The 144179-nt window shown below is 36.6% G+C and overlaps 3 protein-coding genes across 3 annotated transcripts; 1 reads left to right on the forward strand and 2 right to left on the reverse strand.

Annotated features, from left to right (window-relative positions):
• Positions 1-11274: 11274 nt before the first annotated feature.
• Positions 11275-27413, forward strand: LOC306669697 (alcohol dehydrogenase class-3). The gene is made up of 9 exons (XM_079153826.1): positions 11275-11619; positions 14270-14371; positions 16038-16179; positions 16701-16788; positions 21769-21988; positions 22140-22400; positions 24313-24448; positions 26862-27000; positions 27136-27413. The coding sequence occupies exons 1-9, from the start codon at positions 11290-11292 to the stop codon at positions 27158-27160; spliced, it is 1443 nt and encodes a 480-aa protein (XP_079009952.1). The 5' UTR covers positions 11275-11289; the 3' UTR covers positions 27161-27413.
• Positions 27414-33415: 6002 nt separating this feature from the next.
• Positions 33416-99065, reverse strand: METAP1 (methionyl aminopeptidase 1). Its single transcript, XM_079153831.1, has 11 exons — positions 98877-99065; positions 63891-63942; positions 55769-55881; positions 54830-54890; positions 50884-50975; positions 49809-49892; positions 47179-47317; positions 45401-45532; positions 42473-42616; positions 37718-37783; positions 33416-35115 (listed from the first exon to the last, which is right to left on the reverse strand). Exons 1-11 carry the CDS (start codon positions 98988-98990, stop codon positions 34952-34954), a joined length of 1161 nt encoding a protein of 386 aa, XP_079009957.1. The 5' UTR covers positions 98991-99065; the 3' UTR covers positions 33416-34951.
• Positions 99066-141546: 42481 nt separating this feature from the next.
• LOC306669600 (alpha-endosulfine-like) lies at positions 141547-142800 on the reverse strand. The gene has a single exon (XM_079153653.1). It carries the CDS (start codon positions 142705-142707, stop codon positions 142216-142218), a length of 492 nt encoding a protein of 163 aa, XP_079009779.1. The 5' UTR covers positions 142708-142800; the 3' UTR covers positions 141547-142215.
• Positions 142801-144179: the final 1379 nt, after the last annotated feature.

Genomic DNA, 144179 nt, shown 5'->3' on the forward strand with positions numbered 1-144179 from the left:
CATGTATCCAACATTACAGTATTTCAAAAACTAGTTTCAATACCCTCAACATTTCTGTGCTTTGACTTTTCATCCCACCACCAAACTCTGGCAACCAGTTTTTATTGTTTTCTAACTTTTCCTTTTCCAGAATGTCATATAGTTGGAATTATACAATAGGTAGCCTTTTAAGATTGGCTTCTTTCACTTAGTAATATGCACTTACTACTTCCTCCATATTGTTTCATGGCTTGATAGCTTATTCCTCTGCCACTTCATAACACTCCATTGTCTAGATATAGTTTATTGATCTACTCATCTACTGAAGGGCATCTTGGTTCCTTCTACGTTTCAAGCAATTATGAATAAAGTTGCTATGAACATTGGTGTGCAGGTTGTATGGACATATTTTCAGCTCACTTGGGCAAATACTAGGAAGCACAATTGCTGTGTCAAAAAGCACAAGTATGATCAGTTTTTAATAAAACTGCCAAACTGTCTTCCAAAGTGGCTGAATTATTTTACATTCCTTCCAGCAAGGAATGGTTTCCTATTGCTCTATATCCTCACCAGCATTTAGTGTTGTCAGAGTTTGGGATTTGGGCCAGTTTAATGTGTGTGGTGATATCCAATTGTTTTAATTTGTTAATGGCATATGATATTGAACATCTTTTCATATGATTATTTGACATCTGTATTTCTTCTTTTTTTAAATATTTTTTTAATTGCAGATCAACATAATACCTTTATTTTACTTACAAATTTTTATGTGGTGCTGAGGATCAAACCCAGTGCCTCATGCATGCTAGGCAAGCACTCTACCACTGAGACACAACCCTGGCCCCATGTATTTCTTCTTTGGTAAGGTGTGTTCAGGTCTTTTGCTCCTTATTAAATCAAGTTGCTAGGTTTTTTAATTGTTTAGTTTTAAGAATTCTTTCTGTGTTTTCTCTAATAGTACTTCATCAGTTGTCTTTTTCAAGTACTTTCTCCCAGTCTGTGGTTTGTCTTATTTTCTCTTGATACTGTCTTTCACAAAACAGAAAATTTTAATTTACATTATTTATCTGCCCACACAGTATGTCTACTTTTCCCACTAAAATGCTCAGCATATTAATTATGGTTGTTATAAATGCATGATCTGATAATTTCAACATCCCTTCCTTCTTCTGGTGTTATCAGGTAAAGGGTTTCCTCAGTTCTTGTTCTCCTGAAAGATTTCAGTTGAGAAACAGAAAAAGCATAAAGGGTTTATTTAGTGAAATGAAAATAAGGTGGAATGGCCCATTTTCAAAAGAAGAAAACAGCCTATATTCTCCCACATGGTAAATTTTCATATTTAGCCTGGGAAACTCCCTCTTCATATATTATATATATTTGGGACCAGAAATTTTTTCAACATAGATCATATCCATTTTCAACATAAATCATATGCAGATAGGGAGCTATCTGACCAGAAGAAGGTGATCTTTAGGTGGGTGGTGTAATAGCCAGTTGAGTGCGGCCCAGGGGCAGAGCCTGAATTTCCTTTCCCTACCTCCCTTGCTCATGTCTATCAAAACTACCTACTCCCACACTGGGACTGGTTATGATGCTTATTCTGTCCATTTGAACTGTTTAACTTTCTAGAGTGACTGCAATTTTTTATTGAAAAGCAGATATAATGTACTAAGCAAAAGGAACTGCAGTAAATAGATCTTTAGTAATAATAGTGTATTAGTGTAAATAAGGTATAGAAAGGAAGCAAGCATTCTAGAGTTTTATGATTTGGTCTCAGTCTTTTAATGAGCCTGGTTGTGAACCTCCGAATGATTCCCAGTTTATTTTCCTTCTTTTTCAGCCTTCCATAGGTGGTACAGGATGGCTAGAGGAGGCTGATATTAAATATTTCACTTCTCCCAGCAATGATGAAGCAATGGCAAAAATCACCATAAGTTAGGCCTTGAGGGCAAATCTTGTTAAGATCAGAATGTCCTGTCACGTTTAAATATGGTTACTTTTCTACTCACCTTTCAGGGAAAAGCCAAGGAATTTTTCTCTCTTCTTCACTGTGACAATAAAATAGGAACTTAGGAGTACATAAAAGAAAGATATACTGAGTTTCAAAAGATAAAAGCTGTTTTCGGATCCAAGATGGCAGACTAGAGGGAGGCTGCGTTCCTTGTCGCACGGTAACTCGGGTTTCAGGCAGAGGATATCTGTTTCTTGGTAAGGCAATTTTTGCTGCTTATTGATCCCCTGCTGTTTACCCCATTTGTCTACTGTGATCACCTGCTGTCTGCCAGCATATCGATGCCTTTTTGAGTGCAGATTGCTCACTGTCAGGTGCCTATCATCTGCCATTTGCCTGCCTCTTGCCTGTCCATTGCCTTCCTTACACCTATTCATCACTTACCGCCTGGGGTTCACCTCCAACAACAGTCAGCAAACTGATCACCAAACGCCAGTGGAGTGCCAGCTGCCTGCGTTATCTGGAAGTTCACTGTTACAGTACCTGCAGGTTTGATTACACGTGGCTGCCGCCATTTTAAGACAACAGCCAGGCCCTGTAGGACCCCTGGCCGGACTGACTGAGCCCCATCTACAGGATCCCTCAGCCCGACCAATCACTCCCTGCCTCCGGGGCCCTCACATCGACTGATTGCTCCCTGCCACCCGGACTCCCAGACCAACTGACTGCACCCTATCACCAGGACCCCAGACCGACTGATTACACCCCGCCTCCAGGATCCCGCAAGCACACCAAACACACCCGACCTCCAGGACCCCTGACTGACCAACCGCATCCCGCCTCCAGGACCTCCAGCTGACCACGGCCACACCACGAGCTACAGCTCCCCACTTGCCAACACATTTGGAAGCCAGAGCTCCATAGTATAATCCTGGAAGCCATAGCTCCAATGTTTAGGTGGGGCAAATCCCATCCTGAGACGCCTGCTGGAGACTGGAAGCTCATTGTCAGGCACCTCTCATACATCAGGCTACTGAAGACTGGGAGGTTTGAATACTATATGACTGTTAAGAGTGTAGATTTTCTTTTTTCTCCTTATTGAACAATTTTAAGTTTTTATTTCTTTACTTTTCTTGCTCTCTTTTCCTTTTGTTTACCTGATCCTCAGAGTCTTTCTCCCTTTTTGCATGCTAACAACCAATTTCTTTTGATTATACTCTCACCCTTTCTATTATCTAGAAATTCTGTATATTCTTTTCTTAGCCCATTAACAGCTACATCCTACATCCCTCTGCATCCTCTTTGTCCTCCATTAGAAACTGCAGACCTTATTGCAAATCTGTTTGTTATACTGAAGACAGTATTTGAACTCATTCTGTTTATTACAATATTGTTGATATCCTCATAGGAGCTATTTGGTCTAGGATAGCACACTGTCTGAATTGGGCACTGCTAATATTGATCTCCCCCTTAAAGAAAAGGTTTGGGAAATCTATAGGACCTCTATAAGCCTATAGCAGGAAAATCTGCAATACCCCAGATCTGCACTGCTAGAGGGGAAGATACATGAACAACATGAAAAAACAAGGGAAGAAAATGATCCAAACAAATCTAGATTCTATAGTAATAGAATCCAATGATAGTAAGGTAGAAGAAATGTCAGAAAAGGACTTCAGATTATACATGATTAAGATGATTCATGAAGCAAAGGATGAGATAAGAGAGTAAATGCAGACAATGAATGATCATACCAATAAGCAGTTGAAAGAGCAAGTGCAGGAAGCAAAAGATCATTTCAACAACAAAGAGATAGAGATTCTCAAAAAAAAAAAAAAAAAAAAAAAAAGGAAATCCTTGAAATGAAGGAAACAATAGACCAAATAAAAAACTCAATGGAAAGCATCACCAAAAGACTAGACCACTTGGAAGACAGAACCTCAGACAATGAAGACAAAATTTTTAATCTTGAAAATAAAGTTGCCCAAACAGACAAGATGGTAAGAAATCATGAATAGCATCTCCAAGAACTATGGAACATAATGAAAAGGCCGAATTTAAGAATTACTGGGATTGAGGAAGGCACAGAGATACAAACCAAAGGAATGAACAACCTATTCAATGAAATAATATCAGAAAATTTCCCAAGCCTGAAGAATGAAATGGAAAATCAATTACAAGAGGCTTACAGAACACCAAATGCACAAAGTCACAACAGATCCACACCAAGGCACATTATAATGAAAATGCTTAGCATTCAAAATAAAGTTAGGATTTTGAAGGCCGCGAGAGAAAAGCACCAGACTACATATAGGAAGAGACCAATACAGATAGCAGCAGACTTCTCAACCCATACTCTGAAAGCTAGAAGGGCCTGGAACAACATATTTCAAGCTCTGAAAGAACATAGTTGCTGACCAAGAATCCTATACCCAGCAAAACTAACCTTCAGATTTGAAGATGAAATAAAATCCTTCCATGATAAACAAAAGTTAAAAGAATTTACAAATAGGAAGCCTGCACAACAGAATGTTCTCAACAAAATATTCCATGAGGAGGAAAGGAAAAACAACAATGGAGGTCAGCAAAGGGAGGAACTACCTTAGAGAAAAATCCACTCAAAGGAGAAATCAAGCCAAGTTAAAAACCAAAAATAAGCCCAAATGACTGGGAATACAAATCATATCTCAATAATAACACTGAATGTTAATGGCCTAAACTCATCAATCAAAAGACATAGACTGGCAGAACTGATTAAACAGAAAGACCCAACAATATGCTGCCTTCAAGAGACTCATCTCATAGAAAAAGACATCCACAGACTAAAGGTAAAAGGATGGGAAAAAACCTACCACGCACATGGACCCAGTAAAAAAGCGGGGGTTTCCATCCTTATATCAGATAAAGTGGACTTCAAGCCAAAGTTAGTCAGAAGAGATAAAGAAGGACATTTCATATTGCTTAAGGGAACCATAAATCAGGAAGACATAACAATCGTAAATATCTATGCCCCAAATAACGGTGCATCCATGTACATCAAACAAATCCTTCTCAATTACAGGAATCAAATACACCACAACACAATAATTCTGGGTGACTTTAACACACCGCTGTCACCACTGGATAGATCTTCCAAACAAAAACCAAACAAAGAAACCATAGAACTCAATAACACAATCAATAACCTAGACTTAATAGACATATATAGAATATTCCATCCATCAATGAGTGGATTCACTTTCTTCTCAGCAGCACATGGAACCTTCTCAAAAATAGACCATATGTTATGCCACAAAGCAGGCCTTAGGAAATGCAAAAAAATAGAGATACTGCCTTGTGTTCTATCAGATCATAACGGACCGAGAGTAGAAATGAATGACAAAATAAAAACAGAAATTACTCCAACACCTGGAGACTAAATAATATGCTATTGAATGAAACATGGATAAGAGAAAACATCAGGGAAGAGATTTAAAAAAATTCTTAAAGGTCAATGAGAATGATGATACAACATATCAAAATCTCTGGGACACTATGAAAGTGGTACTAAGAGGAAAATTCATTGCATGGAGCGCATTCCAGAAAAGAATGAAAAGTCAACAACTAAATGACCTAACATTATAGCTCAAAGTCCTAGAAAAAGAAGAACAGAATAACACCAAAAGTAGTAGAAGACAGGAAATAATTAAAATCAGAGCTGAAATCAATGAAATTAAAAAAAAAAAAAGAAACTATTCAAAAAACTGACAAAACAAAAAGTTGGTTCTTTGAAAAAGTAAACAAAATAGACAAACCCCTAGCCACACTAACAAAGAGAAGAAGAGAGAAAACTCAAATTACTAAAATTTGCAATGAAAACAGAAATATCATGACAGATACCACGGAGATACATAACATAATGAGAAGCTACTTTGAAAATCCGTATTCCAACAAAATAGAAAGTACCGGAGACATTGACAAATTTCTAGAGACATATGCTCCTCCCAAACTGACATACACAACTTAAACAGATCAATATCAAGCAATGAAATAGAAGAAGCCATTAAAAACCTACCAACCAAGAAAAGCCCAGAACCAGACAGATTCTCAGCTGAGTTCTACAAGACCTTCAAAGAAGAACTCATTCCAATATTTCTCAAATTATTCCAGGAAATAGAAAAGGAGGGTACCCTACCAAACTCATTCTATGAAGCTAATATCACCCTCATACCCAAACCAGGCAAAGACACATCAAGGAAAGAAAATGTTAGACCAATATCCTTAATGAATATAGATGCTGGCAAACCCTATCCAAAAACATATTAAGAAAATTGTGCACCACCATCAAGTGGGGTTCATCCCTGGAATGCAAGGATGGTTTAACATCTGTAAATCAATAAGTGTAATTCATCATGTCAACAGACTTAAGGATAAGAATTATATGGTTATTACAACTTACAAAGCGTTTGACAAAATACAACACCCCTTCGTGCTCAAAACACTAGAAAAAAAAAATACGGATAGTAGGAACATACCTGAACATTGTAAAGGCTATTTATGCTAAGCCCATGGCCAACATCATTCTTAATGGAGAAAAACTGAAACCATTCCCTTTAAAAATGAGAATAAAACAGGGATGTCCTCTTTCACCACTTCTATTCAACACTGTCCTCGAAACTCTAGCCAGAGCAATTAGGCAGACTAAAGAAATTAAAGGGATACGAATAGGAAAAGAGGAACTTAACCTGTCACTATTTGCTGATGACATAATTCTATATTTAGAGGATCCAAAAAACTCCTCCAGACAACTTCTAGACCTCATCAATGAATTCAGCAAAATAGCAAGCTATAAAATCAACACACATAAATCTAAAGCATTTTTATACACAAGCGATGAAACATCTGAAAAAGAAATGAAGAGAACAACTCCATTTGCAATAGCCTCAAAAAAAAAAAAAAAAAAAAACTTAGGAATCAATCTAACCAAAGAGGTAAAAGATCTCTACAATGAAAACTACAAAACATTGAAGAAAGAAATTGAGGAAGACCTTAGAAGATGGAAAGATCTCCCATGTTCTTGGATAGGCAGAATTAATATTGTTAAAATGGCCATACTACCAAAAGTGCTATACAGATTCAATGCAATTCCAATTAAAATCCCAATGATGTACCTTGCAGAAATAGAGCAAGCAATCATAAAATTCATCTGGGAGAATAAGAAACCAAGAATAGCTAAAGCAATCCTTAGCAGGAAGAGTGAAGCAGGGGGTATCGCAATACCAGAACTTCAACTCTACTACAAAGCAATAGTAACAAAAACGGCATGGTATTGGTACCAAAATAGACAGGTAGATCAATGGTACAGAATAGAGGACATGGACACAAACCCAAATAAATACAATTTTTTCATATTAGACAAAAGTGCCAAAAATATGCAATGGAGAAAAGATAGCCTCTTCAACAAATGATGCTGGGAAAACTGGAAATCCATATGCAGCAGAATGAAACTAAACCCCTATCTCTCACCCTGCACAAAACTCAACTCAAAATGGATCAAGGACCATGGAATCAGACTAGAGACCTTTCATCTTATAAAAGAAAAAGTAGGTCCAAATCTTCAATGTGTCAACTTAGGATCAGACTTCCTTATCAGGACTCCCATAGCACAAGAAATAAAAGCAAGAATCAACAACTGGGATAGATTCAAACTAAAAAGCTTTCTCTCAGCAATGTGAAGAGAGAGCCTACAAAGTGGGAGAAAATCTTTGCCACTCATACTTCAGATAGAGAACTAATTTCCAGAATATATAAAGAACTCAAAAAACTCTACACCAAGAATACAAATAATCCAATCAACAAATGGGCTAAGGAAATGAACAGACACTTCACAGAAGAAGATCTACAAGCAATCAACAGATATATGAAAAAATGTTCAACATCTCTAGTAATAAGAGAAATGCAAATCAAAACTACCCTAGAATTCCATCTCACCCCAATTAGAATGGCAATTATCAAGAATACAAGCAACAATAGGTGTTGGAGAGGATGTGGGGAAAAAGGTACACTCACATTGCTGGTGGGGTTGCAAATTAGTGCAGCCACTCTGGAAAACTGTGTGGAGATTCCTCAGAAAGCTTGGAATGGAACCACCATCTGACCCAGCTATCCCACTCCTTGGCCTATGACCAAAGGACTTAAAGTCAGCATACTACAGAGATATAGCCACATCACTGTTCATAGCTGCTCAATTCACAATAGCCAGATTGTGGAACCAACCTAGATGTCCTTCAATTGATGAATGGATAAAGAAACTGTGGTATATATACACAATGGAATATTACTCAGCCATAAAGAATAATAAAATTATGGCATTTGCAGGCAAATGGATGAAATTGGAGAATATCATGCTAAGTGAAATAAGCCAATCTCAAAAAACCAAAGGATGAATGATCTCACTGATAAGCGGATGATGACACATAATGTGGGGTGGGAGGGGGGCAAGAATGGAGGAAGGAGGGACTGTATAGAGGGAAAAGAGGGGTGGGGGGAAGTAAAAAATAACAAAATGAATCAAACACCATTACCGTATGTAAATGTATGATTACACAAATGGTATGCCTTTAAAAAAAAAAAAAGATAAAAGCCCATAAACCTTTGGAATGTAAGAAATACCCATAAACTTTTGAACCGCAAAACAAGCAACTTTGTGCAACTCAAACCAGACCTTGTCCTTGTCCTTAAAAAGTAACATGATACAAAGGCCATTCACAAGCACTAGAAAAACTGGCATGAAACTGCAGAACTCTGCCCTGACTCCACCTCTAGTCCAGACCTTAGCTACAATCTCACTATAAATATTTAACACCCTAGACCAGGGTTGCTGTCTCTCTCTCAATATGTATTCCTTGTTTCACTCCCAGAAGATGCCTCTCTCTGTCTCTCTCTTAGACCAGTCTTCCTTCAATTCGTATTTCTTCCTGAATCCCCAAGGATGTCTCTTTCAAGATACTTCACATTCTTATGCGTATAGCTGCTTTCCTAAATAAATCTGGCCACATCTCTATCATGTGCTAAAATTCTTCTCCATCACATATGCCAAGGACCCCACTTGTCCTGAGTCGAGGTAACCCTCCCTAGGAACTCCTCTGGTGACAAGAACTCATAGAGGTAAAACTTAGAAGTATGACTGCACCCCTTCCTCATTACTGGGTGTCCCTAGAGTTCTTTAATTCTCAAATTAAACTACAAGACTCCAGCAACTCATCAGTTAGAGATCGGGTTCCCTTACCCCAGTAATGGTGCCTACAGACATGAGTTTCTACTCTGGTAAACTGATTCTCTATGTTCACCTATTTGTCTCTCTATCTTAGAGGCAGCAGTTTTCCTTGTGGTCTTATTTCTCATATTCTAAAAACATATTTTCTCCATTTTTCAGCTTTTCACTGGAGTGATGACTTCTGAACACTTTACCTGTTAGACCAAAAATCAGAAATCCTATTATTGTTAACAAGGTGCTACAAAAATGCAAATGTCTTTTCCCAAAAGATAAATGTATCTTCCATAGGAAAAAAAAAAATTAACTCTACTAAAAGCTCTTTTTTTTTTTTTTTTTTCACTAGAAATTGCTTACTGCATTCCAAGTAGAAGCACTGGCACATACAAGGACTAGAACAAAAAGAATCCTTTTAGAACCATTTTTTTCCCAATATACCAGATGTGGAACACCTATAAAAACTTAAATTGAGCAACAAATATACCATTTATGGTAACTTTGAAATAATTATTGTGTTTTTAGGTCTAGTCTTTTGAGAAAAATAAGTGAGTAGAGTATTTGAAAAATATCTCATGTATTTGAAACAATATATAAAGGCTATGTGAATTCTAGATTATGATTTCCAACCTATTTTAATGCACATGTGTCAATATTTTTGCAATATTCATAGAATTGAAAACTTGGGACTTAATGGGTTAAAGAATTACAAATGTTCCATAAGGTTGGGGTAAGACTTGCATGGCAGAGTTGTGAGAAATAAAGATGCAGAGGTAAGCAGAGGTTAATCAGAGCCTCACTGGTCTAGCAGCAGAATTTGGATTTTATCCATCTCTTAGCCCTTGAAGATTTTTAAGTAGAATAAGTACATTTGTTTAAAATCCAACTTAATCAAAAATGTTTAGAGGCAGAAAAGAAATGGCATTGATCAATTTATATTTTATAAAGATCATGAAAGAGGTATTAAGTTCATTAGATTCAGGGATTCAGAGGTCTAGCATCAATGAAATAGATGGGAAACTCTTTCAGTAACCCTGTAAGTCCACAGCAAGGGAGGGTAGAGGAAAAACATGATGTGATAGATATTAAGGGCTTGGAGATACGCAGGGATAGAGGGAGGAGAAGGTGTGACTCACAGGCTTTCCATGGATAATATGGACACAGATACATAAAGAAAAGTCCCATTAAGGAGAAAAATACAAGATGAGTTGTGTTTTAAAGACTAGAATCCTAATAGAGACAGACATCCAGTAGGCAGGAGCCCACTCAAGGGTGGAGTTTAGGGGAGCCATCCGAATTAGAGAAAATAATCTGGTAATCATCATTATATAAAAAGAAGTTAAAAGCCATAGTGTGAATGAGAGGGCGGAGTGAAGAAAGGGAAGGACTTTGGAGAGAATCTTTGAGATTATCAACCTTTAAGGTGTATATTCAGGAAATGAGCCTTGATACAGACTGAAAAGCAAATAGGAAAAGTGGCTGGTAGGGTGTCTGGCAGAGCCATTTTAACAAAACACAGTGTCTACAACAATCAGCATGTTAAGAGTAAACCAGCGGGACTGGGGTTGCAGCTCAGTAGTAGAGAGCTTGCCTAATAGGTGCGAGGCACTGGGTTCGATCCTCAGCACCACGTAAAAATAAAAGGTGTCCAACTACAACTAAAAAAAATATGTAACCCGGCAAATACTCCAACCTTATCTACATTGTGGTGCACATTTAAAACGTGGACAGGTTCTGGAAACTTTGTTGCTCGACCCTCCTTACAAAGTATGAACTATGTACTACCCCAAATCCTACATACCTACCAGGAGCTGCTGGGAAAAGCTTGAGAAGCGCCCAGAATGAGCCTCTCTCTCTTTTGTGCCCCTTCATCAACAGTCTCACAACTTGGTTTCCGCTCTTCGTGAAGAGTCCCCTGAGAAGTGGTATCTTTTTTTTTTTTTTTTTTTTTTTTTTTTTTCGGTGCTGGGGATTGAACCCAGGGCCCTGTGCTTGCAAGCACTTTACCAACTGAGCTATCTCCCCAGCCCAAGAAGTGGTATCTTACCCTGTGCTCCCAAGGGCACACAACGTGTCTAGAAGGAAAAGCAGCATTTGCCTACCGGGCACAAACATGAAGCAGGCCTGTCATTGTTTCTCATGCCCTTCCTGTGGAATTCCGGTTTCCTCACCTTCCACATCTCTTTTCAGCCTTATCTCTCATGACTGGCCCAAATCTTTTCCCAACAAGACTTTTCGCAAAGAAGTTTGTGGCAAGACCCCTGAAGACAACGCACTCGAACAAGCGGAAAACCACGCACCAAACCCTCCGGTACCACTTCACCCCCAACCCCAGCAACCGGCTCGCGCCAAGACTCAGACACGCCCTTCCGGTCCTGGTCGCGCCCCCGTCCTTGCACCGCCCATCTCCGGCGCCCACAGACCGGTGGACATGGCGAACCAGGTAACTGCGAGCATGCTTCGGGCCCGTGCTAGAGGAAGGAAGAACGCGGGTAGCACCAGGCCGCTCGCAGAGGCGTGCGGCTCGGCCTGGGACCCGATCCCGCCACCCAAGCTGAAACGGAGCCTCCGGCCACTTCAGCCGGAAGGAGGGGAAGGAAGCTTTGTTTTGTCTCCTCACTCGGGCTAGTTTTGCTTTCTGCTTTTGGAACTGCCGGAGCAGGATGGGGGTGGGGAGGACAGGAGAGTGGGGGCAGGGACTGGTCAAGTGCATGTCCTAATACAAATGGCCTTGGAGAAGCCATTCCTTTTTACGCGAAATTAAATAACTTGCTTGGCGTCGTGCAAAGGCGGAAAAAACTGCAATCGTCCGTACTCCTCTAAGTCCTACGTGGTAGTGCTTCAGGGTTGCAGTTCATGACTTGGACTGTGCTTAATTACTGTGCCTCCTGGAAGTGTAGTTTGGGAAGACTCTTAGGTTTCTTTCTTTTTAATATTTTTGAGCATTTAAGCACCAAGAGATTTATGCCCTCCGTTAATCCTTGCACAACACGTCTGCGAGGCATTGTTCCCTTCTCGGAGACCAGAAAGTGAAGCTTAAGAAGTTGATTGTGCTTCGTGATCACACCAAAAGCAGTGATTCAGGATTCCGACTCAGGTCTGTCCATGAAGTGACAAGATCCTGAAATGCATATTAAACAATAAAGGCAGAAGTACGTGAAAAAGATGAATTATCAGTCCAAAGTTGCTGATTGTTTTAATGCTTTACAAACTTTAGACGTTTTCTGGAAAAATATATGAACGTAAATGTTGAAGTTTAAAACGATAAACTCTTAAGGATCTTTGAGGCTTAATATGTGAAGTTTTTTTTTCCTTATTACCAAGTATCTTCGGAGAAGTGAAATATTCTAACTCCTAAGATAGTTTAAATGTTGAAGTAGGGCAATTTTCCCTGGATTTAGAGTGGGGCTTTGTTTTGCTTAGGATTCTCAGTGAAAGGAAAAGGTTAAGTTGCTTTGAGACACTTTTTAAAAGGGAAAGGAATCGAACTTGGATTTCGTATAATTATCTGTTGTTTTGACTCTCTGGGTTATGTGACTAAATTGTTAGCATTCTAAATTTGATGCTTTGGGATTTTGAGATCTGTGGTACATTAGGATGAAAAAAGATCCAAATGGCAGGGTCTAAATTCTTTACTGTCATATTTAATACCTACTTTTAAAATTTAAAAGCAATATTTTGCAACCTCACTAGTTACAATGGCCATTCCTTATATCTATATATAGTTCACCTCTCCTTTTCCTCAACTCTGTTCTTCTGCCACTGATAACTACTTATTTTTGCAAAGCTTCACTATGTGGAGAACTGTATTAGGAACTTAATATTCACTTTCATTCACTTGAAATAATCCTATCTGTAGGTGTTTTATTTGTAACTACTTCCTCATTATTCATTAAAAGCGATGCTTTCCCAAAACCACCAAGGTTACATTCTTCCTTTACTTCTTGCTTTCTATATCACTTTGTGCCTGTTTCTTTAAATCACATTTAAAAATTATTGACTTACTTGTCTGTCTGCTGTAAACCTTTATTCTGTCAACATACTACATAAGCATTTTGTGAACTGTTCAAAACCTTCCTCATTATGCTTGATTTCCTGGTAATGGGGAAGCATGTGTACTGACTATAATCTCTTAACTTTCTATAGATACATACTATAAGTCACCTATGTAATTTAAAATTTTCCAGTAGCCACATTAAAAAACAAAAGAAAACAAATAAAATTGTTTTAATAGTATACTTATATAATCCAATATATTCAAAATACTATTTCAACATAATATTAAAAATATTATACAGCTGGGTGCAGTTTCACATGCCTGTAATCCCAGCTACTCTAGAAGCTGAGGTGGGAGAATTACAAATTCAAAGGTAGCCTGGGAAACTTATCAAGACCTTGTCTCAAAATTTTTTAAAAAGGGCTGAGGAAGTAGCTCAGTGACAGAGTGTTACTGGGTTCAGTTCCTGGTACCACCAAACAAACAATATGTGTGTATATAAATATATAATATATTATATATGTACATATATGTGATATTTTTACTTTTTTGTGCTAAGTCTTCAAAATTCTGGCATATTTTACACATACAGCAAAGATCAGACTGTTTTGCTAGTACTGAAAGCCATATGTGGCAAAATCCAGGCATATTAAATTTATACATGTTATGTGGCAGAGGCTACTGTATTAGCATAGTTATAAGTTTAAGTTCCCCCATTCTGATACTTATCTTCCTTCCTATCCTGTAGTTTTGCACTAAACTGGTACTAATTTAAACCATTCTGAGCCAAAGAGGTTAAGAAGGCATATATTAAACATACAGCCTCATGATAGATCTACTGTATCAGATTCTCTTGGGACCTATATTCAAGACTTCTTAGCCAAAATAGACAGTTGTATCAGGTTGAGTAATCATCTCAAGTCTTTTTACTGTATTCTATGAAATCTATAAACAATTCTTTATATCACTTAGGGGTGTATGTCTCTCTGTGAATCTATGGTATACTTTCTAAGATTAGCATTCTTGGTATCTAAATCGACCACTAAATAACTAGTTTAGGAAGATAAACAGCTTACTCTCTTTTTCCTCACTTTAGGTTATCAAATGCAAGGCTGCAGTTGCCTGGGACGCTGGAAAGCCTCTCTCTATCGAGGAGGTAGAAGTAGCACCCCCACGGGCTCATGAAGTTCGAATTAAGGTAAACTATACACCTGTGGCATTGGGAGAAGAAAGAAAGATGCACAATTAGGTCTCTGGGTGCGAGAGTAGATCTGAGGTCTACAGAGGATAAACCGCAAAGGACAGTTCAAGGAGAAGATAATGAAACTATCCAACCTTAGAATCGACATGCTCTTACCTCTCACTTTTATAATGTTCCTCTCACTTGTCTGGCAAAGCACCATTCCTGTGGATTACTAGATTACTGCAATATGACTTTTATAGTTTAATGTGATTTTGTAAGCTCCTGCCCTTTCTGCTGATCCCATAACTTAAAATGTATGGTGTAACATTGGAAACAAGAATAAGAAATAATACTCAAGTTTTGTTAGAAGGGACTTCAAATAAGATTTGGAAAGAGGTTCCTGATTAACTAAAGCAGCAAGCAAATGAAGTCTCCTTGTTGCTTAGAGAGCTTTAAAATATACTGTCCCTGGTGGACAAGGCCAAGGGTTCAGCGAGTTCATTATTCCAGTGCCTCTCAACCTCCACTGTGGCAAAGAGGGTAAGTTATTCGCATAGAGAGGCATATTACACAATGCCAGCAATCCTGGCATTTATAAACTTTTAAGCATTCTACTCTATTTATAATTTATATAAAATTAATGTTTTAAAGTAGTGACCATTAAATAATTTTTTTCCTGACATTCTACAAAAATGTTACATTTTAGGAAAAGATTTAGCTCTCTTTTACTATTACTTTAAGTATACTTCCTCCCACCCCCCATCCTACTTCCAAATATATACTGTACATATTGGCTCATGCTGCTAAGGATTATATGTATCAGATGGGGGAGCACACAACCAAATAACTTTTTGAGACCCTTTTCAACTCAGACCCAAAAATCTGAAATCTTGCAATAGTTAGTGTATTTTTCTTCTTCAAGTTCAGAAATTAAACTGATTGTGTTTTTGCCACTGAAGAAGAATATTTGTCCTGGATATACTAAGATGAACTGTCTAGGTACTATGAGTTCAGCTTTCATCCCTGAGAAACTGATGACAGATAGCAAAGAGTGTTATATTGTAAGTGGCCAGAAGCAGAGAGGCATAAGTACAAATACTCCAGTATTCTGTGCTTTTTGTGCTTTGGAAAGACAAGATACTTGAAAACCAAAGAAACAGGAATAAAAGGTTTATTTAAGTAGAAATAATGTGGCAAAAGAGTTGGTTCCACTAAAATCTCATAGTTCGGGCCCAGACTCAAGCAAACTGGCATATTTCAGAAATAGTACTTTTTTTAGACATCACATTTCCAGAAGCCATGAGGAAGCCAACAATGAGATGGGCTACACTTGTTTTGCAACATGTAATATCCCTTTCCACACCAGAAGGCATGGTGCACATAAAATTACCTTGTTTACCTTCTGCTAATATGCATTGAAAAAAAGAGAATAGATGTGCCATATTTCAGTGCTTATAAATGCACCATTATTTTTATGTACCACTAAAAAAATGCTGCCAATTCTAATTAGCATGCTGTGGATTATGAACCCTTGCTGATTTAGAGAAGTTCAAATAGAAAAGAAACATATCTTAGTATCAACAAAATAGGATATTAAAGTAAAATATCTTTTGACTTGTACCTCACTCCGACTTGCATGCACACACACACTTCAGTGCTTTTTATTCTAACATCCTGACAGATCATTGCCACTGCACTTTGCCACACTGATGCCTATACTCTGAGTGGAGCTGATCCTGAGGGGTGTTTTCCAGTGATCTTGGGACATGAAGGTGCTGGAATTGTGGAAAGTGTTGGTGAAGGAGTTACTAAGTTCAAGGCAGGTAAGGAGAATATTTGAACCACTTATTTGATGATTTAGGCTTATATCTTTAGGGAAGTTACTTTTCTGATAAACTATACACTGTTTATAAACAGGTTATTGCCTAAAAAAATGTCAAGGTCGATTTCTTTCCTCATGTGGGAAGCACAAATATTCGGATTTTTTTTTTTCCCCTTGATTTTGCAGACTGCTTTTCATCTGGAACTGTTTTAGGTACATTTCCAAAGCCAATTTTGGAAAATTAAGCAAGAATTCTTAGAGTTACATCAATAAGTCAATATTTTAAAGCACATGACCTTGTTTTCCATTATTGTTTTAAGAGTTTCATTTAGGTAAAAACTTTGAAACATACTTTTTGCATAGTCAGGCAATTTCTAAATGACATTACATAGGTAAAGTTTTAAACCTTGAAGCTGTTAACTTTGCAGAATGTAGCAGAAATAAATGGAATTTTCAAAGGCTGCTTTATTCATTTAGAAATAGATACCACCCATTCAGGATGTCTTTGTGTTTGTTTCCCAGGTGATACTGTCATCCCACTTTACATCCCACAGTGTGGAGAATGCAAATTTTGTCTAAATCCAAAAACAAACCTTTGCCAGAAGATAAGGTTAGTGGCTTTTTATTGTATTCTTAAAACTAGAGGTCATATTATAATGGTAATAATCACTAATTATGTGGCAATTAAGCAGTGCATTTTACATGAACTGTTTCATTTCATCTTTAAAACAGTCTCACTGTCACTGTTATTAGTAACCTAATTTTCAAAGATGAGAAAATGAAGACTCAAGAAATTAAGGATTTGCACAGTATCACTGGTCATTAGGATATGGAACACAATTTTACGAACCTGTTTTATTTCCATAACCCAAGGCTACATTTGCAAGGAAGGACATGTTTCTGAAATTAAGTGAAATCATTTTTATGAACCATTTTATTGTCCATTAAATCAGAGTAATAAAACGTATATCATAAGGTTGTTGGGAAGCCTAGAAGAGATAACATAACCCTTTGACACAGAAAATGTAGTTATTGTATTGTAAGATAATGGCACTTAAAAAACTATTTCTTGAAGCAATCTAAGATCCCCTTTTGTTTGTTCCTTTTTTTGTTTTCTTTTTTTTAAGTAGAACATACTTATAATACTCTATTTACAATGTACAAATCTTAAACCCAGTGAATATTATATATATATATATATATATATATATATATATATATATATATATATATACACACACCTGTTTGTTGGACTCTACTCAGATCAAGAGGAAGAATCTCAGACTGGGGAGATAGCTCAGTCGGTGGAGTGCTTGCCTTGCAAACACAAGGCCCTGGGTTCGATCCCCAGCACCACAAAAAAAAAAAAAAGAAAGAAAAGAAAAAAAGAGGAAGGATCTCTGCCAGTACTACACAAAGTCCCTCATGTCCGTTCCAAGTCAATACCTCTCTCCCTCAAAAGTAATCACTATCCTGCTGTCTTTGTAGAACTTTGTATAAATAGAATCATATAGTGTGTGCTTTTTTGTCAGGTTTCTTTCATTCATAATATATGTGGGATATGTCCAAGTTGCTGTGTGCATCTCTATTTTTTGTTCTGTCTTATTCCATTCCAGATACCACCATTTATACATTTTCCTGTTGGTGGACCTTTAGGTTTCTCCCAGCTTGTGGCTGTTAGGATTCATGTTGCCAGTGACATTCTTACACATATCTTGTGATGGATATATGCACTACCTGCTTTGGGGTGTTTTCCTGAGATTGGTATTGGTAACTTGTGGGATACACATCTGCAGCTCTCCATTGTGAACATATGAGTTTATGCTCCCTCCACAATCGAATGGGAGATCCATTTGATCATACATTTGTTTTCTAATGCCACTGAAAAAAATTTGTTTATACTTTTATAAAACAAAATTCCATTTATTTTATAAAGTAAATTCAGTCACTTTTGGCAAAACTAGAGCCAAAAAAATTTTTTTAAGTATTCATTTTGGAAGGAAAATTGAAATACTGTCTAAAAAATTTTATACACATCAAGGATATAATGGTGATGAACTTTTTAAGACTGACCAGCCTTTTGGAGGAAAAATTTCTATGAAAAATGATGTAGCCCAAGTTACATTTGGTTCAAGAAACTCCTCTGGTAAGAGTGACTTAACAAATTTTAATCACTCCTGTGAAGATATATAATTATTTTGGTGGAGCTTTGATACCTGTTCTTTGTTTCTGATTGTATTTTTTGTTTTTCTTTCAAAGGAAACGTTTACTCTTTAATCTAGAAGCAAATCATTTTCTCATTTGTATATTTATTCATATATGTATTCCAAAGGATTTATCTAAGAGTATACATCAAATCAGTGTTTATAAAAAAGAATTAATATTTGCTAACCATACTTCTTTCCAGATGTAACTCTAATATATTAGGTGTATAATGTCTCATTGGATTTTTATAGAGATTTACAAGATTTTCCATGCTTTCTAGTAAGGAAACTGAAAACACAAAAGTTAACCTAACCAAGGTCACACAGAATTTGAACCAAGCAATCTGGCTTTAGGATCTGCTCTCCTAATCAAGATGTTTAGACCCCTTCTGTTTTAGAATATCACAGACATTAGAATATGACATTTATTGTGTTAGTTGCCTATGTGAGGTTTTTTGAGTGTTTGTTTTTTCTCTATCAGTGTAACCAACTACACAGACAGAAAGGGAAGAAAAATATAACACGAATCCTTGAGGAGAGTGGGACTTTTTGAAAAGTGTCCCAAAAGATCTAAATTAGTCAGTTTGGCCATCTGTTTTCATCAGTTGATCTGGATAATTGCTTGTATGCTCTACTTGTATACATACTGATTTGGACTTCCTCATTTATGAAATTAACATTTGCTCTCAGAGTTCATGATGGATTCTTTTTTTGAGGTGGGAGCAGTGCTGAGGATCAGCCCCAGGACCTCAAACATGGTAGTCAAGGCACTCTACTTCTGAACTACAGCCCCATCCCTTATGATAGATTTTTCAGTTTCATCTGTTTCTTAAGTTGTACCTGTTGAAATGAGTTCAGGACCCCAAAATGCTCCTCTGTCCCTACCACTGCAGCCATGAGCAGCTTAAGGAGCCAGGCACAAAGTGACATGCAAGCATCACCAGTGCTTCCATTGCTGGCTTGCCAGAGTTCATGAACATGGCAAAGAAAAGCCTGAAAACTCTTTTAACATTGACAGTCACCTTGGAAATGGATTTCTTATTATCAGGAAATTGAGGACTCTGGATTTTGTTAGCTAAGGCTATAAAGATAGTCATGGCATTTGATGAGTGCAGGGGAAAGAGTTTTGTTTCTTTCTTCTTGATGCTTGGCTCTTACTTGTGAAAGATGATAAGATCATCACTCTTCTTTGAGATTATTTCTTAACTTGCTCTGCATCTTGCAGGACCTCAGTGTGCTACAGTTGAACATTTTCTTAGGAGTGTGGTTGCAATATTTGGTTTAGAATTAGGTTTAAATGTACCTTGTATGTAAATAATGATAAACTAATCAAGATAATCAAGGTTGCCTGACTTCTCGATGTTTGTTGCAAAGGATGTTAGGTACTCTACTAGGGTCATTGTATATGAAGGCAATCTTTTTTCCTCTCAAAAAGGTGCATGTCTTTATTCCAACAACTTGGGAGGCTGAGGCAGGAAAATCACAAGTTTGAGGCCAACGGCAGCAACTTAGCGAGACCCTGTCTCAAAATAAAAGGGTTGTGGTTCAGAGTTTAAGCACCCCTGGGTTCAGTCCCTGGTACCCCCCCAAAAAGGGGGTGTGGATCCAAACTCACCAGTTTTAATCAGTACTTGGGAGTAGTCTTAGTATTATATAGTAACCAATTGTTAAGATGCTGGTGCTGAGACAGCTTTTAATGGTTCCCTGCCTTAACAAAAAGTGCCCAATTAAGATATGAAAGTTTCAAGAATGTTGACATGAACACCATTTCAGAACTTACAGTGAAGTTCAGGAATTACAGTACTTGGAGTGCCTATGGAAGAAGCTAACTTTAAACCCAGGTTAACTTGCATATCATAAAAAACCAAAATGCTGCATCTGGTTTAGAGAGGAAAGGTGCTTGCTTTATTGACCTTGGTTGCCAACCCTGCCCCATAATGACTATAGCCAGGAAGATGTGATAAATTCTCATATTTAGTTTTTGTCATTATTTGTCTCTGGAACTAAGTACACTTTATGGATTACCTGTTACCCTATTACTGGATGTAATTTCATATATGCACTGAAAAGAGATTATGTTTTATAATTTAAAGGTGAAGAAAAAGTGAAGATTAGCTGGACACCATGGCAAATGCCTATAATCCCAGCTACTTGGGAGCTAAGGCAGAATTGCAGTTTGAAGTTCAGTCTGGGCAACTTAGCAAGACCTTGTTAAAAAGGGGTGGAGATGCAGCTCTGTGGTTGAGCACTTCCCTAGCATATGTGAGGCCCTGCATAAAATCCCCAGTACCATAAAAAGAAAAACTAAAGATTTGTCTAAGCCATGTAATATGGTATAGCAATTAGAAACCTCGCTGATTTCTAAAAATTATTTACATAAGCAGTATACATAAATATATTCTTTTTTTATTTTATTTTATTATTTTTTTTGTTTTAGTTGGAGGTGAACACAGTACCTTTATTTTCTCTATTCATTTATATGTGATGCTGAGGATTAAACCCAGCGCCTCACATGTGCTAGGCAAGTGCTCTACCACTGAGCCACAACAAATATATTCTTAAAATAAATTTAAAGGACACCTCCATCAAAAAAAAAAAAAAAAAAAAAAAAAAAAAAAAAAAAAAAACCAGGATCAGATGAGTACTTACAAAATCTAGAATGTCACATTTAATCCTCACAATTGTCTAGCTTGAAGAATTTGATTTAATTATTATATGTCCAAAGATAGTATGCAAGTTGACTTACAGAAGACTTAAATTCTATTATCTCCTCTTCACTTTACCAGTTACTCCTTGATACTACTCTGAACAGCCCTTAATGTCATTTCAAAACATTCTGTATTTATATTTTCTAACTGATTTAGATTGATTATCCAAAAGATTATAAAAGATTTTTGATTTGGCCAAGGAAAACCAACCAACAACCTGAAGTTAAAGTACATCTATTCTAAATTCTGACTGGTCACAAGCAAAACAGCTTTATAGGGACTCAGTGCAGGATGGTATGTCACAAAATGGAAGAGATAACAGATTTTTTTTTACTGTATATGGCTTTTGTGCCCTGTTTCCATATGTCTTGCCTTTGCATTACTAGTTTAATATACTAAGAAATATTGTTTTACCATGTAAACTTTACCACACAACTGTTCCATTGAACTCTGAGAATAAACCAGTTCCAATCTCAGAAAAAAAAAAAAATTGGTGCTTTGACAGTAAGTTTTGGAAGATTATAAATTTATTGTAAGTTTACCAGTAAGGCATTGATGAAATGTGCTAAATTATTAATAATACAATAGAAACTAGACTTTTGACCTTTTCTGAATGTCATTACTTTTAAAAACTAAGAAACCATATTCCATTTTGCCTTTTCCTTTTTTATTTTTTAGAGTCACTCAAGGGAAAGGATTAATGCCAGATGGTACTAGCAGATTTACTTGCAAAGGAAAGACAATTTTACATTACATGGGAACCAGCACGTTTTCTGAATACACAGTTGTGGCTGATATCTCAGTTGCTAAAATAGACCCTTCAGCACCTTTGGATAAAGTCTGCCTTCTTGGTTGCGGCATTTCAACCGGTTATGGTGCTGCAGTGAACACTGCCAAGGTGAGAGATCAACCTGGGTTTTAGCTTCCGCCTTCTAATTCACTTCAGCAAAGCTTTGCTAGAATAGTGAAATTGGCAAGATCTGTTAGAAGCCTAGCGATGTCCTTGACTCTTGTGGAATGAGTACCTTACAGACTGTCCTTACTGTTAGGTGGAGCCTGGCTCTACTTGTGCAGTCTTTGGCCTAGGAGGAGTTGGATTGGCAACTATCATGGGCTGTAAGGTTGCTGGTGCATCCCGGATCATTGGTGTGGACATCAATAAAGATAAATTTGCAAGGGCCAAAGAATTTGGAGCCTCCGAATGTATTAATCCCCAAGACTTCAGTAAACCCATCCAGGAAGTGCTCATAGAGATGACTGACGGTGGAGTGGACTACTCCTTTGAGTGTATTGGTAATGTGAAGGTCATGGTGAGTATACTTAGTTCATTCCTTTTTAGTTTGTGGAACTTTTTTTTTTAATGCAGTTCCCTTGGAATCAAAAATTGATTCTTTTTTTTTTAACAAACGAAGCCTTTTGAAAATAGTTATTCTGATGAAAAAATAGCTATGAGTAGAAAATGATACAAGAATGGCTCAGGGAAAGATGAAAAGATATTTCTTTGCCTTTCAATACATACTAAATTTATGACTCATTAAATGAAAAGGCAGAATATTGAAGTTGTATAGAATGTGGGCTTTGGAGTTAGGTATGCATATACTTACCAAGCTCAGTGACCTTGAGCTTGCACTTAAGTTCTGTAGACCTGAGTTTCATCACATCTGTCAAATGCAGATAGTAACATCTACTTGACACAAGTAGATAGTGAAAAATACTGTTACTTCTGTCTGCTTCTTACAGTAAAGTCCTTAGAACTTTGAGCTAGGATTTACTTTTTGCTTAAAACCAATATATAAAAACATAAAAATTGTACATATTAATGGAGTACTGTGTTAATGTTAATCAGGTTAAACATTTGTCTTCTCAAACACTTATTTCTTTATGGTAAAAACTTTCAAAATCTTTTCTTCTACCTTTGAAATGTACAGTACATTATTTGTACAACAGTATACCAGAGCCTCTTGCTCCTATCTAAATCTGACATAATACCCATTGATCAACCTTTCCTCTTTCTACTCTCTCCAGCCTCTGGTAACTACTATTCTACTCTCAACTTCTATGAGATCTTTTTTAGATTCCACACAAGAGTAAAAAGATTATGTGGTACTTATCTTTCTGTGCTTTATTCACTTAACATAAGCATCTGCAATTCCATCCATGTTGCCACAAATGACAAGATTTCATTCTTTTTCATGACTGAGTAGTATGCCATGGTATACCACATTTTCTTTATCCATTTATCAATTGATGGACACTTCATTTGTCCATTTTCTGGCTGTTGTGAATATGCCACAGTGAACGTAGGAGTATAGATCTGTCTTCAATAAAATGATTTCATTTCCTTTGGACATATACCCAGGAGTGGAATTGCTAGATCATAGGGTATTTCTATTTTTAATTTCTTGAGCAACATCCATACTGTTTTCCATAATGGCAGGTTTCCCCTTTCTCCACATCCTCACTGCACTTATCTTTTATCTTTTTGGTAACATTCTTACAGGGGTGAGATGATATCTCATTGTGGTTTTGATTAAAAATGTTAAGCATTTTTTCATGTACCTGTTGACCATTTGTATGTCTTCTTTTGAGAAATGTCTATTCATATCTGTTGCCAATTTTTTAATTGGGTTATTTTTGCTGTTTTCGCTATAGAGTTTTTGGAGTTCCTTATAAACTCTGGGTATCAACCCCTGTCACATATTTTCTCCCATTCTGTAAGTTGTCTCCACACTCTAGTTTCCTTTGCTGTGCAGACATGTTTCAGTATAACCTAATCCCACTGGTCTGTTTTTGCTTTTGTTTCCTGTGCTTTGGGCATCTTGTTAAAAAATCCTCACCCACTCCAAATTTCAAAAGCATTTATTCTGTTTTTTTCCCTAGGAGTTTCATAGTTTCAAGTCTTACCTATTGAATTTTAACTGGTCAAAGGAGCCTACCATTCTTCTATATGTAGATGTAGGATTTAGTTTTAAAATACAAAACAAATGAAAGCTTTATATTTGTTCAATTTATGTTAATATTTATCCAAGTTAGTAATTTTTTAAGTACCTGTTAGAATATAATTGCTCAATAAAATTACACAAAATTCAGACATTAGTTGGCATTTTTTTTTAAAAAACCTCTGTGCCACACACACCACCCCCGGCCCCAGAAGTTTCCAGGAAAGAAGTTATTACCAGCAAAATGCATGGATTCATGGATTTGGTCTTACTCTGCTTGCAGAGAGCAGCACTTGAGGCATGCCACAAAGGCTGGGGTGTCAGCGTGGTGGTTGGAGTAGCTGCTTCAGGTGAAGAAATCTCCACACGTCCATTCCAGCTGGTTACAGGTCGCACGTGGAAAGGCACTGCCTTTGGAGGTAATTCAGTAGATGAGTCCCTTTTCTCTTTTGTTACTTCCATTGGCAAATTTTTAATCCCAGGTTATTTGCTTGTATTAATAAGAATCTTCATGTCATGAGCTATGTTATCATAAATTGTTACATTCAAGCTTCTTTTTAAAGAAGGGTTTCAAATTTCCCTGAGGCTGGAAAGGTGCTCAGCTTCTTAAGCACATAGCCACTTTAAAAAAAAAAAAATCAGTATTCTGTTAATGAAGAATAAGTTGGGGTAGGATAAGGTGAAAAGTTGATTGTGGGATAAGCAAACAACATCGTCAGCCCTGCTGTTTTCACATTTTTACTTAAATTTTCCAGAGTGCAGTGATCGTTGGTTGTGGTCATACTTCTTTCTGAATTGTACTGATTTCATCAGTAACTGAGTCATAAACTGAACATATGACAAACTTTATTACAAAATTGAAAAGCTCCCACACCGATCATTTTTCCTGACTACCAGTAGAAGGCTTGGAAATAATTTCCATCTATTGGTGGTATGCTTATATATCACAACTATTGTGAATAAATGAAATCTAAAAAGTTTTGGGTTTTTTTAAAATTTTTTTTGAGTTGTCAATGGACCTTTATTTTATTTTTTTTATTTTATATACAGTGCTGAGAATTGAACCCAGTACCTCATACATGCTAGGCAATGCTCTACCACTAAGCTACAACCCCAGCCCCTAAAAAGTTTCATAGTTTTTTAAAAAACAAGTCAAGTTTTGAATGATCTGTGTTTAATGTCTGCTACTTTCCCATACCTCGTATTATGCTTTTTTTTGTTTTGTTTTGTTTTGTTTTGTTTTTTTGAAGGCCAGAAGTAAATACTACGGTATTCACCTTAGAAAATATCGCTCTGATTAACCCTCCTTTCCAGGGCCCTAGATGTACCTATGTGTGCCTCAGCAGTGTCCTAGAACTGACTCTCAGCCGCACATGCTTCTCGGGGGCATCATCATTGCAACTGTATTCGAAAGAACATTCATTCTAAGCCTGGTTGACTGGGCCAAGGGGTCTTGGTAGCAACCTCTAACTGAAGCCTTCTCCTAGCACTTGCAGCTGAGAAATTCGATGGAGGGTTGCAGCCCTTTGTGTTGCTAAAATATGACCCAAAGATATAAATAGAAGTTTTGATCTAGACAATAGGGGTAGCTATGATTCTCTCAGTTACTAGGAGATTGAAAGGAGAAATTAGAAATTTCTACAATTTGTGGGGGAAACAATTGGCAGAGCATATAAGAAGTTTGGAAAAGGATCCAGAAAGGTTTGAAATATGTTCCAAAGCATCCTTAAAAGTGGGGGAAAGACATCTTTGTTGATTTATTGCTTCCTTCAATAAAAAGTGAAACATCAAGGCAACTCATTTTATTTAAAATTTGATCACTTAGCTAAAGATTTCCCACTTTTTTGCGGGGGGCAGGGCAGGGATTGAACCCAGGGGCACTCAACTACTGAGCCACATCTCCAGCCCTATTTTATATTTTATTTAGAGACAGGGTCTCACTGAATTGCTTAGCACTTCACTGTAGCTGAGGCTGGGTTTGAACTTACAATTCTCCTGTCTCAGCCTCCCAAGCTACTGGGATTACAGGTGTGCACCACCACGCCCAGCCTCCTACTTTTTTTTTTTAATTTCATGGTTTTCTGATATGCTATCCCTATTTCCTTTTTGAACTCAAAACTCAGGAAAAAGGTTCTATATTGCTTCAGTTTTATCTACCCAGAATATCATGATTACAGAATCACTATTGTGGATCTACATAAACTTGTTGCTAAAAAATCCAGAGTTCTATCCCACGTAGTTTAAAAGTCTTCATTGGCCAAACTTTAAGGAGATTGTAGTAAATCTTAATACAAAAAAAGGAAAATACTCATAAGTATTTAACTCTTTCACAACTAAAGTTATGTCAAATTCTCTGCTTCAGTCTAATTTTGGAATTTTTCATTCCTCTCAAATGCATCAAAAAAAAAAAAAAAAATCATTCTTTTGGCTGGGCATGGTGGCACACACCTGTAATCCCAGCAATTCAGGAGGCAAACAGTACAATCCTAAATTCAAACCAGCCTCAGCAATTTAGCAAGGCTCTAAGCAACTTAGCAGGAACTTGTCTCAAAATAGAAAGGGTTGGGGATATAGCTTAGTGGTAAAGCACCCCTGGGATTCAATCCCCAGTCCCCCCCCCCCCCCAAAAATCCCTGGCAGGGAATGTAGCTCTCTATGGTTGACTGCTAACCTAGCATGCACAAGGCCCCAAGTTTAGTCCCCAGCACTGCCCCTCCCCACTCCACCCCCCACAAACAAAATCATCCTCCATCCTCTTAGTATCTGTCACCAATAAGCATACTGTAGAAATTTGTTGCATAAATTAATGAATAAATCTATTACTTCTTTTAGGATGGAAGAGTGTAGAAAGTGTCCCAAAGTTGGTGTCTGAATATATGTCCAAAAAGATAAAAGTGGATGAATTTGTGACTGGCAATGTGTCCTTGGACCAAATTAATGAAGCTTTTGAACTTATGCATTCAGGAAAGAGGTAAGCTGTCTCTTTAGCTATATATTACAGAATGTAATGATTTGGGGATTCTAGGGGAAAGAGGATCAAAAACAATACATTTTTAGTGGTCTTAAAAGGTCACCATTTAAAATCTGTTTCTATCTTCTCTTACAGCATTCGAACTGTTGTAAAGTTTTAAATTTGAGAAAAATGTATCCATCCATTTTGTGATCTGATGGAAATAGCTAGACGTGCAGGAAGGTCTTCCAAGTTCATAGCCTCTTGGACCTTCAGTAACTACTCTAGAGAATAGTCTTAATATGTGTGATTCATAAGTCTGCAATCAAGGACAAGGCTAATACCATCCCAGATCTGTTTTCTGAACTCTCCTTCACATAACTAATTGTGGCTCATTAACAAATGTTACAACATAATAAAAGTGATTTCTAGCAGTTGTTATTTCTTTTGTGCTACATTCACCTTCATGGTTCCTCAGCATGTTATTTTCATACTGTGAAGGAAAGGAAAAAGAAACAGGGTGGTGCTATGTTTTTGGGTTTTTTTGGTTTTGTTTTGTCTAATATTCAAGATATGTGAACAGGATTGTCAAACATTTTCATTTTTCATGTTCAATAATATATTTCACAAGTGGTTTTATTATTCCAGTTCTTACAGCTGGTCAATTTATTGATCTTACTTTTCGTTTCTGTCATAGTTAAGTACATACTCTTGAACCAGTCAATTAAGTCCAGTACTAACTTTCTTGAATTAAAGCAGTTCTCTTTCAGATCCAGTGTAAGAAACCAGTTTTATAAGATGCTTACCATAAGAATTCCCAGATCATGAGACGTAACCATATGTATAAAAAGTATTTCTTTTTTAAAGATTCTTTTAATATATCCTCCTGGATTGAATCTAGGATGGCATGTATGTTGCTGAACCAAAAAGTTTTGGGAATAAAATACAGATAAAGCACAGGGCTAAAAACAATATGTGCATGTCAGCAAATCTATCTTGGTTGTCCTCAGGATTTTACCACTTTGAAAGGGTTAAGGAAAATTTTTGAAAATATCTTCAAACTGCTCTCTTGAACAAATGTATGTATATAATTTCAGTACAAAAGGATATTAACATAACACTGTATATTTCATGAAAACCAGTAAAATAAATCTTTTAAGTTTAGGAATCTAAAATCTTGCAACATTAGGAACTAACTTTAAGCAACTTTATCACATTTAACTGGAAAATTTTCATATGCCTAGCATTTTTCAAATCTTACCTGGATTTCCATTTTTAGCCATGTTGGACTATTCTGTTTTCTTTTTTAACGTATCTCATAATATTTGTTGGAGAAAGAGACAAGCTCTTTATTACATGCACAGGAAACTAACAAAGTATAATGTATGGGGTCATTTGGGATGGAAGTAAGGAAAAAATGGCCTTATGTCCACCACACTACTACAGTTGAGCTAATTAAGGTGTACAGTTAACACCAAAAATGGCTCCAAAAAAATATTACTTCCATTTATCTCACTTTAATGCAAGATTATACTTAGCTAATAATTCTCAAAATATTTTGTTGGTAAAGAGAAACATTTTTACATGCATAGAATGCTACAGAACTTTTTCTGTTGACTACCAACCAATCTGCCCAGTAGGCTGATGATCAAAGTCAAAAAACTGACAATTCTTTGTGTCTAGACACTGCTAACCCAAGGAAAAAATCTAGATTCAGCCAGTTAGGTTGTAATTAACATGCAAGATCAGATTGTCAACCTGTCACCTTTGAAAGAGAGTATTCCACAAATATATTTGAAAAATATTAAGTATAAACAATTATTTTCATAATAAATGCACAGAACTATTGGGAATTGTGCTTTGACAATAACGAGGAGGACACAATCCTCCTACTTATTTCTTTTGGTGGAACTTTATGGTAACAAAGCAGCATAATGGGCTCTTAAACAGATTTTAATCCAGCTGGTCACTAGCAGAATTCCACATATATGATCTAAACATGAGCATGCTCCTTTCAAGAAAGTATGATTTAAATGTGCACAGAAACACTCTTGACTTACAAAAATATCAAGATTTAGAGCAGAAATGCCCTTTATAATATTTTGATTCCCTTCTTCTGTTCTACATTGTAATAGTAAAGTTCTCATCCCTTGTCTTTGTTTTCTCACACTTAACCTAAAGCTCAAATAAACTAAGTCTAAACAGTTCTACCCTGAACTGGTGACCTCACCTAACCACAGAAATAAAGCAATTTGCTTACGGTCACATTATATATCAACCGTTACTAATTTGTGTTATCACTACACAAGTAGGAGCTTGACACAGAGAAGTGTGATTTGTCCTAACGATGCAACCAGTTAAAAATTGTGCAAATCAGAGCCCTAGTATGTTCATTGTTGGTTGTATGCTCAAGACATCATAATACAAATGTGCTTACAAGTTTGGGAAAATAAGTGTCATGAGTTTGGAGTGGGATGAGGAAGGCCAAATAAGAGTAAAGCTGTGGATCTCACTACTCAAGAAATCAATTTTGTAACTAAAAGTTTTACAACAGTAAAAAAGTTAGACACCATAGGAATTTCCACAGATTTTACTAAAACACTGAACACATCGATACTAAGTGAAAATCTTTATAGGAAGTCCTCGAATAAACCACATACTGATTTTCTTTTTTACATATTTTAGTAAAAATACCATACCAGTCAGTGTTGACAAATTTTAAAAATAACCTCAGAATTGCCATATTCAGGCAGTTCTATTGTTGCCCAATCCCCAAAATGAAAGCAGCAAAGAATGTGGCCAAAGCTACCTTATTCTTTTTTTTTTTTTCTTTCAAAACTTTCAAATGCAAGCCATTGTTCTTTTTCATACTTAGCTCCTTTAAAAGGGTAAGACAGAGGAAAGGGAAGAGGCTGCCACAAAGTTTTCAGAGCAGCCATCGAAGGCACCTTGGCCCTCAAGGAATCAAACAACATGGTCAGAAAATTTCCATGCATAGATGGTATGCTACCAAGCTAAACTTCCCAAAGATACTCATTTTTAAAATGAAACAAAACACATTAACTTTCAGTTAGCCCAATGCATCCCCCATCAGGAAACAATGTGTTTCTAAAACATTATTTTCTAATGAGTTGGAAAATGGGCCACATACCCCATTACAAAATGGTATAATTTGCTCCCCTTGCAGCCAAAGCTTAGATATACCATCAAACATAAGACAGAATCTTAACACACCATCTCATATACTAGGTCTTCTAATTCCCAGATGACTAAGTTATCCTTCCCACCCCTACTATATGTTTTGCCCCCAAGATTCAGTGCCTTCTTTGTTTAAAACGTAGCTCACAATTTATAAAAATTTAGAATACAAGTAAGATCAAATTATGTCCTGAGAATAAGAAAATGCACACATTTTGTACTTAAGTTTATTGTTGGTAGTAATTTTGTTGCAGTAATTTTGAAATTTTACAAGTCTTATGTATCAACCAAATGTTAATGCTTGGAACCAAAGTTCTCACCAAGGGAAAAAGAAGATACAAATGTGGAACAGGGAAAGAAGAGGAAGATCAGTATTTTCATTTTGATACTTCAGAAGCATCAAAATGAATTTATTATTTTTTAAAAATGTATTTGTTCCCTAAAAGGGCCTAGAAGCAATGAGATCCCAGTAGAACACAGATCTTTAATCCCAAACACCATTCCCTGTGAAAAGAAACCAGGGATCTTAAAGAAAGTCAATTCCTAGTCTGTGGCAGGGAAAATAAATAGTACAAAGCAAAGATGTATTCAGATTGATGGTTCAAAATGACCCACTGGCCAAATTTGGAACAATTCTAGTAACTAAACAGAATTTTTTTAAATGTCATGATTCCCCAATAAAACTCAAAGTAGGAGGGGAGACAGGGACTAGGGGGAGGAAAGAGTTTCTTTGTAGAAGAATGTTAGTTAATAAATGTAGATGGGATGCTAGACTTAGAAAATGCCAACTAGGAGTCATCACTGTAGTAAATATTGGATTCAGGTGAGAACTACCAGTGAAAGCTAAAATCACTGAGTAAAGAGGATATGCAGTATTTTCCAAATACCTCTCCCCAGAATAAGAAAAAAAGATACTTTTATAATTAAAAAAAAGCCTGACAGACACCAAGTGACCAAATAACAGTGGTAATAATTTGACAATTAGTGCCTCCTTATGAGAGATAATGAGTGGTACATATGACATATCATCTATATAATTAAGGTTTAAATATGAGGTGTCCCCCAAAAGCTCATGTGTGATACAATGTAAGAAAGTTTAGAGGTGAAATGATTGGTTATGAGAGCCTTGACCTATTCAGTACATCGATCCTGATAGGAATTAACTGATAATTGTAGGCAGGTAGGTTGTGGTTGGAGAAGGTGTGCCAATGAGGTCATACCCTTGGGGTTCATATTTTGTACATGAGGGAAGCTGTCTCTCTCACTGCTTCCTGGTGGCCACGTCCTGAGCCCCGTTCCTCTACCACACTCTTCTGCCATAATGTTCTGCCACATACCTTAAGCAATGAAGCCAACCATCTATGGACCAGGACCTGTGAAACTGTGAACCCCAAATAAAGTTTTCCTCCTCTAAAACACACATCAATGGTAAGTGAAAATCTTTATAGGAAGTTCTTGAATAAATCACATACTGATTTTCTTTTTTACATATTTTAGTAAAAATACCATACCAGTGTTGACAAATTTTAAAAATAACCTCAGAATTGCCATCCAGGCAGTTCTATTGTTGCTCAATCCCCAAAATGAAAAGCAGCAGAGAATGTAGCCAAGGCTACCTTATTCTTGCTTTTTCTTGCAAAACATTCAAATGCAAGCCAGCAGCAAAAAAACTAATGATAAACATTCTGTCAAAATGTTTATCAGGGACCTATCCATGAAAAAAAGATTTTTGCAAATCAATTGGCCTGGTTTTTAAGTGTCATTTCATAAAACAACAAAGGGAAGGACTATTCCCCAAAAAACAAGACATACAACAAATGCCATGGGCTAGGTTCCTGGATATTAAAAGAAAGAGAGAAAGAGAGTGAGAATCTTTGAAGAACACTAAGTAAAACTGAGAAAGTTTGCATACTATACGTTAGACAATTCTATCGATTATATTTCTTGTTTGATAATTTTATTTTTATCATATAGAATATCCTTACATTTGAAGAAATACATGCTAAGGTAGTAATGGTGCTAGGGGTTGGGAATATAGCTCAGTGTAGAGCAGCACTTGCCTACCAAGTGCAAGAACCTGGGTTCAATTCCCAGCATGGTGTGGGGGGGAATGTTGCTTATACAGATGTATGAAACAGAGGTGGCAAAATAACAACCAGTGAATATAAGTAAAGAATATATGTTATTTTATTGTACTGTACTGTAAATTTGAAAGTTTTTTAAATAAAAAGATGTAAGTAAAAAAATATAATTTTAAAAGAAGAAAATCGCTTACATATACCATGATTGTGAATTTGGAGGCTTTATCATAGTATAGCATCCTACTATCAAGTTTAACCAAATTCAATGAAAAACTAGAGGACAGACTGACAAATCAAACTAAGGTGGCAAACAAACTGCTAAACCTCCTCTTGCCTATTAATTTAGACATGTGGGTGGCCAGTAGTATAAGTGTTGCTAAGGGGGGGTTCTAATCCCAACAACCTATTTTATTAGCATAAGCCACAAAAAGATAAAAGGCAAACATGTTTCCCTTTTAAATTATAATTCCAAGGGAGTTGGAAGACTGGCAGGAAAAAAATGATTACCCTAAAGGTTAACCTAAAACAAGTAAATAAACTGACTTATTAAAAGTTGGCAGAGGAGTTGGGAATATAGCTCATCTGGTAGAGTGCTTGCCTCACATGCCCAAGGCCCTGGGTTTGATCCCCAGCACCGCAAAAAAAAAAAAGCAAAAAAAAAAAGGTTGGCAGAATGATGAGTAGAGGTTTTGTCACCTAAATCTGATACATATTTGTAATTTGATATATGCAATTAGACTACAGCCCATATTGTTCCAAAAAGAATCTCCCAAACCAAGAAAAGCATTATCACAAGTGTAGTGTTTTATCTTTTCACCACAAAATTATCCTACAAAAACTTCCTTCCTTAAGCCTATTTTTAATGCTGTACAACAAATAAGCCCACACTGTTAATTCCACTACCAGAAAGCAAAATGCTCCCCTGACTATTCAATATGCTCAATCTTAAAAGCTCTCAAAAATATGGTTGCATCTCAAAGGCTGCTCGCACACTCACCTTAATTAAGCACAATACTACGATTATGATACAGCCATTAAACCTGGAAAAATATTTGTACTCAGATGGCCAAGTTTTATTTTAGATTGTGAAATCCGCCTCCCCATTCACACCAATCCCTCTGATATACCAAACAAATGCAGCAAAGTTAATGACTACATGGTGGGATAATCAAATTTTTTAATCTCCCTTTACACATTATATTAACATTCATATTACAAGGCATTCCATTCACAAATATTACAGTTTGATAAAAACTTCACATACATACCCCCAAAAGTCTATACCAGATTCAGTCACTTTTGTAAATCATTAAAATAATAAAAGTAATGAAAACATTATCATAATTCTCTTAAAGCAATAAGGTCTGAGGCACTCTGGGAAAGATGTTCTCTTACAAGTATATGTGTCAGTGGCATCAAATTGTATTTCCAGAAAGTTATCAGATACCCAGTAATCAAGTACACACTAACAGCAAGGACTTGATGATCTGATACATCTTCAGTGGATACACTTTTTGGACAACTGCTGAAAGGAACAGACACTGGGCAGCTTAGGTCACTGCTAATGAATCAACTGCATATAGGTGAGGTGTTTTTTTTTATTATTATTTTTTTTATTCCCAGCAAATCAAGGGCAGCTGCAAGGTTACAGTACTCAAATAAGTACCTTTCTCTTCATTGTCAGGATTACTAAATGTTAAGCCCACCTGACTTTACTGTGCTCACGGCTTGGAGACATCTCAGAACTCTCTCCCTGTCACCTATACAGCACAACCTCCAACCTTTCTCTGAGTATCTTCAAGATAAGCCCTTGAAGTAAAAGAGAGGGCAAAAAAGGAGGTTTTCTACCTCCCTTTTCAGACCAAATAAAGGTCTGAAATAGCAGGGTATTACAAATTTCTGTGCCCCGCAACAACCAGCCACCACATGGAGCGTAGCTATTTGTGTCATAAACTAGACTTTAAAAAGCCTGATAACTTTCTTCCAAAGTGAATTTTACCACATTCATTCACTGACACAGAGTCCACATTGGAGAGAAAGTCTCACTGAGTGAGTGCTTCCCTACACACAATTACAAGGATAAATAATTAGCATTAGGAAAGGAGGAGGCCAATTCCCAACTAGGAATTAAATCTCTACAAACTATAGATCCACTTATGACAGCAAAAAACCCTGTCAGAGCAGAATCAACCCAAACCAAAGGTCACATAGTGTTCGATAATTACATATATGGAATTTAAAATGTATGCATATATATTTCCATATATATATATAATTTTAAAAATCTGGAGCAACATGTGTTGCTGAAGTTTCAAGGATTCTCATCTTCAACATTTGCCTGGAAAGCAGCTGGCTCTTGATAGCCAGTTTGTGGCAGTGATTAAAGCAACTATAGAAGCAGGTCTAAGTAAAAGTGCTCAAGGGGCAAATAAGAAAAACAGGTGTGCAGAGAATGGGGCGGGGCAGAGGCGGGGAGGGGTACTGAAAGGACTTGAGCAATGTTTCCTTTATTCTTCTCAGTTTTTTCAGACCCAAGACAAGCTCTTGAGGACACACATCAAATGCTGTAGTCCTTCCTTATCTATAGTCAAAACAAAACAAGTGATAAAAAATTGCCTCATCCTTTCTGTACTCTCAATAAAATGCACAGTACAGTAAGAAGGCATTATTGAGATGTGCCATCCTGGGAGAAATTAAAATTGGGACATGAAGTGAGGCCGTGCACTATCAAGTCGCCGGGTTAGGATTTCACAGCCAGTGTCCGTGACCAGCAGCGTGTGCTCAAACTGGGCAGACCGTTTCCCATCTCTTGTCACTGCAGTCCAACCATCTGGCCAGGTTTCATCCTGCCATCCACCTAAAACAAAAACAACTTCTTAATTTGGTTACTCAGTTTTCTAAACAAACACTCTAGATAAACACAAAGAAAACCAATTAGAAAATTACTATGATCCCTATTTATACTTGGCTTTAGCTAAAGTCTTAAACCTCATTTTTTTTAATATATGTATATATATTTTTAGTTGTATATGGGACTTTATTTATTTATATGCAGTGCTGAGAATTGAATCCAGTGCCTCACACATGCCAGGCAGGCACTCTACCACTAAGCTTCACTACCTACAAAGCAATATGATGTTGAAACTTCCTCAGGTGGGCTGCGATGTCACATTTTGTATATTTCCCAATATCAAATCAAGATAGTATTTCCAAAACAAAGACACTGGACTTCATTTTAGAAAACACATTGCTGCTACTTCTCATCACATAACTGAGTGAAGTCTTGAACTAATAAATTTAGTTCTTTCCTGGTACAGCTTTGGCATTTGACTAAACTACAGCAAGTATATATTGTGATGGATATTACAAACATTTGTATTTCTATTACAGTATTTATATCCTGATATAATTTTTAAATGGCAGGCACACAATCAGATGGTGCCAACTGATCATACTAGGAAATTTTTGTAGACCTTACACTTGTAGCCATAAACAGGAGCAAAGAAAAAGAAATAAAGATTATCAAAAGAATAAGAAAATACCAGGAATGAATTAGAAAGGAGAGGGAACTAGAAAGGGGGAGTAACGTACAGAGAAAAAGCTAGAAAACAATGACAGAAAACTTGAGGATGTGATTAAGGAAAGGCAGAAAGGTAAAGCCCCAGAGAATATGAGGCAGAGGTGGAATGAGAAAGTCAGGCAATTCGAGACACTACTTTAAAAATATACATTTACTCTGGGCACCGAGGTGCACACCTTGTAATCCCAGTGGTTTGGGAGGCAGAGGCCCTAAGCAACTCAGCCAGACCCTGTCTCTCAATAAAATATTAAAAGGGGTGGGGATGTGGCTCAGTGGTAAAGTTCCCCTGGGTTCAATCCCTGGTACCGGAAGAAAAAAAAAAAAAAAAAAAAATGCATTTACAGAGAATTTCTCATTTCAAAATTAGATGTCAAAAAAATCAACACATCTTCATTTAGGTGGAATATTATTTCTAGGCCTCACTGACTCAAACAGAAAAATCCCAGAATATAAACTGTCCTGAAGTGTAACCTTTTGCAATATTAAATTCCAGGATAAAAAGAAAATATGAGAAAGCTTAAAAAACAGTTAACCCATGGTTCATCAAACACCAAAAGATGAGTAAACAGGAATTTTCCAATGTAATGATCACTACACAACTGGATTTAAGACATATTACTGTTCTGATTATACTGTGATCTGATGGAACAGTTTCTGTAGTATAGTCAAGTAAAATATACTTGGCTTCTATTCTGAGGAAATATACCCTACAACTGATTGCTCATGATCAACACTTTATTCTTATTCTACAAGAATAACAAAAAACACTATATTTGTGCAGTCTTTAATGCAATAAAGACTTTTTATTAATATAAATTAGCCCACTTAATTCTTATATCACCCCTGGGGTATTGGCAAGATAAGGATTACGATGTTCATTCTACAGAAAAGGTAATAAATCAGGTTAAGACAGCAGCTTTAAAAAGATCTTCAATGATCCCCACCTTTTGGTTGAGTTCCTGGTAATCCCTTGAGTGTGGGCTAGATTTACTGACTCACTTTAAAGGAAGAGAAAGATGGGAGTTATTCCCAAGATTAGGTTACAAAAAGATTAGAAGGACCCAGAGAAGAGGTATCCTTTAATACAGGGCTCAGAGTTCACTAGCCCTAGCATTACTGCCTCCTTTGTATCCCCTAAGTCCAAGGAAATAGCAGAAAGCATGTCCCAATTATTAACTGACGGCTGCTCTGACACTCTTATAAACCTGAGCCTACCATCACTACCACATGCCTGTCATAGAGAGTAACAGAGGTGACAGAACAGCTGCCAAAGTTAAGTGTAGTTGTCCTATGTTTTCTCCACAACGCTACAAGATGCCACAGGACAGAGTGCAGACTCTGAAGAGATGGACTATTAATGAGTTGAGAGTCAGACATATTCTGCCATATAAGCAGTTAAGAAACCTGGAAAAGTTACCCTCTTCAAGGATCAGTCTGATCCTCTGTGTAAAGAGGACAACACCTTCCCCATAAATTGTGGAAAATTAAATCATAACTGTCTGCCTCAAAGTAAGTGGTTCAACAAACTCTCTCCTCCTTGGTTTCTCCTTTTCCCCTTCCTACATCAAGCAAAAACCTTTACACAGGTTTGATGCAGGCTCCTAATATTACAATACATGCTGTGACAAGCTCTTAATGAAAAGAGACTAGGAGTCAAGTACTTCAGTGCCTACTGACGGCAAGAGAATTACCATGTAGGAAGTACACCTTCCTGTGAACTTTACAATGTCAATTCTCTACATGATGATCAAATTCAGGATGGGAGAGGAAAAGGGAATGAAGCACAAAGAAAGCAAGTACAAGAGACTACTAATCTGAGAAGTGACCAAAAGTAATCAAAATTCAATTAAAGAACATTACAGCATCATTTTTTCCTCACCTTCACAAATCATTGGCTCAATTGTAAATACATGGCCAGATTTCATCACTCCAACTGCTTTATTTTCTGAAATTAAGGAAAAAATATCCAAAGTTAAGCAAAATCCAATACTGTACTATTGAAAAGCCCATAAAAAAGAATATACAGTTAATATTCCCATCAATGGTTTTTATGTTCTCTTCTCCTGGTTCTCTTTCTTAAAATAAATCATTCAACAAACAGGTAGTATATTAGTAACCACCTACTTTGGAAGAGATATTGTGCTAGGCACAGTTCATTTGCTTATGTTTTCTACATTAAAATACAGAGATACCCATAGGACAGATTTCAGGTTATCATCATCACTTCTATAAGAGGAAAAGGGCTACACTTATATTACTGCAGATTAGAAACGCAGAACCAAGGAGAGTGCCATCACTAATCCACATATAAAAATTTGAATGACAGTATTTCAGATCATGCCTAAAGTCTCCCGACTCTTTGGGAAGAGGAGTGTGTAGGGGCACAGCACACAGAAACAAACCACATGATTTTCCAAAGTTTTATACATTGTCTTTTTTTTCTCATCTTCAAATGAGAACAAATCCTTTCAACATTAGCCTATTTTTAAAAATGCTGGAGAGACCTTCCTATTTCAGAACAAACTCCATTTCTCCCTCCAAATACTCTTTTTTTTTTTTTTTTTACTTTTTGGTCCAAAGCTCTCTGAGAATATTTTTCAGGACCATCACAAGAAATATTATGATGAATTAAAATGTGTCCAAACCTGACATTCCTCAAAAAATGCCAAAAAAAATAAAAGTAGGGACATGCCTTTTTAGACAATCTTTGACAAAAATGGAGAACTAAATTTCAAACTAAAAGAACTGAAAGGTATCAGCTAAACAAATGACTGCACTTACTCAGCCTTACCACCAGATGGCAAACCTAATTTTCCAGTAAGTGTTTTCTGTCAGGCTGCTGTGCCATCAGGATCATTACTTAATGAATGGTGAATATATGCGCTGGGGCTCAACAACTAAATGCAACTCCTTCTAGGTGTGGTCTAACCTCACCTACAGGTTTACATTCCTACTCCTTTCCTGGTGAACAGTTATCAGTGTTGTTTTCCGCTATCTCAGATTTTGTCAAAATACTCACCAAAGACTCCAAATGTAGTTTTTAAACCCATACAAACTTAAAAGCAATTTCACTTTGAATCTCACAAACTTTCTCTAAAAATGATATGTAATTTACTACATATACAGAATCAGCCTATATTTCCTTGGGGAATCAAAAGAAGATGTCAGAGTGTCCATGTAGTGTCACAGAAAGGGGAAAAAAAATGGATAAAGGAATCTAGAACTGTGCAGTTCAACAGCAGAGCTGGCTACTTGAAAAGTGGCTAATCAGAACTGAAATGGGGTAGTAAAAATACTGCAAATTTCGAAGACTAAAGCAGCATGTAATTATATATTGTTACCCAGTGTACTGCCTGTATCACCTAGCTAAGTTTCTACCCCACCCTAATCTTATCTGTAAGGACAAGGTTCTTGAAGGCCAGCTGTTCCTCTTCAGGTAGGCTAGCCAAAACAATGTGGATCTAAGAAGGCTACCCAAGTGACCACCAGGCAACTGTCACACTAAGTGATAATCCATACCAGCTGCAATGACAGAAAGCACCAGACATATGAGGAGTAAACACAGATAAGGTAGTGCCTAAGTTCTGGGAAATCTTTTGCCTATTCCAGGGAAAGATGTGAATATTTCCCCTCACCTTTATTACTTTACTCTCCCCCATTTCTTTTACCCTGTATGTATGGCTTTCCTACCCCAACAACAAGTTGAGGACTCTGATTTGTGAACGTGCTTCTGTATTTTCTGGCCACTTAATAAACTTGAGCTGTTAGTACTCAGCATTTGGCCCCAGTTTTTAGCTTTAACAACATCCAAATGAAAAAGATCCTGCTTTGGGGATATCCCCCTTTTAGGAGGAACCAGCAAATTATGGGTAACAATATCTCAATAATTTTTGTTCCAATTAAAGGCTGAAATGATATTTAGGATGTAATGATATAAATAAGATATAGTTTTAAAATACTTTCCACCTATTACTTTTTACTTTTTAAATGTGGCTACTAGAAATTTATAAGTCATTTATGTGTCTCATAATATATTTCTCCTGGACAGTGCTGACCCAGAGAACCTATGTACATATTCCACTCCTATTTCTGCCACTGATTTATTATTATTATTATAGAGATTACAACTCCTACTTATTTCTTAGAATCTTAAAGTTTATTTCTCACCATAGCTCACACAACAAAAACATTATCTGAGTAACTGAACTATTGCAGACAGTAATGTTAGGTAATTTTTTTAAAAAATCTGAACCCGTTCTATCATCTACATCACAGAATTATTTAATGTACACTGTAAATGTTGAGTATTGTCATCATTACTTTCCAACTGCTAATGACTTAAAGAAGAAAACTCACCTAATGAGGATTTTTCTCACATTAGAAGGGGTGGAGAGAAGTTATTCAACAATTTCTGGTTCCTCCTTCATTTGGGTCAAGATCAGTTACAAATCAAAGCAGAGATTACTTACATTTCAAATGGTATCTCTGCTATACAAAAAAAAAAACACCCTCAGCAGTTTCTTTTAACAATTCCCTAAGCTAGCATAATATTTTTTATTTTTTATTTTTTGTTTTTATTTTTGGTAGGGCTGGGGAATCAAACCCAGGACCTTATGCATGCCAGGCAAATGCTCTCCCACCGAGCCACATCCCCTTGCACAACATATTTTGATTTACATAAACCCAATTTATGCTCGAATTTTCATAAAAATCAAATTTATAAAATGAAGTATACTTCCTTGCTTCTTTATTCAATATTGTTTTTCACATCTAATTGAATCCTTTACATGAAACTTAGGTGGCATTTCTTGTACGCCAATGACACCTATTTTATGATATTGCCTCCACTGACCCATATTGACTTTTCCCATAAATGTTATTTTCAGTCTCTCTCCCTAATTCATACCTAAACCCAAGTTTTACTGCCTTTGCATGTCCTCTGAACATTCACATATACACACACACTGTAATTACAACAGCTACTTTCATTCCATGAAAAGGAATGGACACTCAGGGACTAATAGGGCCTAACGGAAATGAAGTCAGTTACTTCTTTTCTGTTGCTTTTAATTCAAGCACAATTCACAAAATGGATGCCATCTATCAATGAATGCTGACATACACCAGATACTGTGCCACAGAGGACTGCTCCAGCTTCTCCTGTAGAGAAGTTTCTCATTCATTTCACTTCCTGTTCATAATATGCATGCCTAGGACTTACCACCTCATACCTAGACTCCAGCAACAACTGCCCATTAGGCTGACTATACTGAATAGCTTCCACCTGGAATAAATAACCTCTACAAAATTAGGCTTCCCAAAATACAAGATTCATCATGCCATTCTTCTCCAAAATGTTTCTGAAGATTCCTACAGATAAAGTCAGATTTCCTCAGTCTCGTATTCCTCAAAACCAGCAATGCCTACTGTCAATCCTCAAAACCTCACACTCAACCAAGCTTATCTTGTCCCTGTTCTGTCTCAACTTGACGCACCTATTGAGGTTTCCCTCCACCTGGAATGTGTTTCATCTCCTCCACCAAACGAAAATCTCAACCATTCTTTAATTCTCCCCCAGAACCCAACACCCAACCACTTCAATCCTTGCAGAGAGGAAACACGAAGTACAGAGAAAAGACCAACTCCAGAAAGTTCGACAGAATGCAGGTACCAATGTGAGCTCTGGCATTTGTTTACTAGATTGTGTGGCTTTGAGCAAACAGACTGCTTTCCATGTATTATGTCCCTTAATCCTCACAATTCTAAGATAGGTACCATTCCCTACTATTGCACAGATGAGAAAATTAAGCACAAGGAAATCCATGAATGTGTTTATATAACAATGATTTAATAAGAACGTGTGTGTCTGTCTATCAAATTTCTTTCTAGGTCACTCGTGGTGGATAGCTTTCACTTCTGGCACTAAGTAAGAGACTTGTTCCTACACATATCTAATCTCAGAGAAAAGGTTTATGAGAGACGTTGTCTACTAGTTCCTTTTTTATTCTACTATACAGTTGTCAATTTGAGGAAAAATACTTTGTCTTTCCCCTCTATTTATGCCAATACATATTGTACAGTATCTGACATACCCTAAGAACTCACACCAAAACAAGCAAGATGAACTGATTTCACCTAAAGAATCAGAAGGGAGATGTGGCAGACTGTTGAACATTTGCCAAAACAGATTACTTTTCTTTCAGAGTACTCAGTTGGATTACATTTCCCAACTTGTATGCTATTAAGATACAATATGTGAATATTCCTGCCAATGAAAAACAAATGTGCATGATTTATGTCACTTCTAGGCTGGTTCAATGAAACTCCCAAATATACCTCTCCAAGTTTCTTCCCTACCACACTATCTGTTCATTATCTGTTCCCAAGGTAACCTGAAACACCACAGGTTGAAGATGGCAGAACCTGAGACACAGAATAACCTCCCACTCTCACAGTCACTGTCTTATGTAAGCAAGACCCAAACTTGACCTGTTTGAACAAATACACATTCTGGGGGTCTATTTGTTACAGCAAATAAGTTAATGAATACAAAATAGTAGGCCCTGTTAAATATTTGAATACATATTTGTTGAGTAAGTTGTTAGCACAAAACAAATCTTTGGACAGTACTTACTGGCATAGTGGGGTACATTGGGGGCTGTATGAAAAAGCTTGTGGATTCCATGTCCACAATAGCTTCGAACAACTGAAAATCCATTTGCTTGAGCATGCTTCTGAATAATATTTCCCAATTCTCTGTATCGAACACCAGGTTTCACTGAAAGAAAAAGAGAAGATGCATGACAAAGAATAGTAATAACCAACATTTACTAAGTGATTTGTATCTATTGGACAGGAACTTTGTAAACACTTTTTATGCCTTCATGCCAAAATTTACAAATGAGGAAACCAAGTCACACAGAGGCCATACAGACGGTAAATGGCAAAGCTCTGACTCAAACCAAGAGCCCCTAAAGTTCCTCCTCTTAATGCCAGACAAACAGAACACCCTGAGTGCTAAACGGGTGAGGACAAGCACCTTTTGCTCTAACAACAGATATGAAACAACAGAATGGAAAATACATCTCCCTTTACATGATTCCTTAAGGTCAACAACTATTCTATTCTATGAGCAGAGGAGATAAGGAAGGCAAGTGTATCAGAAGAAAAATAAGTGTCTAAAAGAGTAACACAACTTGTCCCAAGTTTCAGTCAGGTCAACTTGTGAAAGAAGTACTTCTCCCCGGGGCGTTTCATCCACATAACAATGGTTCTCAAACCATTCATAATTGCATCTACAAAAGGTCCTACGGTATATCTTTCACTATATACATACTGCCCTGTTAAATTTTAATAAATTTTAGTAGTGCCTTGAAGGGGAAAAACAAAAGAAGTGGTTCTCTCTGCTAATAAGGCCATTCTGGCTCTAAAACCCCAGGAAAGGGCACTGCCAAATTTCTGAAACAATGAGGTAAGTTCCAGGGGTCCTCTAACTCTTAGCCTACCTGATTTCCAAAGAGATGTTCAGATGCAATCTATTCACGCCATGTAATTAATAGCTTAAGGAATTATAATTTAATATTTTTACTTGCTCTTAACCACACATTCCAGCTTGATGTTTTAGGCAGGAGGAAGGTGGTTTCTCATTTTGAGAAACCATACTAACTCTCACAATGTTTGTCTCTGTCCAGGTCCTCCTATCAGCCCTGGGTTGGAGAGCTGGTGGCACACACAACAAATTGTGTAGTATATAAAAGAGAAAATATCCACTCAGCAATGATGACAGAATGTGACAGGGGAGATTCTTCCATAATTGTCAAACTTGAGTAATTTTGGTTCAGAGGGTAATATCTGGAGACATATTTGAATATCACACAGGAGATGGTGGTGTAACTGATATCTAGTGTGCAGACACCAGAATGTTGCTAAGCATCTCACAATGCACAGGACAGGTTCCTATAACAAAGCATTAGCAGACCCCAAAATGCCTTCAATGCCTGCATTTAAACATACTACTCTAGAAAAGTTCATTTCAACAACTTTAAAGAACAACATTAAATGAGTATTTTTAAACTACAGGAACAATGACATACATAATATTGTTAATATCACTTTCTAGAGTTCAAGCAACTTTTGTTCTTTCTTGGCTATTGCTATCAAGACTGGTTTCTGGCAGTTTCTTAAGTTCTAGTCATATGTCTTTGTGAAACAATACTACAGTTATCTGGCTATTTCAATGAACTCACAGAGAAGAAAAAGGATGTAGATTTTATATATATATATACATATACATACACACACACACACACACACACATATATATATATATATAATCTGGTGGAAACCCTAAAAATTATTTAAAACTGAAGCTTCTACAAATGAGGATAAGCACAGAAATTCTCATTTCAAAATACCACCTACAATATTAAAGTTTTAAAATAATCAAATGAATTTCTAAAATCTTCACATATTGATACATGAAAATATTATCTTTAATTTTCACACATCTAATATTATATAAATTAGTAACAATTTCATCATCCTCCATGCACATTAAAAAGTGACAAAAACAATAAAAATAATGAACTCATGTTATTAGAGGTAACTATGTGTTAAAGAACTCTGTCCTGTTCAATACTCTATTATATCAGGGAACCTGGAGAAGTGGGGGAGAGGTAGCAATAATATACTGAATAATTCAGTTCAAACATTATGGATTTTAATAAAACTGTCCTCAAACCATTCTTTTATTAGCAATGTGTTAACAACTAAAACAAGCCTTTCCTTTTCTTCTCCCATTCCCAGAGGGTACTGAATAAACAAATTTTAAAAAGCCTGGATAAGCTGCTGGCACAAAGACAGCCTGGGAAAAATCCTACAGAAATACACACACCTCCACTCAGTCTACAACAGAGTGAAATCTGGAAACCACCAAAATCCAGTAAGGGAATAGTTACAGAAATTTTAATATTGTGAAATATAATATGTATCCATTAAAAGAATGGGATAGATCTGCTATTTTAAAAGATCTATAAGATACTAATTGGACAAATGTCAAATTACAGAAAATTACAAATATTATGATTCCATTTAACCTAATTAAACCCATACATATACCTATATATGTCAAGACATAGAAGAGAGGGGGAAAAAAATCTATTAACAATAGGTATCTCTGGATAGAAAAGAGAGAGATGAAAAGTGGAATAGAGGCAAATGTAAAGAAGGATCATTCATTTTCCTCTCAAAATCTTCAGGCTTGCTTCAACTTTCTATAATGGGAAACTAATACTAACATATGAAAGAATAAAAAGTAGAAATAAAAATTCCACAAAAGAACCATCCACATACGCCTCCTCATTTAAAAGAAATGATAAATCTCAGAAAAGAGAGAATCACAAGTAATCACCTGATCCATCTTCATCAAGACATTACCACATCATCTTTAAATTCATTAACTGTTAAAACACAAAGCTAACTCAGGTAGGGTAGTGGAAAAACTGTTAAGTGTAAGAAACACACACTGAGGCAGTGCCAATGGGGGCCCGGCACTGAAGCTGACCTGCATCGATGGCTTGCATCAAACACTCATACGTGGTCTGAACTAGTTTCCGTGCTCCCTCATCCACATCTCCAACAAAAAATGTCTCATTCAGGTCCCCATGATAACCATTTCGATAAAGAGTGATGTCCACTGCAAAAGAATGTGTAAATACAAAGACCATATTTATTTTCATTCCAAAGTAGAACTTAGCTTTTCCAATATGACAGCATCAAGTAATTTAGTGGAAAAGATGACTTCTGCATTCTCAAATTAGATACCAGTGAATGTGTAGTTACTTCCTAACAGATACTCCTTAAGGGTAATTCAACTAAACTCACTGTGGAAAACAGATATATAGCCAGGCAGCACAAGCCAGATGGTGGCTTTTTATATTCTTACAGTAATTAGAACATTTGTGGCAGAGAAAAAAGTTATGTGGGATACAATCATGCAAGATAAATAACCAGGGTTAGTAACATTAAACTGAGGACTGGCAGTTTATTAAATAGAAAATCCTATTTTCACTTATTTATCTTTAAAGAGGTTCTTCCTCCTTCTAAAAAATACGTAAACAGCAAAACTTAAAAAAACTCCCCCCACTACGCCCCATTACCCCCTGAGCCCCACAGAGAACCCAGGGCCTTGGGTGTCCTAGGCAAACACTGCCAGTAGGCTAAACTCCCAACCTTATTGACTCATTTGCCTTTAATTTACTTGTGAATATTCATCATTCTCTTCATTCCCATGCTTTAAGAAAACAGATTACTAATATGTCACTATCATAACACTAAATGACTTATCGAGAAAACGTACTGAAGGTACATTTTCAAACCATGGATTTCAACCAATCTACAACATCAAAGTACAGGTAGGTGTTTCATCTCCAGCACAATGCATACATGTCTGAAAAATCTCACACATTGTACATGTAAAAAAATAGAAAGGTTTATATGAAAAACAGACACAAACTCTGTGGAACTTTATAAACACATAATCTAACTAGAGCGATAACAACTATAATAAAAATACTATCACAGTTAAATCTCTACTATCATTCTTGACCAGCCTCACAGCTGGTTGACTGTGGAGTCTTCAACCCTGGGACTCATGTTTCCTTGGATTCCTTTAATGTCCTAAAATAGAATAATTTCATTGATATTAAAACACCATCAAGGGGATGCTTCTTCATTAACATTTATTTAATACCAGAGGGAAATGCCTTCGTAGCTTCTCCTCTACACCTGCAGCTTCCCAAGATAACACAATATAGAGGTCCTTAAAGGCACTGCTTTTTTAAGTAAGGCACTTCTGTGAACTTTTTAGCTTTCTTTTTAAGGTCTTCATTTATTACCAAGGATTTTTCTTATCTGTTAAGAAACCCTTTTCTGATCTTTTAAAAACCACTCGGGGGGGGGGCTTGGGGGCTTCAATTAAAAAAAAATTGCATTATACTCAACACTACTTCCACATTTCATTGACATTTGTCACCTTGAGTTTGAGCACCAAACGAATGCGTGATATACCAAACACATCATACTAGTTTTCTCTTAAACATCTAGTATGATGTGTCTTGAAAGAACAAACACAAAACTATAAAAAAAAAGAAAAAAGAAAAAGAAAAAGAAAAGGAAAGAAAGAGGCTTTCACAGATTTTAGAATACTAAGTTTTAAGCAGGAAAAAGCATAAGTATAGGAAGCAAGTAAAGAAAACAAAAGTCAAAAGTCACTAAAAATACTACCAAAACCTTGTAACTTCTTTATTCATGGTAACAAAATCACACTTACATATTTCTTACCATTAACAATATCCCCTTCTTGCAAAGGTCGTCTGTCTGGAATTCCGTGGCAAATGACTTCATTCACTGAAGTACAACAAGACTTTGGGAAATTATAGTAATTCAGGGGAGAAGGATAGCAATTTCTTGCAATGCATGCCTATAATAAATTAAAATTCAGAGAAAATAATTTGGAATGTGCAAAAAGAAAAAATCTGCATGCATCAGATTTTAAAATCTGAAAAAAAGTTGGACAAAGGCCAATACAAAGAACTTATTTAATATTTTATCTTTAAAAAGGTGATCACACTATGTTGCCCAGGTTGTCTTGAACTCCCGGGCTCAAGTGATCTTCCTACCTCAGTCTTCCAAGAAGCTGGCACTCTAGGTATACTCCACTGTGCATGGCTAGTAGACATCATTTTAAACAGCATATAACAAGTTTTACGCCAGTCAGATATGCTGTATACAAACCAGTTTTACTGGTAATTGTATAAAGGAAAAAGCAAATTCACATACAACAAATACATACAAATGCTATTATGTGAAGATTCTACTTCAAAATTTACCCTTGTGAAAAACATTTAAAGAAAAAATATTTAAAGTAAGTACTTTTATGTGATTATAATTTCCTATATAGAAAAAAGCCTCCAACCCTATGACAAAAAATGAATAGTATAATTAAGAAATGATACAGAACTCCCTGAAACATTTTCACTGTTCACTACATTCATTTTCATTGTTCACTACATACCAGTGAACAAGAGATCTTAGAAAATGGTCTGGTTTCGGGCTGGGGAGATAGCTCAGCTGGTAGAGTGCTTGCCTCCCTGAGTTGGATTCCCGGTACCGCAAAAAAAAAAAAAAAAATGGTCTGGTTTCCATAACAAGCTTTACCTTGGATGTTTTCACACAATGGCAATCATAGCATACATCATTTGTATCCTTGCTGACACAGTTTTCAAGCTAATAATTTTCTAATACTTGCAAAAAAATATCATTTGTGGAACATATTTTTACTAGAACTTTTACTATTATTGAAAATCTAAATTAATTCAAAATTTTCTCAATTGTAAAAAAAAAAATCTTACAACCAATAACTACATCCCTTTGGCTTTTCCCTTATTTAGGATATACCTCTATAATTCACAAAGCAGTTTAAATAGCAGTTTAGAACACAAAAAAAATCAGAACATCTTGACTAAAATGACAACTCCATCATCACTTAAAAGTTGTATAAACTTGGACAACTTTATTCACCTCTCCTCAGTTTACTTATCTATAAAATAGAGATGATAACAGCATTTACCTCAAGAGGTTATTGGGGAGATAAAATAAGTTAATTTGAAAGAAGTACTTTTAAGAGTTCCTGGTTCACAAGAAGCACTCAAAATGCTTAATGCATACTGGACATTTTATACTAACATATGTAACAATACCCCAAAATCAAAATTCATGAAAATCTGAATAAAAATATTTATAAACATCTTAACAGTTTAAGACATATCAAATTCTTTCAGAAAGGTTGTCTCCATTTACAATGTCATCACCAAGTAAAAAATACCAGTTTCATCCTCACCACACAGTGAGATATTAACATCTTTAAAATAGTTACCATAAATTTACCATGTCCTTATAAATTCATTTATCTTATTACTAGAATAATTTTAATGCATTTTCCATGTTTTAACTAGTCAACATTTCATTTACGAACAATTTAATCATATAATGCATATACATACCTACTAGTTTACAGTCTGACAGGTGGCCTTTATTAAAACATACAAAAAAAAGATATCTGTGTATCATATTTATTACAAATACTTATCTGACCTGCTTACTGCCTTGTTTTTGCCGATATAAAAGGAAATACTGACTTTGACCAATCTAGCTTCAGAAGTCATACTGCTTATGTCAGAATATTGGGTGCATGTGGTAGTAAAATATATTTAAAACACTGATAAAATTAATCATTTTGCAAAAGCACAACAGAAAATCCTAAGGCTTCTAAAACAAGATATTTCAAGTTCACCTCAGACCTCAGTACGACAAATACGGTCATTCCTCAGCATCAAAGGGGGACTAGCTCTAGGATAAGCCCTCCCCTCCACACACACTGGGTACCAAAATCTATAGATGCTCAAGTTTCTCATATAAAATAGTATAGCGTTTGCATGTAACTCACATACATCCTCCCATGTGCTTTAAATCGTCTCTACATTAGTTATAATACTTTTACAATGTAAATGTTACATGAATAGTTGTTACACTGCATTGTTTAGGGAATAATGACAAAGAAAAAGGTCTGTATGTGTTCCATAGAGACATAATTTCCCCCCAAATATTTTCAATCCACAGTTAGTTGAAACATGGATGCCAAAGATCCAGAAGCAGACTATAAAGATGGGAATAATGATTGTTGAATGCTTTTCATATTTGAAACAAAGCAAAAATTAGCTTTCAAATCGATTCAACCAAGTTACTTTAGACATTCTGAATGTAAGTCAAAAACACCTAATAATGTGACTTTTTTTCCCCCCAGTGCTGGAGATCAAATCCAGGGCTTCACACATGCTGACATGTGCTCTACCACTGAGCTACATCCCCAATCCTGAATGTTATTTTCCAAAATAAAAAAGTAAAGCTCTTACTAAGTGTACAGCATGATCTATTTCTTCAGTAGTTACACCTGGTTTAATCATCCCGGCAGCAATGTCCAGCACTTCTCTAGCAAGCTGTAAAAGAGGAACATTTGGTACATTCAAAAAGAAAACAAAAATAGAAATTTGTATCCTTTGTACTATCTTAAGATGTTTTGGGAAAAACTGATGAAATAAATTTTCCATTCAATATAATTTCATATAAAATATATACACATTTAACATAAAATATAAATATGTGAACATAAATTTATATAAAAATTGAGCTAAAGCTTATTTACTAAATAAGCTTGACTGATTTCTACATGAAAATGTACATCCTAGGTTATATAAACAATAATCAACTAGCAGAGGTTGAATCTTCTCATACTTCTGTAATGGAGAAGGGTGGAGGGAAACAGATAAATGAATGTTCTCTACAGATTACCTGCCATACTAATTTTCATACTACTTAAATGGAAAAAGTAACTAAGTAAAAGGAATATGAAGTTATCCAGATTATCGAAACAAAGTAGTATCAAACCACTTTTAAAGTGCTGCATAAAAACAAAGGATTACATCTAAATGAACGCTAGCAATGTTTCAATTATTTTTCTTTAGAAAAATATGAATGTGATTTCATCTCATTAATGCCAACTACTACCATATATCATGGTTATTTCACAACAGGATCTTTAGTTTATCTTGTCTTAGGGCATTAGTGAAAATAAAATAACAAAAACCTAGATCTTTAAAAAAAAGTGTGTGTATATAAAATTATGTATATATATAAAAAAGTGTATATATATATATATGTATATTTGTATACACATACACATACTCACACACACAGTATATAGAGAGAAAAAGAATCAAACTTGCAAGCAAATACAGATTACCTGCCATACTAATTTTCATACTACTTAAATGGAAAATAACTGTTGCATTAAATATATAGTAACAAAAGTTTAATGAAAAGTATAGCTAAGTCACGGTCTTAAAGTCACATTTGATACCTTTAAAAATAAAGTACAAGCACTGAGCACTGCTCAAACTGTCCTACCTAAAGGGAAAAAATAATCCTTACCCTACATACAAGTCGCATCCCTTCTATGTCTTCAGATGAGAGCAATTTAATTTGAGAAGTACCTTTAAGAGCCTGTTCAGATTCTGACATTCCTATAACAAAAAATAAGAAAAACTAAAATGAATGGAAAGATGAAGAATTGATTAGCACAATTATAGTCAAGTCTTTCTATCACACACAGTATTTCATATTTTGGGAGGTACAGGTTAATTTATTTAAAAAACAAACTTTTAACATGCAAAAGCAATTTACTAACCAAACTGAATGATGAACTCTAAAGAATGAATTTTCAGATCTATTAGAAATCGGTCAGTATTTATGGAGTACTTATTATATGCCAGGCAGTGTGCTAATAAGCTCAGTAAACAATTCACATTTGGATAATAACATATAATTTACAAATTGCTTTTATGATCATTGTCTCATGAAGCAACTATAGACAAACAATTGATGAATCAATTACACTATTCTTCTGAAACAGAAACCCAAGTCAATGTTTTTCAAACTTAGTTTTTGATCTTTCTGTGGGCTGTAAGTAACTTTTTTAAAAGCTAAAAAAAAAAAAAGGGAATAGAAATTATCGGATTCTGTTATACAGACTAGGGTAAGTGCTGCTGTAAAATGTTTGTTAATTTATACACACACATATACCAATCATGCTATAAAAGCCATTTCTCATTCTGGCTCACAGTCAAAAAGTTTGAAAAATATTACAAATAAAATTTGTCTAAAAGAAGTAAAGTCATTATAGCAATTATTTTAAAATCTGAAAAAATAATGTAATGAATTACCAAACAATCTTGTTTATAAGCACCAGTGGAAAAACTAAATACTACCAAACAGAATTTTTTAAAACAAACAACAACAACAAAAAAAAAAAAAAAAAAAAACAAAAAAAAACACACCTTTAGGGAGATTCATACCAAAAGGCTGAGATAGTTCAATATTAGCAATTCCATTAATCTAATTCATCAAAGACACATTAAGGAAATAAAAATAAATGACCATCTAGAAAGGTAATTCTGATAACATGGCCAGAAACCATCTTAATATGACAAATAAATCTCAAGCCAAGAACCAAACTTCCAGAATGCCCACTATCAACACTATTATTTAAGATTGTTCTAGCAATACTAGCAGATTTAAGCAAAAGAAATAAGACACATAAAATTAGAAAAGGACAAAATCTTTAACAGTTTCAGACATGATTATATATCCCTAGAACGAAAGAATCATCTGATAAATGACTAGTAATAAAAATCCAGCAAGCTGACAGACTGTAGAATGAACATATCAGTATTAGGAATTTTCCTAAATACAAACCAAGGCTAAAAAATACAAAACATACTCTTCACAGAAGGGGGGAGAGGGGGCTTTAAAAAGCCGAGTTTGGTGGAACACAACTGAAATCTCAGCAACTCTGGAGGCTGAAGCAAGAGATCACGAATTCAAGGCCAGGTGCAGCCATATACCAAGAACCTGTCTCAAAATCAAAAATAAAAAGGGCTACGGGCATAGCTCAATAATACAGCACCCTTGGGTTCAATTCCCAGTACCACAAAAATAAACAAATAACTAAATAAAGTACCCAGAATATGCAATAAAAAACCTACAGGAAGAAAATCTAAAAACACCATCAAAAACATAAAAGGAAACTTAAATAAAATAGAAAAAAATACCCTGCTTTTGGACAGGAAGGCTCCATATTGTCAAGGTATAAAGTCTTCTAAAATTAATCTACCAATTTAATACTACCCCATTAAAAAATGCCAGTAAGATATTTTTAGAAATCGAGCTGATTATAAATTTTACATAGAAAAACAAACATACAAGAATGGCCAGGAAGATTCTGAAAAAGAGGAAATGTATGGGCAACAAGGCAAACCAAACATGAATATGTTATACGGCTACAACAATTAGAGTTTGTCAATGGTACATAATTAGACAAACAGGTTAATGAAACAGAACAGAATCAAAAACGAACCCCAAAACATGTCAGTATATACGTTAATAATATAGGTTGCATTTCAAATATAATATAATAAATAGGTTGCATTTATTTTTCTACTTAAGGAATGTTGAAAGTTTATCACAAATGTGAATAGTCAATTGGGGAAAAAATTTAACATATCAATGGGGTATTTTCCTTTATAAAGAACAATTATAAAACAGTGTAGGGGAAAAAAAGAAAGAATCAAACAGGGAAAAAATATAAATATATGAATACACAATTTAAAAATATAAAAATACAAATAACTGAACATATGAAAAGATACTCAATCTTCCTCATAATTTAAAAATGCAAACTAAAATAATAGCAAACTATCGATCTCATCTTTCAGATTAGCAAAGATCAATGCTGGACAAGATAAAAGAGAAAAGAGACTCCCATATTTTTAAAATGGGAATAATAAATGGCAAAAAGCTCTGAAATTTTTAAGATCCCTCCAGGTAAAAAATGTAGGTATCCTTTGATCTAATTATTTTACATTAGGCAATTAACCTACAGATATACTCTCACATGTGGACAAAGAGGTAAACACAGAATAGTGACTACAGTCAAACTGGTAGAAGCAAAAACTTGGAAATAATCTAAACCATTCATTAGTAGGGGCCAGCTTTAATAAATTATAACATATCCATACACTGAAATCCTTCAAGCACTAAAACACAAGCAGTGACTTTATAAGGACTCATATGGAGCATTTCCAAGATGCCTTAACATATTAAAAAGTAAAGCAAGGTGAAAAGATGTACATGATGTTTTCTTTTTGTGTATCAATGGGTGAAAAAGCTAATGTATACATACACAGATTATCTCTGGATAGTTCTACAAGAAAAAGATAACAATTACCTTTAAGGAGAACTTACTTACTACTGTATAACATTTTATTCTATTAGAATTTATCTTTTCTACATATATTTTTTAAAATATAAACTAGTATTATATTCCTATTAAATAAAGAATAATTAAATCACATAATTTAATTAATTCAGACTGTCTTTTCCTTCAATTTTTCTGTAACAATGAGTTTAACTGAATTTTAGAATTATATACAGAAGAACTTAATATAGTTCCCTACATCTTAAAAGAACAAAGCAAAGGCAGCTGGGCTTATATTAAACCATGTGAAATTGCTGATATAGAACCATTTCTGACACACATAAAAAATTCAATAATTTCACATAGTCCAATTTTAAATATATTGTACAAGCCTAAGATCAGAGACTGCTCCACTGACCTGTGCTGCAAATTACTCTGGATGTCTATCATTATCTATAAAATAAAGAAGACAACAGAACCTACCTCAGGAATGTTGAAAAGTACTAAATGGAGTAACACGTGCAAAGAACTTAGCACAGTGCCTGACATACAGTTAAGCAAAAATAAGTATCAGTTACTATTACAGAATCAGCATCATCATCATCATTACTACCATTATCATCACCATTTCTATTTCTTATTGTTACAGTTCAAGGTCTTTAGTTAACCTGAGGCCTCCATAATCTGTTTTTGCCTTAACTTAGACAGGACATGTTAAATAAATTCTAAACTATTCTTTTCTTCCATCTAGAAGTTAATATAACACCACAAAATAAGGTATTATTCTATGTGCAGTCTTTAGCAGTTATAAAAGCAACGTTTCCAGAACTGCACAGATTTCTATTGGGGGCAAAGAATTTTTAATTCTCTTAAATGCTCTACTGTGGCTTGAAAAAGCAATGTTTAGGGCCTGGGTATGTAGTTTAAAGTGCTTGCCTAGCATGTGCAAGGTCCTGGGATCAGTCCCCAGCATCACACATGCAAACATAAAAATTTTTAATAGCAATGCTTATGTTTATTAGAAATATAGCATTAAAAACTTTCTATAAGAAAAGCACTCCTTCCTTTGCAGCAGTCATCAAGCCCACAATCTGAAAAATGAAGAATCATCATCGAACTTACCTAAGGGATGATCAGCATAATCTGGTCTTTGAATATAACTTGGCACTGGCCTTGTTGGCATCTAAAAACATTGAAGAGGTTAGTTAAAGCATATTAGCTAGAAAATAAAACTGGAAAAACATTACTAATTTCAAGCAAAAATTTTTAAATGAAAAAGCTTCCAATGACATCTTAAATATGGTTATCTATTTCATTAAGACCAAGTATCACTCGCCTAGTGTTAATGCCACCACTTTCATGGATACTTAAAAGGTAGAGTGGCTAAGGCTATCAGTGATTTAGGACTTGACACAGACCACAAGTTGCCCATGTTGTTCCAAAGACTTTCTTATATATTTAATATTTTTCTAGATTTATAAAAAATTAATAAAATAAAATCTTAATAAAAATTATCAGTAAATAATTTAAATATCAAAAGATAGCAGACAGATTTCAACTAAGTGAATTCCTACGTTAAAAACTCAAGAAGGGGGCTGGGGAGATAGCTCAGTTGGTAGAGCGCTTGCCCTGTAAGCACAAGGCCCTGGGTTCGATCCCCAGCACCAAAAAAAAAAAAGAAAAACACAAGAAGGAATACAAATGGTAGAAATGTTGTAGCTAGTAAGGCAGAAATCATATTATGCTAAAAATATTTTAGCAAAGTAGTAATATACACTACTATAGTGCCAGTCAAAAAATATCAAGTCTACCTTACCCTACTCTTTTTAAAATTTAGTAGCTTTAGTCCTTTCATCTCAAATTTTCTCCACTTCCTCCAATTATCCCAATGAGCTTCCAAACAATGCATCATAAAGGCTAAACAGTTAGAAAACAAGTTCCTTTGTGAACTTAGTTCTATCTATATGGTTAACTATTGTAACACAGAATTACAAGTATCACTTTTAGGAAACCGAAATTGGTATAAAACAGTGTTGAATTCTTATTACCTTATTTACTCACCAGTGGATAATGTGGTCTGAGTTTACCAGTATATCGATAACCTGCCCAGGGGTCAGTGTTTATATCACCTTCTACAGTCCAGGAAGACACTTCTCGCTTTGCCTTTTCATCTTCTGGGAGACAGACCGGTGGACAAACATGAAAGGTACAGAAAAGAAAGAAAGGAAAGCTTCAGTGATCAAGCTGATGAGCAGCAGCATACTTCAATTCTCACTTGTTTAAAAACCAAGTCAGAGCAACTTAGGAGGCTGAGCCAGAGGATCACTAGTTCAAAGTCAGCATCAGCAACCAAGAGAGGGACTAAGCAATTCAGTAAAACTGTTTCAAAATAAAAAAGTAATAAAGGGCTGAGGATATGGTCAGTGGTTAAGCACCTCTGGGTTCAATTCCTACTATCCAAAAAAAAAAAAAAAATATGGCCACCATTTGCCTCCTTTTAGAAGGAGTTTCTAAAGCGGATGGGAAAGGGGCAAAGGGAAGGGAATAATCTGTTTGAAGTTACCAAAAGTTTGGTAGAAAACTTAAGGATCATACATACACTATTATTAGTTGTTAATATATAATGCAATTTTTACTGAAATGCACCTAAGAATCATTTTCACAGAGCAGAATGACCCTCTATAATAACTCATTTCAGCAGACTAGCTGTACCTCTTATCATGAAGCAAAATGAAGATGCTAACCCTAAAACATGAAAGAGCAGGAATTCAAGTTCCTCCTAGACCAAGCACTGACCCACACACCTCCCAGCACACACAGATCTTTCCCTGATTACTGTCATATATCACAGGCTTTGAAGTTCAGGTTTCATTAGAAGTATGTGAGAAATATAAACTTCCCTCTTAAAAAAATCTATTCAAAATAGAAAAATAGGGCTGGGATTGTGGCTCGGTGGTACAGTATTTGCCTGGCACATGTGAGGCACTCGGTTCAATCTCCAGTACTACATAAAAAATCTAAATAAACAAAATAAAGGTATTATGTCTGTCTACAACTAAAAATAAAAAAAAGAAGAAGAAAGAAAGAAAATGATGCGTGAGGCCCTGGGTTCAATTCGCAGAACAAACAGATAAATAAATAAATATTAAAGAGGGAGAGTAGATGGAATCATGATGTTAAGCTAAAGAAAATCTTAAAGGACCTCTCCTCCTTTCACAAATGAGGAAACTGAGATGTATTTCACGTGGGCAGTGAGGCAAGAATACAGGTGCTCAATCCAGTAACTCTCCAGAGAGCATGAGGTCACCTGCGGAATGAAAGCCCTTTGAGGCGTAACTGACAAGAATTCAAAAACAGCCAATTCATCCATAATACTTTGAAAGACAATATATGTATTATCTTATTTACATAAGAAGTAAAAGAAAGGAAGATTCTATGCTACTCATTTTAAATCTTTCTCCTCTCTGAAGTTTTGAAGAAACCAATGTAAATGTTAATAACAGAACAAAAATTGCTTATCATCCCAGAACAAAAATGGACTCCATCCATTGTCACTAGGGTTAAACATTATAGAAAATTTTTCAAAATGCAGGCCAACTAATGCCTGATTCAGCAGTGAGTCATTATCGAGTGATTTTTGTCTGAAACATGCACCTCAAGAATAATTTTCTCCTAAAACCTAGGACAGAACAATGAAGATTCAGGCTTTTGCTTTAACCCACTCCTAGGGAGGAAGCAGAAAGATGTAAAATCTTTGAAATCTTCCTGCTGATCTGCATTTCTGCCCTTCCACAATCTATTTTCAAATAAGAACTGAAAGCAGATCCTAAACAACATCTACACAAATAAGGTTGAAATATGCCAAGTTCTTTTCTAATCTCAAAGTGTAACTTACTTAGGAAATTTACATCTTGAAAAGTTAGTTTATATTTTGGAGTCAATCTGATCTGAGCTCTGAGTGCTAGACACATAGCAGACAACTAACAAATCTGAACTGAGCTAAGAACAGAAGCAAAACTGCAGGTGTTCCCTACCCTGTGGTGAAGGGCAAAACACTCCACCCTAGAAATCCTGATGAAATGGGCATACTTCAATCAACTAATACAAATCTTAGGGTAAAGAACCATTCTAAGCTCTTTTACTAACATTACTATTTAATTTCAGCACTTTAAATTTATGCTTTAACTTTCTCAGCATAAAATTTTAATAACTGGTTCAAAGAGCTCTGTAAGACTTCTACCACATTAGAATACAGTATATAACAATGAAAACCATTAAATGACCTTATTTAAACTTTCTCTATACTTTGATTTGAGGTAACACATCCAAATCAACAAACCCTGTCTTTTGTACTTTGACAAACTTTCACCTATTCACATCATTTTCTCTCACTCTAACCACATTTCTTCCCTCAACAGCCTAGGATTTCCATTAAACATATCAGTCACTTTATACAATCAAAAAAAAAAAAAGATATACATATATATCCCTTTTTTTAAATTTTTTATTTCCTTTTCCTTCAAAGATGGTTTAGTTGACCTCAGAGTTAGGTAAAAACAATCTAGCAAACTCCACTAAATCAACTAACTCCTAAAAAAGACACACGGAGATGAATACAAGATATCAACGTCACTAAAACAAAAACCTTATACCAAGAATCATATGCCACCTGCCAAGCCTTCATCCATCAGGATGCAACGGATAAAGCCCTTGTTCATTTCCAAGTAATTATGATTAGGCTATCTTAAACCAGTCACACTAATGACAAAAATTTATAAGATGAGTAGATGAAGCAGAACGGTTATCTGAATAGCAGCTACATGAGTGTGGCTAACGCCAAGAGTTAAAAAACAGGCAACAGTTTAATTTTGTGGTATCACATAAAGTAACTTCAAAAAAGAAAATTAACAACAGTAAGAGACTTTAAAAAAAAAACAAAAGCTTAGGATGCCAATCAAGAATCCTATACCCAGCAAAACTAATCTTCAGATCTGACGATGAAAAAAAATCTTTCCACAATAAACAATGTTAAAAGAATTTACAAATAGAAAGCCTGCACTACAGAACATCCTCAGCAAAATATTTCGTGAGGAGGAAGTGAAAAACAACAATACAAGTCATCAAACAGAGGAACTACCTAAAGGAAAAGTCAATCAAAGGAGAAACCAAGTGAAGTTAAAAACCAAAAATCAGCCAAAATGACCAGGAATACAAATCATACCACAATAATAACCCTGAATGTTAATGGCCTAAACTCAATAATCAAAAGACATAGACTGGTATATTAGATTAAAAAGAAAGACCCAACAATATGCTGCCTTCAAGAGACTCATCTCATAGAAAATGATATTCACAGACTAAAGGTAAAAGGATGGGGAAAAACATACCACACACACGGACTCAGTAAAAAAGCAGGGGTCTCCATCCTCATATCAGATAAAATGGACTTCAAATCTACGTTAGTCAGAAGGGATAAAGAAGGACATTTCATACTGCTGCAGGGAACCATAAATCATTAGGACAGGGCTGGGGAGATAGATCAGTCGGTAGAGTGCTTGCCTTGCAAAGACAAGGCCCTGGGTTCGATCCCCCAGCACCGAAAAAAAAAAAAAAAAAAAAAAAAAATCATTAGGACATAACAATTTTAAATATTTATGACCAAAACAAATGAGCATCTATGTACATCAAACAAAGCCTTCTCAATTTTAAGAATCAAACAGACCAATAGTGGGGGACTTTAACAGACTACTCTCACCACTGGATAGATCCTCCAAACAAAAACTGAACAAAGACATTATAGATCTAAATAATACAATCAATGATATAGACTTAATGGACATTTACAGAGTATTTCATCCATCACCGAGTGAATAGACTATCTTCTCAGCAGTTCATGGATCCTTGTCCAAAATAGAATATATGCTATGCCACAAAGAAGCCATTAGTAAATACAAAAAGAGAGATACTACTTTGTATCCTATCAGACTATAATGGAATGCAATTATAAATAATGATAAAATAACAAACAAAAACTACTCCTACACCTGGAGACTAAATAAAATGTTACTGAATGATGCAACAATAACAGAAGACACCAAGGAAGAAATAAATTCTTAGAGGTAAATGAGAACAACAGCACAACATATCAAAATTTCTGGGACACTCTGAAAGGAGTACTAAGAGAAAAGTTCATTGCATTGAGCTCATACATTAAAAAAATAAAAAGTCAACAACTAAATGACCCAAAATTACATCTCAAAACCCTAGAAAAGAAGAACAGATCAACATCAAAATAGTAGAAGAAAGGAAATAATTAAAATTAGGGCTGAAATCAATGAAATTGAAACGAGAAATAATTCAAAAAAATAATAAAACAAAAAGTTGGTTCTTTGAAAAAGTAAACAAAATTGATAAATCCTTAGCCACACTAACAAACAGGAGAGGGAAAACTCAAATTACTAGAATTCATGATGAAAAAGGGAAGACCCATGACAGACAACATTGAAATACAGAACATAATTAGAAGCTACTTTGAAAATCTATACTCAAACAAAACAGAAAATATCAAAAATATTGACAAATTTTTAGAGACATATGAATCTCCCAAACCGAATCAGGAAGACATACACAATTCAAACAGATCAATTTTAAGTACCAAAATACAAGAATCCATCAAAAGCCTACCAACCAAGAGAAGTCCAGGACCAGATGGATTCTCAGCCAAATTCTACAAGACCTTTAAAGAAGAACTAATACCAATACTCCTCAAAGTATTCCAGGAAATAGAAAAGGAGGGAACCCTTCCAAACTCATTCTATGAGGCTAGTATCACTTTGAGACCAAAACCAAAGACTCATCATATTAGACCAATATCCCTGATGAGCATAGATGCAAAAATCCTTAACAAAATGTTGGCAAATCACATACAAAAATACATTAAAAAGATAGTGCACCATGATCAAGTGGGGTTTATCCCAGGGATACAAGGTTGGTTCAACATCCAGCAATCAATAAATGTAATTCATCACATCAATAGACTTAAAGTTAAGAATCATATGATAATTTCAATAGATGTGGAGAAAGCATTTGATAAAATACAACACACCTTCATACTTAAAACACTAGAAAAAATAGGAATAGCAGGAACACACCTCAACATTGTAAAGGCTATCTATGCTAAGCCCACAGCCAACATCATTCTTAATGGAGAAAAACTGAAAGCATTTTCCTCTAAAAACTGGAACAATACAGGGGATGCCCTCTTTCACCACTTCGATTAAACATCATCCTTGAAACACTAGCCACAGCAATTAGACAGACCAAAGAAATTAAAGGGATACAAACAGGAAAAGAAGAACTCAAGCTGCCACTATTTGCCGATGACATGAGTCTATAGTTAGAAGATCCAAAAAACTCCACTAGAAAACTTCTAGAACTAATAAATGAATTCAGCCAAGAGGCAGGATATAAAATCAATATGCATAAATCTAATGCATTTCTATTCATAACTGATGAATTCTCTGAAAGAGAAATTAGGAAAACCATTCCATTCACAATAGCCTCAAAAAAAAAAAAAAAATACTTGGAAATAAATCTAACAAAAGAGGAGAAAGACCTCTACAATGAAAACTACAAAACAAGAAACAAATATATAAATGAAGAAAACCTTCAAAGATGGAAAGATCTCCCATGGTCTTCGATAGGCAGAATTAACATTGTCAAAATGGCCATTCTACGAAAGGCACTATACAAATTCAATGCAATTCCAATTAAAATCCCAATGATGTACCTTACAGAAATAGAGCAAGCAATCGTGAACTTCATCTGGAAGAATAAGAGACCTCAAATAGCCAAAACAATCCTGAGCAGGAAAAGGGAAGCAGGAGGTATCACAATACCAGACCTTAAACTATACTACAGAGCAACGGTAACAAAAATGGTATAGTATTGGCATCAAAATAGACAGACCAATAGTACAGAATAGAAGACACAAGACAAACTCACATAAATACAGTTATCTCATACTAGACAAAGGAGCCAAAAACATACAATGGAGAAAAGACAGCCTGTTCAAAAAATGGTGCTGGGAAAACTGTAAATCCATATGCAGTAAAATGAAATTAAACCTCTATCTCTCACCCTGCACAATACTCAACTCAAAATGGATCAAGGACTTAGGAATCAGACCAGAGACCCTGCACCAAACAGAAGACAAAGTAGGCCCAAATCTTCATCATGTTGGCTTAGGATCAGACTTCCTTAACAAGACTCCCAAAGCACAAGAAATCAAAGCAAGAATCAATATGTGGGATGGATTCAAACTAAAAAGCTTTTTCTCAGCAAAGGATACAATCAAGAATGTGAAGAAAGCCTACAGAGTGGGAGAAAATCTTTTCTACCACACTTCAGATAGAGCACTTATCTCCAAAATTTATAAAGAACTTATAAAACTTTACACCAAAAATACAAAGAACCCAATTAATAAATGAGCCAAGGAACTGGAGAGAAACTTTACATAAGAAGACACACAGGCAATTAATAAATACATGAAAAAGTGTTCAACATCTCTAGTAATTAGAGAAATGCAAATTAAAACAACTCTAAGATTTCATCTTACTCCAATCAGAATGGCTATTATCAAGGACACAAACAATAGATATTGGTGTGGATGTGGGGAAAAGGCACTCTTTTACATTGTTGATGGAGTTGCAAATTGGTGCAGCTACTTTGGATAACAGTGTGGAGAATCCTCAGAAAACTTGGAATGGACCCACCTTTTGATCCAGTTATCCCACTCCTCGGTTGATACCCAAAGGACTTAAAATTAGCATACTACAGTAATGCAGCCACATCAATGTTTATAGCAGCTCAATTCACAATAGCTACATTGTGGAATCAACCTAGGTGCCCTTCAACGGATGAGTGGATAAAGTGGTGATACATATACACAATGGAATATTATTCAGACATAAAGAAGAATATTATGACATTTGCAAATAAATGGATGGAACTGGAGAATATCATGCTAATTGAAATAAGCCAATCCCAAAAAACCAAAGGCCGAATGTTTTCCCTGATAAGTGGATGACAATATATAATGGGGGTGGGGGGAGTGGGGAGTGAGAGTAGAATGAAGGAACTTTAGATTATATAGAAGGAAATGAGAGGGAAGGGGATATGAAAAATGGTGGAATGAGACAGACATCATTACCCTATGTACATGTATGATTACGCAAATATGAATCTACATGGTGTACAACCACAGAAACGAAATGATGTACCCCATTTGTGTACAATGAATCAAAATGCAGTCTGTAAAAAACAAATAAATAAATAATTAAAAAAAAAAAAAAAAGGCACCGTCATCCCTCAGTAACCCCAAGGGGTTGGTTCAAGGATACCTCCCTCACAAGATGCTCCAGTCTCTAATATGAAATGATGTAGTACTTGTTTATGGCCTATGTACATTTCTCATGTACTTTATATCATTTATAAATTACTTATAGTAACTAATGCATGTAAATGCTGTATAAATAGTTATACTGTATTGTTTAGAAAATGACAAGAAAAAAATCTGTACATGTTCAATATAGATACAATTTTTTTTTTCAGATACTTTCAATATGCAGTTGATTGAATCAATGGATGTGGTACTACAGATCTGAACCCCAAAGATAATGAAGGTTGACTATACTATAACTCTTGAGTAGAAAAAAAAATATGAACTGAAACTAAGCAAAAGGTGTCTGGCTCATGCATCCTCTGCCGACAATATGCAAACACTTCTAGCAAACATAAGAGAGTGCCAAAAGATTAGGGCACTACTGGGTATAGTCAAACAAGATCCATCCATCCCAGCTAAGATCTCATGTTTTCATGTTAAATATGTGAAAAAAGATTAATGAAGATATTATTCTGTCATGTTTTGTTTATCTGAGTATTACAAGGAATAAAAGAACACATTATAAACCTAGCTATCAGGATTATACTTTAAGAACTTTTTTTTTTTTTTTTGGGTGCTGGGGATCGAACCCAGGGCCTTGTGCTTGCAAGGCAAGCACTCTACCGACTGAGCTATCTCCCCAGCCCCAAGAACTTTTTAAATACACATTTTCATAACTAGAATAATTCCTGTCTTCTGGCACAAAAGTCACTTCTAAGACAAATAAGTGATTTTACTTACTTGCTTTCTTATGTAGTAACTTGTGAGTAGCCCAACTTCCTTTAAAACATTCCTAAAAGAACAAAAAGGAAATTAGTGTCAAGTCTTCCTTAATTAGAAACATCTTTAAGGAATATTACTTATAATAGTCATTAAAAATTCATTTGTAAGAAATAGAACTGGTGGGAAAAGCTTGAGAAACGACACCTATTCAAACTTTCACTTCAGGGGCTGGGATTGTGGCTCAGTGCTGTAGAGCACATACACCTGGCATGTGTGAGGCACTGGGTTTGATTCTTGGCACCACATAAAAATAAATTAAAATAAAAGTCCATCAACAACTAAAAATATAAAAACAAAATTTCACTTCAAAAAGCAATCTAAACTTTACTTCCAATAAACAAGATTAGCCTATATGTAAATTGAAATATATGACTATATTTCAACTTTATCTCACAAAATTATTTTGTTCTTTTAATTTTGTTTGCAGTACTGTGGAATGAATCCAGGGCAAGCCTCAGGCATGCTAGAAAGTGTTCCTTCTACCTCATTCTCATGAGTAGCTGGGACTTCCGGCATGTGCCACCATACCTGGCTTTCACCATGTTATTTTGAAGGATGTGAAAAGACCCCCTAGTTAATCAATCAATCACACTAGGAAAAAAAAAAAAAAGGATAATTTCCAGATTCTTCCATTATTTATAGCAGAATCCAATCAGTCATTATACACATTGACCCATCTGAGCAGTTGTTGTGTTCACTATGTGTCAACAGCCCTCAGACAATAAGCCTTGCAAAGGAAGGGATTGTATTAAAGTTCACCAATACTGTCCAGACCCAAGCAGAGCCTGGGACATGGCAGGGTTTCAGTAAGTACTTGCTGACTGACTGATCAGAATGGATGAATGTAACAGAAAGACAAAACTTCTCATTTAGGAAAATGTAACATGTTTCAGGCACCAGGAAGAAGTAATAAATTGTGAAAATGGAGTAATAAATTGAATTCAGGAACTCAAGTAATTAGAAATAATAATTCAAATAGACACAGACCTTATTTCTTTAATTTCTATCATCTCTTCTAAGAGTACAAAGTTACTGAAATCATTAAAAACACTAACAAATTCCAACAAATGTTTTTAATTTTTGAAGACAGGAACAAGAGAAAAGCTAAGAAAGACTCCCTACGATATGCAGTAATCAAACCATATTACACCAGTGACACTAAGGCTGCCCTCCCTAAAGGACTGACCAAGGTTCTCTAGAGGTCAGTTTCCCTCTCCCGGGCCAAGATCTTCACTCCTTCCCCTTTACTCTCCACAACCTGCAATAGTTAAATAAAGGGGGGGGGGGGGGGGCCGACACCTTGGGTCATAACTTCCTTCCTACAACATGAACACACACTTAAATGTATAAAATGGTATCCAGAGCACTAAAAAAATTTCAGTATGAAACTAAAACTAAGCCTAAGCCTCATCTTTTGGGGAGAATGGGATGCATGGCAATGAGAATTAATGGTCCTTCAAAGATGTTCATGTTCTAATTTTTGGAACCTGTGAATATGTTAGGTTATGGGACAAATAAGATTTAAGGAGCTACCCAGCTATCTTGAGATGACAATTATCCTGCTTTATTCAGATGGATCAATATAATCATACAGGTCTTTAAAAGGTAGAAAAGGGAGGCAGAAGTAGTCAAGAGAAAGATGTAATGAGAGCAACAAGGTCAGGGAGATGTTCCATTACTGGCCTTAAAAATGGAGGAAGGTGGCCACGAACCAAGAAATGTGGGCAGCTTCTAGGAACTGAAAGGGGGAAAGAAATGAATTCTCCTCTCCTCTAAGTCCAGAGGGGAACACAGACCTCCCAACACCCAAATTTAGCCCTGGGACCTTGGTCGGAACTCTGAGCCACTAATCTGTGAGATAATAAATTTGTGTTGCATTAAGCTAAAGTTTGCAATAATCTGTTATGGTAGCTACAGAAAACTAATACAGGAGAATAAAATAGTTTATCCCTATTGTCAAACTGCAAAAAAAAAAAAATTGGCAAAAAGATCATTTCCTCTGTACAACACAGTTACAAAAAAACTGGTAAGAAATAATTAATGATTCTGCCACAAAAGAGAGGGATATTATGATTAACCATCAGTTTCCATAACTAAAATGGGAACATGCGATTTCTTCAGTATTACCACATTTACACACAATAATAAGTCATAATGAGGAAAACAACAATGATAATAATTATGTTACCATTTACTGAATATCTGCACTTTCATTTAATTGTCACAAAAACCTGATCAGATGGCATTATCCCCATTTTACAAATAGCAAAATTAAAGAAAGACAAATTTAATTTGTCTATCATGTAACAAAAGCACAAAACACAAAACAAGGACTCCAACCAAGGATTACACAACTAAAAGTCAAGAAAGCTGCTTTATTACTGCACATGCACACACTATATTCAAATCATGTGTGTGGATGTGGGTATGTGTGTGTGCACGTGCACATGCGTGCACTATTTTCAAAGCCTTATGTTAGTATCAATCTTAAAACTAGAAAGCCTCGTTCTAATTAAGCAGCTCCATGTATTACCTATACCACTGTAAGCTCTAAAATACTATCTTCGACTCTAGGAGACAATAATAACCACCATCATGTATTCTTGGTTGCTTCCCTTATAAAGTGAGATTATTACTGCCTCTACTGTAGACTGATATCTCCAGAAGATAATATACAGATTAAGTGAAGTATTATTAATAATTCATATGAAAACAGTGAACATGCTACCTAGCACATGGCAGGCACAGTCATGAATCGACTAACAATGGGGTGATTTCTTCATTATTTAAACATCAAAGAATATACTTAGACCTAGAAGTTATATCCTATTACACACCTAAGCTATGTACTCTATACTGTTATATATGTGGCCTCTCATTGCCCAAAACGTCGTTATGCAGATCACGACTGTAGTAACACATGGGAGTCATAGGCACCCACAATGCTTACTACTGTGCCTGGCACTGAAGAGGTCCACAATATATACTGAAGGATGAATGCAGATTAATGTGATCATATACACAAACGACTTTTTTTTACTTGTAAGTGAAAATGTACACTATTTTCATTAGTACCTTCTGGAAAAGACTACAAACAGTACCATTCCCAACTTTCTTGATACTGGTGATCATGTAATCTAACCTAGCAAACAAAATGTAAACTCCACTGTGGGGTGTAGCTCCTAGAAAATTTCTTAGGAAACAGGCAGGTTCATTTGACACCCATGTTTCACTCTTTGCTCTTTCTTACTCCAAACCCACAGATGAAGCTAGAGAATTTTGGCATGAGCAGCTGTGTAACCACAAATGAACAAACACACCTTAAGAAGCTTGGTCCCACCATGGCCACATGTGAGGGAAACCATCTCCTGTGAATTATCACAAAAAATAGGAAATCTCCCCCAAAAGTAAACAAATGACCAATAGGTGAAATTAAAACTAAAGAACACTGAAGAAAGAAATTGAAGAAGACTTTAGAAGATGGAAAGAACTCCCATGCTCTTGGATAGGCAGAATTAATAATGTCAAAATAGCCATACCACCAAAAGCACTATACAGATTTAATGTAATTCCTATTAAAATTTCAATGACATTCTTCTTAGAAGTAGAAAAAGCAGTTATGAAATACATTTGGAAAAATAAAAGACCCAGAATAGCCATAGCAATCCTCAGCGAAAAAGTGAAGCAGGAAGCATCACAATACCAGATTTTAAATTATACTACAGTAACAAAAGCAGCATGGTATTGGCACCAGAACAGATACATAGACCAGTGGTACAGAATCGAAGACAAAGAGACAAACCCACATAGTTACCTCACACTAGACAGAGGTGCCAAAAACACACATTGGAGAAAAGGTAGCCTCTTCAACAACTGGTACTGAGAAAACTGGAAATCCATACATAGCAAAATGAAATTAAACCCCTGTCACTCTGCACAAAACTCAAAGTGGATCAACGACTTTGAGAGACTCTAAGCCTATAGAAGAAAATGTAGACCCAGCTCTCCACCATGTCGGCTTAGGAACTGACTTCCTCAACAAGACTCCTAAAGCCCAACAAGTAAAATCAAGAAGCAATAAATGGGATGGTATCAAACTAAAAAGTTGCTTCACAGCAAAAGAAACAATTAAGAATATGAAGAGAGCGCCTACAGAATGGGAGAAAATCTTTGCCACTTGCACCTCAGATAGAGCATTAATCTCCAGGATTTATAAAGAACTCAGAAAACTTAACACCAAAAAAACAAAACAAAACAAAAAAACAAATAACCCAATCAATAAACAGACTAAGGAACTGAACAGACACTTCACAATAGAAGAGATACAATACAAAAAACAAAAACCTTAAAAACAATGACAGATACAGGAAGGACAACCCTGACCTTCCTAAAACCAGGAGATGGAACTTCCACATGGAAGATACTACCCTCTACACAGAGAAATTCTTATACCCAGAGATGCGGCATCAAAGCTGAAGAATCTGTACAAGTCTACCTTGTAAAATTAACCCTTATGTTCCTTGTCATTTCTCCACCATTAACTACTCTAGCTAACCCACCTTGCCTTGTCACGTGTGCATAATTTACTACTCTGTCCAACTCAGAAGATAAGGGTTTAACTACCTCCAAATACAGACCCCTTAGGAGTTACAGCTTCAGCATATGCATTTGTGGAGGACACATTCAGGCTATTGCGGGCTCCAATTTCCTTGGTCCAATTTCCGTTTTGGGTTTTCATATGATACAACTTTAAAAAGATTAAATAGATGAATAGCTATTTTGTTATTTAATAACACACCAAATACTTAAAGCAATGGACTTCTTGAAGCTTCAGATTTAACTTTAAAAATCCTTTTCCACATTTCTCATAAATACTGGCTCAATGGAGGCTTTACCCAAATACTATTTATTCTTATGATTTTGTGTCAGGAATTCTATTTGAGTTTTAGTCTATTCTATTCTATTCTTTCCTAACCGAAAGCATTAGAAAGATTAAAAAAAAAAATTTTTTTTTAAATCAGGAGCACTTATTCATGGAGTCACACTGCCAGCCCTTTTTATTTTGGGACAGGGTCTCGCTAAGTTGCTTAGGGCCTAAGTTGCTGAGGCTGGCTTGAACTTGTGATCCTCCTTCCTTAGTCTCTCGAGCCTCTGAGATTACAGATATGTACCACTGCAGCCATTAGAAAGATAAAAATTCTAAAAGTTCATAGAGCTGTAAGTAGTTGCTCATGCATTTATTCTGTAATGAATGCCCTCCCTTCCCCCCCCATTTGTTTGCTTATCTATTACATTTATCTTTTTTCCATAATGCTGGGGATCAAACCCAGGGCATCACACAGGCTAGGCAAACATTTGCTCTGAGTCCAGCCCCTTATATTTGATCTTAACTCTCAAAAAGTTATGTTTGAGAAAGTTCTAAAGTCTAGACAGTGAAAGTCATGCTCAGGCACACTACCTATAATCCCAAGGGCTTGGGAGGGTGAAGCAGGAGGATCATAGGTTCAAGGCCAGTCTCAGCAACTTAGCCTGACCCTGTCTCAAACTACAAAATAAAAAGGCCTCGGGATATGGATCAGTGGTTCAGTGCTCCTGGGCTCAATCCTGGGTACCAAAAAAAAAAAACCTTTCATTATTTTTTAATCGGAAAAAAAAAGAAGAAATACAATCGATCCACATATGTATGAAAAAATGTTCACTGTCTCTAGCAAGTAGAGATTGCTATGGACTGGAGATATAGCTCAGTTGGTAGAGTTCTTGCCTTGCATGCACAAGGCCCTGGGTTCAATCCCTAGCACCACCAAAACAAAACAAAAACAAAAACTACTCTATGATTCCACCTCACTCCAGCCAGAATGGCAATTATCAAGAATACAAGTAAGGCTGGGGAGATAGCTCAGTTGGTAGAGTGCTTGCCTTGCAAGCACAAGGCCCTGGATTCGATCCCCAGTACTACAAAAAAAAAAAAAAAATGAATACAAGTAACAAGAAGTGTTGGCGAGGATGTGGGGGAAAAGGTATACTCATACATTGCTGGTGGGCCTGCAAATTGGTGCAGCTACTATAGAAATCAGTATGGAGAGTCCTCAGAAAACCTGAAATGGAACCACCATTTGACCCAGTTATCCCACTCCTCGGTATATATCCAAAGGATTTAAATCAGCATGCTATAGTGATGTGGCCACATCAATGTTTACAGCAGCTCAGTTCACAGTAACTAAATTATGGAAGCAACCTAAGTGCCCTTCAATAGATGAATTGATAAAGAAAATGTGGTACATATACACAGTTGTATATTACTCAGCCATGAAGAATGAAATTATGACATCTGATAATAGATGGAACTGAAGACTAAGTAACATTAGCCAATCCCAAAAAACAAAAGGCCGAATGTTCTCTCTGATATGGGGATGCTAACACAATAAAAGGGGTAGACGATAGAAGTTCACTGGATTAGCCAAAGGATAATGAAGGGAAGGGAGGGGGGAGGAGAATAGGAAAGACAGTAGAATTAATCAGACAGAACTTTCTTATGCTCATATATGAAAATACGAACAGCGTAACTTCACATCATGTACAACCACAAGAATGGGAAGTTATACTCCATGTCTGTATGATATGTCAAAATACACTCTACTGTCATGTATATCTAAAAAGAACAAATGAAAAAGAATGTGCTATAGGACTTTATATAGATATATAGAGTGAAGTGGATACTTAGCATAGATGGTATTATCAAATATTAAAGATGTTACTCTGCATTTGGTATCTAGACATATGTTATTATTTGTTACCATGTACATGCATCATAAATTGTTACATTGTAGAACATGAAACTAATGTTACTAATGGTTGGGTGGATTTTATGAATATAGTATTTTAGTGATAGGGGATGCTAACACACAATACATGTATAGTGGTGGCAGTAGGATAGAGCTGCTTGTTGCATGGGACATTCTCAGCCTGGTAAATTTCAACTTTTATAAAGTTGTGCATTTCTTCTAGTTTTAAAAATCTTTGTTTTTCTTTCAAGATTATGTATTGATTTTTATTAGACACTAATTCATATTTTAAGCTTAAGTGTTTCTTGTTTGGCATCTACATACATTTTTAAATCTATGTTATAGTGAATCAATTCACAGTAAGATAACTGAAATGTTTCTTGATTTGTTTGCTGTTCTAATATTGTAGAGGCAAAATATATATAGTTAATTAATAATGTTTTGTAACTTTAAATCAGGTTATTTCACAGAACTGGTCAATTGCTTTTAACTTAGAAATCCTTTTCCCCCTTTTCTTATTTCCACGTATTAACAATTTTTTAAACTTATTTGCTCATTTATTTATTCCAGCACTCTTATAATTGTACAGAACTCCTGTCAATACTTTTTAAGTACATTGGGCATTTTGTCAATTTCATCTTGGAACTCTCTCTGACAACTCTCTGACTTCCACTAATCAGAATTCTGATTTCCTGGGTTGGCTTCCTAGAAGTCTTCCTTAGAGTCTTTTGGAGATTCCATTTGTCTTTCTTGTCCTGTCTTATTTGTACTGATGGCTCTCTGTCAGTTCTCTTGTTTTTGTGTAATGTTTCCTCCAGTAGCTTGCTGAGAAAGATTTTTGAGATTTTTCGTATATGAAAATGTCTGTGATAGTCTTGACACTTGAAGTTTGGCCAGATATAGAATTTTAGAGTGGAAATTCTTTCCTCAGAATTTTAATTCTATTGCTTCTTATTCTTTTAGTTTCTAGTGGTTGTTGAAAAGTCTGATGCTATTGGTATTCCCAATCTTTGGTGTATTGTAATTTTCCTCCCTTTTCACTAGAAGCATATTGAATCTTCTCTTTTCCCTGATGTTACGAAATTTCATGTTAGAAGCTTTGGGTTAGCTGATTTTTATCCTTTGAGGATCCTTTCAATGTGGAAACTCCTGTCCTTTTCAGTCATAGAAAACTATAGGCTATTTCTTTGATTTTCTCTTCCTTTTCATTCTGAAACCTTTATTGTTTAAATGACTCCTTGGCTTAGTTCTCTAATACCATGTCTAATTTCACTTTCCTTTTTTTTTTTCTTTTTAAAAATGTTTTCTAATTAGTTATAATGACAGTAGAATGCATTTTGACACATAACACATAAATGGAATATAATTTCTCATTCTTCTGGTTGTACATGATGTAGAGTTACATAGGTTGTGTATTCATATGCACACGGGATAATAATGTCCGATGTATTTTGCTATCATGCCTACCCCCCATACCTTTTCCCCTCTCTTCACTCCCCTCAGTCTAATTCAAAGTACCTCTGTTCTTCCCTAGTCTCCTCCCCACTCCTCATTTGTGAATTAGCATCCACATATCAGAGAAAACATTCAGCCTTTGGTTCTTTGGGATTGGCTTATTTCACTTAGCATGATATTCTCCAGTTCTATCCATTTACTGGCAAATGCCATAATTTCATTCTTCTCTAAGGTTGAGAAATATTCCATTTCTGTGTATGTGTGTATATATATTTTTCCAAATGTATGTGTGTGTCTATGTGTGTGTGTGTGTGTGTGTGTGTGTGTCTTTGTTCATTCATCTGTTGAAGGACACCTTGGCTAGTTCCATAGTTTAGCTATTGTGAATTGAGCTGCTATAAACATTGATGTGGCTGTGTCACTATAGTATGCTGATTTTAAGTCCTTTGAGTATAAACTGAGGAGAGTGGGATAACTGGATCAAATGGTGGTTCCATTCCAAGTTTTGGAAATTCCAAGTTTTCTGAGGAATCTCCATACTGCTTTCCATACTGGCTGCACCAATTTGCAGATTCACCAGCAACATATGAGTATACCTTTTCCCCCACATCCTTGCCAGTATTTACTGTTGCTTGTATTCTTGATAATTTTCATTCTGACCTTTGTGAGGTGGAATCTCAGTGCAGTTTTGATTAGCATTTGCTAGAGACATTGAACACTTTTTAATATATATGTGGATCGATTGTATTTTTTCTATTGTGAAGTGTCTGTTCAGTTCCTTAGTCTGTTTATTAATTGGGTTGGGTTTTTTTTGTTTTGTTTTGTTTTTTTTGGTGTTAAGTTTTCTGAGTTCTTTATAAATCCTGGAGATTAATGCTCTATCTGAGGTGCAAGTGGCAAAGATTTTCTCCCATTCTGTAGGCGCTCTCTTCATATTCTTAATTGTTTCTTTTGCTGTGAAGCAACTTTTTAGTTTGATACCATCCCATTTATTGCTTCTTGATTTTACTTGTTGGGCTTTAGGAGTCTTGTTGAGGAAGTCAGTTCCTAAGCCGACATGGTGGAGAGCTGGGTCTACATTTTCTTCTATAGGCTTAGAGTCTCTCAAAGTCGTTGATCCACTTTGAGTTTTGTGCAGAGTGACAGGGGTTTAATTTCATTTTGCTATGTATGGATTTCCAGTTTTCTCAGTACCAGTTGTTGAAGAGGCTACCTTTTCTCCAATGTGTGTTTTTGGCACCTCTGTCTAGTGTGAGGTAACTATGTGGGTTTGTCTCTTTGTCTTCGATTCTGTACCACTGGTCTATGTATCTGTTCTGGTGCCAATACCATGCTGCTTTTGTTACTGTAGTATAATTTAAAATCTGGTATTGTGATGCTTCCTGCTTCACTTTTTCGCTGAGGATTGCTATGGCTATTCTGGGTCTTTTATTTTTCCAAATGTATTTCATAACTGCTTTTTCTACTTCTAAGAAGAATGTCATTGAAATTTTAATAGGAATTACATTAAATCTGTATAGTGCTTTTGGTGGTATGGCTATTTTGACATTATTAATTCTGCCTATCCAAGAGCATGGGAGTTCTTTCCATCTTCTAAAGTCTTCTTCAATTTCTTTCTTTAATGTCCTATAGTTTTCATTGTAGACATCTTTCACCTTTTTTGTTAGACTGATTCCCAAATATTTTCTTTTTTTTTTTTTTTTTTTTTTTTTTGAGGGTATTGAGAATGGGAATTAGTTTTCCTAATTTCTCTTTCAGTTGATTCATCACTGGTGTATAGGAATGCAACGGATTTATGGGTGTTAATTTTATATATTGCTACTTTGCTGAATTCATTTATGTGTTCTAGAAGTTTTCTGGTGGAGCTTTTGGTCTTGTAAATATAGAATCATGTCATTGGCTAATAGGGATAGAGTTCTTTTCCTATTCCTTTAGCACATCCTTAACATTTTTAGATCACTGAATCTTTTGAAAATCACATCAAAGCGATCCCTTTGTGCACATACACACAATCCATGTATATATTACATGTGCACATAATTCTGATTTATCATTCAAACACTGAAAGTATGTTATAACAAAAGTACTAGGCTAAGTGACAGGCATTCACCAGTGAATACAGACAGGTTCCTGACCATTCTAGACAAACATTACATGGCTAACTACATAATTTAAGTTATAATGGCTAAAAAGAAAAAAAAATATACAATATTATGAGAAGAGGAGGAAAAGCTAGATATCGGCAAGGGTCAAGTCAAGAAGTGGTCTATTCCAGCCACAACAGAAAGTCATCAAAATGTTTTAAACCAATCAAAATTCCATACAGACTTGAGTTCATGGCATCTCTGATCTCCATCCATGAACCCAAAGTTAAAATTTTCTTTTTTCTAACAGTAGTACATAGTACACAGAATGGTCTTAAAGAATTCCACAGTACTGGTTCTTAATACAGGCAAGGCCTTGCTTTAAATGATAGTATGAAACCATAAAAAAATTCTATGAGCTGCACACACAGTAAGTTTTATAATCAAAGGAGACATTACAATTGTTCCATGACCTTTACACTTCTCGTTAAAACATAAATACTCCTACACTAAGAATACAAATAATCCAATCAACAAATGGGCTAAGGAAATGAACAGACACTTCACAAAAGAAGATCTACAAGCAATCAACAGATATATGAAAAATGTTCAACATCTCTAGTAATAAGAGAAATGCAAATCAAAACTACACTAAGATTCCATCTCACCCCAATTAGAATGGCAATTATCAAGAATACAAGCAACAACAGGTGTTGGCGAGGATGTGGGGAAAAAGGTACACTCATACATTGCTGGTGGGGTTGCAAATTAATACAGCCACTCTGGAAAGCAGTGTGGAGATTCCTCAGAAAGCTTGGAATGGAACCACCATTTGACCCAACTATCCCACTCCTTGGCCTATACCCAAAGAACTTAAAATTAGCATACTACAGAGATCCAGCCACATCAATGTTCATAGCGGCTCAATTCACAATAGCCAGATTGTGGAACTAACCTAGATGTCCTTCAATTGATGAATGGATAAAGAAACTGTGAGATATATATATATATATACACACACACACACACACACACACACACACACATACACACAATGGAATATTACTCAGCTTAAAGAATAATAAAATTATGGCATTTGCAGGCAAATGGATGAAATTAAGAGAATATCAAAATAAGTGAGATAAGCCAATCTCAAAAAACCAAAGGACAAATGATCTCGCAGATAAGCAGATAATGACACATAATGGGGGTGGGAGGGAGGCAAGATGGAGGAAGGAGGGACTGTGTAGAGGGATAAGAGGGGAGGGGGGTGGGGAGGAGGAAGAAAATAACAGAATGAATCAAACACCATTACCCTGTGTAGATATATGATTACACAAATGGTATGCCTTTATTCATGTACAAACAGAAACAATATGTATCCCATTTGTTCACAATAAAAATAAATTAAAAAAAAAAAACATAAAAACTCTTAAAAGTGTACCAGGCAATGAAAAACTATTGAATCTAGTATTTATTTAGTGTACCATAACTTGAAATATTAGAATAAGTTTTATTTAAAACTGATGGACTAGTTGGAATATGTTTGCCTTCTTCTCACTGTATAACTTTTGAAACAGAAAAGTATTTTATGCTTGGCAAACTATAATACTCCTTTCTAGGTTTAAAGTAGCTTCTGCATTTTATCTTTTGTCTTTTCAATATCTCTGGAAGTTTCCATAACGTGAAGATTTTGCTGGTGTCCCTTCCCCTATAACATCATCACATTTTCATCACAACCACTCTCTTCATTTATGTCATTTTGCCTCCCCAGTTCTTCCCAGAGTCTCTAGAAAGGCTGCAATGTCCAGATCCCTGTGGTCATTCACATGTATTTCTTTTACAACTCCCATTTATGTTTGATTTAAATTTCACTTCCAGCATTATCACTTAACATTTCTTTGCTCTACTTTCATCTTTGTTGGTCAATTCCTCCTTGTGGTTGATTATTCATTAGTAAGTTTATGACTGGGAAACAAGAAGGCAACACAACTACAAGCTTTGCTGTCTGCATGTGAACTGAATGGTAAACACACAATGACAGTCTTCACAGGCTTTCAAAGAAGTGAAGGGACTAATCAATGATCAAGATGCACATCTGTCAGTCTGCATAGTGATTTACAGACAGTAAGTCTACTTTATGTAATAAATACTTCACTTTAATATGCTATGGTAACTGCAATCTGTATTATTGTTGAATTGGTTTTAAGTAAACCATGACAACTAAATTCATGCATATCAAAACTGTGCAAAATGAGAGCTGCCATTAGCAGTTAGCAACTTGATCCAACCCATTTATAAAACTTTTCTAAACAGGTTGTGAACATAATACTTTTTCATAACCCAACATCTTTTACATTCTCACAGAAACTGATACACATTTCCTTAAATAAATCACAATTCTATCCCAAATGACTCACTGAGAGAACACAGAAGTTTTACATACCAATTTAAATTTTAAAAGGAGAATGTAGGAACCATCAGGGAGGGATGGTAAAAGATACATTTAAAATGTTACAAGGGGCTGGGGATGTAACTCAGTCACAGAGCTCTTGCCTCCCATGCACAAAGCCCTGGGTTCAATTCCTAGTACAGCCAAAACAAACCAGCAAGCAAACAAACTGCAAAACGTTACAAAAATAAGTATGTCTACCTAAAATAGACCATGACAAAGAAGGAAAGCCTACTGTAACAAAGCACAGCCTGTAACCAAGGCTTGCATATACAAAAGCAACCCTTAAGAAAACTGCTCTAACGTTAAAAATAAACACAGTGAGCAGAGTTACCAGTGGTCACAAACTGCAAAGGAGACAGACATGACAGATTTGGTCCAACTATGAAATCTGAAGAGAATGCATGGATCAACTTTTTGAAAGCTCTGAAAAGTAAATAGTGGCAGGCAGATTAGAGAAATAAAGTACTGTTAAACTGGTGATGAGTTTAGTATGTCCCCAGTTTGAAACCATGTGGGCAATGTGAAGTGACCACTGAAACACAAAATGCTCAGAAGAAACCCTGTAATTCTGGCTCAAGGACAGGAAAGAGAAATTTTCATCATGTAAGAGTACAGAAATTTATCTTCCTTTCTGTTCTCTCACATCTAAGCCCCCACACAGTGCTGAGGTGCAGCTCACAAAAGCTTGTATGAACCAAAATTCTGAGGGATGGGCATTTTCCACTGCTGATTGGTGAGGCTGTAGTCCAAGGAAGATGAAGCAAAATCTGACCGCTTTTTCTACTCCCCTCCTCCTGCCACTTAGCCCCAGACATGGGCACAATCATGGAAGGGCACAACAATGCAAGTAACTAAAACTCCAACTGTCCAGAAGGACGGAGGACCAAAATGAGGATATTCAAGGAGCCCAGAAATACCTCATGAAGTTATTCTGATGTTTGTGAGAACAGAGCTAACAATAGCCTATCATCTCCTTTTCAGGTTGAGCTCTGGGACAGATCTGAAAGTACTGCAAAATCCTTGACAAATGAACTGACATGTGAACCAAAATCCACAGAACTTGCAGCCTAAATCTAACCAGATTAGTGGCCTGCAAAGCAAAAATTTCAACAATGTCCAAAGAATTTATATAAGACCAAAGATCTCATAAAACAGTTACCAGTCCCTCAGTGTCCAGGGATGAGTCCAGGACCCTTCCACAGATACCAAGTCTATGGATGTCCAAATCCCTTAGATAAAATGGCATAATATTTGCATATAACCTGTGCTCATCCTCCTTTTTACTTTAAAATCATCTCTAGATTACTGATAACCCCCAATTTAAAGTAAATGCCATGTAAATAGAGGTTATACTGTATTGTTCAGGGAATAATGAGAAGAAAAAAGTCTATACATGTTCAATACAGAGGTAATCATCAAAGGTCCAACTGCATAGTACATAACAAGACTCAAGGCAAACAATGCTCATGCAGTGAGTGGTAGAGCAAGATGACTTGTGAAAAGGTGAGAGGCTATAAGAGAGTATGTCTACATGTCACTTCACTTAAGTGGATTCCATGTGGCACAAATTCCACACAGTGTGAATTCCAGTTTGGCTTTTGGAAGCTCTCTGGAATTTCCCCCTAAAATACAGATAATCTACAACTGGTTGAATCAATGGATATAAAACCCATGGAATATAGATGTATCACAAGTAATCCCAAGCTGCACCCCACTGCCTTAGCATACCAGGAAGAGGTTCTAACTAACACACACCTCGTGTTACCAAAATTAATAGTTTGGTAATTAGAATTGATGAATTATATATTCTAACCAGTGCCATAATGACTGTATCTACTATTAATTGTTGAAAATGGTCAGTTCCTACCAAATAATGATAGTCACAAAGTTATTTTAATCTGCTTCAGTTTACTGCATTTTGACAACTACTCTCATTTATTTATTTATTTAGGTACTGAGGATTGAACCCAGAGCCTCACAAATGCTAAACACATGCTTTACCACTAAGCCACACTCCAAAACCCGGATTACTACTTTTAGAATCAAGCATATCTTAAATTAAAAAAGAAAAAGACACAGAAAAGTCTGGGAAGAATATTATCTACCTACATGTTCTCTGTAGTTACTTCTAGGAACCTAAAGATACATAAACACTATTGCTTTTAAAAACATGAAAAACATTAATTTAAAAAATACTTTATGCTATCTGTTAAGAGAAATCAACTAAAAGATTTAGAGAGAAAATGCAGAGAAAAATCACTATATAAAAACTGCAGGGCTGGGGTTGTGGCTCAGTGGTAGCGCACTCACTTAGCATGTGTGGGGCCCTGGGTTCGATCCTCAGCACCACATCAAAATAAAGGTATTGTGTTTACCTACAACTAAAACAACAAAAAAAATTATTAAAAACTGTAAGCACTAGACAGAACACAATGTTATAAAGGTTCAGAAGACCAAGATCAGATTCTGAGACAGAATCAGAAGGAAGAAGTATTTGAGTTGAGCTTTCAAGAAAGAGCAAATTCTGTATAAATGAAGCTACTATTTCACAAAGCAAGGAGAGGTACATTCAGAAACAGAACTCTGACTAACTCTGACAACTTTGCCTGCAAGCTCAGCTCTGAACATGCAAATGGAGATACTAAATTAGCAAAAATGACTGAAAAGCTTTTTCCTAAGTTGGACTTTGTACAACCTCAGGTGGAGCCAATCCTGACTCTGTAATTTTGCAAGATTTCCATAAAACCTACCCTCGTTCAGCCAAGTCAATAACAGAAAAACATCAAGGGAATACAAGGGCTTGAAAAAGAAAGACTTGGGTTTTAACTTAAGAGCAATGCTTATCCTTGGGTAAATTTTTTTGCTGCACTAATGAGTATTTAATAATACTACCCTCATAGGATTGCTCAGAGAATTTAACCAACAAGACTCTGAATGTGAAGAACCTGGTACACCAGTAGATAGGAACTGAACACACACACACACAAGTTCCTTTCCATTCCAGTGAGGAGAGAAAACAGTCAATATTCTTAAAGGGACTGTTTATTTACATATATCCTTTAATACACCTATATCATCACTCAGACTCCCTCTCTCTCAGCTCATTACGGCAGAGGTTAAAGGAGTCTTCAGGAATGCCATGGACCTACTTTAATAAAGACGCAGTATAACTGTCCAAAAGTGACTCCTTACTGACAAAGCTAATAAACTTCCAATTTCTGTTAATTTTACTTACTGAGCAACTCTCAAATCATCCACCTTTATCATCTTTGTATCAATCAGTCTAGTGCCTTCACCAGCATAAGGCAGCTACATTTTTATGGCCAACAAGGCTCTGGGCAACCTGGCCCCAGGTTTATTTCATTTCCCCATCTGTTTAGCATCACCCGCGCTCCCCCTTTTCTCTGTCCATTACAGGTGTACTTCTCCAACCCCATCTTTACTCATATGGTTCCCTCTTCTCCTCACCTGTTCCTCCCAGTTATCTGTCAAATCTCTAGTCAGATATCACTTCCTATATGAGGCATTCTCTGACCACCATCTCACCACCTCTTCAGATGAATCACATACCTTTTTCTACCTATAGTTTCTCACAAGTACCATACACCACCTTTCCTTTGTTGTACTTGTCATACATCTATTTAGTTAACCTTATCTATGATTATTTAATGTAGCCTCCCTTAAAGACTGCAGACCCTGTGGGGCAAGGAACATGCCCATTTTTCTCTTATTGTTTTATCCCCAGCACTTAGTATAGTGCCTGGCCTATAACCTAGTAAGCATTTAAATTTGACAAATTCAGGAAATGGTGATACAGTTTTATGAAATACCTACAAGTAAACCCATCACCCAAGAAGCCACAGACTATAAAGAAGGTTCACTAAATGCATTCATTCAACTAATCATTTGGAGGTCCTACTGTGTGTTCCCTTAATATAAGGTGCTAACTAATGGGGAAGCTGATTTTTGTGGGGGTAAAGGGTGATCAAAGACCACTTAAAGAATCTGACAGTGACTATAATTTTTAAAACCAAGTGCAAAAACAACATGAAACTGCATAATGTTTGAATTATAACTGCATAACAATGTGTATACTAACATTTGTAGCTACATGGAAGAAGACTGTTAGGCCCTCTATGAATAGCAATGATGAGATGATAGGAATGGAAAATCAATCTTTTTCCCTATATTGTAAAATTGCTTCAACAACAAGAACTTACTGTTTATTTAGTTTTGTGGTACTAAGGATCATAATTGTTTTCAATATTCTCAAATAATTAAATAATGCTACTTGAAATATGTTAAAAAAGAAAAAATTACATACATTTTTAAATTTTAAAAATGGGGAAAATATCAAGAAATCGACCTCACGGGAATTTAGTTTACAAAAAAGTTAAAGTTGAAAATAAAATCTTACACTTCTCTCCCAACTTTACAGCAGTTAGAACACAAATTAAGGCACTGGAAGGAAGCACTCAATCTTCATTATTTTTCTAGCTTTACATTCAGAGCCACTGTCACTATTTAAAACCCTTAAAAAAAAAAAAAAAGACCCTCAACTACCCTTACACCATACCTTGACCCAGTAATTTCCCTTACAAAAAGTTAACCAAAGGAAATAAAAGCAATTTTAATGCTCATTTTAGAATTACCTTTGATGGCAAAAAATTATAAAGCAAATTTAAGTATCAATATAAAATATACTAAATTATGATTCAATCATGCAAGAAAATTCTACACAGCCAATAGAAGTAATGCAACTAACTTTACATATGAACATACAACAAAGTCTACAATGCTTTACATTTTCAAAAACCTAAGTAAACACCTGTGATCCCAGCTATTCGGGAGGCTAAGACAGGAGGATTCCAAGTTCAAGACTAGCCTGGAATGGAATTTAGTAAGACCTTTTCTTAAAATTTTTAAAAAGGGCTGGGAATGTACCTCAGTGGCAAAGCACTTGCCTATCAAGCATGGGGTCCCAGGTTCAATCCCCAGCACTGCAAAAATAAATAAGTAATAATTTAAAAAAAAAAAAAAGTTAAAGGCAAAGCAGGAAAATGCACAAATACGTGGAAATTAAAAAACACACTTGTAAACAACCAATAGATTAAAAAGAACTCATGAGGAAACCATGTGCTATACTTCTTTCTGATCTGGAATGTCCCACAAAGAACTGTGTCCCTCATGAAGTGCTAATGAGAGGTAGTGGAACCTATAAAAAGTAAGGTCTAGTGAGAGGTCGTCAGGTCATAAGGGGTGGGTCCTTGAAGGAGAAGGTGGGACCCACTCCACTATTTATTTCTCTCTTTTACTTCCTAGCCACAAGGGAGTGACTTTGCTCTACCACATGCTGCCACCATCACCTGCTACCACAGGACCAAAGCAAGGGACTGAAACCTCTAAAACTGTGAGCCAAAATAAACCTTTACTCTTTACAGGGTGATTATCTCATGCATTATAGTGACAGAAAGCTACAACACCTTGAGATAAAAAATAAAACCATCAAACGCCAAGGTTTATGGGATGCAGCAAAAACAATGTTGAGGAAAGTTAACAGCTATAAACACATTATAAAACAAAGATCTCAAATCCACAGACAAAACTTTATACCTCAAGGAACCAGAAGAAGAAATATAAACAAAAAGCTAGCAGAAGGAAGACAATAATAAATATTGGAGAATATTAAGAGATTAAATTTTCAATGAAACTATTTTTTAAAAAGATCAGCATAAGTAACAAACTTTAGCTACATTAAGAAAAAGAGAGAAGCAATCCCTATCAAAATACCAATGATATTCTTTGCAGAAATAAATAATCCTAAAATTTATATAGCACCACAAAAGATCCAGAATAGCCCAAAGTAACAGTAAACAAAAAGAACAAAGCTGAAGATGGCTTAATACCTGACTTCAAAACATACAAGCAGTAGCAACCAAAACAGCACATTACTGGTATAAAAAAACTGACACACAAGTAGAACCTGGTGGCACACACCTGCAATTCCAGCACTAGGAAGACTGAGGCAGGAGGATCACAAGTTTGAGGCCAGCCTTAGCAATTCAGCAATACCCTAAGCAGTTTAGTGAAATCCTGTCTTAAAATAAAAAATTAAAAGGGCTGGGGATGTGGTTCAGTGGTAAAGTGCCTCTGAGTTCAAGTCTAAATATTAAAAAAAAAAAGAAGACACAGACCAATGAGATAGAATGGAGAACTCAGAAATAAATCCATATCTACAGACAACTGACTTTTGACAAAGACACCAAGAACACACACTAGAGAAAGGACAGTCCCTTCAAAAAATGATGATGAAAAACTTGCACATTCATATGCAGAACAAAACTTAGATCTTCCTCCCCGCAACCCACCATCACTCACAATATACAAAAATCATCTCAGAATGGATTAAAGACTTAAATGTAAAGACTTAAATGTAAGTAAGACATAAAACTACCAGAAGGATGCAGCAGAACATTGGTATGACAGAATTTTCTGAATAAGACTTTCCCAAAAATTCAGGAAACAAAAAGCAAAAACAGAAAAACAGTACTACATCAAACTAAAAAGCTTTTGAACAGGAAAGCAAACAAGAGAGTGAAAAGATGGCATGCAGAATAGAGGAAACTATGTGTAAACTATTCATCCCAGAGATTAATATCCAGAATATAAGAAACTCAAATAATTCAATAGCAAAAAAACAATCCACTTTAAAAACAAATGACATAAATAAACACTTCTCCAAAGATATACAAATATCTAACAAATACATGAAAAAATGTTCAACATCACTACTCATCAGGGAAATGCAAATCAAGACCACAACAATGAACTCCTACATCATCTCCCCCCATTGAGACTAGTTATCATCAGAAATACAAAAGGTAACAAATACTGAAGAAGACGCTAAGAAAGGTTGTAGGTGAAAATGTAAATTAGTACGGTCACTAAGGAGAACAATATGGAGATTCAGCAAAAAATAAAAATAAGGGGCTGGTGGGGTTGTGGATCAGTAGCAGAGCACTCGCCTAGCACATGTAATAAGGCACTGGGTTTGATCCTCAGCACCACATTAAAACATAAAAGTATTGTGTCTACCTACAACTAAAAAATATAAATAAATAAATAAATAAAAGTAATATAATCAAGCAACCTCATTACTGGGTATATTATCAAAAGAATGGAAGAGATAGCTACACTCCCATGATTACTCCAGCACTACACATAATAGTAAAGATATAGAATCAACCTAAGTGTCAACAAATGAAGGAACAAAGAAAATGTGGTATAAACACACAATGGAATTTTATTAAGCCATAAATATTTGTAACAACACAGATAAGCCTAGAGAACCTTATATGAAGCAAGGCACAGAAAGGCAAATACTGTGTTCTCACTCATGTGAAAGTTAAAAGTTGATCTCACAGATGTTGAGAATGAACTAATGTTTTAGCTGGGAAGAGAGTCCGGGGAAGGAGAGGACAGAGAGGTTGGTTAACAGATACAAAATTATAATTTTGTAGGAAGAATAAGTTCTAATTTTCTATAGCATAGTAGAAGATTACAGTTAACAATAATTTATACTGTTTCAAAACATCTAGAAGGGTGGATTTTAAATGTTACCAACAAAGAAATGATAAATGTTTGAGGTAATGGATATGTTAACTGATCATTACACATTATACACACAAAATGAAATATCATAGTGTACATATCATTATACTGTACATATCATACTGTACATATACATATATTATCAATCAAAATTTTTTAAACTATATTAATCATTTTTGTATATCAATTAAAATTTTTAAACTATATTAATCTCTTTTTTGTACATTATATATGTTACCAGTAAAAAGAGAGAAGACGCAATAAAAATAAGGAGAAACTTACAAGATCATTCTATGACATCAGCACTACACTGCCACCAAAGCCAATCAGTCACAGACCAGCATCTCTTATGAACATGGAAGCAAAATCCCCATCAAAATACTAACAAACCAGAATAAAAAGCACACTGAGAAGAGTATATTCCATGACTAAGTGAGATTTACTCCTGGAATTCAGGGGTAAATAGTTCAACATACAAGCATCATGTAATACACACACATATATGTACATATACACATTATATATTATATATTATATGTAATATTATATTATATGTATTGAATATATAAATACATAGTCATTAACTGGATGAAGAACAAAATCACTTAATCATCTCAACTGAAGGAGAATAAGCAAGACAAGATTATTGAATACAAGAGAAAAGTAAACTACTTCAACATAATAAAGGTTATGTATGAACAGCCACAGCTAACATCAAATTCAATGGTGAAAGACTGAAAGCTTTTCCTCTATGACCAGGAATAAAACAAATACAACAGCTCTCACCGCCTCTATTCACCACTGTTTTCAAAGTCCTAGGAGAACCGTTAGGTATGAGAAAGAAAAAAAACATCCGAAAAGGAGGTACAACTATCTCTATTCACAGATAACCTGATCTTGTATTTTAAAAGCTCTAAAGATTCCACCAAAAAAAAAAAAAAAAAACCGTTAGATTTAATAAACCAATCCAACAAAGTTGGATCAACATGCAAAATATCATAAATTCTACATACTAATAAGTAACAAATGGACAAGTAAATTAAGACAATGTAATTCACAATAGCATTAAGAAGAATAAAATACTTATGAATATACCTAACCAAGGAGATGAATGAGGTATATAGACCGAAACCTACAAAACATTCCCAAGAAAACTAGACACAAAAAATGGAAAGTCAGTCTATGTTCATGGATTTAAAAACATAATGTTAAGATGTCAATACTACACAAAATCATTTACAGATTCAACACAATCCTTATCAAAATCACAAATGGTATTTTTTGCCAGGCACAGTGGCGCATGTCTGTAATCCCTAATCCCAGTGGCTTGGGAGGCTGAGGCAGGAGGATCATGAGTTCGAAGTCAGCCTCAGCAATTTAGCAAGGCCCTAAGCAACTCAGCAAGAACCTGTCTCTAAATAAAATATTTAAAAAGGACTGGGGATGTGGCTCAATGGTTAAGTACCCCTGGGTTCAATCCCAGGTTCCAAAAAAAAAAAAAAGCACGTTTTGTAGAAATTGAAAATTCTCTCAAATAATATTTTAAAAAGAGCAAAGTTGGAAGACTCACACATCCTGATTTCAAAAACACATTATGCAGCCACAGTAATCCAATGTGGTCCTGGCAGAAGAACAAATAAACCTCTACAAATATGGCCGAATGATCTTTAACAAGGATACCCAGATGGTTAAGTGGGATAAAGGAGAGTCTCTTCAACAAATGATGCTGGAAAAATGAATATCCACATGCAAAAGAAGGAAGATGCACTTTATCCTACATGATAGACAAAAAAATTAATTCAGAATGGATTAAAGATATAAATGTAAGAACCAAAACTATAAAACTCCCAAATGAACATAAGGGGACAACTTTATGACACTGTATTTGACAATGATTTCTTAGAACTGACACCAAAAGTGCAGGCAACAAAAGCAAAAGTGGACAAATAGGATTACATCGAATATTAACTTTTATTCAAAGGACACAGGGAGTATAATGAAGAAAAGACAATCTACAAAGGTAGGAGGGGATTTGCAAATCTAATATGATACAGAGTTCACATCTAGATTATGTTTTTCAAAATGCCTACAAATTAACATAAAAGACAAAAAATTCAATTAAAAAGCAGGTACAGGACTTAGGTAGACATTTCCCAAAGATGATACATAAAGAGTCAACAACTGTATGAAAAGGTGCTAATATCACTAACCAAAATTACAATGAGACATCACCTCACACTCATTGGGGTAATTGATTACTACGAAAAGAAAAAATAACAAGTGTTGTGGGGATGTGGTTCAAGTGGAACACATGTACACTACAGGAACTATAAAATAATTCAATTCAATCACTACTGAAAACACTACAGTAGTTAGTCAAATAATTAAAAATTGAGCTATCATATGATCCAACAGTCCCACTTCTGAGTATGTATCTACAAGAATTGAAAGTAGGTACTCAGAGATATTTACATACCCATGTTCATAAGCACCATTCATAATAACCAAGAGGTTGAAACAATCCAAATACCCAAAGAATGATATGAACAAAATATGATGTATACACACAATGAAATAGTATGTAGCCTTTAAAAGGAAAATTATTCTGTCAGATGCGACAAAATGAACTAACCTTGCAAAGCAAATAACAAAAGGAAATATGATATCATTCCACTTGTAAAAGGTAGGTGAAGTAGTCAAAGAAAGAAGAATGGTGACTACCAGGAGGCAGGGAGGGGGTGAGGAGAGCAAAGGGGAGGTATTTAATGAAACAGATTCCAGTTATATGAGATGAAAAAGTTCTGGAAGTCTGCTTCACAACAATGGAAATGCATTAACCACTACTGGATTGTACCGAGTACTTAAAATGGTTAGGATGATAATGGTTACTTTTTTAAAAGACATAAAAACAACTGTATATAATTTAGAGCAGTGATTATATTTTTGTTTGGAAAGAATAAAAACAATAGCTAATGTGGGAGTGTTTACAAACACTGACTTAGGGATTTACCATTTATTGACTGTTAATTCTCACAATAAATCTAAGAGGTAGGTACTATTATTACAGATATCCCATTCTAAAGAAAAGAAAACTGCAGTACAGATTAACATGTCCAGAAAACACACAGCTAATTAATGGCAAAGCCATGCAGACCGGCTTGAAACAGTATCAATGTTTTTAAGCTCCATATAACACACATTCAAAAGTCTGAACAGATAATAAACCAAACTGTAAGATGTTTTTAAAACGCTGAGATTATGACAGTTTTAACTTTATATACTACTACATTAAATTTTGCAAAGATAGTGAATGTACTGCATCTTATAATGAAAAACAATAAAAGATGTTTACATTTTGGGGGAAAAAAAAGAAGTATTCAATGGAACAAGGCCTCTATTCCCACTAACAATCCGTTCATTTCCATATATTTCTACATTGCTATACTTGTGCTCTTCACTCAAGTAAAGGTTTTCTATTTGCCACACACACATACCTTAACTTGCTCCTACTTCCATAAACACATCCATCCCCTGGAGGGAATGTTCTCTCCTCTACCTTAATACACGCCTTTTTATGTATCTACCTATTTATTTTATTCACATACCTACTTTTTTATCAAAATTCAGTTCTTAATTCATCTCCTTCTGGAAGTTTTTAAGAGTCTGTCATTACCTATCGCATTTTTCAACTATTTAGTGTGGTACTTGAAAAACTGCCCTCTGCTGTCTTATGCTCTCCACATCTGAAAAGTTCCTTAGGACATCACTTCCTTTCTCCTAGAGGCAAGGACATTCCAACACCAAGAACTGGCACTTTTTAAATAAAATAATTTTTATTGCTACACAAAGGACATACTTAAGTAAAACTGGTTTCATTACTACAAAGCAATACAGAATATAACACTGGTACAGTATGGAGCTACTGCCTTGATTTATGCTAAGAAACCAGCAGTTTTATCCACCACTTTCACAAAACAACAACAAAAGATATATGCCTCTAATAGACATTGCTACCAGAAACCAGGAACTGCTTAGAAATAGATTTACTCCAGATCTAGGGTAGGAAACATACAAAGTAAATCAGATTTGTCTTGTATCAGAAAGAGAAGCAATCAGAAACTAATGGAGGAGGCTCAGAAGAAGTCAATTTAAAGATGGTACCACTGAACAAATAAGACAATTTGAACATCAAAAAAGTCACTAACCAGAAAAATTTTAAAAACAACAAAAATATTTGTAACCACTGAAGTGACCAGGAAACTACCCTTCCCTGTCTTTCTAGTAGGAATATTAACTCTACCATTTTAGGTGGAGCATACTTCTTTTATCAGTTGATTAGAAAAATCCTGCCTTACTGAAGAAAAAAAAAATTCAGTTTCTAAAAAACGGAACTGGAGCAAAATCACTACTTGCAGCCCCCAATGAAATAATTATCAGGCAAGGAATATCAAATATGCTAAAACCACTTAAAGAAGACTACTGAAGAAATGCATATTTCTACAGTGCCAGAGTATCATCCCACAGATTATTTGCAAAGTGAAAAATATACATTTACAATGATTTGCCAGTAACCTTCTTCACCAAGTGATCAAATTTAGAACCATTAGGACTGGAATAAACCAAGCATTCTATGTCTCCTGACATGATGCAATATGAAAATACACAGTATCATCTATGGACTTCATCAATGTTTACCTAGAATCTAACTGGGCATTTTGACTTAATTTCTGATTTACAGAAAATGCAAGAGAGAGAGCCAGATATGGTGTTGTACACCTGTGTATCCAGTGACTCAGGAGGCTGAGGCAGGAAGATGGCAAGTTTGAGGCCAGCCTTGGCAACTTAGTGAGATCATCTCAAAATAAAATATAAAAAGGGCTGGGGACCTAGCTCAGTGGTAGGGAACCCCTGGGTTCAATCCCCAGTACCACAAATATATACACGCACACACACACACACACACACACACAAAGGCTAAAAGAACAAGTAAAGACACTATGAGAAAATAATCAGACAATCCAAAATGTGTAACGTTCATTTGGACATAGTGGTGCACACCTGTAATCCCACCTATTTCACAGGTCAAGACAGGAGGATTACAAATTCAAGGCTATCTTTGGTACCCTAAAGGATGTTGTTTCTCTGCACCTACTAGAAGAAAATGTAGGTCCAAATCTCCATCATGTTGGCTTAGGAACCAAATTCCTCAACAAGACTCCTAAAGTAAAGAAATCAAGAATCAGTGAATAGGATTTTATCAAACTAAAAAAGCTTCTTCACAGCAAAGGAAGTAATCAAGAACATGAAGAAAGTCTACAGAATGGGAGAAAGTCTTTGGCACCTGCACCTCAGATAAAGAGCATTAATCTCCAGGATAAAGAACTCAAAAAACACCAAAAATAAACCAAATAACCCAATCAAAAAATGGGCAAAGGAAGTGAAGAGATGCTTCACAGAAGAAATATGAATGGTCAAAAAAATATGAAATAATGTTCAACATCACCAGCATTTAGAGAAAATGCAAATTAAAACTACACTGAGATTTCATCTCATTCCAGTCAGAATGGCAATGATCATGAATACAAGTAACAATAAATGTTGGCAAGCATGTGGAGAAAAAGGTACACTCATACATTGCTGGTGGGATTGCAAATTGGTGCAACTACTCTGGAAAACAGTATGGAGATTCTTCAGAAAACTTGGAATGGAACCATCATTTGACTCAGTCATCCCACTCCCAGACATATACCCAAAGGACTTAAAAATCAGCATACTATAGTGATGTGGCCACATCAATGTTCATAGCAGCTCAAATCACAATAGCTAAGATATGGAACCAATCTATGCCCTTCGACAGATGAATGGATAAAGAAAATGTGGTACATATACACAATGGAATATTACTCAGCAATAAAGAATGAAATTATAGCATTTGTTGGCAAGTGGATGGAACTGGAGACTATCATACTAAGTGAAATAAGCCAATCCCAAAAAAAACAAAGGTTGAATGTTCTCTCTGATATGTGGGTGCTAACTCACAACAGGCAGGGAGGAAGGAGGAGTCAAGGTTCATGGAAATGCATGGACAGTGGGGGCAAGGGAGGAGAGATGGGAAAGGGAAAAGACAGTAGAATGAACCAGACATAACTTTCCTTTGTTCGTGTATGAATACATGACCAGTGTAACTCTACCTCATGTACAAACAAGAATGGGAAGTTATACTCCATGTATACATAACATGTCAAAATACATTCTACTGTCATTTATAAAAAAAAAAAAAAAAAAAAAAATTTAAACAAAATTTTTAAAAGACCCTGTCTCAAAATAAAATGGGCAGCAATGTAGCTCAGTGTTTGTTTAACTGGGTTCAATCCCCAGTACTGAGGAGGAAAAAAAAAAAAAAAAAAAAACTAATGTGTAATATTCTACAAAACAAATGACTAGTGTCTTCAAAAAGTTAGGATCATGAAATACAGATAAGAGGACTGTTCTCAATTGAAATAGTCAAGAGACATGGCAACCAAGTACTATGAGAACTGATAAGATTCTGATTTTAAAAATGCTTTTATAAAAGATGCTGGGGGCAACTGCTGGGGCAATTGAGGTACTTGAATAGGATTGGCTATTAGACAGTATCAGGAAATTCTTGTTAATTTTCTTAGGTGTAATAACAGTAATATAGTAAGAAAGATGAGAAGATGCATGCTAACTATTTAATGAATGCAATGCCATGTAATCTGTGGAATTCTCCAATGTATCTCAACAAATGCACACATACAAGTACACATAAATTAAGCAAAGCAAAGTAAAGTGGTACTTTAAGGCGATGTGTTACTAATTGTATACTGCAGTTAGTTACACCAGTTGAGTACCCCTTATTCAAACTGGCCAGGAACAGTTGTGGCAACATTTGCTCAGACTTCACTGGTTTAACATTACTAATCCAGAAACTCAAAATGTGAAAGGCTCTGAACTCTGAGACTTTTTGAGGATTATGTTGATACTCTAAGTTTCAGATTTCAGATTTAAATTAAGGATGCTCAACTTGTATTATTCTTCAAACTTTTCTTATTCTTCAAACTTTTCTATTTGAAAATTTTCACAAGATGCTAGGGAAACTCAATATTAAGTTTTTTTTAAATTCAGGAAAAAACTCCATATTTATAACTTTGACTACCACTTTCTTGGCATTTGTTTTTAAGTACTTCTGTCTATACAAGTATAACATAAGCTACTTGAGGATATGTAAACTTTTTTTAAGTTTTTCCAAGTTAATGAATATGAAAATAGCCCAATAAATGCTGCTATTCCTAAGCAACACAATACCTAACTGACCAAAATTTTTTAAAATTATTATCAAAATACCCAAGATAGGAAACTGTAATAATGTTAATATAAATATTATGTATTACAGAATATATAATATAAACTTTCAGATAATAGAAGTACACTTATAACCACTTGGAAAACAATTTGTCATCATCAAAGTAAAACTGAAGACATATCCTGTGACCCAAGAATTCTTCTCCTATATGTATCCCCAAAATAAACTTGCACACAGGCATCAGGCATTAGCTGCAAGCATGTTTAGGGCAGCACTGTTTATAGTAGCAAACAGTCCAAATTTCTAAGAACAAGTATAATACATTAATTCACTGGAATACCAAATAGCAATGCAGTGATTTCATTTATAAAATTTTTAAAACATAAAAACTGTAATAATATGTTATTTAAGGACTCAAACATGGAAAAGCAAATGAAAGATAAACACAAAATTCAGAATATGGAGTACCTGACACATAGAAAGTAAGGGATAACAGGTAAGGGACATGCAGGAGCCTTATTATTTACTTGTTTTCCTGCTAATGTTCTTTTTAATAAGTTATGGTACACAGGCATTTATTGCAGCATGGCATGTGAATGAATTACTAATTTTTAAAATTTTTCTCAACACCAAAAATTTTAGAAAAAATAAACACAAATCCTGGTTTTAAGTACTTAAGACTTCAATTCAAAAGCAATACTAAATTACTCACGTAATAACTGAATTTATTTTTTTCTACATTTGTTTAGTCATGAATGGCACAAAGTTATCAGTATTCAAATGAACAACCCAATTAACGATATCAGAGAAAAAAAGTCATGTCATTTCTAAAACTTAAGTGTCCTCATATTTACCTATTTTACTGGCTGATTTGAACTTGAAACTTTATGGAAGAAACTTGGTTACCTTCATAATATGATACAAAGGGCTGCCTTTGGCACTTAAGTCAGAATAATTAAATACAGAGTTACAATATGGAGAGGTCTTTTATTACTTACCACTTTATGATGGCAAAGGAAATTGCTAAAGTCTTTTTTTTTTTTTTTTTTTTTTTGGTACCAGGATTTTGAACCCAGGGCACTTAACAAGACATATCCCCAGTCCTTTTTATTTTTCATTTTGAGACAGGGTCTCTAAGTTGCTGAGGATGGTTCTGAATTTATAATCCTCCTGTCTCAGCCTCCCAAGTCATAGAATTACAGGCATGCCACCACACCCAGCTTAAAGTCCTAATTTTATTTGCTATTTAAACCTAACTTCCCTAGAGGATTGAGCTTATGATCCAGATAAATGGCACACTAGCTGATAGCACACCCCAGCTGATTAGGTTTTGGGGAATGCTTTCCAAGATACACATAACAGCTCTGGCACAGCAGCATAAAGTCTCTATTTGGCATGAAACAGGTACCTGGAGACAAAACTAGGAGAAAACATATTTACAATATGTAATGCTGGGGATATTTCACAGGGTCCCTCTCACAGGTTTAACTAAAGCTGCCAAACATACTCAGTGAGTAAGGCAGGCCTGGCTCATAAGAGTATTTTGAATTGTTGTTTATTAAAAATCAGAGATAAGACTGGCACTAAATGAAGCAATCAAAATAAAAAGACATAACTGTTGGGCTGTGAGCACTACATACTCAAGCATGAATAAAAGAATGCTTCAAGTTAAAACTGAGGTCAGGAGAGCTGAGTTCAGGATCAAGCAGAAAAAAATCATAATAATACGTTTATCCTATTAAGTTAAAACTTCACTATGAAGAGAAGTCCTGTGTTGCTCTATAAAGTACTACTACCTATGTTTCATCTATCTAAACAGGTTTGTTATTAACAATAAAGGAAATTCCTCATCAATACAGAATCAGTCACCAAGCCAGTGCTTCTCGTTCTTATCATCTAAAGTTGGGTAGCATTTAAAGCTCAGCCATGCAATTACATCTGTTCCAACCAAACTTACTAAAATATAAAAATTTTGCAAATATGCCAAACCTGAAAAAACTCACCTAAAAAAAAAACCTTTTCAACCCACAATCTAAGTGAATAGAAGATGTCTCCATTCTAATGGCCTTAAATTTCAAAAACGATAACTCGAAAGTTAAGACTTGTATAACTTCTGATTCCTCCCAACAAAAATAATGTTCACTATTACAAGTTCTATGATAAGTATAATTCATGACAAAAACTCACTGAGCTCCAAAAGGCTCTTGAACCAACAATAATCCGCGAACTATTCTGTGAGAACTATGTTCATGATAAGGACATAGAATCAGTTTGGGTGGTTCCACCTGGGTTCATGTATCAGTTTATTATTCTACACTCATAAATACATAAAAATTACTTAAATTTTATAAGAACTTATTAAAGAGTAAACAGCAGCTTAAAAAAGTGGGGGAAAAAACAAATTCAATCATCAGTGAATAAATGACAGTATTCAAATAAATTTACTTCATCCTTTACAGAGGATAACATAAAATGTAACCATGACCTGATACTCCCAATATATCATTTAAGATAAAAGACTGAGAAAATTCCCTACAATTATGTACATCATAGCACTATTGCAAAAACATATATAAATGTATGCACATAAATATAAGAATATACAAACATGTTCATAAGGATAAACACTAAAAAGTTCCCAGAAATTATCCCTGCATAAATGTTTTTAACCTGCATTTTCTATTTTTTTTGCAATAAACAATTAGTGAGATTATTTGTTTAAAAAGAAAACTACCCTTCTATGCCTCTGTCCTATTCTTTTACTTATAAACTCTGAGAGTTGTACCCAAATTCACCTAACTTACAGCAGTGTTGAGTAATATGAGGAATTCAAAGAAAATGCCTAGAAATTTTAAAAACACAATATGGAATATCTCTAAAGACAAGTTCCAGAAACACACTGCATTGTCAGGAACTTTGTTGCTAAAAAAGAAACAGTTTCAGTGGGTTGGGTTACATTTCAAAGATGCTGCATGTTTGAACAGTGATTCCTTCCTCACCTTCAACTTCAACCTACAAGATGCTCACCCAGACTTTCTTTCTGAAGAGCAGAGTTAATCACATTACTTTACCACTGCTTCTTTCAAAGAACTTGAAACAAGAACCTGTCCAAATGTTCATAAATAAACAATACTTCCCTTCAAACATTTTTATACCTTCCTTAGGTATAAAATTAACTGATTTTAATAGTGTTACATATGAGGCTGTAGGCATAACAAAATCATTTACAGAACACTGTGCTAGGTGCTTCGTGTGCTCTTTTACTCACTCTTCCCCTCAACTCCAAGAAGATGCTCCATAAGATGCTTACAATTCAGAAGACACTGTATCCAAGGTCATGAGAATAAAGATTTAAACCCAGGTCGGGTTCCAAAATTACATTATATTTACTATCTCTCCTCTCTCTCTCTCTCTCTCCCCCCTCTCTCTCTCTCTCCTCTCCTCTCCTCTCTTCTCTCCTCCTCCTCCTCCTCCTCCTCTTCTTCTCCTTCTTCTTCTCTCTCTCTCTCTCCTCTCTCTCCTCTCCTCTCCTCTCTTCTCTCCTCCTCCTCCTCCTCCTCTCCTTCTCCTTCTCCTTCTCTCTCTCTCTCTCTCCCCCCCCTCTCCTCTCCTCTCCTCTCTTCCCTCTTCCTCCCCCTCCCCCCCCTCTCTCTCTCTGGGTGGGGTGGGGACATGTCTCTCACTATGCTACCCAGGGTAGGAACAACCCTTCCACCTCAGCCTCCCAAGTAGCTTGGACTACAGGTCTGTGCCCACCTTTACTATCTCTTTTCTAATGCCTATTAAGTATAAACAGTTACATATCACTCAGGTCCTTTCCAGCTAATACTTTAACTCAGGACAAGAAAGCAAGCAGCATAGGACAGTTGCTAAATTAGCAGCTAAAAAATTAAAAGAAATTAAATTCAATCACAAGTGAGTAGGTAAATGACAGTACATCCTTAGCCCAACATTTTATTCAGTCTTTATAAAGGATAATGCAAATGCAGAATTCTTTGCTTTCCATAGCAAGTCAATTGTTCTTTTTTTAATTTACTGAACATGAACTGCTGTGCACAAGACACTTCATAATATACAAAAATGAGGAAAGCACAGACTTTATCTCCAAAAAGCTGTTACACACTCAAGAGAAGGCATATACAAACTACTCTTAATTTAATAAGAATTAACACTTCAAGAATCACAATCAAATACTGGGAACTTTTGGAAAGTTCAATTTCAAGTAAAATGGGTTTTACTCCTATAGAAGATAAGAAGTTTTCTTAAAATTAAGCTCTTGGATTAAAATACCTCTACCTTCTTAAACATAAAACCCAATGTAACAATAAATGCTAATACTTATCAAGTTTGTGTTAAGTGCTTTACATACTTAGCATTTAGTCTTCACCAATATCCTAAGCACTACTAACGGTTCCATTTTAAAAAGAAAACATAAAAACAAAGTTTACTTGCCCAAAGTTACCTAGCTAGTAAAGGGTGCAGTTGTAACTCATGCAGCAGTCTACCATCTATTATTCTGCCTTTTGACACTTTTATTCATTGATTCAAACATTGCTACACAGAGTTATCATTAGAAAATGAGCACAGAATAATGAACAAGATAGTTTATTCATGAAATTCACCTTTTGATTGAAAGACATTAATATCTGTTTTCTAATAAGGTGATTATGAGCTTATAAAAAGTTACAAAGGAAATAAACAGGTGATATGACAAAATAACTGGAAAAAGTGTACATATGATGTTAAAGAAAGGCCTCTTAGAGTTGTGTTCTATTTGTTCCCAAAGATAGGTGAGACAGGCTAGGGACAGAGAGAAGACAGGTCACTCCTAGCGAAAATGATCAGAGAAGTGGCAAGGGTAAGTCTTAGTTTCAGCACAGATGTGCAAATAGGCTTAGGAAAAGTTACAGTGACTTAAGTCTCAAGCTAGGATTGAAATAACTATGATATCAGATGACAAATGACATTTTGGATAAGGAAAGACTACAAAGATATCCTCTGACTGGCACAAGAGAATAAGGTTAGACACAAGAGGTACCCTAATTGTGGAGAAAGAATCCTGAAAGCAATGGGAACTCTATTATGAGGATAAGCATAATCAGACTGTGGGAAAAATAACTTCTACACAAAAGTCTTGTTTTGGTTGTTTGGGTTTTTCTGGTTTTTGGTGTTTTGGGGGGGTTTTGTTTGTTTGCAGTGTGTTTGCAAGGTGGGGAATTACAGCAGAGAAATTAATGAAGAGACTACAGTAACTACAACTGACTGTGACAAATTTTAAAAACTGACCATAGGGGGTGGTTAATAAGAATGAAAAAAGCTGAGAGCCACTCTGGATATGTCTGTGTAAGAAATACACATGCAGAATCCAATACGGAGTTCCCCCAATTCTACAATATAAATAAGCCCTGCATGCTTTCACCAATGTGTCTGACATTTGTCCACAAATGATTCAATATTCTTTCTGACAGTTACACTTGATGAATATGGCTTCCTAGTATTTTTTTAAATTTCTAACAGAGAAGTGTCAGTACATATTCATTTATCATCACAAATATGTCATCAAATTTTAAATATGGTGCAAACCACATTATTCTACTCACATAGTACACAAATTTTCAAAAGCAAACTATTGTTTTTTTGCTTTAAGTCCAGGTACTACATAGGCCTCAACAAATTAGAAAACCTTAAAGAATCAAAAGGACCTGTGGCAGGTTTAGCATTTGAGTAGCCCCAATGCTATTTTTAGCTCAAGCAACACTTCTTCATGTGCAAGTTTTTCCAAATGATACCAACAAGGTCAAGATCATATCCTATCTAAAAACAAGACCACATAACTGCTAAGATCTCTCACAATGGCTTTTCTAACAAGTGTTATGACCTTATGACCTGATGTTATTTGTATTTTTACTTTTACATATACCTTTGTTTTTTAATATATTTCATGTTTGAAAATACTTATTTGTATTAATACATTGTTTTCATTCTTATTTACACTTTATATATGGCAGTGTGAAATTCCACTATCAGCCTTTTAAAAACAAAAAGTCTTATTTTGTACCAGCACTTCACGTTCAAATGGTAATTTAGGTCTCCGGACATCGTACTGAAATGCATAAGGAAAACTATCATACCCCTGAATAAACGCTGGAGCTCAGAAAGATTAATTAAATTAACTTTTCTAATCCAAGATCTCACAGAAATTGGCAAGGACAGCACCAACATCAGACCTCTGAACTCTAGATTCACGCTCCTCTTCCCCCAGGAAACTACCAATTTAATATTTGAATATTCATGTGCCTCTCTTCAACAAACCTAGACTAAGAACCGAACTACAGCCGCCTTGCCATTATTCTGAGTCTCAAAATGCAGCAGAAACACTAGCATTCTTCCGTAAACACAAACACTGGAACACACGCTTCAGTCAGTACCCCATTCATTGCTGGGTTTGCCCCACTGCACAAAACTTACTAAAATACCCTAGGGCCTTAAAGCAAAAACGGAGCTGTCCTTTTCACTCCGTGGGAAATTCAGTCATGGAGAGAAGTGACTCAAACCATTAAGGTTTTCTAAATTAATAATTTTGGATGCCGAAAGAATGAATTACACAAACCCCTTTTACCCCACCCCGAAGTTGCCTGAGTGTCAAAAATATGGTAGTAAAACACAAAGAAGCGGGGCTGGGTCTCGCTTTGCTCTTCTCTGCGACTCCAGCTGTCCTAAGGCAACCCACTCCTCCAAGTCCAGCGGGTCGCTTCCGCCCCTTAAACCAGCGGGCACCGGCGACGGCCCCGTCCGCATCCCCCACGCCCAGACCAGAGTCCGGCCAGGAAGGCGGCTTAGCCACCTCGGGCTGTCCCTTCTCCCCTACCTGCACGGGGCTAGGCGGCCCACACCTGGCGTCACCGCCCCCGCGCGGGATGCGCGGCCGGAACCAGCCCCTTAACGCGTCGCCCTGGGGCTGCCCGGCCACCCGGGGCAAGTCGGCTTCCGCCCTCAGCTCGCATGGCCGCGGCGGACCGCGCCCCCGCCCCCGCCCGCGTCCCGAGTCCCCAGGGCCCCTGAACCACAGTGCCCGGAGGGGGCGGCGGCGGCGGCGGGGGTGGGGTAAGACGAAGCGCAGCCGCGGAAAGAGGAGGAGCGCGACCCGAACTACCGCGAGGGCGGGAGGGGAAACGAAGGCAGAGGAGGAAGAGGGTCCGCAGAGGAAGCGGCGCTCCGGGAAGCGGGGTCTACCTGCGAGCAGAAGTACGAGCCCTGGATGCCCAGCTTGATGCAGGTGGGACACTGGAGCTTGGCCTCGCTGCTGCAGCCGTCCGTCTCGCACACCCGCGTCTCCACGGCCGCCATGCTGCCTGCCTGCCGGAGGAGCACCTCACCGAGGAAGAGGGAGGGAGGGAGGAACCGCAGGGCGAAGGGGAGGAGAGAGCGAGCAAGCCGGGGGAGGAGCTCGGCCCGCTGCGGGCCTGGGCGCGGAAGAGGGAGGAGCACAGGCCTGGCCCGGACCACGCTGCGCGCTCCGCCCCCGCCCAGCGCGCGCAGCTGGCGCCCCGCCCCAGCCTGCGCCCCGCCCCCGTCCGCGCCCGCGCCCGCGCACCGCCTTCCCCCGCCTCCGGGGCGGTGCGCTAGTCTAGGCTGCAGGGCAGTCCAGCCTCGATTTCTGCGGGTGGGGTGCAGTTCTGCGTCTGTGCGCAACGAAAGCGACCTAGCTGCTAGGGGCTGTGAAGGCCAGGTGGGGTCTGCGAAGAGAGGCGGTCACACCGCGCCCTCTCGGTTCCTTGGGAGACACTTAACCAAACGTCTTTCCTGACCAGGACTCAGGAGCTCCGTGCGTCTCCACACTCAGAGGCAGGGGAAAAGGGCGCTCCGCTCTTCTGCTTTGGTTCGACCCGCCGCTCTATGGATGTGTTTCTAACCGATCGTGTTTGTTTGTTCTGAGGCCTAAGGACCACCGCTTGCCACAGAAAGGAGAATCAGAGCTGTCAGTGAGGCGGCGAGCTGGGGTTTGCATCTGTCCTGCCATTTTTTACTTTTTTTTTTTTTTTTTTTTTACTTTTCCACACAACACCACCACAACCCACCGTTCAAAATGTATACTGCTAGTAATAGTAACAACTACCAGATATCAATACACTTAATTCTTGTATTATCCTAATTAACTACGTAAGAAGTAAATAGGAAAAAAAATGTGTTAATCTTGAAATATCAGACTTGAGAGAAGTTTTAAGGGTTATCAACTGCAAACCTGTTGCCTTAAAACTTCAACTACATTCCAGATCTGCCATTTTCTAAGTTGTGCTTGAATACCTGTGTCACAAGGGAAGAGAAACAAATATTTATTGATCACCAACTAAATGCCGTGATCTTTGTTATTTTTTTAACTTTCATATACCAGAAAAGCTCACATGACTTTTATTAAACTTGTTTTGCTTTATAAGCATTACATGTAAGGTAATAAAATCAAGTAATAAAAATTAAAAGTGGAATTGCTGCATCAAAGGATTTTTACTGTCTGTTGTCCTTTATATGGTTTGCCCTGTTTTTACATAGCTCATTGTAATTCACTAAAGAACATTTATCATTTAAAAATAAAAGGTAGTGGGCTGGAGTTGTGGCTTATTTGCCGAACACTTGCCTGACATGTGTGAGGCACTGGGTTGGATTCTCAGCACCACAGGTAAATAAAAAAAAAAAAGGTTCATTGACAACTAATGTGTGTGTGTGTATGAAAAAGTTTTTAAAAAGAAAGTTTACAATGGAGAAACCTGGCAGATTCTCTTGTAACAATGTTATCAAAGTGAAAATCACCACTAAAGAGCAAATTGATTTTATACCTCTCCTTATGTGAACCCAGAAGAATGCAGTATGTTTTTTGTGGCATTCCTGCCAAAAATGCAGGAATGGATGCTAATCATGATGATACATCAGACAAACCCAAACTGAAGAGTCTGTGGTATATTTGACCTGGGTTCTTCATAATACCAGTGTTCCAAAAGCTGTTCCAGATCCAAGGAGACAAAAGAGACATGATCAGATGCAATGCATGATCATGGGTTAGAATTTAGACCAAAAGGGAGAAAAAAATGTTTCCTTTAGAAAGGAAATTAGGTTGCAGTATTTCCTCATAATCATCTGACTTTGACAATTATGGTGTACTTAACTATACATTGTGGGGGTTTATGATGAGAAAGAGAAAATGAATGTGATAGAATAGGGTACTTGCTGGATGCTCATTACCTGCAGATCCAAATCAAATTGTGTGTAACCCTAGATTACCTCTACTCTCGATATTCTTTATGTCTATGCCTTAACCCTCTGGCAATAGCTAACTGCTCCTGGTTTTCTGAACACATAATGCTGTTTCATTCTTTCATGTACTTTCACATGCTAGTCCCTTTACCTGGACTGCCTTTTCCCATTTGATATTAAAAAAAAAAATATATATATATATATATATATATTAGTTGTAGATGGGCATATCTTTATTATTACTCTTTTAATGTGGAGCTGAGGAACAAACTCAGTGTCTCACATGTGCTAGCAAGTGCTCTCTACCACTGAGCCACACACCCCCAGCACCCCCATTTGATCTTTTGATGAAATTACTGTTTCTTTGCAATTCATCTCCAACATCACTTCACCCATTAAACTTTTGCTGACCTCCTCAGCTCTAGTTAATTAGTATCTCCTCTGTACTACCTCTCAACCCAGTACAAAGTGCTATTGTTGCAATTAACAACAATTTTTGCTAATATTTATTTATTGAGGACTAAAGATATCCCAGCATATAGTATGGTTTTACTTTTGTTTGTTTGTTTGTTTTTGTTTTTTGTACCAAGGATTGAACCCACGGGCACTAACCACTGAACAACATCCCCAGCCCTTTTTATACATTTTTTTTTATTTTGAGACAGGGACAGGGTCTGACTAAGTTGCTAAGATTGACTTTGAACTCAATCCTCTTGCCTCACAAAACCTCCCCAGCCACTGGGACTACAGGTATTATAGGCATGTACCACCACAGCTGGCAGTGGTTTTACTTTTAACCATTACAAGTATACTATGAGAAAGATAGTGGTATTAAGCCCATTTTTACCTTTGTAACTCAGGGTCAAATAGCAAGTAGGTGACACAGCCTGAACCTGAACTCAGCTCTGTCTGGCTATAAATTCCATGGATTTGGTTTCTTTTTCATTTTGATATGGAGTCCCATTTAGTTACCCAAGCTAGGCCCTCCTCCCTCAACCTCACCGGTAGGTGGGACTACAGGTGCACATCACCATGCCCTACTCAAACTCCTTGTTCTTAACCACTATAGCTCCTTGCCTTTTTTTTTTTTTTTAACCTTTCTCTCCTACTATACTATAACTTCCTGTGATGATAGATTTAATTTGTTTTCCTCTCTATCACTAACCCTTACCAAACCATGGTGCTTGAAATAAAATAGGTACTCAATAAAAATTTTTTCTTTCTTGATTTTCAAATTATGAATTATTCCAAAATGTGAAGGAAAAAAGAGATAATAAAAAGTGAGAGATTATTTTAGTAATCAGAACCTTTCTCAGGTTAAGAGAAAGAAAGAGATGGCACTATTGAGGTCGGTTATTTAGGGAGTAATGAATTTAATAAAGGGACTATAAATCAAGGCATGGGGAGAGTCTTTAAAAAACATAAGAAATGATCTGATAAGTGAACACTAACAATGGGGTAATATCTCCATTCCTAGGCCTGAAGGAATGAGAGGACTGGGCAATTACCAAGACCTTAAGAAAGGTAGGTAGAAGCCCCCTACCTATGTTTATGACCTTTGTTTAAGAAACCTGGCCAGTCCAAAGCCACTGTAATAATAAGGACCTCATTCTTCCCACAACTTCCAGTCTTCTGAAAACTAGAACATGAAGCCCATTTATCTGCAGTAGACCACAAAAGATAGCCTCCTTGGGCATAAAGCAGAATTGAGAAGGGTAGAAAATTAATCCAGGGGAATTCCAAATGGAAGATAATCCAGAATAATGTGGCACCCCCATCCAGTTTAAGAAATGGAATGTGGGCAATACAGGTGAAGTCTCCAGTGTACTCACTCCAATTGCACCCCCTTCCCCTCCCCAGAAATGGGAGTCAGTATCCTAAATTTGGTGTTTATCTTTCCCATAAATATCTTTACAGTGGCATTATAACTATTCTTGTCTTCATCATTCTTTTTCTTTTTTTTTTTTTTTTTTGGGGGGGGGGGGTAACCAGGGATTGAACTCAGGAGCACCTGACCACTGAGCCACATCCCCAGCTCTATTTTGTCTTTTATTTAGCAATAGTATCTCACTGAGTTGCTTAGAACCTCACTTTTGCTGAGGCTGGCTTTGAACTCACGATCCTCCTGCCTCAGCCTCCCGAGCCACTGGGATTACAGGCATGCGCCACCATGCCTTCATCATTCTTGATCATGATCAGAAGATTCATCCTTACTGACACTTACAGCTTTAATTGTTTTTATTTTCCCTACCATAAAACATTGTATTCTCTGAATATGCCACAATGTATATATTCCCATTCTCCTATTGATGGACACCTACTTTGGTTTTTCTATTTTGCTCTTACAGTTCAGTGCTGCCACAATGATCCTTACATGTCTGCATAATGTTATTTTAAAACATAAAGTTGAACTGGGCATAGTGGTGCACAACCAAGGAGGCTGAGGCAAGAGGATCTTGAATTCAAAGCCAGCCTAGGAAATTTAGTGAGATGCTATCTCAAAAAACAAAGAGGGCTGGGGATGTGGCTCTGTGGTAGAGTGCTCCTGGGTTCAATTCCCAGTATCATAAAAATAGGACAAAAAACTCAAAAAATGAAATCTTCTGATCAGGTCTAGCATTTTCATTGCTGTCATGTCCTCATATTTGAGAAGCATCATGGTTCAGTGGTATGAACAATGGGTTGCAAGTGAAAAAACTCACTCATGTTTCTAGTTCCTGTTTCATAAAAAATGCTTACAATCTTTGAACTTTTGTTTCCTCATCCATAAAATATTGTTATAAAATTCGAATGATTGGTGACTACAAAAGCACTTTGTAAACTGTAAAGCACTATAAAAATGTAAGTTCTTACTACTTATCAGCCTTCCTGCTTTGAAGTATGACCTATGGGAATAGGAGTCCTGTCTTGTTTGCCATTGTATCCCTTGACTCAAAATGGGAGTCAGCACAGAATAGGCATTGATCACGAAAAGACTAATCACTATTTTTTTTCTTTTTTTTTTTAATTTATTTTTATTGTAAACAAATGGGATACATGTTGTTTCTGTTTGTACATGGAGTAACAGCATAACAGCATACCATTTGCATATTCATAAATTCACATAGAGTAATGATGTTTGATTCATTCCATTATTTTTTTCCTTCCCCCCCCACCCCTCCCACCTCTCTTTTCCCACTATACAGTCCCTCCTTCCTCCATTCTTGTCCCACTCCCACCCCCCATTAAGTGTCATCATCTGCTTATCAGTGACATCATTCCTCTTTTGAATTTTTGAGATTGGCTTATCTCACTTAACATGATATTCTCCAATTTCATCCATTTGCCTGCAAATGCCATAATTTTATTATTCTTTATAGCTGAGTAATATTCCATTGTGTATATATACCACAGTTTCTTTATCCATTCATCAATTGAAGGGCATCTAGGTTGGTTCCATAGTCTGGCTATTGTGAATTGAGCCGCTATGAACGTTGATGTGGCTGTATCTCTGTAGTATGCTGATTTTAAGTCCTTTGGGTATAGGTTGAGGAGTGGGATAGCTGGGTCAAATGGTAGGTCCATTCCAAGTTTTCTAAGGAATCGCCACACTGCTTTCCAGAGTGGTTGCACTAATTTGCAGTCCCACCAGCAATGTATGAGTGTACCTTTTTCCCCACATCCTCTCCAACACCTATTATTGCTTGTGTTCTTGATAATTGCCATTCTAATTGGGGTGAGATGGAATCTTAGTGTAGTTTTGATTTACATTTCTCTTATTACTAGAGATGGTGAACATTTTTTCATATATCTGTTGATTGCTTGTACATCTTCTTCTGTGAAGTGTCTGTTCATTTCCTTAGCCCATTTGTTGATTGGGTTATTTATATTCCTGGTGTAGAGTTTTTTGAGTTCTTTATATATTCTGGAAATTAGTGCTCTATCCGAAGTATGAGAGGCAAAGATATTCTCCCACTCTGTAGGCTCTCTCTTCGCATTGCTGATAGTTTCCTTTGCTGAGAGAAAGCTATTTAGTTTGAATCTATCCCAGTTATTGATTCTTGCTTTTATTTCTTGTGCTATGGGAGTCCCGTTAAGGAAGTCTGATCCTAAGCCAACAAGGTGAAGATCTGGACCTACTTTTTCTTCTATAATCTGCAGAGTCTCTGGTCTGATTCCAAGGTCCTTGATCCATTGTGAGTTGAGTTTTGTGCATGGTGAGAGATATGGGTTTAGTTTCATTCTGTTGCATATGGATTTCCAATTCTCCCAGCACCATTTGTTGAAGAGGCTATCTTTTCTCCATTGCATATTTTTGGCACCTTTGTCTAGTATTAGAAAATTGTATTTATTTGGGTTTGTGTCCGTATCCTCTACTCTGTACCATTGATCTACCTGTCTATTTTGGTGCCAATACCATGCTGTTTTTGTTACTATTGCTTTGTAGTAGAGTTGAAGTTCTGGTATTGCAATACCCCCTGTTTCATTCTTCCTGCTAAGGATTGCTTTAGCTATTCTGGGTTTCTTATTTTTCCAGATGAATTTCATGATTGCTTGCTCTATTTCTGTGAGGTACGTCATTGGGATTTTAATTGGAATTGCATTGAATCTGTATAGCACTTTTGGTAGTACGGCCATTTTAACAATATTAATTCTGCCTATCCAAGAACATGGGAGATCTTTCCATCTTCTAAGGTCTTCCTTAATTTCTTTCTTCAGTGTTTTGTAGTTTTCATTGTAGAGATCTTTTACCTCTTTGGTTAGATTGATACCCAAGTATTTTTTTTTTTTTTTTGAGGCTATTGCAAATGGAGTTGTTTTCCTCATTTCCCTTTCAGCTGTTTCATCGCTTGCGTATAAAAATGCTGTGGATTTATGCATTTTGATTTTATAGCCTGCTATTTTGCTGAATTCATTGATGAGGTCTAGAAGTTTTCTGGAGGAGGTTTTTGGATCCTCTAAATATAGAATCATGTCATCCGCAAATAGTGACAGCTTAAGTTCCTCTTTTCCTATTCGTATCTCTTTAATTTCTTTAGTCAGCCTAATTGCTCTGGCTGGAGTTTCGAGGACAATGTTGAATAGAAGTGGTGAGAGAGGACATCCCTGTCTTGTTCCCGTTTTTAAAGGGAATGGTTTCAGTTTTTCTCCATTAAGAATGATGTTGGCCATGGGCTTAGCATAAATAGCCTTTACAATGTTCAGGTATTTTCCTACTATCCCTATTTTTTGTAGTGTTTTGAGCATGAAGGGGTGTTGTATTTTGCCAAATGCTTTTTCTGCGTCAATTGAAATAACCATATGATTCTTATCCTTAAGTCTATTGACATGATGGATTACGTTTATTGACTTACGGATGTTAAACCATCCTTGCATTCCAGGAATGAACCCCACTTGATCGTGGTGCACAATTTTCTTAATATGTTTTTGGATACGGTTTGCCAATATTTTGTTAAGGATCTTAGCATCTATATTCATCAAGGATATTGGTCTAAAATTTTCTTTCCTTGATGTGTCTTTTCCTGGTTTGGGTATGAGGGTGACATTAGCTTCATAGAATGAGTTTGGTAGGGTACCCTCCTTTTCTATTTCCTGGAATATTTTGAGAAGAATTGGAATGAATTCTTCTTTGAAGGTCTTGTAGAACTCGGCTGAGAATCCGTCTGGTCCTGGGCTTTTCTTGGATGGTAGATTTTTAATGGCTTCTTCTATTTCATTGCTTGATATTGATCTGTTTAAATCGTGTATGTCCTCCTGATTCAGTTTGGGAGGAGCATATGTCTCTAGAAATTTGTCAATGTCTTCGGTACTTTCTATTTTGTTGGAATACAGATTTTCAAAGTAGCTTCTCATTATGTTCTGTATCTCAGTGGTGTCTGTTGTGATATTTCCTTTTGCATCATGTATTTTACTAATTTGAGTCTTCTCTCTCCTTCTCTTTGTTGGTGTGGCTAAGGGTTTATCTATTTTGTTTACTTTCTCAAAGAACCAACTTTTTGTTATGTCAATTTTTTGAATAGTTTCTTTTGTTTCAATTTCATTGATTTCAGCTCTGATTTTAATTATTTCCTGTCTTCTACTACTTTTGCTGTTATTCTGTTCTTCTTTTTCTAGGGCTTTGAGCTGTAATGTTAGGTCATTTAATTGTTGACTTTTCATCTTTTCTTAAATGCGCTCCATGCAATGAATTTTCCTCTTAGTACTGCTTTCATAGTGTCCCAGAGATTTTGATATGTTGTATCATCATTCTCATTGACCTCTAAGAATTTTTTAATCTCCCCCCTGATGTTTTTTGTTATCCATGTTTCATTCAATAGCATATTATTTAGTCTCCAAGTGTTGGAGTAATTTCCTTTTTTTACTTTGTCATTGATTTCTACTCTCAGTCCATTATGATCTGATAGAACACAAGGCAGTATCTCTATTTTTTTGCATTTCCTAAGGCCTGCTTTGTGGCATAACATTTGGTCTATTTTCAAGAAGGTTCCATGTGCTGCTGAGAAGAAAGTGTATCCGCTCGTTGATGGATGGAATATTCTATATATGTCTATTAAGTCTAGGTTATTGATTGTGTTATTGAGTTCTATGGTTCCTTTGGTTGGATTTTGTTTGGAAGATCTATCTAGTGATGACAGCGGTGCGTTAAAGTTGCCCAGAATTATTGTGTTGTGGTCTATGTGATTCTTGAAATTGAGAAGGATTTGTTTGATGTACAGGGATGCACCATTGTTTGGGGTATAAATATTTACTATCATTATGTCTTCCTGATTTATGGTTCCCTTAAGCAGTATGAAATGTCCTTCTTTATCCCTTCTGACTAACTTTGGCTTGAAGTCCCCTTTATCTGATATAAGGATGGAAACCCCCGCTTTTTTACTGAGTCCATGTGCGTGGTAGGTTTTTTCCCATCCTTTCACCTTTAGTCTGTGGATGTCTTTTTCTGTGAGATGAGTCTCTTGCAGGCAGCATATTGTTGGGTCTTTCTTTTTAATCCATTCTGCCAGTCTATGTCTTTTGGTTGATGAGTTTAGGCCATTAACTTTCAGGGTTATTATTGAGAAATGATTTGTATTCCCAGTCATTTGGCTTATTTTTGGTTTTTAAGTTGGCTTGGTTTCTCCTTTGAGTGGTTTTTCTCTAAGGTAGTTCCTCCCTTTGCTGACCTCCATTGTTGTTTTTCCTTTCCTCCTCATGGAATATTTTGTTGAGAACATTCTGTAGTGCAGGCTTCCTATTTGTAAATTCTTTTAACTTTTGTTTATCATGGAAGGATTTTATTTCATCTTCAAATCTGAAGGTTAGTTTTGCTGGGTATAGGATTCTTGGTTGGCAACCATGTTCTTTTAGAGCTTGAAATATGTTGGTCCAGGCCCTTCTAGCTTTTAGAGTCTGGGTTGAGAAGTCTGCTGCTATCCATAGTGGTCTCCCCCCATATGTAATTTGATGCTTTTCTCTCGCAGCCTTCAAAATCCTATCTTTATTTTGAATGTTAGGCATTTTCGTTATAATGTGCCTTGGTGTGGATCTGTTGTGATTCTGTGCATTTGGTGTTCTGTAAGCCTCTTGTATTTGATTTTCCATTTCATTCTTCAGGTTTGGGAAATTTTCTGATATTATTTCATTGAATAGGTTGTTCATTCCTTTGGTTTGTATCTCTGTGACTTCCTCAATCCCAATAATTCTTAAATTTGGTCTTTTCATGATGTTCCATAGTTCTTGGAGATTCTGTTCATGATTTCTTACCATCTTCTCTGTTTGGGTGACTTTATTTTCAAGATTAAATATTTTGTCTTCATTGTCTGAGGTTCTGTCTTCCAAGTGGTCTAGTCTGTTGGTGATGCTTTCCATTGAGTTTTTTATTTGGTTTATTGTCTCCTTCATTTCAAGGATTTCCATTTGGTTTTTTTTGAGAATCTCTATCTCTTTGTTGAAATGATCTTTTGCTTCCTGCAGGTGCTCTTTCAGCTTATTGGTATTATCATTCATTGCCTGCATTTGCTCTCTTATGTCATCCTTTGCTTCGCGAATCATCTTAATCATGTATGATCTGAAGTCCTTTTCTGACATTTCTTCTAACATACTGTCATTGGATTCTATTTCTATAGAATCTAGATTTGTTTGGATCATTTTCTTCCCTTGTTTTTTCATGTTGTTCATGTATCTTCCCCTCTAGCAGTGCAGATCTGGGGTATTGCAGATTTCCCCCTATAGACTTATAGTGGCCCTATAGGTTTCCAAAACTCTTTCTTTAAGGGGAGATCAATATTAGCAGTGCCCAAATCAGACACTATGCAATCCTAGACCAAATAGCCCCTATGGGGACAATAACATCATGTAAATAAGAGAGAAAACGACTCTGAGGGAACAGGTAAATAGAAGGAAAAGAAAGCAAGAAATGTAAAGAAATAAAAACTTAAATTTTTTTTTAAAAAAGGAGAAAAAAGAAAATCTACTGTATAATAGTCATATACTAATGAAACCTCCCAGTGTTCAGTAGCCTGATGTATGAGAGGTACCTGACAATGAGCTTCAAGCCTCCAGCAGGCATCTCAGGATGGGATTTGCCCCACTCGAAGATCGGAGCTACGGCTTCCAGGATTATCCAAGATGGCTGCTCTGGCTTCCAAATGTGTTGGCAAATGTGGAGCTGCAGCTCAGGGGTGTACGTGGTCAGCTGGAGGTCCTGGAGACAGGATGCAGTTGGTCCGGCAGTGGTCCTGGAGGTCGGGTGTGTTTGGTGTGGTTGTGGGATCCAGGAGGCCGGGTGCAATCAGTTGGTCTGGGTTCCCGGTATTAGGGCACAGTCAGTTGGTCTGGGGGTCCTGTCGGCAGGGAGCAGTCAGTTGATGTGAGGGCCCCAGAGGCAGGGAGTGATCTGTTGGGCTGAGGGATCCTGGAGACAGGACTCAGTCAGTCCGGCCAGGGGTCCTACAGGGCCTGGCTGTTGTCTCAAAATGGTGGCAGCCACGTGCAATCAAACCTGCAGGTACTGCAACAGCGAACCTCCAGGCAGCAGCAGGCAGCTGGCTCTCCCCTGGCGGTCTGTAGTCAATCCACTGGCAGCTGTCGGAGGATCAGGAGGTGAACCTCGAGCGCCAGGTGATGGACAGGGATAAGGCAGGCGATGCACAGGTGAGAGGCAGGCAAATGGCCACTCCTCCAAATTCTTAAGTGTGAGCAGCACTGCACAATAGTTTGGAGACTTGGTGGAATAGAAGATGGAATTTCCAAGGAACAACAGCAGATGCGAGCTCAATTCTTCTTGAACAAGTTCTTATTTTCTGTTACAATTGCCTGAGGCCATCAGATTGCGACTCCTTCACTCTTCCAAAGCAGACTCTGCCCAGTGACTCTTCAGGGAGTTTTCAGGCCTTAAATCTTGGTGTCGGGGGTCTTAAGCCCCCTTGCTCTTCTCGACCAGCGGCAAGGGAAGGGAGCACTCCCCAACAAGGTCAGACCCAAGTAGGTAGGGCCAACTGACTGCCAGTTCCCAGCCCTCCAGTCGGAGGACAATCAGACACATCAGGGAGCCCAGTCACAGCAGGAACTCCTATTTAAAAAAAAAAAAAAAAAAAAAACCTGCAAAACAGGAGCTTAAGAAAATTAAAGTTTCTCTTATGGCAGAGTCAGTCGAGGTCAGCCAGGAAATCCCCGTGTATCAGTCTATCAAAGATCTCAGCTCCAACCTGCAGGCCCACCACCTCCAAAGTTCTTGGATTCCTCATCTGATTGGCTGACACATGGGAGTGGAGAATCATATATGAGATTTAATAGGTCAAATTTGGGAACGGGGTATTCCACTCAATTTCATTGGCCAGGATTCATTCATTGTCTACATCTTATTCCAAGGGATGCTAGAAAATATGCTTCATCTTCTCAGCTAGACAGTCTTTGCTACAGTAATAAAAAAAAATTATACTGTCAATAAATGAATGAAATATACATATCCAAATGCAGCTTAATACCCATTTACTGCTTTCTTTAACCTCTCAATAATGCCTTAAAGTTGAATTTATATCAATTAAAATGTTTAATTAATTATGTTGATTAAAAAGTCTAAACAATTTCACTGTATTTCCTGTAAAGGCCCCTTGAGAACCTCATCGTTTCTCAAGAGTTCTATTTTCCTGAGGGATTTGGAGAGATTAACCACTAAATGCTGCTGTTGCCCCATTATTAGACCCATAATAACATTTAATAGCATTGTAGTAGCATCTGCCTTCCTTAGAAAACAGAGTCAAAAGCCCTTTTCCCTGAAATCTTATTTCCAAAATCTCGCTTAGATGGTTTGTAACATGGACCTGCTAACTAAGAAACTAGCCCAGTTTCTATACCATTCCAGAGCAAAAAGGTCTCTACTTGAAGATCTGTTTCTTCTCCATCTCAGTCTTCTCAGGTGGGTGTCCCTGCATCAGATGATTGTCAACACTTGAGGAAACAAGCCTTGCCTTGAGGAATCAAGGCAATCAAGCCTAGAGGAAACTATAGCTTCAGCTTTTTTGGAACACTCCTCTCAGTACTATAAAGCTTTAAGATATTTATAGGAATGATAAACACCAAACTTAGGATAGTGACCCCTTTTTCTGGAGAGGAGAAAGGGGATTGCAATTAGGGTGAGTACACTGAGAACTTCCACTGTATTGGCTATATTTCATTTCTTAAACTGGATGGGGATGCCACATTATCCTGGATTATCTTCCACTTGCCCCAGCTACCATATAATTAGCTATTTTGAGACTTTGGTGTAGGGATCACATTTTTCTATGTGAATTACATAAAAATTGATTTTGGAGGGATAGTGCTATACATACAAAAGGCAAAATGCAGCCCCTGGATGGTAACATTGGAAAATAGCTTCACAATCTTGTGGAAGGTGATGACTTCTTAAAGAGAACAGAAAGTCTGCATTTATTGCAATCTATCCCTTTGCTCTGCATGCCATCTTAGTCTTACATCAAGTGTCTATATGTGAATGGATTTGTGTCTTGACACTCTATATTAGCCTATTTGACCATCCCTTGCCTTGATACTATATATCCTTTTTTTTTTTTTTTTTACTGTAGCTTTATAATAAGTTTTGATATCTAAAAAAGCCAGTCTTCCCATTTAGTTCTTTTTTCAAGAGGATCTCAGTCCTTAATGGCAAACGGGGGAGGGTGTAAGAGCCCGAGAGTGGTAAGAAAAAGGCCCAAGCAGGGGTAGCATCCAGGAAGTCAGAATAGAGTATCAAGTCCTACACAAGTTGTAAAGGGGGCCCATGCAAGGAGGCAGTTCAGCACTGAAGCCAAGCATCAGTGCCTAACACTCCCCCTACCCGCACCCCCATCTCACTCAGGCTCTGACACCCACACTGGCTTTCCTTCCTTTGGGGATTCCCTTCGAATCATGATCAGGCTTTGACATTTAGTGTGAAAGTGTGTCCTTGAAGGGAATAACCTAGGGTACAATGTCAGAGCCCTAGCACAGTCATGAGGATACCTCTGCAGGGTAATGGTCCAGGCTGTGGTACCATATGACAGACAAAGTGAGAAGGACATCCCCACAGACAGACAGCCTGGTGAGGGGAGTCAACCCCTGCGTGTGATGAGGATGCTATCCACAAAGGAGGCAGCTCAGCATGGAAAGGCAGATGCTAATGGGCATCAGGAGGTGTCCCTCAGGGGTGAACCAGCATGGGGAGTCAGAACCTGAATGTTGTGTGCAGGGAGGGCAGCAGCAGAGCTTGGTTTTGTACAGGAGGATTGATCAAATAAATATGTTGAGGATATTTGAAGTCAGTTTTCTTATACTCTGAGAAGGGAGTTGCAAATATGGAAAGGAAGAAAACAAAAACAACCCCTATAGTGTTGAACTGGAATTGCAAGTAATGGTTTTTAATGTATAAATAGATAGAGATAAATATAGATATGAATGTGTAAGTATAGTGTGTACATGAATATGTAAATATGTACTTTCCCTAGCTCTATCCACGGATCAAGTCTGATATCCCAATAGTGAGGATCATATCTAGTGCCCAAATCTGAGCTTCTTAATATCAGACTCTGCTTAAAGGAACCAGGATACCCTAGAGAAATGACTGGTTCCCTTGCTGGGATGAGGAAAATAAAAATCTGAAAACATCTTATGACAGAAAGCAAGGTAGCCCTCAAAAACTGGTGGGGACATGTAAAATAAAGAAAACAGAAAATTCTGCTTGAAGAGGCTTCCACTGTCCAAATCAGGGAAATATTAACATCAAAATAAATAATGACAACAATAAATTTTATCCCATCAAATAGGCTATGGGGGGCTGGGGAGATAGCTCAGCTGGTAGAGTGCTTGCCTCACAAGCACAAGGCCCTGAGTTCGATCCCCAGTACCACAAAAAAAAAAAAAAAAAAAAAAAGGCTATGGGGCTGAGGTTGTGGCTCAGTGGTAGAGCACTTGCCTAGCATGTGTGAGGCACTGGGTTCAATTCTCAGCACCGCATATAAATAAATGAATAACAATCCCCAGCACCGCAAAAAAAAAAAAAAAAAAAAAAAGCTATAATTTCATAGTGATGGGAAATAGTGAGGCATACAGATATAAAATAAGTAAATAAATTGACGATTTAATGAAAAATAGACTATTCACATGATTTCAAAGTATTTCCCCACAAAATGCTTATTGATTATGAAGGGGAAAAGTAACTTCAGAGTTGACAAGTCAGGCCACCTTCATCAAATAATCAAAGTAAACAGCATCAGCAAAGGGACAAATGGAAGCTGTGCTCTCCACCTGACAGAATGCAATGACATGAATGTGACATCACTTCTGTGACATCCCTTCCAAAGATGCATAACCTGAATCTAATCATGAGAACCCATCAGAAAAACTAAAATTGATGAACATTATATAAATAACTGCCCTGTAATTGTCAACAGCTAATATCATGAAAATAATGGAAAGACAAGGAAATGTTTCAGACCTGTTATGAACCAAATATTTGCATCCAAAATTCGTATGTAGAAATCCTAACTCTCAGTGTGATGATATGAGGGGGGAGAATTTGCAAAATAATCAAGTCATGTAGGTGGAGCCCTCACGAATGGCATTAGTGCCTTCCTAAGAAGACACAAGACTTGCTTTCCAACTGTCTCTCTCCCCACCATGTCTCTAGAACTATGAGAAATAAATGTTTATTGTTCAAGTTGCCTAGTCTGAAATAAGATAAGATTGAAGGAGACAAAGAGACATGCCAACTAAAAGTAATTCATGATTCTGAAATGGGTCCTTTTGCTCAGAAGGACATTATACTAACATTTTGCTCAGAAGGACATTATACTAACATTTGACCAAACTTGAATGGGGTCTGAGGATTCAATGGTAGTAATACACAATGGTAATTTCCTGATTTTTATGGTACTACATGGGTTCAGTAGGAGACTGTTCCAGTTATAGAAAATACACTCTCAAATTTTAAGTGGGTAATGGGACAATAGGTTGACAATTTACTCTAAAATAGTTTAAGAAAATAATTTTTGTACTATCCCTTCAACTTTTTCTTTAAGTGTGAGATTGTTTCAAGAATCAGCCTCATCCTATACAAGAGATTTATAAAATAATATTTATGTATGCTAGTTAATGTATTTTTTCCCTTTCTTTCTTTCTTTTCTTTTTCTTTTTTTTCTTTTTTCTTTTTTTTTTTTTTTTTTTTTTTTTTTTTATTCTGGCTGGAGCTTAACCACTAAGCTGCATCCCCAGCCCTGTTTATTTTGAGACAGGGTCTCCCTAAGTTTTACTAAGGCTGGTTTTGAATTTGTAATCCTCCTGCCTTAGCTTCCCAAGCCTCCTTAATGCATTTTCTAATGCATAGTACAATAAACATTTTTTTTAATTATGGGCAGAGCTAGTGCTTGACTCAGAGACATTGTGAAAATTGTGTGAACTACTTTGAAGAGATTTCTTGAGCTTGATTGAAATACCTTAATTTTAGCATGCACATATTTTCATTTTGCCAGAAAATGTTTGTTGGTTTGTTGATTTTGGGATTGTTGTGCTCTTTTGCAGTGCTTGGGATCAGGCTCTCACACATGCTAGGCAAATGTCTATCATTGAGTCGTACTCCCAATCAAATAATTTTTTGACAATTAGTATTATATGTGTACAGAGTAACAAAAATACAAAAATGGAATCACACAGTAGTATATGTTAGATATGAACTATATAAAACATACTCCTTTGTATCTAGATCCAGTATCCATGGATTTATTAGACAATGGTCATGGTAAATTGTATCTCCAATAATAATTTTTACTCATGCGATGCAAAATAATTAGCATGTTTTGCTAAAACTTTACCAAAAGGCAATATTTCCTTTACTGCATTGCCATACAGTACAATTGCAATATACTTTAAATTAAAAAAAAAAAAAAAAAAAACATTATCACGGGCTACTTATAATTCTGAGAATGGCATCTTGTTCTTTTTATTACATTATAAAGAACTGAGGGGCTGGGGAGATAGCTCAGCTGGTAGAGTGCTTGCCTTGCAAGCACAAGGCCCTGAGTTCGATCCCCAGTACCGCAAAAAAAAAAAAAAAAAAAAAAAAAAATGAATACAAAAAAAAAAAGAAAGAAAGAAAGAACTGAGTCCATTTTAATAGCTACTTTGGTCAAATTGTGTGAATAACATTTCTGTTGGTCTTGGTCTTGATTTACCAGTGTGTATAAGGAACCATTACTGGGGGAAAAACTCCCACGTGCTTGTAAATAAATAAATAAATAAATAAAATAAAAAATATATATGTTATATATATACATGTAAAATATGACATTTGAAAACAATAAAAACTCTTTCCAAGGGGCTGTATAGATCAGTGGTAGATCACTTGCCTAGCATATGTGAAGCCATGGATTTGATTCCCAGCACTGCAAAAATAAGTAAGTAAATTATGGCATTTGTATTTAAAATCATATCCAAAGTGGATACTCAGTAAATATTACCTGACATGCACCTATGTTAGTCAGCTTTTCATCATTGTGACCAAAATATCTGATAAGAAAAACTTAGGTTGAGAAAAGTTTATTTTGGCTCATGATTTTGGAGATTTTGGTCCATGGTCAGCCAACTTCTTTGTTCTGAGCTTCAGATGAGACATCATGGCAGAAGGTTGTGGTGGAGGAAAGCCACTCAATTCATGGCAGCCAGGAAGGAGAGACAGAGCAAAAGGAGACGTAAGCCCCAAGAGCACATTTCAGTGACATACTTCCTCCAGTCATGCCCCATCTGCCTAGAGTTACTACCCAGTCATTCATTCAAAATTATTAATTTTACAATTAATATTATATGTGTACTGATTAACAAAAAAACACACAACAATGGGATCATGCAAATGTATAGTTTAACCATAAACTACATGAAAAATACCCCTGTGGATTGAGATTCAATATCCATGGTTTCATAAGACAATGGATAGAGTAAATTATATTTCCAATAATGGTTTTCACTCATGCAATGCAATAGAATTAGCACGTTTTGCTAAAATCTCTCTAAAAGTATTTCTTTTATTGTATTGCCATGCACTATAATTCCAATATACTGACCCTATTCAAGTTTGGCCAAATGTGTGAATAATGCTCTTTTGTAGCAAAATGATTCATTACAGAATCATAGGTTATTTTGGTTGGCATATCTCTTTAGTCTCCTTCAGTCTTGTCAGACTGGGCAACTTGAACAATAAATATTTATTTCTCACAGTTCTAGAGACTAGAAAGTTCAAGAGCAAGATGCCCACAGATGATGAGGTTACAGTTCTCATAATCCATTTTATCTATGAGCATTTCTGCATTGCCTAAAATGAGTTTTGCAGGGGAGACCTCATATCCAAATCATAGCAATACCTTTTAATGCTTTTAAGACGATTATTTTATAAATAATATCTACTAGATATAACAACCTAAAAATGTAATGAAAATATTTATATTATAATAATATTTTTTTTAAAAAGCAACAAGAAATATGTTAATATTAAGATGAAAAAACTCAGAAAACTTTGAGAGCCTTAAATAAGGGGAAAGATACATATACGACAGTCTTTTAAAAATGTTAGTTTGTTCCAACTTAATATGTAGTTAGTTATAATCACAATGTTAGTGAGATAAATTGTTATTTGGGTTTTTATTTTTATTTATTTATTTATTTACTTATTTATTTATTTATTTATTTATTTATTTATTTTTGGTACCAGGGATCAAATCCAGAGGTGCTTAACCCACTGAGTCAGATCCTCAGTCCTTTTTTATATTTTATTTAGAGACGGGGTCTCACTAGGTTACTTAGGGCCTTACAAAGTTGCTGAGGCTGGTTTTGAACTTTCAGTTCCCCTGCCTCAGCCTCCCAAGCTGCTGGGATTACAGACATGCACCATGATGCCCAGCAATTATTATTGTTTTGTTGATTGTTATCTATATGATTTTAAATTGTATTTATTTTTTTAAACAAGCAATGAAGAGGATGGTATAACTTAGTGGCAGAGCACTTGCCTAGCATAGTGAGGTCCTGGGTTCAATCCCTGACACTAAAAAAAAAAAAAGAATAACCACAAAATTATGGAAGAGAAATAATAAATTAAAACGGAAGCCTAATTCTGTCATGAATGAAAATATAGATGCCACCATAATAATAATATAGTCCCATGTGACAATATAATCTAGAAAGCAGAATAATAGAGTGGAAAAAAATGGAAATAAATGAGTTCAAATTCTGCTTCATCTCCTTTGCACTTAGTGTCTCCTGGTCCCTTTCCCATATACAAGAATTTATTCATACACTCTTTTCTTAATTCAGTTTCTGTGGCTAATAACACAATCCCAAAGACTGAACACATGGTAAACAGGTTTATTTGGCTCACAGTTTGGTCCAAGGTCAAGGGGCCACAAATGGTTATGGTTTTTTAATTATTATTATTTTTCTTTCAATGCTGAATATTGAACACACAGCTTTGTGCATGCTAGACAAGCCCCTGAGCCACATCCCCAGCCCTAGTGATGGACTTAACTGCAGAGTCCTGAGGAAGTGTGGGTCAAGAGGCAGGAAAAGTCCATTTATTTCTCTGTTTGTCCTTATTAAACCACCAGTATTCAAGCATGGGTGCTGCACCCAGATGACCTTTTAATCCTGACCATCTCCCAAAGACCCTATCTTGAAACACTATAGTTGGATTAAGTTTCCACCCTTTTAATACTTCACAATGGGAATTAAGTACATCTAAGGTGACAAACCATATTCAAACTATGGTAATTATGTATGATAAAAATATTATAGGGAAGGCTAGGGTTATAGCTCAGCACATATGAGGCACTGGATTCAATTCTCAGCACCACATACAAACAAATAAATAAAATAAAGGTATTGTGTCGTCTACAACTTAAAAATATATATAGTAAAAAATATTTCAGGGAACACATATTCTCTTTTATGAAATGTAGTGTTGTTCAATCTAGAATGAAAAATAAAGACAATTAAGATCTTTAAAATACTACAAATTAAATCAAAAGAGAAGAATGATTGAATAAATATCCTTAGGATAATTCAGTAGCAATTTGGGAAATTTATTTAATAATGAATTAAAGTGCAAAATAAAGAACTAAAGGTGGTTTCAAGATGGCGGCCTAGAGGGTGGCTGCATTTCATGTTGCTCCAGGACTCAGGATTCAAAAGAGGAGATATTGAGAGACTTGGGACCAACTCAAAGCAGCTGGGTGAATCTCTCCTGTTGGGGAGGCATCCCGGATGGGACGGTAGTCCAGGAAAGCAGGGAACTTTGTGAAGTAGAGTTGCCGGTGAGACACCCCTCCCCGCCGGAGCAGTGAACTTGGACAACTGGGAGCATCGTAAAGGAGTCCGCTCAGCACAGCGCTGGGACTCGGAGCAACCACTGGGGCTCCGGCGGCTGCCCAGGGGAGGAGCGGCGAGGAGAGCTGTGTGGACTCAGAACACCGGGACCTGCCCTGAGGAGAAGGAGGAGGAGCGCGGCCGCTTGGATTCGGAGTGACTATACCAGAGCTACAGGCGGTTGCCAGAGGAGAAGCCACGCGGCGAGCTGTTTGGACTCAGAGCAAGTGCTTCTGAACACCGGGGCCTGCCCTGAGGAGGAGGAGGAGGAGCGCGGCCGCTTGGATTAGGAGTGGCTATACCAGAGCTACAGGCGGTTGCCAGAGGAGGGGCTGCGTGGCGAGCTGTTTGGACTCAGACCACTTCTGAACACCGGGGCCTGCACGGAGGAGTAGGAGGAGGAGGAGCGTGGCGGGTCGTTTGGACACGCAGTGACTGCATTAGAGCTCCAGGCGGCTGCTCAGAGGAAGAGGCGATTGGTGAGTTGTTTGGACTTAAAGCGACCGCTCCTGAACACAGGGGGGCTGCCTGGAGGAGGAGCGCGGTGGGTCGCTTGGTCTCCAGGGGCCACACCAGAGCTCCGGGCGACTGCCCGGAGGAGGCGTGCAGCGGGTCACGTGGATTCAGAGCCACTCACAGTGACCACTCCTGAACACCCGGGGGGTTACCTGGAGGAGGAGGAGGAACAGGGAGGGTCATTTCAACACGGAGTGATTGATTGCCCTGGGCTACGGGTGGTTGGTGGGAGGAGGAGGCACGCAGTGAGTTGCTTGGACTCCTAGTGACCGCACCGGAATACTGGGCGGCTGTCTGGAGGAAGAGGCGTGTGGCGGGTCTCTTGGACTCAGAGCGATTGTACAGGGCCCCAGGTGGCTGCTCACAGGAGGGGCCGCATAGCCAGGCGATTAGGTGCAGAGCAGGGTCCCAGAATCTAGGAGGCTTCTTGGTGGAAGAGCCCCACAGACACACGCTTAGGGGCGGAGCGAAGGTTCCAGGCCTGCGGGCAGATTCTCTGAGGAGGGGCAGCCTAAGGAGATTCATCTGCGAAGGATGAGGCTCCCAGGCCCAGGAGGTAGGGCCAGGCCCCTGGGAACGTTGCAGCGGAAGGCAGCCCAGCCCAGGCGGTAGCTGTAAATTGAGGGGAACCTCTAGGAGGGGAACTGACCAGCAAGACCTCCCCACCGGGTGAGTCTTCCCTGCCGGGTGAAGTTTCCCCACAAGGACGGTAAAACCAGAGACACAGGTTCAAACAGACCTTGCCTCAGCCCGCAGCCTAATTCCCCTTTGGATGACCATTGATAAACAAGTGGAGGCACCTCTGCCCACTAGCAGGGAATATACCCCACATGAAGGCCACCACTCCTAGAGAGGCAGCTTCCTTGTGGAGCACCGCATTATCAACTTTCGCCAAGACTTCAGCCTACTGAAGGCTAAGGGGGGATATATATAGAAATCTTCAGGGACATTGTAAGTCAATAGAGGAAATCTGCAATATCTCAGCGGTCCACTAAAACCTGAACAATATGAGAAAACAAGGGAAGAAAATGCCCCAAACAAATCTAGATGTTACATCAATAAAACCCAATGACAGCATGGCAGAAGAAATGACAGAAAAGGAGTTCAGAATGTACATAATTAAAATGATCAGGGAAGCAAACAATGAGATGAAAGAGCAAATGCAGTCACTGAATGATGAGATGAAAGAGCAAATGCAGGCATTGAATGATCGCACCAATCAACAGTTAAAAGAGTAAATACAGGAAGCAAAAGATCATTTCAATAAAGAGTTAGAGATATTGAAAAAAAACCAAACAGAAATCCTTGACCTGAAGGAAACAATAAACCAAATTAAGAACTCCATACAAAGCATATCCAGTAGGATAGAACACCTGGAAGACAGAACCTCAGACATTGAAGACAAAATATTTAACCTTGAAAACAAAGTTGAACAAACAGAGAAGATGGTAAGAAATCATGAACAGAATCTACAAGAACTATGGGATATCATGAAAAGGCCAAATTTAAGAATTATTGGGATTGAGGAAGGCCTAGAGAAAAAAACCAAAGGAATGAACAATCTATTCAATGAAATAATATCAGAAAATTTCCCAAATCTGAAGAATGAAATGGAAAATCAAGTTCAAGAGGCTTATAGGACTCCAAATACACAAAATTACAACAGACCCACACCAAGGCACATTATAATGAAAATGCCTAACATACAAAATAAAGACAGAATTTTAAAGGCTGTGAGAGAAAAGAACCAAATTACATTCAGGGGGAAACCAATATGGATATCAGCAGATTTTTCAATCCAGACCCTAAAAGCTAGAAGGGCCTGGAACAACATTTTTCAAGCCCTGAAAGAAAATGGATGCCAACCAAGAATCTTATACCCAGCAAAATTACCTTCAAATTTGACGATGAAATAAAATCCTTCCATGATAAACAAAAGCTAAAAGAATTTACAAAAAGAAAGCCAGCATTACAGAACATTCTCAGCAAAATATTCCATGAGGAAGAGATGAAAAACAAAGAAGCAAATCAGCAAAGGGAGGAATTATCCTAAAGGAATTGTCAAATAAAGGAGGAACCAAGTTGTGTCAAACAAATAAATAAATAAAATTTAAAAAATGAACCAAATGACCGGGAAACCAAATCATATCTCAATAATAACCGTGAATATTAATGGCCTGAATTCATCCATCAAAAGACATAGACTGGCAGATTGGATTAAAAAGAAGGATCCAACAATATGTTGCCTGCAAGAGACTCACCTCATAGAAAGAGATACCCATACACTAAAGGTGAAAGGATGGGGAAAAACATACCATGCACATGGACTCAGCAAAAAAGCTGGAGTATCCATCCTCATTTCCGATAATGTGGACTTCAAGCCAAAGTTAGTCAGAAGGGATAAAGAAGGTCATTTCATACTGCTTAAGGGAAGCATAAATCAGCAAGATATAACAATCATAAACATCTATGCCCCAAACAGTGGCTCATCCATGTATGTCAAACAAATCCTTCTCAATTTCAGAAACCAAATAGACCATAACACAATAATACTAGGTGATTTTAACACGCCTCTCTCAGCACTGGACAGATCTTCCAGACAAAAATTGAACAAAGAAACCATAGATCTCAATAACACAATCAATAATTTAGACTTAAGACATTTATAGAATATTCCATTCAACCAAGAGCGAATACATTTTTTTCTCAGCAGCACATGGATCCTTCTCTAAAATAGACCATATATTATGCCATAAAGCTAATGTTAGCAAATACAAGAAGATAGAGACACTACCATGTATTCTATCAGATCATAATGGATTGAAGTTAGAAATAAATGAAAGAGTAAAACACAGAAACTATTCCAACATCTGGAGATTAAACAATATGCTATTATATGATGAATGGATAATAGAAGATATTAGGAAGGAAATTAAAAATTTCTTAGAGGTAAATGAGAACAAAGAAACATCATATCAAAATCTCTGGGACACTATGAAAGCAGTACTTAGAGGAAAATTTATTTCATGGAGCGCATTTAATAAAAGAAGTAAAACTCAACAAATAAAACACCTAACACTACACCTCAAAGCCCTAGAAAAAGAAGAACAGGCCAGCACCAAAAGTAGTAGAAGACAGGAAATAGTTAAACTCAGAACTGAAATCAATGAAATTGAAACAAAAGAAACAATACAAAAAATTGACAAAATAAATAGTTGGTTCTTCAAAAAATAAACAAAATTGATAAACCTTTAGCCACACTAACAAAGAGAAGACGAGAGAAAACCCAAATCACTAAAATTCGGAATGAACAAGGAAATATCACAACAGACAGGATTGAAATACAAAACATAATTAGAAGCTATTTTGAAAATCTATACTCCAACAAAATAGAAAATTTCGAAGACATCGACAGGTTTCTAGACACATATGAATTGCCTAAACTGAACAAGGAGGACATACACAATTTAAATAGACCAATTTCAAGTACTGAAGTAGAAGAGGTCATCAAAAGCCTACCAACAAAGAAAAGTCCGGGACCAGATGGGTTCTCAGCCGAGTTCTACAAAACCTTTAAAGAAGAGCCCATTCCAATACTTCTCAAAGTATTCCATGAAATAGAAGAGGAGGAAACCCTCCCAAACTCATTCTATGAAGCCAATATCACCCTGATACCTAAACCAGACAGAGACACATCAAGGAAAGAAAATTTCAGACCAATATCCTTAATGAACATTGACGCAAAAATTCGCAACAAAATTTTAGCAAATCGCATACAAAAACATATTAAAAAGATAGTGCACCATGATCAAGTGGGGTTCATCCCAGGGATGCAAGGTTGGTTCAACATCAGGATATCAATAAATGTAATTCACCATATCAATTGACATAAAGTCAAGAATCACATGATTATTTCAATAGATACAGAAAAAGCATTTGATAAAATACAGCACCCCTTCATGCTCAAAACACTAGAAAAATAGGGATAGTGGGAACATTCCTTAACATTGTAAAGGCCATCTATGCTAAGCCCATGGCTAATATCATTCTAAATGGTGAAAAACTGAAAGCATTCCCCCTAAAAACTGGAACAAGGCAGGGATGCCCTCTTTCACCACTTCTATTCAACATCGTTCTTGAGACTCTGGCCAGAGCAATTAGACAAACCAAAGAAATTAAAGGGATACGAATTGGAAAAGAAGAACTCAAACTATCCCTGTTCGCTGATGACATGATTATATATTTAGAGGAACCTGGAAATTCCACCAGAAAACTCTTAGAACTCATAAGTGAATTCAGTAAAGTAGCAGGTTACAAGATCAATGCCCATAAATCCAACGCATTTTTATACATAAGTGATGAATCTTCGGAAAGAGAAATTAGGAAAACTACCCCATTCACTATAGCCTCGAAAAAAATAAAATACTTGGGAATCAATCTCACAAAAGAGGTGAAAGACCTCTACAATGAGAACTATACAACACTAAAGAAAGAAATTAAAGAACACCTTAGAAGATGGAAAGATCTTCCATGTTCTTGGATAGGAAGAATTAATATTGTCAAAATGGCCATACTGCCTAAAGTGCTATACAAATTCAATGCAATTCCAATTAAAATCCCAATGACGTACCTTACAGAAATAGAGCAAGCAATCATGAAATTCATCTGGAAGAATAAGAAACCCAGAATAGCTAAAGCAATCCTTAGCAGGAAGAGTGAAACAGGGGGTATTGCAATACCAGATCTTCAACTCTACTACAAAGCAATAGTAACAAAAACAGCATGGTATTGGTACCAAAATAGAAAGGTAGATCAATGGTACAGAATAGAGGACACGGACACAAACCCAAATAAATACAATTTTCTCATACTAGACAAAGGTGCCAAAAATATGCAATGGAGAAAAGATAGCCTCTTCAACAAATGGTGCTGGGAGAATTGGAAATCCATATGCAACAGAATGAAACTAAACCCATATCTCTCACCATGCACGAAACTAAACTCAAAATGGATTAAGGACCTCGGAATCAGACCAGAGACCCTGCAGATTATAGAAGAAAAAGTAGGTCCAGATCTTCAACATGTTGGCTTAGGACCAGACTTCCTTAACAGGACTCCCATAGCACAAGAAATAAAAGCAAGAATCAATAACTGGGATAGATTCAAACTAAAAAGCTTTCTCTCAGCAAAGGAAACTATCAGCAATGCGAAGAGAGAGCCTACAGAGTGGGAGAATATCTCTGCCAATCATACTTCAGATAGAGCACTAATCTCCAGAATCTATAAAGAACTCAAAAAACTCTACTCCAAGAATTCAAATAATCCAGTCGACAAATCGGCTAAGGAAATGAATAGACACTTCACAGAAGAAGATCTACAAGCAATCAACAAACATATGGAAAAATATGGACATAATAATACATATTATTATGTCTCTAATAATAAGAGACATGCAAATCAATACCACCCTAAGATTCCATCTCACCCCAATTAGAATGGCAATTATCAAGAATATGAGCAACAACAGGTGTTGGCAAGGATGTGGGGAGAAAGGTACACTCATACATTGCTGGTGGGGCTGCAAATTAGTGCAGCCACTCTGGAAAGCAGTGTGGAGATTCCTTAGAAAACTTGGAATGGACCCTCCATTTGATCCAGCTATCCCACTCCTTGGCCTATACCCAAAGGACTTAAAATCAGCATACTACAGAGATACAGCCACATCAATGTTCATAGCGGCTCAATTCACAATAGCCAGACTGTGGAACCAACCTAGATGCCCTTCAATTGATGAGTGGATAAAGAAACTGTGGTATATATATATACAATGGAATATTACTCAGCCATAAAGAATAATAAAATTATGGCATTTGCAGGCAAATGGATGAAATTGGAGAATATCATGGTAAGTGAGATAAGCCAATCTCAAAAAGCCAAAGGACGAATGATATCGCTAACAAGTGGATGATGACACATAATGGTGGGAGGGAAGGGTTAATGTTAGGGGTAGAGTTAGGGTTAGGGAAGGGGTAAGAATGGAGGAAGGAAGGACTGTATAGAGGGAAAAGTGGGGTGGGAGGGATGGGGGGAAGGGAAAAAATAACATTACTCTATGTAAATTTATGATTACACAAATGGTATGCCTTTACGCCATGTACAAACAGAGAAACAATATGTATCCCATTTGTTTACAATAAAATAAAAAAAAAAAAGAACTAAAGGTCATAAATTCATCTCTTAGAGGTTTTCTAAAATTCTATGTTTAAAAATTATTAAAAACAATTATATGTCCAAAATTCAATCTTATGTATTTATTAAACACCTACCATATTCTAAAGCACTGTGTCCAGTTCTCAGGATACCTAGGTGAACAACAAAACAAAATGGACTTTGTAGTCTTGAAGATCTGACGATTAACAAATAGGGAGGTGTAGACAACACTATAAGAAAAAGAAAAAATTGTACTGACTTACAGATAGGTAGATATAAATCAATGTAATAGAATCTGGAATCCAAAAATAGACCTGTACTTTACTTCCCAAAAAGATGAAAATGCGTATCTATGATATACGCATTTGTGTCCTCACAAAATTCCAATGTTGAAATTCAATCTCCAATGCAAAAGTATTAAGAATATTCTTAATATTTCTGTGGGAAGTGATTAGGTCTCAAGGGTTTAGACCTCATAGATGGGATTGATGCCCTCAGAGGTGAGAGGGAGTTTATTCACAACTTCTGCCATGTGAGGACACATAGAAAGCACCATCAATGAGGAAGAGGCCCTCCCCAGACATCAAATCTGTTGGTGTCTTGATCATGGACTTCCTAGCATGGGCTTCCCAATTGTAAGCAATAAATTTCTATTTACAAATTATTAGTCTAAATTATTTTGTTATAGCAGTCCAAAAAGAGTAAAACACAATCCAAATGTCCATCAACAGTCAAGTGGATATTTTTGAAAATGTATTTACCTGGGGGTATTGTTCAGTGGTAGAATGTGTGCTTAGCATGAGCAAGGCCCTGGGTTTGATCCTGGCACAAAACAAAGAAACAAACAAACAAACAAACAAATACATAATCCAGCTATAAAAAAGAACAAATACATGCTAAAATATGGATGGTCCTTGAAAACATTAAGTATACTTAGTGAGAGAAGTAAATATAAAAAGCCACATATGGTATGATTCTATTTTTATAAAATGTCCAGCATAGGCAAATCCATAGATACGAAAAGTAAAATAGTGGTTTCCAGGAGAGAGTGGGGACTTACTAAGGGTTTCTTTTATTTTTTTCTCTTTATTTTATTGATTGATTGATTGATTTACATGTGGTGCTAAGAATCAAACCCAGTGCCTCACACATGCTAGCAAGCACTCTACCACCGAGCCACAACTCCCAGCCCAAAGGGTTTCTTTCTGGCAGATAAATTCTAGTATAAAATGTCCTAGAATTGGGTTCTCTCTTTCTGGACCTGGCCTAGGAGGAAATGGCACCACAGAAGTTGATATCTACCATAACAAGAACCAAAATGTTGAGTGCAAGAAGCCCAAGAGCCAGGACATCTATTGAAGCTGCCAGTCAGCTGTACAGGTTTCTCACCAGGGCAAACCAATTTCACTTTCAACCAAGTTGTGTTGAAGAGGTTGTTTATGAGTTACACCAACCAGGCATCTCTGTCTCTTTCCCAAATCAATCCATAAAATGAATCTTCCTGGTTGGGGAAAAACACAAACAAAAATGGCTGTGATTGTGGAGACTGTAGGGATATGTGCGGGTTCAGGAGGTGCCCAAACAGAAAGTGTGTACTTTGCAAGTGAGCAGCCCAGTGGCAGCCACATCCTCAATGCAGGGGACAAGATACTGACCTCGGAGCAACTATCCCTGGACTCCCTCAAGGGCTGTGTCACCATACTCCTATGGTCCTCAGAAGGACCCACAAGTTTACAGACATTTCAGTAAGATCCTTGGGAACCCCTTGTCTACTCTAAAGGCAGGAAATTCCAGCACACCATAGGCCATAGGACCAGCCCTGGAAAAAATCTAATACCAGATCAATCCCTATTGTTAAAAAGATTTTTTTTGCAGGGGAGGAAGGAAGAATGAAGAAACTTTGGATTTTGCAGAGGGGACAAGGGAGAGGTAGGGTGATGGGGAAGGGAAGGATGGTAGAATGAGACAGACATTATTACCCTATATACATGTATGAAAAAAATAAAAATTAACTCTAAAAAACTGATTTTGGATGCTAAAAAATAAAATAAAACCTAAAAGTTCTACAATTAGACTGTAGTGATGGTTGTACAACCTTATAAATATACTAAAAACCACTGAATTGTACATTTTTAAATAAATATTTTTTAGTTATAGGTGGACACAATACCTGTATTTTGTTTTTTACATGGTGCTGAGGATTGAACCCAGTGCCTCATGTGTGCTAGGCAAGAGCTCTACCTCTGAGCAACACCCCCAGTCCCCCATGTTTGAAATGCTGGATTTTTATGATAAATTAGCTTTATCTCAATTTTTTTAAAAGTTAATTTGAGAAGGAAAGAAAGGAGAGAGAGAGAGAGAGAGAGAGAGAGAGAGAGAAAGGAAGAAAGAAAGAAAAAGGAAGGAAAGAAGGAAGGAAGGGAGGGAGGGAAGGAGGGAGGTAGAGAAAGAAAGAAAGAAAGAGTGAGTGACTCCTGGGCCTGCTCCTGAAAAGGAATTTTAAGTTATTATCCCCTTTGCTCTTGGTTTTCTTACTTTTCATTGAAAAGCTGGTTATTAGTCTTATTGCTCTTTCAAAAGTGACTTCCCTCCCTTTGAATGCTTAAGATTTTGCTTATTGTCTTTGACTTTTAGTAGCTTTTCTATGATGTGCCTACACATGATTTTATGTGTACTTAACCTGCTTGGAATCTAAAGTTTAAGGTCTCTGAATTGATGTCTCTTGTCAAATTTGGAAAATTCTTAGTCAATATTTCTCACTATACACATAATAAAATTAAATTGCACAAACTGTAAAAGAAATCAAGAGAACAAACCTATTTACAATAGGCACAAAAATAAAATACAAATAAATCTGACCAAGGATGTGACAGACGTATACAATGAAAACACTAAAACACTAAAACGCTGAAGAATAAAATTAAAGAAGACACAAATAAATGAAAAGACATCGTGGGTTCATGGATTGGAAGAACTAATATTGTTCTAATATTGAACTAATATTGTTGAAATGTCCCACTACCCAAAGTGATTGACAGATGCAATGTACTACCCATCAAAATTCCAATGTCATTTTTCATAGAAATAGGGAAAAAAATCACCTAAATTCTTGTGAAACCACACAATGCTAGAAAATGCTATATCAGAGAGGAAAAAAAAAAACCTGAATAACTGAAGCAATTATATAGCTGGAGGTAACACAATACCTGATTTTCAAACTGTACTACATGATGAAATGATTTGTGACCAAGTTGCCAAAAATACACAATGGAAAAAGGGTTTTCAATAAATGCAGCTGGGAAAAATGGATCAACATGCAGAAGAATGAAATTGGACCCTTATCTCACACCATATCAAAATCAACTCAAAATGGATTAAAGACTTAAATGTAAAAGCAGAAACTATAAAACTACCACAAGAGAACAGAGAAAAATATTATGTGACTTTGGTCTGAGCAATGAATTTTTTTTTGCTTGATCCCCAAAGCACAGGTACAAAAAGCAAACAAAAAGACAAATGGGATTATAACAAACTTGAAAATCTTCTCCACAACAAAGGAAAGAGTTAATAGTAAAGATAGAAGCTACAGACTGGGGAACTTCGCAAGGCATACATTTCGTAAGAGATTAATATGAAAAATATATAAGGCTCAGTGGGGTGGGGGTGGGGAATGAGAGAATAATGGGGGAACTTTAGAATATGTAGAAGAAAATGAGAGGGAGGGGGGTATGAAAAATGGTGGAATGAGACAGACATCATTGCCCTAGGTACATGTATGATTACACGAATGGTATGAATCAGCATTGTGCACAACCATAGAAACGAAATTATGTACCCCATTTGTGTACAATGAATCAAAATGCAGTCTGTAAAAAATTAAAAGCTAAATAAAAAAATATATATATAAGGAAAAAATATGTACAAGGAACTCAATAGCAAAAATCCCAATTTAAAAATAATGGGCTGGGGGTGGTGGTGCAGGCCTATAATCCCACGGGCTTGGGAGGCTGAAGCAGGTGAACTGAGAGTTCAAAGTCAGCCTCAGCAACAGGGAGGTGCTAAGCACTCAGTGAGATCCTGTCACTAAATACAAAATAGGGCTGGGGATGTGGCTCACTGGTCCAGTTCCCTGAGTTCATTCCCTGGTACCAAAAACAAACAAACAAACAAAAAACCCCAACAGATATATGACAAAAATGATCAACATCACTAATCATTAGGGAAATGCAAATTAAAACCACAATGATACATCATCTCACAACTGTCAGAATGGCCATAATTTCATCAAAAAGACAAAAGTAACAATTGTTGGTAAGTATGTGGAGAAAAGGGAACCCTTTACACTGTTGGGTTGTAGTGTAAATTAGCACAACCCTTAAGGAAAACTGTATGAAAGTCTTCAAAAAAAATCTAAGTATAGAATTATTATTATATGCTCAAATAGTCTATTTCTGGATCTTCATCCAAGAGATTTGAAATCAGTGTATTAAAGAGATGTCTGCACTCCAATGCTCATTGCAGCACTATTCAGAATAACCAGATTATGGAATCAACCTAAATGTCCATCAACAGATGAATAGATAAAGAAAATGTAGAATATATACACAATGGAACACTACTCAGCCTTATAAAAGGAAATTTTGTCATTTGCAACAACATGGATGAAATTGGAGAATATAAGTGAATATATCAGGCATAGAAAGACAAACCTGTCTGTTCTCACTTATATACGTGGAATCTAAATCAATCAATCAAACTCTTAGACACAGAGAAGAAAATAGTGGTTACAGAGACCTGGGCATTGGGGGCAATTGGAAGATGATGGTCAAAGTGTATAAAATCTTATTAGGAATATTTTTTTAGATCTATTGCACAGCCTGATTAATATAGTTAATATTACTGTATTGTACATTTCAAAATTGCTAAGTGAAAATTTTAAATGTTCTTACCACAAAAAATAGGTATTTGAGGTGATAGTTCAATTAGCTTGATTTAGTTATTCCATGTTGTATTCATAAAGCTAATATCACTTTGCACTCCATACACATATATGCAATTATAAGTTGTCAATTTACAGTAAAATAAAAACTTTAAATGAATAAATTCCTATGACACCTATATTGAATTTTTTCTCTATGCCAAATATGATTCTTTATGTCCTTTTCTAAAATTTGTAGCATCTCCTCAAAATTTCCATTTGAATATTTCAGACAAAAAGTCAGTTCTTTTGTTGGAAGCCCAAATATTATTATTTGGTGGTCCTTTCTTATAATATTGTAATTCAAGAAAATAATTCCGCTGATTTCTGCCAAGAAAGAATATGTTTGACTGCCTGAGTTCTGAAAAAGGAGGGTTGAGAGGCATCTTTGTATCTTCACTGGATTCTCCTAGTAAGGTCCTAGGATCACAACTTTCTCTGCTCCACACCTCATGTTTTTATTTCCATTTTCTTTGACCTTATGGGTCTATACCTGTTTTACTCCTTTTCTGCCCCTTTGGTAAAGCTTTGAGTATAAGAGAAAAAGGTAATCATATATACATACATCTGCCCAATACTGACAAGAGTGCCATAAAATATTGTTATAGTTTCTGACAATAGTCTTCCCCCACCCCATGCTGGGCATGGACCTCAGGGCCTTGTGTGTGCCAGGCAAGTGCTCCACCCTGACCTATGCCCCCACCCCTGACAGTAGTATCTTACTTTAAAATTCTTTAAATCAGGTTTCCTTCCTGAGAAAAAAAGCCTAAATAAATCATCCTAAATTCAATTAAGAATGTTTTCCATGCATAAAAGATTCAGTAACATCCCTTATGAGAGTATAAATTTAGGTCAGCCTAAATGTCTAATTATCTGGGACTAAACATGTGAACTGTGAGTCTATGTGTAAAGAAAAATTGTGCCATCCTTTAAATTTTTGTGTAAAGGTAAATATTAGCATAGAGAAATTATTGTTATACACTGTTAACAAAGAATGCAAGAATAAATAAATTTTATTAAAACAAAAACAAAAATAGAAGCATGTAAAAAATATACAGGAAATATACCCCCGTATGTGTATCTTTGGGAAATGATGACAGATTTATTTCTTTATATTTGTCTATATTTTCCAGTATCTTTTAATAAATACATGCTTTCTTAAAATGAAGGGAGAAAGCTATTCACAAAAGGAGAAACATTACTTTACAAAAGGAGAATACATTATTTATAACAATCTAAAATCCACATTATTTGTCCAAAAGTTCCTATTTCTTTTGAATTCATCACAAGTTGCAGATTTCAATTCAATTATAAAGATGGGGGATTTTACATTAAACATTTTTTTTCTTTCTTTTTTTGAAGTACTGGGGATGAAGCCCAGGGCCTTGTGCTTGCAAGGCAAGCACTCTACCAACTGAGCTACCAACTGAGCTATCTCCCCAGCCCTTGAACATTTTCTTTAAAAAAAATATTGCCTAAAGAAAAGTTCTGGGCTGAGGAGATAGCTCAGTTGGTAGAGTGTTTGCCTCACAAGCACAAGGCCCTGGGTTCAATCCCCAGCACTGCAAAAAAAAAAAAAAAAAAAAAAAAAAAAGTTCTTCACTCACAATACTAAAAACTCCTGGGACCATCTTCTCTACTTTTTTCATAGAAAACACATGTTTCATTCTACAATTCAACCTCAAAATTAATTGACTCCAATTTTGTGTTAATGCATTCTATCATCTAAAATGCAATGCCTCTGATAAATATCAACCAAGCACTACAAAATTTAATTGGAAATATGTGTTGCACATCTGGTTTTCCTGATTACCGTCTAACAAATTAAAATGGCAAGCAGCATCATCTGCTATTCCTGTGAGGTTAGCAAGAGATACTGAAGAGTTGCTTGAATTTATTCCTGCTGACATATCCCATAATATATTACAAAACTGTTCTTGCACAGGCAAATTGAACTTAAAGTGATTTTTAAAAAGTGGGTATAAAATAAGTGGTATAAAATAAGCATTGTTCAGGTTTTTTGTCTTGAGTGCTTCTGATAAATTTAAAAGAAGTGGAAACTTTATTAGAGTTAAATGAATATTCATAAATTGTGGAATACTTGACACATGCATTAACACCATAGCCTTATTGCAAATTTCAAACTTTCTCATTTGAACTGTGAAAGCAATGCACCATCTACAGGCTAGCAGGAAATAAAAGATGCACACTTGATTATCTGCGAACATAACATTTATATGTGAGGAAATAGCCATTTATATTCTGCATATGTTCACAGCAACCCTTTCAGCCAAGAGAGGCCCGGGAAAGATGCAAGGGGAAGTTTAATTCTTTCATAGCTTCCAGTTTGGGTTCAAATTACACAGAATGATTTTTCATGTCTTCCAAATGGATAGCAGAATAGACAATTACATTATACAAATCACTTCAGAAATGAGAGACAAGCATCCATTTGCTCTATAAATTTATCACCTTCCTAAGAACCTCTCTCCAGCATCCTCTTCACACTGCATGGTGGCGCAATCACATGAAGTGAGCTTACTGATTTCTGTTGCTTTCTTTCTTAGCAAAAAAATGGTCCTTTTATGTCAGTGCTTTCTGGTTACTCTATTTGCATAGCTTTATGTCTCTTAAAGGAACACACACCATGTAGCATATAAATTAGGAATTTTAGAATATCCATTCATAGACATTGATTTATGGCAGGACTCCATTTCAGCTCTACTTTGGGCATGTCTGAAAGCTGTACAAGAGGTGAGATCTACAAGAGCTGGCAGAGAAGGCTCAAAGGTCAGACATGCTACTAAAGTCAGAATGCCTTTGTGGGAATGCTGCTTCATCCAGATATGAGTACGGCTGCTATTGTGAGCATGACCACCATGACTGTGTGATGCTATTTAATCAAGCATCTTGGTAACTCAAAATGTGGAAATGTGCAATGGGGATGACATAAGCTATCTACTTTGCTTTATTCCAGTCTCATGAACATCAAAATGAAAAATACAACTGAATAATTCAATTCAGTCTCTTATGTTACAGTTAACTTATATTTCTTCTCAAAGTACTTGCTACATTTAGGCATTTTTTTTCAATAATAGTCTGTACAACAAAAATATTAGTAATGTATCTCTAGGGATTCTCAAATAATTTTATGTTCATTACTATTTATCCCATGTATGCTGACTGGTTTTATAAAGATGAACAGGGTGGTACCTTCCAAGTGCTAACATCATTTCATCTTATTTGAAGCATCAGTATGTCTATAAATTTTTATTCCTGTAATTTCTAAAAGTTGAATAGGATGTGATGATAAAATACTTTTGGAAGTTTCGATATTAGTGAAACTGCTCTTCTAAGGTTTCTGTCTTTGAAAAAAGAACACAGACCTTGTTATGCTCTTCGTAGTTTGGAATTCTGAACATCTTTATGAGAAAATATTTACCATATTAAAACCATTCTTTTCTACTTAGGAAGAAAGCAATTGATGAATTTGTGGTGTTACAAGAATCTTCCTTCCTAACACTTATGTTCAAAGATTGAAATGCAATCAACAGCTTTGTAGGGATATTCTTGACTTAATTGAAGAGTTGGACTATCTATCTCATCTCAGAAAATAAAGGAGCAGCTCCTAATATATTTCATAGGATATAGCTTATAGCAGAGAGCTCTCGTTTATGACTTACACAATAGAAGTTTATTTTCTTACAGTTCTGGAAGCTAGAAGTCTCAGATCAAAGCATTGGCAACTTTGGTTTCTTCTGAGCCTCGCTCCTTGTTTTGTGGATGGTTGCTTTCTTGCTGTGTCCTTACAGTCATGCTTTGATCTGTATGGTCTGAGTCTTAATCTGTTCTCTTAAGGACACCAGTCATATTGGATTAGGGCCATTCACATGACCTTGCTATATCTTACTTACCTCATTGAAGTCCCTCCAAATACATCCACATTCTGAGATACTGGAGATTAGGCATTCCATTTATGAACAGAGAGCCAAATACTTTCACTTCATGGAACAGTCATTAAATAGGTGGGTTCCAAAATTTCCCCATGAAGGGGAATAGACCATGAGGAAGGCATAGCCTTGATCTGGAAGTGAGCATATCAGTTCTGCTCACAAGGGCTAGACCCAGTCATATATTCCTACCTATATTCTAAGGAACTAAAAAATGTATAATCAGTCCTGGATTGGGTAGATACTTCCTAGTAATGCCTTCAAATGGTGAACACAGAATTGGAGTCTTTGGTCATTAGTTAGCCACCAAACTCTACTACACACAGAAACTCCCAACAGCAGTGTCTTGAAGTTCAGTTCCATTGGAAAGGCAGTAGTTAAAAGTCATATTCCCTGGCTAGAATCCTAGTGCAGCTAACAACTGGTTGTATAACCCTAGAAATATTGCCCCTCACTAATCACCTTAGCTTCTTCATCTATAAAATGGGAATATTATTTGGAAGTTTGAAGAGACTGATGATAAAGCACATGAAACAATGTTTGTCCCAGTTAGCATCTACAGATGTTAGTTGCTGATATTACTATTATCATTATCATTCTCCCTGAATCTGCACAATCACATCTTCTTGTAAGGTAGACTCAGAAAGGTAGGGGAGCCCCTAGCCCTGGCTTTGTCCAGGGATAAGCAGGTGATCTGGGGTGACAGCTCTGTACTACAGAGGTGACCATGATTGAATGAATAGACCAATATTCCCTCTTGCAAAGCTGAGCATATAGCACACAGAGTAAGTCAGCAGTTTATTGTGGGGGTAGAATTCAAAAAATGAAAAGAACAAAGCTATCCAACACCCAGAGAATAGGCAATGATCAGAAGCTACGAGACAATAAAAATCAAGAGTAGTCAGAAACCATGAATGGCAAAAGCTAAGGAAGACAATGGAGAGAAGTCAGTTCATTGCTCAGTAGCAGGAACAGCAGCTGCAGAGAGTAGCTGAGTCACCAGAAAGGTATAGGATGGCAATAGGGATCCACAGCAGCAAGAGATAACAATGGTAAGAACTGGTAATTTCCCAAATGATCTTCCAGATTCATTTCAGTTAAGAGGGGGACAGGCTCTAATCCACATATTTGTCTTCTTTACTTTAGACTCCATTATGTAAGACTGTTGTAGCATGTCATTTTAGTTTGTAATTTAAAAGAACCTGTCATTGTAGCCACTGTAATTCATTTGAAACTCAAGTGTGGTTCGTTCATTTCTCTTTTCTGATAATGCAAATATAATAATGGATGTGAATCTCATACAGATGCAGACAAAATGTTCTACCTCCTGATTCTTGGTACTACACACCCAACGACTCTACCAGGTGTATAGAAATCTGAACTTGTTTATTCTTGGAGCTTGACTCCAGCCTTTCCAGGGTTGTTCATTGCTCTGAAATCTTATGGAATGCTAGGGCATCAAGGAGGTAAATAAGAGACAGGTCTGTTGCTCCTTGATCATCTCTTCAGAGCCCTGAACATGCTATGTTTACAATATCCTGTCAGGTCAGTGGCTTTTAGCTGTTTCTGTATTTTATTTGCAGCACAGATATTTTTGTCAAGGCTGAGAATACTGTGCTTACAATCCCACGTGCCCTGCTGCCATCCATCCCTTTCTGTGGTCGGTCTTTCAGTCTTTCTTTCTTTTCTGTTCATTCTTCCCCCACCCCCCCAGTACTGGGGATTAAGCCAAGGGCCTCATGCATGCTAGGCAAGCACTCTACCACTGAGCTTCACCCTCCAGGCCCTGGGGTCAGTCTTGTTCCCTCAATAGCAACATTGAGAAAGCCTGCTTCAATTCTCCATGTCCAAACCCAAGTTCCTCTGGCCCTCATTGAACCTATAGAATGTTCTGTTTTTCCCCTAGACGGAGTGAAGCCCTTTTACTTCAGCTTTCTGCTTGTCATTTGTCACTAACTTCATACTCTCATCTTTATTGGGGCATAAACTTTGAAATAAAAGCCAGAAAGTTCTCCAGACAACTGCAATGTCTATCCTTACTACGGACTTCACCTTGAAGAAGAAAAGAAAGACCTACCTACTTATATCAGAGGAAAGGAAAGAGAGAAATAAGGAGAAACTGGGGCTGGAGGTGTAGCAACTCATTGCAACAGTATGGGGGGAATCTATAGTTTACAGAACTAGAGATTACTTACATTGTCAGAACTCAAAGCAACAGAGCACAACTAGAGATCTGTCCAATAGTTCTTGTAGTTGGCTAAGCTTCCCCTGACTCTGTTGTATGTTCCACCATAATGGAGACTTGACTATTCTTTGATTATTCTGCTCTTGATGCCACCAAAAAGTTCTTTTTTTGCTCAACATAATGGCATCTGCTATTTTAACTTTTCTTTTTTTCAATCTTTGTCTTTCCATTTGTCTGTGCCACCAGTGAACACCTTCCAAAGAAGGTATATTGGTCTAATTAGAGTCAATTATCCCCATTGGATAGAGTTTCATGATAGCTTTATAGTTACTGACTGAACAGTGGATTAGTTTTCTTTGGATCAGATAATTGCTCTTGTTCACATTAATTTTAGTTAAGGTGAGGCAAGAAGAGAATTATAGGTAGAAGTAATACTCTAGAAGAGAGACCATGGGAATAACTGTAAGAAAGGTGTGTGGACGGACAGGTACCTTAAGGCTCAGCTTGTTCAGCTATTTTTTTGTTTGTTCCTACATGCGATAGTGGGTATTGAACTTAGAGGTGCTCTACCACTGAGCTGCATCCCCAGCCTCTTTTTAAATTTTATTTTGAAGCAGGATCTCACTAAGTTGCCCAGCCTGATCCTGAACTTGCAATCCTCCTGCCTCAGCCTCCTGAGCAGCTGGGAATACAGCTATGCTCCACCATGCCAGGATCAGTGTTGCTTTTTTTTTTTTTTTTTTTTTTTTTTTTTTGCAGTGCTGGGGATTTGAACCCAGGGCCTTGTGCTTGTGAGGCCAGCACTCTACCAACTGAGCTACATCCCCCGCCCAGTGTTGCTTTTTAAAGTAAGGTAAATAAGGGAAATATTTATCTTAGAATATTAATACATCCTTTCCCTTTGATAACAAAATTCCACCCAGACTAATAAAGACATGGTTTGGCCCCATGAGACAAGCTCAAAGTACAAATTGGTACATTATTAAAATCCAGGTGATTTAACCTTACATAGAATTTATATAGCATTGTGAACTGTGACTACAAGATGAGATCATATTTTCTTTTTATATCTATATTATTATGACACAAGGTCCTAGGTGGTCCCCTAAATTCTCCCAACTATTCTGATTATTTTGTATATCCATTTCCCCAGCTTCCTCTAGCAAATAAGATTGTATTAAGTGAAATAATCAATTAGTCACCAGCTCACGGCATCACTCACATAATACAGAACTTCAGAATCCTTTTGCAATTTCATACTTTCCTGAAATGTCTTAGGCATCTTCAGTGGGTATTGCACATATGCTCACACTCTCTGACTTATCAACCACCCATCAGGTACCATGTACACTCTCTAGACCTGTATGTAGCTCTTCCCTCAGCACCAGACTTACCTCGAGCATCTGGTTTTGCTTTGTGTACATGACAATATCTGCGGGATTACACTGATGTGCAGGGAGGCCTCTGGATTACTTGATGGGCACTACAGATACCAAGCTCCCTACAGCTGTTACAAGGACGGGGCATCAGCTTCTGCTTCTGCTCCACCAGGCATGACAGATGCTAATGATCTCAGTTGCTGCGTTGCCTGGTTTCTCTTTCAGCAGTGCTTTCCCCACCATCCAACCACCAGTGCAAAGGTACTGACAAGGATGCTTCTCTCATTCTTGGAATCAATTCTGATAGGAGGAACCAAAAATCTTTCACTTTCAATTTTTACTTACAACCTGCTCCCTCCTAGGTCCCAGATACTCACTCAGGGGACTTGTAAATGAGATGAGCTGAAGGATAGCCACCAGGTTGCATACAAAGTCTATTCTCCTCCTACATATCTCTTACCAATTCAAGTTCATTGTTTCTGACTTGTTTTCTTTTCAAGGTGATTCTCCCAAAAGGCAATTTTGTCCTCATACAAATGGTTCCTAATGCCCACCCTAGCAGTTTGCCGGTCAGTCCTGCTCACATCTCAAATTCTGCCAGCTTCGACGTGGGGTTCCCCGCTATGCTTAGGTTCTATTTGGTATATGGTTCTTTCCTAGTTCTATCTGGTAGATTAGGAGATCTTTAAGAAATGCTGTGCTAAATACATAAATACAAAAATAAAAAATAAAGATACACAAAACTTGTGCTCTTTCCACCACTAAAACAGAAGCGAAGCATCCCTATGGACATTAGTAAGTGATAATATGGTGAGAAAAAACATGGCAAAGATGAGAAAATACCCATTTCTATCTGGCATCTTCAGATGCCAATTATAAGCCTCAGGTTGTTTGATCTATGCTTCCCACTAACAGGCTATAAATTGGGTTTCCTACAACACCCTCCTCAGATTCAACTAATTTGCTCAAGCATCTTGCAGAACTCAGGAAAATAACATTAACCTAACATTTACTGATTTACTATGTAGGATATTACAAAGGATATAGATGAAAAGAGATGCACACGGGGAGGTATGGCAAAAGGGACATGGAGCTTTATGATCTCGTTGGGCACATCACCCTGGGAACCTTCATGTGTTCAGTTATTGGGAAGCTCTCTGAATCCTGATCTTTTAAGTGGTTTATAGAGATTTCATTGTATAGGCATGATTGAAGCATGGGCAACTATGTAGAAATGTGATTGGACCAAAAAGTATATGATCTAATATATTAACATTAGATTTAGTGGGGAAATACAGCAAGGTCTGCCCTTCCTTGCAGGTATGGGACAGAACCCCTTCTAAAATGGAGGTCTTACCAATTACTATCAAAGTAGGTCAGAGTACTTTATGGTCAGCTACAAAGCAGGTGGGGAGATTAGCATTTCTGTGATCTACCTTGGAGAGACAAAATACCTGGAACTGGGTAATGTGTAAATAAAATATGTTTTTCATAATTCTGAATACTGGAAAATCCAAAACCGGTTCCACGTCTGTGAGGGACCCAGATTCTGTTTCCAAGATGGCACCTTGAATGCTGTGTCCTTATATGATAGAAGGGATGGAAGGGGAAAAGGGCTTAAGCTAGTCCCCTTCAATGCTTTTCTAAGGAACTAATTCATTCATGAATGCTCAAGACTTAATTACTTCCCAAAGGGCCCTGCTTCTTAATACTGTTGCTCTGGTTATTAAGTTTCAACATGAATTTTGGAAAGGACACATTCAAACCATGTCAGTGGCAAAGAATATTTTATGATACCCTGCCTACTTCACCCATTTATAAATCTGCCTTGCCCTGTAAGTATTTGAATTTCTGGGTCATGCTTAGAAACTTAAGTTGAACTTAATCATAACAGTTATTTCTAAGTAAAAGTTTTAAATAGAATGAAAATGTCCAGGATTGGCTTCAGATGTACCATTTAATTGTTAAGTATGACCTTGGCTATAGGTTTCAGTTAAATAATTACTGTCATGGTAAATGAGTAGCCTATAATTTTCATTTGAATCTGAGGTAGGCACTGAATTTATATCAAACTTTCAGAATTTATCTAGATGAGTTTGCTGTTTCCTTTACTCATTTAACGTGATCAGTTTTACTTTTAAAACATACATTCATATGATAGGATTTCAGAGAATGTATTATTTTGCATTGTTGAAATAAATCTTACTTTTCCATGATTTAAGAGCTTACTGGCATGTTTTCCCAATGTTTTATTCAGAATTCTTTTCCCTCTATTTTTAAGTAATTGTTTCTATAAATTTATTTTTAATATTTGTTCTTGATCTGATCTCTTTTTAAATTTATTTTTATTGTAAACAAATGGGATACATGTTGTTTCTGTTTGTACATGGAGTAAAGGCGTACCATTTGTGTAATCATACATTCACATAGGGTAATGAGGTTTGATTCATTCTGTTAATTTTTCCTTCCCCCCCACCCCTCCCACCCCTCTTTTCCCTCTATACAGTCCCTCCTTCCTCCATTCTTGCACCCCTCCCACCCCCCATTATGTGTCATCATCTGCTTATCAGTGAGATCATTCGTCTTTTGGATTTTTGAGATTGGCTTATCTCACTTAACATGATATTCTCCAATTTCATCCATTTGCCTGCAAATGCCATAATTTTATTATTCTTCATAGCTGAGTAATATTCCGTTGTATGTATATATATATATATATATACCACAGTTTATATATATATATATATATATATATATATATATATATATATATATATATACCACAGTTTCTTTATCCATTCATCAGTTGAAGGGCATCTAGGTTGGTTCCACAATCTGGCTACTGTGAGCAGCTATGAACATTGATGTGGCTATATCTCTGTAGTATGCTGATTTTAAGTCCTTTAGGTATAAGCCAAGGAGTGGGATAGCTGGATCAAATGGTGGGTCCATTCCAAGTTTTCTAAGGAATCTCCACACTGCTTTCCAGCAACCCCACCAGCAATGTATGAGTGTACCTTTTCCCTACATCCTCTCCAACACCTATTGTTGCTTGTGTTCTTGATAATTGCCATTCTAATTGGGGTGAGATGGCTTCTTAGTGTAGTTTTGATTTGCATTTCTCTTATTACTAAAGATGGTGAACATTTTTTCATATGTTTGTTGATTGCTTGTAGATATTCTTTTGTGAAGCGTCTGTTCATATTCTTAGCTCATTTGTTGATTGGGTTGTTTGTATTCTTCATTGATCTGATCTTTTATCGAGTTATATTATCCTTTTAAAATGAACTGAATTTTCTGTCCTTTTATATTTGCTCCAAAATATCTAAATAAAGTATGAAATCTGATGGAATTTATCAATTAAACCATTTGAACTCTTTGTTTTGGGGAGACTCGATTCTTTGACCATATTCTCAACTTATACTGTTATTACTAGTCTCTTTAAACCTTGACTCTTTCCTGCTAAATTCTTCAAATCTCATTTTGGGGTTTTGATGTTGTGGTTGTTGTTGTTGTTGTTTTGAGCAATAAATTTATATATGATAAGTTCATGTAACATGAAACATAATTTTCAGATTTTTCTTTTTTTTTTTTTTTATACATATTTAACTCTATTTTACAGATGAGGAAACAAATGCAGAGAGGCTAAATGACATTACCAAGTTATATAACAGTACTTCCAAGACTAAGTGAAACTAGAACCCAAATATCTCTGACTCCTGAACCAGTGCTCTTAGATCCTCTATTCAACAAAACTTTCAAAAGTGACATGCTGGAAGAGAGAGAGTAGGTGCCCATTTTCCATCAATAATGTTCATCATCAATGTTCACATTATTTGCAAGCCAGGGCAAACTGTAAGAGATACTAAATAAAGGAGGTAAAGTGGGCACTATAGTTTTAGGCAAGCAAATCAGTTTTCCTTTTTGAGGGTTCTCTAAACCTTCCATAATGAAAACATGAAGCAATAGCAGCCTAAGGGACAAAACACTTAGAAGCACAGAAAACACGTCTCATTCAATCTACCTTTCCCAACTATGTCAGGTTAGTCTTGGGATGTTAAAACTGCCACATTATTCCCAAGGCTCAGCCTAACTAATGTGGAGACATTCTCTTTCAGAAAGGAGAAATCATATCTCCCCAGTTTCTCACAAAAGAAGGTTTGCAGCATTTCCAATCCTAGTCTTTCCTATTTCTGGGCCCCTATGTGGGCTACAGTGAGGGTATGGAAGTCTGAAACAAAGAAACAAACTCAGAGCCCCTCTTCAACCTACATTACCTTTCAGTAACCCCCAGCAGAATCTCAAGTCTTTCCGAGCTAGCAAGCTGAGAAGATCTGACTAGGTGCCCATTCCATCCCTGCCTACAATATATAAAGTCCAGAGGGTGAGGAAGGGGAAGAGGGGGACCCAGGTTACCCGCAAGCTTGCTGGTGATGAGTGAGGACTTTCTCTGGGGCAGATCCTGTGGGGTGGGGATGTGGTCACCAGTCACCAGGTTCTTGTCTGGTCCTGCACTTGGCAGCTGCTTATTCTTCATCTTGGCTTTGGCCGTGTTGTAGTCTCCTGAGTCAAAGTACTTTTGCCCTTTCTGGAGTCTCTTCATGAGGAAGTCAGAGCCTCCAGGCTTTTGTCCTCGGCTTGGACATTTGGCCTTTAGCTTTGCCTCCTCAGCCCTCTCAGGGAGAATACCTGCTTTCTCTTGTGTGTCCTGCTTCTCCTCGCCCGTTTCCTCCGCAGGGTTCTCTTCTTCTAGTTTCTGGGACATGACGGGACCGGGACTGTGGAGTGTAGGGGACCCGGAAAGTCAACCGGAGAAGGGAAGGGGGAGGGGAAACGGGGACAACCTGTGCTGCTGCTTCAGCTCCTGTCACTATGGTTGCTCAGTCAAAATGCCAGATTTTTCAATACCACAATGGGAACTGTCTTATTAATAAGACTTCCCCGTTGGCCATGATTCTCCCTGTCTTGAACAGTACACAGATTAGTACTGCCTAAGTTTGTTTTTCTGATTCTTTTCGTTTAGTTCTTCAATTTAGTTGACAGTTTCCTCCTGCCTAACACACTCACATATTCTATATATATGTTAATGTAGAACATTTTCTATCTTTTCAAGTACAGTCAGGTTCATATAGAGCCTTTTTCTTTTAGGTGACTTTACGTACTATGGTTTTTGTTTTTGACATGAAAATAACATAAATTTCCTGATTTTAAATATTCAATATTTAAATATTAGAAAACAACATAAAGAAGCTAAAATTGACCTGAGAGTCACTACTTACTTAAAACCACTATTATCTTGACAAATATCCTTCCAGATCCTCAATTTAAAAAAATCATATTATACATGACCTTTTTATAAACCACTTTTTTACACCATAATATACTGTATTTTTCCAAGACATTAACTATAAATGTATATTATTAACAGGTATTTATTATTACATTGTATAAATGTTCCACAATTTACTTGTTTTTAAAATTTCAAGTATTGGAAGAAAGGTTTTTTTTTTTTTTGGTGCTGAGGATTGAATGTAGGACCTTTCACATGCTAAACATTAACTCCACTGCTGAGCTACATCCCTAGTCCTGAAGATAATATTCCTTCTCTTATTTCTAAATTCTTGAAAGTTATCTTACCATAATCTACCCAAAGCAACTATCAATAGTTTCTGTTTACCATGTGCCAGGCTCTCTGCTAAGATACTTCACAAGCATTAGTTTTGTTCTTACAAAAAACAGCAACAAAGTCCAAGTGAAAACCAAAATCATACACCATATTCTAGACGACAAGACATCTTAGGTTTCCCACAAGAAGGTGATTTTATTTTATTTTATTTTTATGAGGGATTAAACACAGGGGCACTTAAACACTGAGCCACATTCCCACCCCTTTTATTTTTTATTTTGAGACAAGATCTCTTTAAGTTGCTTAGGGCCTCACTAAGTTGCTGAGGCTGGCTTTGAACTTGTTACCCTCTAGCCTTAGCCTCCCGAGTCACTGGAATTACAGACATGCACCACTGAGCCTAGCAAGGAGGTGATTTTTCCCCCCACTTATTTTCCAAGTTCTCTGGAAGCTACTCACTGCCTTTTTTGGCTAAATTTTCACTTTCACTTCAATTAGTAATTGTTGGGCATTTACCAACTTTGACTTTGGACCTAGTTTCTTCAACTATGAAGTGAGAAAGTAGGATTAGATGTTTCTGGGACAGTTTCTAGCTCTGAAAAGCTTGATTC

The sequence above is a fragment of the Sciurus vulgaris genome, assembly GCF_902686455.1.
Source record: "Sciurus vulgaris genome assembly, chromosome: 9".
NCBI lineage: Eukaryota > Metazoa > Chordata > Mammalia > Rodentia > Sciuridae > Sciurus > Sciurus vulgaris.

Coding starts and splice junctions, on each gene's coding strand:
- LOC306669697 (XM_079153826.1), top strand. CDS start 11,290: ATGAAGCAGGCCTGTCATTGTTTCTCATGCCCTTCCTGTGGAATTCCG. Junction 11,620..14,269: donor CGGTGGACATGGCGAACCAG/GTAACTGCGAGC, acceptor TCCTCACTTTAG/GTTATCAAATGCAAGGCTGC. Junction 24,449..26,861: donor GAAAGGCACTGCCTTTGGAG/GTAATTCAGTAG, acceptor TACTTCTTTTAG/GATGGAAGAGTGTAGAAAGT.
- LOC306669600 (XM_079153653.1), bottom strand. CDS start 142,707: ATGTCCCAGAAACTAGAAGAAGAGAACCCTGCGGAGGAAACGGGCGAG.
- METAP1 (XM_079153831.1), bottom strand. CDS start 98,990: ATGGCGGCCGTGGAGACGCGGGTGTGCGAGACGGACGGCTGCAGCAGC. Junction 63,943..98,876: donor GCTCGTACTTCTGCTCGCAG/GTAGACCCCGCT, acceptor TTGTTCTTTTAG/GAATGTTTTAAAGGAAGTTG. Junction 47,318..49,808: donor TAGATCATGCTGTACACTTA/GTAAGAGCTTTA, acceptor AATTTATTATAG/GCATGCATTGCAAGAAATTG.